The sequence below is a fragment of the Phoenix dactylifera genome, unplaced genomic scaffold, assembly GCF_009389715.1.
Source record: "Phoenix dactylifera cultivar Barhee BC4 unplaced genomic scaffold, palm_55x_up_171113_PBpolish2nd_filt_p 000257F, whole genome shotgun sequence".
Lineage (NCBI taxonomy): Eukaryota > Viridiplantae > Streptophyta > Magnoliopsida > Arecales > Arecaceae > Phoenix > Phoenix dactylifera.
Genome location: NW_024067750.1, coordinates 598,216 through 742,394, shown reverse-complemented (window position 1 = coordinate 742,394; position 144,179 = coordinate 598,216). Strand labels below are relative to the sequence as shown.

At 40.5% G+C, this 144,179-nt stretch overlaps 7 protein-coding genes across 17 annotated transcripts; 4 read left to right on the top strand and 3 right to left on the bottom strand.

Annotated features, from left to right (window-relative positions):
- The first annotated feature begins 41,323 nt into the window (after positions 1 to 41,323).
- LOC103696127 (probable alpha,alpha-trehalose-phosphate synthase [UDP-forming] 7) lies at positions 41,324 to 46,048 on the top strand. Of its 2 annotated transcripts, XM_008777662.4 has the most exons (5): positions 41,324 to 41,663; positions 41,871 to 43,896; positions 44,655 to 44,928; positions 45,299 to 45,636; positions 45,705 to 46,048. In XM_008777662.4, the coding sequence occupies exons 2-4, from the start codon at positions 41,897 to 41,899 to the stop codon at positions 45,617 to 45,619; spliced, it is 2,595 nt and encodes an 864-aa protein (XP_008775884.1). In that variant the 5' UTR covers positions 41,324 to 41,663; positions 41,871 to 41,896; the 3' UTR covers positions 45,620 to 45,636; positions 45,705 to 46,048. The 2 variants fall into 2 exon arrangements, with proteins under 2 accessions (XP_008775884.1, XP_008775883.1); XM_008777661.4 differs by having other exon boundaries at positions 41,326 to 41,663; positions 45,299 to 46,048.
- A 5,774-nt stretch (positions 46,049 to 51,822) lies between these two features.
- On the bottom strand, positions 51,823 to 56,566 carry LOC103696128 (protein GRAVITROPIC IN THE LIGHT 1-like). The gene is made up of 2 exons (XM_008777663.3): positions 56,286 to 56,566; positions 51,823 to 53,645 (listed from the first exon to the last, which is right to left on the bottom strand). Exon 2 carries the CDS (start codon positions 53,635 to 53,637, stop codon positions 52,222 to 52,224), a length of 1,416 nt encoding a protein of 471 aa, XP_008775885.1. The 5' UTR covers positions 53,638 to 53,645; positions 56,286 to 56,566; the 3' UTR covers positions 51,823 to 52,221.
- A 2,039-nt stretch (positions 56,567 to 58,605) lies between these two features.
- On the bottom strand, positions 58,606 to 75,778 carry LOC103696130 (ER lumen protein-retaining receptor A-like). 2 transcript variants are annotated; one of them, XM_008777665.3, is made up of 6 exons: positions 75,526 to 75,778; positions 75,172 to 75,437; positions 72,608 to 72,723; positions 59,187 to 59,260; positions 59,046 to 59,109; positions 58,606 to 58,955 (listed from the first exon to the last, which is right to left on the bottom strand). In XM_008777665.3, the coding sequence occupies exons 1-6, from the start codon at positions 75,614 to 75,616 to the stop codon at positions 58,919 to 58,921; spliced, it is 648 nt and encodes a 215-aa protein (XP_008775887.1). In that variant the 5' UTR covers positions 75,617 to 75,778; the 3' UTR covers positions 58,606 to 58,918. The 2 variants fall into 2 exon arrangements, with proteins under 2 accessions (XP_008775887.1, XP_026656583.1); XM_026800782.1 differs by lacking the exons at positions 58,606 to 58,955; positions 59,046 to 59,109; positions 59,187 to 59,260 and adding an exon at positions 59,267 to 59,418.
- Positions 75,779 to 78,659: 2,881 nt separating this feature from the next.
- Positions 78,660 to 89,889, top strand: LOC103696129 (ubiquitin domain-containing protein 1-like). Of its 7 annotated transcripts, none has more exons than XR_005507708.1 (6): positions 78,660 to 78,971; positions 83,188 to 83,313; positions 88,887 to 89,006; positions 89,091 to 89,201; positions 89,291 to 89,333; positions 89,532 to 89,889. XR_005507708.1 is itself a non-coding variant. In XM_039117690.1 (5 exons), the coding sequence occupies exons 1-4, from the start codon at positions 78,935 to 78,937 to the stop codon at positions 89,153 to 89,155; spliced, it is 348 nt and encodes a 115-aa protein (XP_038973618.1). In that variant the 5' UTR covers positions 78,661 to 78,934; the 3' UTR covers positions 89,156 to 89,201; positions 89,532 to 89,889. The 7 variants fall into 7 exon arrangements, 3 of the variants coding, with proteins under 3 accessions (XP_038973618.1, XP_038973617.1, XP_038973616.1); XR_005507707.1 differs by having other exon boundaries at positions 78,661 to 78,971; positions 89,291 to 89,349; XR_005507706.1 differs by having other exon boundaries at positions 78,661 to 78,971; positions 89,091 to 89,333.
- A 21,514-nt stretch (positions 89,890 to 111,403) lies between these two features.
- LOC103697730 (protein STICHEL-like 4) lies at positions 111,404 to 125,544 on the top strand. Of its 3 annotated transcripts, none has more exons than XM_026801354.2 (9): positions 111,404 to 111,592; positions 111,766 to 111,849; positions 112,095 to 114,312; positions 115,009 to 115,228; positions 115,497 to 116,054; positions 117,173 to 117,824; positions 120,732 to 120,795; positions 121,422 to 121,510; positions 124,960 to 125,544. In XM_026801354.2, the coding sequence occupies exons 3-9, from the start codon at positions 112,306 to 112,308 to the stop codon at positions 125,003 to 125,005; spliced, it is 3,636 nt and encodes a 1,211-aa protein (XP_026657155.2). In that variant the 5' UTR covers positions 111,404 to 111,592; positions 111,766 to 111,849; positions 112,095 to 112,305; the 3' UTR covers positions 125,006 to 125,544. The 3 variants fall into 3 exon arrangements, with proteins under 3 accessions (XP_026657155.2, XP_026657154.2, XP_008777870.3); XM_026801353.2 differs by lacking the exon at positions 124,960 to 125,544 and adding an exon at positions 123,680 to 124,015; XM_008779648.4 differs by lacking the exon at positions 124,960 to 125,544 and adding an exon at positions 123,690 to 124,018 and having other exon boundaries at positions 111,405 to 111,592.
- A 7,086-nt stretch (positions 125,545 to 132,630) lies between these two features.
- On the top strand, positions 132,631 to 136,264 carry LOC103697731 (ras-related protein RIC2-like). Its single transcript, XM_008779649.4, has 2 exons — positions 132,631 to 133,271; positions 135,632 to 136,264. The coding sequence occupies exons 1-2, from the start codon at positions 133,048 to 133,050 to the stop codon at positions 136,062 to 136,064; spliced, it is 657 nt and encodes a 218-aa protein (XP_008777871.1). The 5' UTR covers positions 132,631 to 133,047; the 3' UTR covers positions 136,065 to 136,264.
- Positions 136,265 to 139,262: 2,998 nt separating this feature from the next.
- LOC103697729 (probable WRKY transcription factor 65) lies at positions 139,263 to 141,075 on the bottom strand. Its single transcript, XM_008779647.4, has 3 exons — positions 140,633 to 141,075; positions 140,350 to 140,514; positions 139,263 to 140,242 (listed from the first exon to the last, which is right to left on the bottom strand). The coding sequence occupies exons 1-3, from the start codon at positions 140,767 to 140,769 to the stop codon at positions 139,702 to 139,704; spliced, it is 843 nt and encodes a 280-aa protein (XP_008777869.1). The 5' UTR covers positions 140,770 to 141,075; the 3' UTR covers positions 139,263 to 139,701.
- Positions 141,076 to 144,179: the final 3,104 nt, after the last annotated feature.

Genomic DNA, 144,179 nt, shown 5'->3' with positions numbered 1-144,179 from the left:
GAAAAATTATGGGTTATCCCCTTTTTACTACAAAACTCCTCAAATGACTGATTTTCGAATTCGGTACCATGGTCACTTCTAATAGCTATTACTGAGTTATCTCTAGCATTGGTTACTTCTTTATGGAATTTCTTAAAGACAGAAAATGCTTGATCCTTATGTGCTAGGAACATGACCCATGTGTACCTAGAATAATCATCTACAATGACTAGACCATATTTATTTCCACCTAGGCTTGTTGTTCTAGTTGGACCGAATAGATCCATGTGTAATAATTCTAGAGGTCTAGAAGTAGAGACACATTTTATGGATTTAAATGAGTTCCTAGATTGTTTGCCAAATTGACATGCTTCACATATTTTGTTCTTTTCAAATTTTAATTTTGGCAAACCTATCACGGAGTCTCTTTTAACTAGTTTAGTTATTGTGTCCATGCTTGCATGACCTAACTTACGATGCCATAACCAACTAGCATCATTTTCTTTAATTTCATTAACAACTAAACATTGGTTATGTTTTGCAAGATCTTCTAGGTCTACAACATATACATTTCCACGCCTAATCCCTTTAAAAACTAAACTATTATCATTAGGATTTGTTATAATGCATAGTGATGGTTTAAACATAACATCATATCCTTTATCACATAATTGACTAATGCTTAACAAGTTATGCTTAAGACCATCAACATATCTAACATTATCTATAAAAGTAGAAGAGGTGATTTGAACTTTACCAATACCAATGATGTGATCTTGGTTGTTGTCTCCAAAAGTCACAGCACCTCCCTTCTTAGCTTCAAGGGTGAAAAATTGATCTTTATCACCCGTCATGTGCCTTGAGCAGCCACTATCCAAATACCAGCAGTTTTTGTTGACCTTGGCTGCAAGACACTCCTACACAAACATATCATGTCATCTTAGGTACCCAAGTTTTCTTGGGTCCTTCATGGTTAGTCAAGTTGGTTCCTTTTGGAACCCATACCCTTTTAACTTTTCTTTTAGTTATACTTTTCCTAAAATTACACATATTTGCTTTATGACCTACTGTACCACAGCAAAAGCAAGTTATTTTCTTAGTTTTAGTTTCTCCAGCTTTAACAAAGAAGTTACTAAGAAGTTTTTGTTTATTTCTTGGTTTATACCCTAAACCCGCTTTATTAAATACGGCTCGTTGACTATTTAGTATCATGTTTAATTTTTCAGAACTATATGTAAATTTTTCAACTAAGGGTTTGTATTTGTTAAGTTCTTTAGTTAGTGTTTGATTTTCAGCTTTTAGATCATTAAGTTCTTTTGTAAGATCCTTATCTAAGGTTTGTTTATATTTTTTAAGTTCTGAAAATTCCTTAGTTAGTTTTTCATTATCTTTAGTTAAGGTGTTAGTCTTTTGAGTTAAAAGTTGATTGCTTGTTTTAAGTTCTATATTTTCTTTGGTGATTAAATCCTTATCCTTAACTAATTTATCGTATTTATGTAGGTGTGATTGATTAGCTATTTTAAGTTCTTTATTCTTAAGATTTATAGCCTTATATTCTACCATTAATTCATTAAATGCATCATAAAGTTCATCAAAAGAAAAATCAAGATGCGTATCGAAAGTTACCTCGTTTTCGTTGGCCATGAAGCAGAAATTGGCCTTCTCTTCTTGTTCATCATCTGATGAGGAGGATGATGAGTCGGAGTCGGATAGTGTAGTGACAAGAGCCTTCTTCTTCTTGTACTTACTCCCCTTCTTCAGTAAGGGGCACTCTGCTCTTATGTGACCCGGCTTCTTGCACTCGTAACATCCTATCCCCTCATTTTCCCTTTCCTTACCCTTATCCTTTCGATAGGAATTTGAGGGGCCTCTCTTTTGATGATACGCCTTCTTGTGGTTGATGAATTTCTTGAACTTACGCACAAGAAGCGCCTCACCATCATCTTCCTCATGTTCTTCTTCTTCACTGCTGCTACTGCAAGATAAGTCTTTGTTAGATGAAGTAGATTTTAAAGCTATTACCTTTTTCTTATGGGAGGACTCTTCCTCGTTGTGTTGTTTCATGGTGAGCTCGTGCGTCATAAGGGATCCAAGAAGCTCCTCAAGTGGTAACTTGTTCAAGTCCTTGGCTTCTTGGATTGCCGTCACTTTAGCTTCCCACGACCTTGGTAGACACCGAAGGATTTTCCTGACAAGCTCACTGTTAGTATAGTTCTTGCCAAGGCTTTTTAGGCCATTGACAATATCAGTAAACCTAGTGAACATGCATGTGATTGTTTCATTTGAATCCATTTTAAATAGTTCATATTTATGAACCAAGATGTTTATTTTGGATTCCTTGACTTGATTCGTGCCCTCATGGGTCACTTCAAGTCTGTCCCGAATTTCTTTTGCAGAATTGCAAGTTGAAACCCTATTGAATTCATTTCTATCTAAGGCACAGTAGAGTACATTCATAGCTTTGGAATTAAGTTGTGCCTTCCTCATGTCATGTTCATCCCAATCCGTTTCTAGTTTGGGTACCTTGACACCCTCTACATATATGGATGGGATGTATGGGCCATTTACTACAATGGTCCACATCTCATAGTCTTGGGCTTGGATGAATATTCTCATCCTAGCCTTCCAATATGAGTAGTCAGACCCATTAAAGAATGGGGGTCTTTGGGTGGACTGACTCTCAATGTGGGAAGATCCAAATGGGGTTGTCATTTCGATCTTTTACTCTTGGGTGGAAGAGTTTAGGCTCTGATACCACTTGTTGCCCAGATAGACAACCCAAGAGGGGGGGTGAATTGGGTTTTTAAAAAATAACTTAGATAATTAAAACTTTATGGATGATTAATTAAAAACAATTGCAAGTTATATAATTAATGCTAAGTGTTGTGAGTGATATGAGAGGAAGAAGAGGAGAGACAATCCAACACAAACACAGAGTTTTATAGTGGTTCGGAGCTAACCCTTGCTCCTACGTCCACTCCCCAAGTCGCACTTGAAAATTCACTATAACTCCCTTGGATTACAGCCGGTTGTTTTCCAAGCTCACAACCAAACTTGTTGTTTTACGAGCTCACAACGAACTCGGTCGGTTTTCCCAGGCTCACCGACTAGAACCGCCCCGATTGTTTTCCCGGGATCACAATCAAACCCTTACACACGTTGGTTTTAACTCGGCTCACCAACCAACCTCAATCCCCTTGATTCAATCCTCCGATTGAACCAAGTAAATACAAGTTGTAGAAAGAAAACAGAAAATGAGCTTCTCAAAAAGCAAATGTAAACAATATGAACAATAAATGAAGTTAAGAAGCCTCAAACGCTTTTAGATCGGAGATGGGGAATGGCTTCCTAAACTTCTGGTCTCCTCTTGAAAGAGTGGTCGACTTGAATGCAGGAGGAGGAAGCTTTAATTGCTGGGAAGATGTTGTTGGTAGCAGTAATTGCAGATCTTCCTCTTTTTCGTTGATGAGCACCTTGCAGAGCTTGAATGCTTGATTAGTTGGAGTGGAATGGCTGTTCTCTGCCTTGCTACAGTCCTCTGTGGCTATTTAAGCCAACCCCCACGGAAACTAGCCGTTAGACTGCTTTTTCTGCCCGTTCTGCACACTCTGCGCAGCCTGACAATATGACCGTTGGTGGGTTGGAGTCGACTCGCGCGATCAGGAGTCGACTCGGCTGTAGCGGGAGTCGACTCAAGCTTTTCCGGAGTCGACTCGGCAACTGTTCCAAATTTGAATTAAAGTTGCCTTCACGACTGGGAGTCGACTCGTCTTGACCTGGAGTCGACTCGTCAACTTCTGGAGCTGACTTGGCAATTTTGGAGTCGGCTCATCCACTGAAGTCCGTGGATCCAATTTTGAATTTTGTCCACTCGAGTCGACTCGACTGTCCTGGGAGTCGACTCGAATCTCAGAGCCCGAACTCCCGATCCTCTGTCTTTTGGCTCGTCTAGTCTTGGAGTCGACTCGAACTTCCTTGGAGTCGACTCGGCTCTCAGTTTCCGAAAGATGGTCTTCTGCCTTTTGACGTGAAGCTGTCTTGGAGTCGACTCGAGCTGTCTGGGAGTCGACTCGAATCTCAGAGGCAGTAACTTGGTTTTCTGTCTGTCTTGGGGTCGCGGTGTCTTGGAGTCGACTCGCGTATTGCGGGAGTCGACTCGAATCTCAGAGTCCATAAAATGGTCTCTGACTTTCTTTGTGTACCGCTGAGAGTCGACTCTTGCTTTCTTTGGAGTCGACCTGTCAACCATCGGAGTCGACTCGCGTTCCACTGGAGTCGACTCGAATCTCAGACCCGAAAACTGCTCTCTGACTTTTCTGCCTGTGACTGCTTGGAGTCGACTCTTACTTCCCTGGAGTCGACTTGGTGAACATTGGAGTCGACTCGCTCACTTCAGGAGTCGACTCGTTGACAGGTTCTGAGTTGATCCTTTCTGTTCTTCTGTCTGTTCTCAGTCGGAGTCGACTCGTACTCATCTGGAGTCGACTCGAGCTCGTGCCAGTGAACTTGATACGCTTGGAGTCGACTCGTGATACTCGGGAGTCGACTCGAGTCTCAGACATTGGTTCAAACAGACTCCTTAACTTATCCAACAATTATGAACCAAGTCTTGGGACACTTAGACAGGATTTTCACTGAAACACTCAATTGAATTCATTAGTAATTAAAAGATATACTCAAATGCTTTGAGCTCATCAAAATCAAATGGGATTTTAATCAATCACTCCACAATCTCCCCCTTTTTGATGATGACAAAACATTGAGTATATGTAAAATGAATTGCTCAATAAATAATGAAATAAAATCCATAAATGAATTCAAATGTCTGGTAATTCAATTTATCCAAGCTTGAAAGGAGTGAAACATTAAATTTCGGAGTTAAAGCTCCCCCTTTCATTTGAAATTATATAAGCCTTCATATTATGCAATCAATTGTTTGGCTTATATGTCATTAATGATTTAGTTTGATTAAAATTCAGATTCTCCCCCTCAACATATGCATTCAACTATGTTTTGATTCTCTGAATTTCCTTTTAATGCTTTGAAGTTTTTGAACTGAATTTTTTGGTTTTTAGAGGGAAAAATCTGTCAATTTGTTCATGAGTAAGATTCAGCTAATCTCCGAATATCCCTTGAATAGATTCTGGAGATTACTCCATTAGGAGCCCCAAAAGAGAGATAATGAGCCTCGAGGTACCGAATCCACTTAGAACAAATTTGTGTGTGTTTTTTAGAGTTTATCTTTTTATTGATTTCTTTTACATATTTTATCCATGTTTCTCCCCTTTTACATATTTTATACATATTTCTCCCCCTTTTTGTCATCATATCAAAAAGGAGGTAATCACACACAATCAATGGCACAAATGGCACAACCAATCATCAAATGGCACAGAAATGAAGATAAGACGTCTACTCATTGTATTGATATGAATGTGAATACATTTGAGCATACAATAAGTAAAGCAAAACAATACAAAACAAAACAAAAAGAACATCTATGGTCTCCTCGAGGATGAAGATCCCCCCCTCGAGGATGTATCTCCCCCTCTCGATGAGGTGGCTCCTCCTCTCGAGGATGGTGCTCCTCCTCTCAATCGGCTCTGCTCCATGAGGAGGGTGACTGCATCTGTAACATGTCCGAGCTGCGTGATAATAGACGTAGTGGCTCTGCTATGTGTAGTGGAGAGCTCAGTCACCGACGTCTGAAGCCCAGTCACTGACGTCTGAAGTGCGTCCAGCTTGTCGATGAGTACATTCGACAAGCGCTCGGCCCCCTCGGTGGTGGTGTGCATGTCACGACCTATGTCCTCTCGCATCTGTCGAGTGGTGCTCGTGACCTCACTCATGCTCTGGAACTGGGCCTGGACCAAACTCCGGACATTGTAGATCTCTTCCCGTACATGAGCCGTCATGTCAGTCACGGCTGTCAAGGAAGGGACCAACTGAGAAGATACGGGTGCAGGAGTGGGAGTAGGCACCGCACCTCGGAGCTCCCGAAGCAGCTCATCCCTCACCTCTCTGACTATCTCCTGTCGCAGCTCCCGGAGCTGCTCAGGATCAATCCGGACCGCCATAGAGGGTGGTGCCGAGGAGGAAGGTCCGGCGGAGGTGGTAGGAGCAGGAGGAGTGGATGGAAGGTCTGGATGGTCTGGAAGGTCTGGGTAGTCTGAATCGGGCTCAGGACTGGGTGAAGGTCTGGTGGTCTGAGCGGTGAGGGTAGACTTCCTAACCCATACCCCCTCTCTCTTCCGAAACCCCATCCTGTGTAGGGTCCCCGCACGCGTGCGATCAGTCCATCGCAAAGCACGAAAGGGCTCCCCCTCAGGAATGGGAACCTCGTACTCCCTAAACAGAAGGGTGAATATCATGCCATATGGGAGGGTGAGCCTAGGTCTATCTAGGGGCTCACACATATATCGATATATGAGTTTAGGGAAGTTGATTGGGGTGTCGTGAAGCATATAGAACATAAGAGCTAGGTCCCTCTCATTTACAAAATCAAATCTCCCTGTCTTAGGGAAGATGGACCTAGACAGTATACTCAAGAGGATCCGCATCTCAATCGGTAGTGAGCTGGCGGATACCTCGTCTACGGGTGACTGGGGTGGATGCCCGAGAACGGTTGTAAGGGCCTCAACTCTGTCCTCGGGATGTGTGGGAGCCACCCCTACTAGTGGAAGGTGGAGGATGTGGCCAATAAGATCCTCCGTGACAAACACAGGGACACCGGCTACTGTGCCCTCGATACCCCCATCTCTCCGATGGACGGTACCGTAAAACTCTCTAACGAGCCCTGGATATGTGGGGAGGTCCAATGTAAGGAAGAACTCTAAGCCCTGGACCCTAAGTCTTTCACCTATGGTGAAACCTTCCCGGGAGAGGAAGTCGAAATCGACATACCTCCCGGTGGAGACGACCTTCCCGGCCAATGGCCTCGCGGGAACCGCCCTAGGCGGGGAACGAGCCGGAGGTGGTTGCCTCGCGGGATCGTGCCGCGCCTTGGAGCGCCGCTCGGGACCGGCCTCGGGACGGGACCTCTTCCTAACCACGGTCTTACGTGGCATTTTGACCTAAAATGGAATGAAGAACCTAAAGGACGGAGAAGGGTCGACGGAGGAAGCTTGGGACGGACCGGAGACGACCTAGGAACGGACGAAAACCCTAAGAACCGGTGAAAAATCGACGGAAAAAGGGTTGGAGACGATCGGGGACGACCTAGGAGTCGGCTCTAGGGCTTTTTGAACAGTGGCGGCTTGAGAGAAAAGTGTTTTCGAAACGACAAATCTAGGGTTAAAAAGTCGGATCCCGACTGCGAGTCGACTCCACTGAGTCGCGAGTCGACTCGACCTCGAGTCGACTCCAGAATATGCGAGAGTTGACTCTCCTTATGCGCCTGTAGGCCTCGAGTCGACTCCCGACAATATGCGAGTCGACTTCCCCTCCGCTGCCATCTTTGCGAGTCGACTCCCGCCAATGCGTGAGTCGACTCCCCCTTAGGAGCCGGCTCTGTAACTTACTCGAGTCGTCTCTAACCTTGGCACGCACCTAAAAATCATGCTATAATCGTGCCAAATGAGGGAAAATCACCTAATTAAGATCTGATTTGATGATCATTGAAAAGGAACTCTATTTTAACCATATTGTAATCATCAAAATCAATGAATCTAGTGGAAACTACCACTAGGATGGATCAATCACTCCTAATCCCCTCCTAAGCACACTAAACCTCTCTTCACTTAGGGGTTTTGTAAAAATATCTGCTAATTGATTATCAGTACAAACAAATTGGAGTGTCACATCACCATTCAATACATGATCTCTTATGAAGTGATGTCTTATCTCAATGTATTTAGTTCTTGAATGTTGAATTGGATTTTTAGTTAGATTTATGGCACTTGTATTATCACAATTAATGAAAATTTTATCTTGTTTAATGCCATAATCTTCTAACTGTTGTTTAATCCATAAGATTTGAGCACAACAACTCCCGGCTGCAACATATTCAGCTTCTGCAGTGGATAATGCAACCGAGTTTTGTTTCTTGCTAAACCATGAGATAAGGTTTTCTCCTAGAAATTGACACGACCCGCTGGTACTTTTTCTATCAAGCTTACATCCAGCGAAGTCTGAATCTGTGTATCCTATTAAGTTTAGGCTAGATTCTTTAGAGTACCATAGCCCTATGTTCTTAGTTCCTATTAAGTATTTAAAAATTCTCTTAACTGCAGCTAGGTGTGTTTCTTTAGGATTAGCCTGATATCTAGCACACATGCACACACTAAACATAATATCAGGTCTACTTGCAGTAAGATACAGTAAAGATCCTATCATACCTCTATAAAGTTTTTGATCTACAGATTTACCTGATTCATCTTGGTCTAATTTGCATGATGAGCTCATGGAGGTGCTGATTGATTTGTTTCCCTCCATATCAAACTTCTTGAGCATCTCCTTGATATATTTAGCTTGATTGATGAAGATGCCTCCTTCAGACTGTTTGATTTGAAGCCCGAGAAAGTAGTTCAGCTCTCCCATCATGCTCATCTCAAACTCACTCTGCATCAAATCAGCAAACTCTTCGCAGAGGCGATTGTTAGTAGCACCGAAAATGATATCATCAACATAGATCTGTACTAATAACATATCCTTATTTTGCTTTTTCAGAAATAATGTTGTATCTACATTTTCCCTAGAGAATTCATGTTCTAATAGGAATTTGCTAAGCCTCTCATACCATGCTCTAGGTGCTTGTTTTAAACCATAAAGTGCTTTGTTTAGTTTATATACATGATTGGGATATTGATGATTTTCAAAACCAGGAGGTTGTTCTACATATACCTCCTCATTAATATACCCATTTAAAAAAGCACTTTTTACATCCATTTGATATAGTTTGAAGTCCTTAGAGCATGCATATGCTAATAATAATCTAATAGCCTCAAGTCTAGCTACGGGAGTAAAGGTTTCATCAAAATCTATGCCTTCTTCTTGATTATAACCCTTTGCTACTAGTCTAGCCTTATTCCTTATAACAATTCCATTTTCATCTAGCTTATTTTTATATATCCATTTAGTACCTATAATTGGATATTCAGAAGGTCTCTCTACTAGATTCCACACTTTGTTTCTAGTAAATTGGTTTAGTTCTTCTTGCATTGCATTTATCCAATTTACATCATTTTCGGCTTCTTCTATATGTTTGGGCTCAAAGTGTGAAACAAAAGCTAGATGGTTATTCAAATTCCTAAGGGATGCTCTAGTCCTAACGGGTTGAGATGGATCATCTAGAATTAGTTCCTTAGGATGCCCATGAGCATACCTCCAAGCTTTAGTTAGCCCATGATCCACAATACCCTCTTGACTTGATGATTCTCCTTCAATCAACTTTTGATTATTATCTTGAAATCCCATCTCATCTATCTTTTCTTCAAGTATTTCAACATCATCATCAAAATTAATCTTCTTACTAGACGAGATGTCACTAGAGTCATCAAAAACAACATGTATAGATTCTTCTATAACTAAGGTTCTTTTATTAAAGACTCTATAGGCTTTACTAGTTGTAGAATAACCTAAGAATATTCCTTCATCCGATTTAGAGTCAAATTTACCTAGATTATCTTTTCCATTATTATGAACAAAACACCCACATCCAAAAACATGAAAGTAATTAACTTTTGGTTTTCTGTTTTTCCAAAGTTCATAAGGTGTTTTCTTTATAATGGGTCTTAACAAAACTCTATTTAATATATGGCAAGAAGTATTAATGGCTTCTCCCCAAAAGTACTTAGGGAGGTTACTTTCACATAACATAGTTCTAGCCATTTCTTCTAGTGTTCTATTTTTTCTTTCCACAACTCCATTTTGTTGTGGTGTCCTAGGTGCTGAAAAATTATGGGTTATCCCCTTTTTACTACAAAACTCCTCAAATGACTGATTTTCGAATTCGGTACCATGGTCACTTCTAATAGCTATTACTGAGTTATCTCTAGCATTGGTTACTTCTTTATGGAATTTCTTAAAGACAGAAAATGCTTGATCCTTATGTGCTAGGAACATGACCCATGTGTACCTAGAATAATCATCTACAATGACTAGACCATATTTATTTCCACCTAGGCTTGTTGTTCTAGTTGGACCGAATAGATCCATGTGTAATAATTCTAGAGGTCTAGAAGTAGAGACACATTTTATGGATTTAAATGAGTTCCTAGATTGTTTGCCAAATTGACATGCTTCACATATTTTGTTCTTTTCAAATTTTAATTTTGGCAAACCTATCACGGAGTCTCTTTTAACTAGTTTAGTTATTGTGTCCATGCTTGCATGACCTAACTTACGGTGCCATAACCAACTAGCATCATTTTCTTTAGTTTCATTAACAACTAAACATTGGTTATGTTTTGTAAGATCTTCTAGGTCTACAACATATACATTTCCACGCCCAACCCCTTTAAAAACTAAACTATTATCATTAGGATTTGTTATAATGCATAGTGATGGTTTAAACATAACATCATATCCTTTATCACATAATTGACTAATGCTTAACAAGTTATGCTTAAGACCATCAACATATCTAACATTATCTATAAAAGTAGAAGGGGTGATTTGAACTTTACCAATACCAATGATGTGACCTTGGTTGTTGTCTCCAAAAGTCACAGCACCTCCCTTCTTAGCTTCAAGGGTGAAAAATTGATCTTTATCACCCGTCATGTGCCTTGAGCAGCCACTATCCAAATACCAGCAGTTTTTGTTGACCTTGGCTGCAAGACACTCCTACACAAACATATCATGTCATCTTAGGTACCCAAGTTTTCTTGGGTCCTTCATGGTTAGTCAAGTTGGTTCCTTTTGGAACCCATACCCTTTTAACTTTTCTTTTAGTTATACTTTTCCTAAAATTACACATATTTGCTTTATGACCTACTGTACCACAGCAAAAGCAAGTTATTTTCTTAGTTTTAGTTTTTCCAGCTTTAACAAAGAAGTTACTAAGAAGTTTTTGTTTATTTCTTGGTTTATACCCTAAACCCGCTTTATTAAATACGGCTCGTTGACTATTTAGTATCATGTTTAATTTTTCAGAACTATATGTAAATTTTTCAACTAAGGGTTTGTATTTGTTAAGTTCTTTAGTTAGTATTTGATTTTCAGCTTTTAGATCATTAAGTTCTTTTGTAAGATCCTTATCTAAGGTTTGTTTATATTTTTTAAGTTCTGAAAATTCCTTAGTTAGTTTTTCATTATCTTTAGTTAAGGTGTTAGTCTTTTGAGTTAAAAGTTGGTTGCTTGTTTTAAGTTCTATATTTTCTTTGGTGATTAAATCCTTATCCTTAACTAATTTATCGTATTTATGTAGGTGTGATTGATTAGCTATTTTTAGTTCTTTATTCTTAAGATTTATAGCCTTATATTCTACCATTAATTCATTAAATGCATCATAAAGTTCATCAAAAGAAAAATCAAGATGCGTATCGGAAGTTACCTCGTTTTCGTTGGCCATGAAGCAGAAATTGGCCTTCTCTTCTTGTTCATCATCTGATGAGGAGGATGATGAGTCGGAGTCGGATAGTGTAGTGACAAGAGCCTTCTTCTTCTTGTACTTACTCCCCTTCTTCAGTAAGGGGCACTCTGCTCTTATGTGACCCGGCTTCTTGCACTCGTAACATCCTATCCCCTCATTTTCCCTTTTCTTACCCTTATCCTTTCGATAGGAATTTGAGGGGCCTCTCCTTTGATGATACGCCTTCTTGTGGTTGATGAATTTCTTGAACTTACGCACAAGAAGCGCCTCACCATCATCTTCCTCATGTTCTTCTTCTTCACTGCTGCTACTGCAAGATAAGTCTTTGTTAGATGAAGTAGATTTTAAAGCTATTACCTTTTTCTTATGGGAGGACTCTTCCTCGTTGTGTTGTTTCATGGTGAGCTCGTGCGTCATAAGGGATCCAAGAAGCTCCTCAAGTGGTAACTTGTTCAAGTCCTTGGCTTCTTGGATTGCCGTCACTTTAGCTTTCCACGACCTTGGTAGACACCGAAGGATTTTCCTGACAAGCTCACTGTTAGTATAGTTCTTGCCAAGGCTTTTTAGGCCATTGACAATATCAGTAAACCTAGTGAACATGCATGTGATTGTTTCATTTGAATCCATTTTAAATAGTTCATATTTATGAACCAAGATGTTTATTTTGGATTCCTTGACTTGATTCGTGCCCTCATGGGTCACTTCAAGTCTGTCCCGAATTTCTTTTGCAGAATTGCAAGTTGAAACCCTATTGAATTCATTTCTATCTAAGGCACAGTAGAGTACATTCATAGCTTTGGAATTAAGTTGTGCCTTCCTCATGTCATGTTCATCCCAATCCGTTTCTAGTTTGGGTACCTTGACACCCTCTACATATATGGATGGGATGTATGGGCCATTTACTACAATGGTCCACATCTCATAGTCTTGGGCTTAGATGAATATTCTCATCCTAGCCTTCCAATATGAGTAGTCAGACCTATTAAAGAATGGGGGTCTTTGGGTGGACTGACCCTCAATGTGGGAAGATCCAAATGGGGTTGTCATTTCGATCTTTTACTCTTGGGTGGAAGAGTTTAGGCTCTGATACCACTTGTTGCCCAGATAGACAACCCAAGAGGGGGGGTGAATTGGGTTTTTAAAAAATAACTTAGATAATTAAAACTTTATGGATGATTAATTAAAAACTATTGCAAGTTATATAATTAATGCTAAGTGTTGTGAGTGATATGAGAGGAAGAAGAGGAGAGACAATCCAACACAAACACAGAGTTTTATAGTGGTTCGGAGCTAACCCTTGCTCCTACGTCCACTCCCCAAGTCGCACTTGGGAATTCACTATAACCCCCTTGGATTACAGCCGGTTGTTTTCCAAGCTCACAACCAAACTTGTTGTTTTACGAGCTCACAACGAACTCGGTCGGTTTTTCCAGGCTCACCGACTAGAACCGCCCCGATTGTTTTTCCGGGATCACAATCAAACCCTTACACACGTTGGTTTTAACTCGGCTCACCAACCAACCTCAATCCCCTTCATTCAATCCCCCGATTGAACCAAGTAAATACAAGTTGTAGAAAGAAAACAGAAAATGAGCTTCTCAAAAAGCAAATGTAAACAATATGAACAATAAATGAAGTTAAGAAGCCTCAAACGCTTTTAGATCGGAGATGGAGAATGGCTTCTTAAACTTCTGGTCTCCTCTTGAAAGAGTGGTCGACTTGAATGCAGGAGGAGGAAGCTTTAATTGCTGGGAAGATGTTGTTGGTAGCAGTAATTGCAGATCTTCCTCTTTTTCGTTGATGAGCACCTTGCAGAGCTTGAATGCTTGATTAGTTGGAGTGGAATGGCTGTTCTCTGCCTTGCTACAGTCCTCTGTGGCTATTTAAGCCAACCCCCACGGAAACTAGCTGTTAGACTGCTTTTTCTGCCCGTTCTGCACACTCTGCGCAGCCTGACAATATGACCGTTGGTGGGTTGGAGTCGACTCGCGCGATCAGGAGTCGACTCGGCTGTAGCGGGAGTCGACTCAAGCTTTTCCGGAGTCGACTCGGCAACTGTTCCAAATTTGAATTAAAGTTGCCTTCACGACTGGGAGTCGACTCGTCTTGACCTGGAGTCGACTCGTCAACTTCTGGAGCTGACTTGGCAATTTTGGAGTCGGCTCATCCACTGAAGTCCGTGGATCCAATTTTGAATTTTGTCCACTCGAGTCGACTCGACTGTCCTGGGAGTCGACTCGAATCTCAGAGCCCGAACTCCCGATCCTCTGTCTTTTGGCTCGTCTAGTCTTGGAGTCGACTCGAACTTCCTTGGAGTCGACTCGGCTCTCAGTTTCCGAAAGATAGTCTTCTGCCTTTTGACATGAAGCTGTCTTGGAGTCGACTCGAGCTGTCTGGGAGTCGACTCGAATCTCAGAGGCAGTAACTTGGTTTTCTGTCTGTCTTGGGGTCGCGGTGTCTTGGAGTCGACTCGCGTATTGCGGGAGTCGACTCGAATCTCAGAGTCCATAAAATGGTCTCTGACTTTCTTTGTATACCGCTGAGAGTCGACTCTTGCTTTCTTTGGAGTCGACCTGTCAACCATCGGAGTCGACTCGTGTTCCACTGGAGTCGACTCGAATCTCAGACCCGAAAACTGCTCTCTGACTTTTCTGCCTGTGACTGCTTGGAGTCAACTCTTACTTCCCTGGAGTCGACTTGGTGAACATTGGAGTCGACTCGCTCACTTCAGGAGTCGACTCGTTGACAGGTTCTGAGTTGATCCTTTCTGTTCTTCTGTCTGTTCTCAGTCGGAGTCGACTCGTACTCATCTGGAGTCGACTCGAGCTCGTGCCAGTGAACTTGATACGCTTGGAGTCGACTCGTGATACTCGGGAGTCGACTCGAGTCTCAGACATTGGTTCAAACAGACTCCTTAACTTATCCAACAATTATGAACCAAGTCTTGGGACACTTAGACAGAATTTTCACTGAAACACTCAATTGAATTCATTAGTAATTAAAAGATATACTCAAATGCTTTGAGCTCATCAAAATCAAATGGGGTTTTAATCAATCACTCCACAATAAGCCTCACAACCCGAGAGAAACGTGTTGTTGCTCTACTTGCTCCCTACCCGGTGTAGTTAGGAGAGCACGAGATACTACCAGTAGCCTTCCTTTTGTGCCGTCCCTTTATACCATAACACCGAATAATTGGGTCAAATAGTGCCGAGTACTATCAGTAGCCTCCCCGTTGGCACCATCCCTATGATGAGCAAAATAGAAAACAACCCATCCTCTTTACAAAAAAATGTTCTCACTCCCTTTTGCAAGCAAGAAATTTAAAGTGCTGAAATTTAAGTACTACTTGCAAGTAAAGTACTTCTAGCTTATTCTCCCACACTCACAACAAGAAAATCTAAGTGCAAGAAGTGGTAGGAATGTTAAAGCTCACTTCTAAACATGCAAGAATATAGTGTTCCTTAACCCCAACCCGAATCGAAAATTTCTTGAGTTCAAAGGCGTTACCTCTTTGGAGAGACCTCCCTTGGAAGTCTCTCAATGAAAGCACCAATGATGGAGGATGGCTTTCGGCCTGGAAGCCTCCACACCACTCTATGTCCCGTGCTCCTTGTGCGCACCTCAAAGATGGTTGATTTGGGCCGATGCGGGTAACGCCGGAAGGTGTTCGGATATTCTAAGTGATGGTGGGAATCAAGGCAAGGGGCGGGTCTACTGGTTGCAGCTTTGCCCGACCCTTGACTTGAAGAAAAACAACCGATGACACAAGTAGAAAGCTCAAATTATGTAGAGGAACGCTTAACGGTTGATTTAATTCTCAAAGACAAGTTATGACACTCTAGTGGAACTATGATTGGTCCTCACTAGCCCAAATTTTAGAACATGCTCTAAGACCGAATACACTAAGGCAAAAGCCTTCCCAAACCCTTAGGCCGAAATACAAGTGGACTCACTAAGACAAAAAGATGTTCTCCCAAGCTCCCTCAATACATATTTATAGCCTTCCCAGAACTTCGCCCGGCACACTGTAGCTGGCGAGGTTCTGGCTGCCGAACCTCGCCCGGCACACTGTAGCTGGCGAGGTTCTGTGGCCCGAACCTCGCCGCAGCAATGCAATGTTGCAGGATTTGGCCGCGGCAAGCGCGCGGTGAGCTCGGCCGAGGTTGGGCATGCTCGGCCAAGGCTTGGACATGTGCGCGGCGTGCTCGGCCAAGGTTGGGCGTGCTTGGCCGGGGCTTGGCATGCATGGTATGGGCCGGCCATGGGTGTGCTTGGCCAAATGAAAGCTTTGGCCAAGGCTCTCCAAGTAATGTAGTTAGCCTCCGTTGGCCTCTTTATGGCTCGATGTCTTCCTTGGTTGGCGGCATTTGCGGGGGTCCTCAACAGGTGGCTGGCCGCGACGCAGTGAAGCCCCACAGCCGGCCGCCATGGGGGCTTTGCTGCCACTCGCCTCCTCGGTCCCGCGGGTGGGACGCTGTGGTTCCGTGGCTGGGACACCGTTGTCCCACGGCTGGTGAAGGTCCGGCCACCCCACAGTTGAGCCCGGCCGCGTGCCACGGGTGGCGTCGCGACGAGCTTTTGGAGGGGTCGTCGGCCACTGGTGGTGGCCAGCGTGGTGGCTGCCACCGTGGGCAGCCATGGGTTCACCAGAAAAAAAAAGGAGACGGGCGGCGGCGTTGAGAAGAAGGAGATAAAGAGGGAGAGAGAGAGAGAGGGAAGGGTGAGGGAGAGGAAGAGGCGTGGGAAGGAGGGTTTTGGGAGGAAAAATAAACTTTTAAATAAGGATATTTTGGTCAAAAAAATAGCTTTTCGATAAAGCTGAAAACAATATTTTCGGAAAGCTCCAAAATAGAGCTTCTCCCAGAAAGATGTTTTCAGCTTTGTCGAAAAGCTGTAACAGCTTTCCGATATTTTTACTAAACACCATTTTTTATCTAAAAGTACTTTTGGAGGGATAGAAAGTACTTTTTGAGCTTTCAAAAACTCTCCCAAGTAGGGCCTTAAAACTACATGTAGCACACGTAACAAAGCAAAGTTTGGCCCAAGCAATCGATATGGGTCTTGGGCTCGCTTAGGCTTGTCAGTTTCTTTCGAAGTTGAGCTGTTGCGGGTCACTGCCTGCTTGACATGTGGAGTTGGGTCCAACGTTCGGCACACGGTTTGGTGATCCAATACAACTTTGTTTGCATCATACTTCAAGTTGTGAGGAAGGTAAGATACCAAGGGGCCCCTATTTGAGGGATATCCTTGCCAAACTTCAAAACCGGCGCAAGAATAGGGGTGTGGGTTTGGACCATCCTTTGCTTCGAAACAGCTAGATAATGACAAGGGACGGTGGGGCCTTACAGGCCAAGCATGTTTTCAGAGAGGCCAACGATGCTGCGGACTGGGCGGCATGTTTTCAGAGAAGCCAACAATGCTGCGGACTGGGTGGCTGTTTATGTGGTTAGTCATTCTGGGAGTACCTTGTGCGCCAGTAAGAGGGAGTTGCCCCGAGCACTCTATAATCTTTTGTTTTCTAATTTTATTTGATGTATTCATACACGTATTATATGAGTAGCTCGCCAAAAAAAAAAAACAAAAAAAAGGGCCTTGCATCTTGTGGTGGTATTTGTAATGTCCGGGCCTAAAACCAACTGGGCCTAGTACTTTTGAGGCCCAGTTAGGGGTGTTGGGCCAGATTTATTTTAGTGGGCCGTAATGGACCCATGGGTGGCAGCTGGGGAGAGCTGCCACCTCATGATGAGGGTGAGTTGACAGGGCCCCAACTGGCCGGCAGAGGGAGGGCCAGCTCTTAGGGGCCCTCGATCATGCAAAACAGGAGCCCACCACCTCTCACCCTTGCTAGCAACCAATCCCAGCTAGCCTGAGACAAGAGGGGCTGCTGGAAGCTCCCGGAGGAAGGGGGAGGAGAGGATGGGCCTCTCCACAGAGGTCTTATCCCTTAAAAAGGATTATTCAAGTCCTCAGCCCGTAACCTAGTTGATATACCCTCTATTACCTAAGCCCCTGGAATTGGATACCAGAGAAGCCGAACCCCTGGAGCTGGAGGTGAAGGAGCTCTGCAGCCCCAGGAGACGAAGGAGAGATCTCTTAAGAAGGTACTGTTCGGTGCAGCTAACCCAGAACCAGATAAGGTCCGGTCTCCTTAAATAAATAGATTAAACAAGATAGGAAGAAGGAGGAGTTCCTCCATAGGGTGTTCTTCCCCCTGTTTCTCTATCAAAACAGAGAGAAAGAAGGACACAAGGAGAAAAAGAAGGGAAGATGGCCGATGGATACCACCCCGGGCCAGACCACGCTCACAAGCAGGCTATGGACCAGCTTGAGTACGATTCCGGCTCGGCCTAGGCCTAGTAACTGAGGTGGGCTCAGGCCGAGCCCAACAAGACTCGGCCTGCGAGCGTCTAGGGCACCGCAGCCCTGGCCGCGGTTGCCCTAGGCTATCCGGCGTGGCCACAGGGCCGCCAGCCCCGGCTGAGCCACTGACTCCTCCCTAGTGAAGAGGTGGTGGCGCCACCGTGAAAGAAAAGCCAGAGAAGGAAGAAAAGAAAGAAAGAAAAATAAAATAAAATAAAATAAAATAAAAAGTAGAAGCTCACCGGATCCTTGAAGCTTCATCCTCGGACGGCGGCTTTACTTCGCCGTGGTCGGAGCAGATGAGGACCTCCCGGAGGAGATCCGACCCCGGCACCACCTCCCGACTCTCCTCATCTTCTCCGGCACTACTTCGGAGAAGAGGAAGGGCCGACCTTCCGTCCGCCGCTGCTCCGAGGGAAAGCTCCGCCTTGGCCGGTGGATCAAGGGAGCCTCGTTTCCCCGGTCGCCTATGGGAGGAAAGGGAAAAGTCGGAAGGCGACGAGGAAAAAGGAAGGGGCTGGACGAGGAGAAGGCCGGGGGTTTCGGTGAAGACGAAGGAGAGAACGAGAGGGAGAGATCGGAGGAGAGAGAGAGAGGCACGGGAGACGAAGAGGCCGAAGCCTCTGGAAGGTCGGAGAATGACCCCTTAACAGGTCTGGCTTAATGGGTTGGATCTGGATCTGAATTCGCAACCCGTTAAGCCCAAGAAAAAAAGAGAGAAAAGGAAAAGGAGAAAAGAAAAAAGAGAAAAGGAAAAAAGAAAAAAAGGAAAAAGGGAAAAGAAAAAAAAAATAAAAAGAAAATGGGTTTAGCCAAATTTGACTAAACCCGAGCTCAATCAGATTGGGCTAAGTCTGGACAAGCCCAAACTGTAAAATTAAACCAAATCTAGCCCAACTTGAACTAGGTCCGAACCCAATTAGGCTGGGTTAGTTCCAGCAGACCCAAGTAAGATCCAATTCAAGCCCAGTTCAACTGACCAGAGGCCTAATAGACCACAGGTTGACACTGGCACAGGCCCAAATGGACCACATTGACCCTAAACCCAAAATTTAACTTGAGATTAAGCCTATTGACCAAATTAGAAGGCTCCAACGTGGGTAAATTGGACTTGAGCCAAATCCTTGGAGGGGATCCAAACAAGTAAACTCCTAATTTAAACTGAGAAATTATGTATTAAACAAACGGAAAATAATGTGATCCCTATGATGTTGTGCAAGGTGATTAAGGATCCATCATCTGAATTGGTCAAACATGGAAAAGTGAATTACTGTAAGTAACCTGTCCTAATCTTCTATGAATCATGCATGTAATTAACCCGTCATAATCTTATTGTAGATCATATATCCTACATTATGAATTATGAATCATGTATACAAGTGGCATGTTTTAGTCATATAATTTATGATTATGCATACATCGTGCTTATACAGATTTTAAAATATTATGCATATAAGATGATTGAGATTTCGTTACCATAATTGCACTTAATATAGTAATTATGGTATAAGTATAAAATAAGATAATGAATTGCCTCTAGCTAAGTGTACCACTTGCAAAAAGTACTATGTATGGACTCTTAGATGCTACGGGCTGAATGCAACTGAGCTCACCCCACCAGTGGCCGTAGAATAACTGAGCTCACCCCGCCAGTGGCCGTACAATAACTAAGCTCGCCCCCCCAGTGGCCGATAATGACTCCGCCGTAGCATCGGAGGATGTAAACCACGGCATGCCGGTGTACGGTCTTATAGTGTATATTTACATGAAGATTTTTGATAGCATACATAACATGATTATTGATTCAGTATGAATATTTCATCATGATGAATTGTTAAGTAAGGTGCATGTTAACTTCTCAAACCCTGCATGAACATGTTTAGTACTATACTAGATCCGGTAAAATTATGCTGGATTACTTACTGAGCCATGTAGCTTATACCATTTTATTGGTATTTTTTTTCAAATCCTCACCACTGATAGCAGTTAGAGACGTTCCTATTTTGTATCAGGGCTTCTCTCTTTTAGGGTAAAGCAAACATATTTTTGTATACATAAACTGTATAGAAGCTCTGTGTTTTGTACTACTTAGTGTGTTGTAATAGAACTGCTTTAATATATGAAAGTTCGAATGGTTTGACTACCCTATTTACCCATGTATGAGGCTTCGTGCTATTGTGAGTGGTAGTCGGCAATAGCACGGCCGTGTCACGAATCCGGATCCGGGGCATGACAATATTAGTGATCCCGTACAGCGTAAATCTATTCCACCATTTTGATGGAACAGAATGTCCTTTTTCTACTTTATAAACACATGGAATGTGGAAGGGAGATTTAGTCTTTGTGATAAAATCTAAAAAATCTAGAAATCTAATGAGCATTAATGCATCTTACTCCTTCCACTTATTTCCTGCATTCATTTTACTAGCAAAACGCCAAACCCCTCTCTTCCACGGAATAGACAAATTCTAGAACAGTATATGGAATATCGCTTCCAAATTTTTTTCTGCCATCAAATACTACCTAAAAACGGTGCTTCATGCATCCCAAAACTTGATCGACATATTTGTGCTATATTGGACTATCAAATGATCCAATGCATCAGACCTAACTTTTCTCCTCTAGCTTGAACATCAAGTTTATGAAACAGATGATTATCAAACATTGGATCTAAGTTGAATTCTTGATCCATGTGTGGGTTGTTTCATTGTAGCTGGATTCCAATTTGGATGCTGAGAATTGAGTTGACCAGGATTCCTACAACTTTCTCAAATGGCTGAGGTAAAGTGTTCGTAGGCTATGCTAGAGAAACATGCATGCGGATTAAATTTGTTATCCACAAGTGGGTAGTTCTGATTGATCTAGATTCTAATGATGCAAATGAGGTGGAGATGACTCATCAGTGTCTTGAAATGATCGAGAGTAGTGATAGCATAACTATAGTTGGCAGGCTTCCATGTGGACTTTTTTGTTTTTTTTTTGGTATATTGTATTGCAACTACCCGAATCGGAGTCCTTGCCTATAAAGCTATAGCTATTTGAAGGTAGCATAGGATTTGGCTTATTGTTGACAACAACCTACCATGTCCAATTGGCTTATGTCATTCTAGTTTGCTATTACATTTTTATTTAGCAAATTAAAGACCAGTTTGACATCATTCCTGTTTTTGTTTTTATTTTTATTTTTTGAGAATTAGGAAACTATTATATGGAGAATAATGTTGAAGATAGCATTTACACAAGACTTACATTATTCATTGATTTCGTTTCGAGTCGATATTTTTTTCGCTCTTGTTTGAAAGCAATGAGTTTTTGCTGTCAAAAGATTTAAACATAGACTAGTTCCAAAATCTACTTTCTATTTTACTTATCAGCATACTATATCTTTTAACGTGATTTTAATACTAAATCTTCTTATACGGAAAGCCTCTAGAGGAGAGGTGCCAACCAGCTAGCCAAATTTCTATAACCTAACATTTCAATTAAATCACCGTCGGCCTTTGTATTAATGCGCTAAATCAAACGCCTATTTTCTACTTATATTTCATCCATTATAGAGTTGAATGAAGAATCTATTTTTAATTGTTGCTCAACCCCACCACTTCCTCCCCCAACCGATCCCCACCTCCGGAAAAAAGAAAAGGGATAAAAGAAAACCCTAACTTTCCCTATTTCACTCGCCCTCTATATTGAAATCTTAGAACCATAGTATAACACCCCGCCACCTTTTTGTAGAGAAACAAATACAAAATTTTCATTTGTGAAAAATAACATTTACCGTTAAAAAGCATCAACAAGATTCAAATACCATACACCTATAGACTAGTTCTATATTTCCTATCAACAGGACTGGAGTATTCCACTTTTTTTTCCTCCAGTCATATAGGCCTATTATTTCTCTGGAGTACGGTCTCTATGTTGAAGATCTTTCATCAGTGGAGATGTTTCTACTAATTCAGTCATGATGGAGAGCCACATGAAAGCATTGAAGCTGAACTGCATTTCGTGAAAAGTGGTCAACAAAAAACTTAGAAAAGATTAGAAAAGTCTATTCAACCAATAAGACAATTTACGACCAAGATACAGAGCAAAATATTGATGTCTACAAATCCATTCATTGTCGTGTGGGACAAGCAAGGTTTGAACGCGGCTGACTTGACTTCTCGCGAGCACCAAACGAACCCATAGAGAAAGACTCCGCGATCCAGTCAAGCTGGCCGAAGCTGTGCAAGGTAAGACTAATGATAACCCATCTTCGTGCGGCTACCATGACCAAGGGCTCATTTGATTCCCAAAAAATATTTTTTTCATACAAATATGATTTTTGAAAAATAGATTCCTAAGAAGAAGATGCTTGAAAAAATATTTTTGAAATGTTTGGTTGACCATAAAAAAATGAAAGATTTCTAAAAAAGTTATGTGTAATTTCTATTATACCCTTAATAAAAATTAGGTATTTAATGTTTTGGATCAAATAAAGGCTTTTTTGGAAAAAAATAAAAATATTTTAATTTCCGGCTTATGAAAAAGTAAATTTTCCATGTTTCTCATGGAAAAGACTTTTTCATGAAACGTGTAAATCATATTCCCATGGAAATACAACTTTTACATCTCTCTCCTTTGAAAACTCTAATCAATGAAGATGCATTTTTTTATTTTTTCGTTGACTACACTTTTCTCTCTTTCTTTTTTTTTTTTTTTCCGGAACCAAATGAGCCCCAAAAGATGTTTCCTTCCACGCGGGAGATTTGCCACCGAACATCACGCCTTTAAGCCCCTTCTCTTTGCTCATCTAATTCCCAATACTTTAATGCCACATGAGATCTAGCGATTGTAACACATTCTATCTCCCATTCCATACGTCGAACTCCCAACGACAAAACGGCAGACAAACGGACCGGTGCAAGAAGATATTCTCAGAGAGGCCACCGCAACCATTAGACTAATTCCTCATGCTTTCCAGTCAAAAAATACCTTCTCCTCATTGTTAGTAGTAATTCCACATATTCCATTCCAAATTCGTCCCCATGGCCGCTCTCTGCCCCTCCACCATTCAAACTTTGAGAAGAATCCCCACACTTTTTGTCCTCTGGTAGCTGCCGTCTATTGTGCATGCTGCTGCTACCTTTGACTCTGGGCCATCCGTCCTCAACTTGGACTGGCTTTAAGCATTTTCCAAAGGTGAGAAAAGGCTGGCTCCACCTTAATGCCTCTCGCTTGTTATTCCCAGATTCCCCATTCTGGGATAGTTTTTTAATTCCAATTCCAGGAGGAAACAGGTGAGAAGTTTCCGGGAAACAAGAAGGCCGGCGAATTTCCTTTTTTCCAATGCTAGACTACCGTAACTATGTTGGACTAAATGTGACGTAACACTTGACGCTATCCCGTTTGACTTAACCCAACTAAGTTCTCTTTCTATCCCATCTCTATTCCCCTCAAGGACAACCCACCGACTCCCAATTCCTATCACCATAAAAATGGCATCCCACTACCCCCTCCCAACCCTCGACTAATTAACCACACCAGCTCCTGGGGAGTCTTGTTTCTACATTACCGTTCCACTCGCTTCTCCATACGCCAACTCTCAAAAGCTTCTCTTCCTCATGGCTTCTCATGACAAGAGAACAAATACGCTGGTTTTCCTCTTCCTTTTCTTGTTCCTCTCATCGCCGATGGAAGCAAGGAGGCTTTCGGGTGGTGGAGAAGGGAAGGTTGCAACGTTGGATGGTGCTCTGTTTCTAAGTGTTCTTCCAAAGGGCACGGTTCCACCTTCTTCTCCAAAGAACAGGGGTCATGGCATGGACACTGCCGGCGAGAGGCTCTCGGCCTCGCACTCCACGGGCATCAACAAGCGTTGGCTGGGGTCCGTCCCGAGCCCCGGCGTCGGCCATTAGCTTGACGTCGGAACAAGCTCTGCTTCTGTTCTTTCTTTTTTTCCTGTTTTCATCTTAGAGTTTGGATTTGCCCCACTAGAAATTCAGAAATTTTTGCGGGCTAAAGGTATCATACCAATTTTTCATAGATTGTTGCTGCTGTAATTATGTTGTTTAATTAGCTTTGATGTATTCAATACGGATGAAAAAAAGGTATACATAGCTCGATGAAAATTGAGAAGGGCAATCATTTCTGTGTACTTCTTAAACATTGGGTCCCAACTTAGGAGTTTTCCGGTGATGTTTACTACTGTAACGTTGTTAGTTTGTTGCATCAAAGTGCTAAAAAGTGCTGTTATTTGATCGCACTGTTTGATGTTCATGAAGTGTGCTGTGTTGTTCTGTTCTTAAAATAATCAGCTGATTGAAAGCTGGTGTCCACGCGGCATCAGAAAGTTTCCATGCCGTCCCACTCCAACTTTCAACTGAGTACTCTCTTCTTGCTGATCTTAGCACCGTCACCGCGTGTATCCATCCACATGGTTCTTTTTCCTTGTCCCCCACCGACTTACAGTTCCTATTTAATTGAACAAAACTTGGCTTCTGAAGTAAAAACAAAACAAAAAAAAGCTTCATGGCAAACTTCGGACGCGTAAATCTCACCAGTACACATCGTTAGTGCATTAATCTCATCACGCTAGTAAATAGTAAAAAGGTTGGTGGCCATGCAACCATGATTTTTGCTTTGGGCAGCCATGCAACCAAGACTTGTCCAGTAGTGTTCTCTTACTCTCTCCCTCTCTCTCTAACTCAGAATAATTTACAATGCAAATGAAATCTAAGATTAAGTAGTTAACAGATTTATAATTGAATTAGGATTGCATCTTTCGCATGAAAGAAGGGTCCACTTTCCTTCCCATGAATCCACTATTTGGATCATCCATCACACAGGTTTCAAAGTACTCCAAACTCTATCATACATCTACCTGCAGAGATCTTCAAGCAACCAATGGATGATCCAACATCGTATTCACTCGAAGGAAGATGAATTCTTCTTTCGCGCAAAAGATACACCCCTCACCCTTCATAATTCTTTTGTTTCCATCTTTTAAATTGGCTGCTCCATACGGAATGCTAGAATTGCAGGTGACACCAAAAGTTACGAATCGATTGTATCATCATCTCGTGTGAAAGTAGAGTATTAAGTATCGATTGATTGTAAACGGATCAACTAATTTGTAGCTCATGGTTCGTAAAATAGATGGTTCATTCAATTTTAGTCAAATTCGAGGGTGGTCGACTCATAATAAGGACGTTAGGAGCAGCTCAATTCAAGTTCGGGCAATACTTGGGGTCCGAATGGAGCCTGCTTTCGGCTTGGCATCTTCGATATCCTTACGGCAGGTCTGGATGCTTGCACTGCAAAAGGGTGGACGGTGTTCGATCGTGCAGGACTTTTGTGCCCTGTCCACGAGATGGCTCCAGCTCAGCCTTCATCTCGAGGGCCCCAGACCTCACCAAACAGTGCAACATTGCCGAAAGGTGGGGTTTATCTCGACCTTCCAATTCTAAAAAGAATATATATATATATATATATATATATATATATATATATATATATATATATATATATTAATTATTTGCTCAGTTGTGATGATGCTGTAATAAATATTCGGTCAACATATACCCAACCATTGTTGAAGTATCATAGACGGCAATTATGGCAAGATTGCTATTCATTCGTAGAAGGACAATATTTCTGGAAACAGGCTTGATCGTCTTCCTTCCTGACCTAACATCCCATTCTTAGAAGATAACTATGGTTGAAACAAATTTGATTACCTTCCTATCATTGTTGCGATTACCTTCCTATCATGCCCCTGATAACCTTCTGTTGCTGCAGTACCGAGGTCGGAGCACGGGTTGGTTTGCTTTGAGGTCGGTAAGAACTAAATTGAATGGGGCGACTGAGGTTTGGAAAAACTGATCTTCTCTGAAGACGACATGCAAATAATTTACTTATCGAAAAGTTTCCGACGGGAGACTCTTCGATACTTAAATCAAAATAGTGAGGCAACAACATGAAAGAAAAAAATCTTTAAAAGGTAGAGGTCTTTGAATGAGCTTACTTGGCGCCCCAGGCTACTCCTTTATATAAAGTAGTATGTCAATTTGTTATCTGATTTGGCACGATATGCATTAATTGCAAGATAACGGTCATTTGCACATTTACAATGAAAAAACCGTTTTAGCATGCGGTAGTAATTACGTGATCGTGCATTAACAACAATATTGCCATAACTGACCGTCTTTATTAGCATGCGGAGTGGCTCCTCAGTTTTTTACCGAAGTTCATCTAGGCTAATACTAAGGTTAAGTAGGTCGGTCTGATCTGAGGTCAAGATGTTCAATATTTTTTCTATCACTTTTCATGCTGTCACTATATGATTTTTTATAGTATAGTTGTAACTTTCCCTAATTATTGGACTTTAATTCTTTGACAACTTGCATATGGATACCGCATTTCAATGAATATGATGAGAGATTGCAGCCGGAATAATTCCTCTCGTATAGGACTTTATTGCTGAGAAAAAGTTTGATTGCGTCCTATGACAACTTGACAATGTCTAGGTATATGTTGACCGAGCATTTATATATTTATGCATGTAAAAGGGCCCCATCGACTAGACTTTCCCATGTATAGGTTCCAATTTAGATGCAAATTAATGGAAAAGTAGAGCCAATTAAGTAGCAGGTTTAGTGCCTCTTTGGTTACTAGTATTATCTCGCTACTTTAGATGGGTCCATCCATCTCAGTTGGCCATGTATGGGACTAATAGCCAAGTAATTTGGGCACAAATTAAACATTCTCTCGATCAAATAAATGGACCCCAACATAGAAGACAAAACCTTGATGTTCTAAGTAAATATTATATAAACTAACCAATTTCACAGTAAAACCCCTTGCTTGTGAATAGATCACTGTGAAAATCACCATGGCTCAAGGAATTGACCCTCTAGAAAACGTAGTGTACCTCACGGTAGAATCTAACGTGCATTAAAAAGATAAGCATAGTATAATCACTAATTTCAATGTCTACATAGTCTTAGTGGAAATAATGTTTTCATTATCAATAAGATGTATCTCCTGAATCACATTCTCGTACATATGCGTTGACACTAAGTTTTGCTTTTGATAGATAACTAATCAATTGTAATTTGGATGTTGTTTTTTTGTGGAAATGGAATATGTTACATTTTATCGGCTACAGTTAAAAATCTTTTGGTGTGCTTGTAAATTTGGTTGAGTGATCGCCGGCCCTCTTCCAAAAGAGTCCTATACTTAGTTAGGTTTAATATTCGCAAAAAATAACCATCCTATCCTTCATTCTCTTTACACTTAATTGCTTGGAACTAGCTACCTAACATTACCTATCCAAAGACAAAAAAAAATCATTGTTGCTAGGCCTAACGCTATTTTTTACTGTCGTTGAGTTTCTCAAAACGAAATAAGCCTTCGAGATTTAAGATAGATGGGAGCTCTCTTTTTCTTGAAACGTAAGGATCATAGCTAAGGTGCATATTTAACACTCATTTTTCTATCAGGCTGCCAAACCTGCCCCTAATTTTATTTCAGTAAGTCGGGTCCTGGGAGGGGCTCTATGATTGTATACTTCACCAATTGAACAATAAGAAAATGACCGACTTCCCTTATTCCCTTAGGAGGGATTTCCTTGTAAGACTTTTCCTTTTAGAGGGATTTCCTTACTCGACTTCCCTTACCTTTACTGCTCCAAAGATTGGTGTTCTTTTCAAGCACTCCCTCGTTCCCCTTAGGGCTATTCTTGAATATGAAAAAAAAGTCCTATTTCCCTTATCGTGCAATCAGAGGGGTTCTCAAACGGCGAAGCCTTACACCGGTCGTGCTGGGGCAGGCACTCCGTTATCCAAACACTTAGTTTATGGAGCGTTTCCCCCCTTCGGCCTGTGGCCTCGTCCCCCTCGGGGGGAGTTGCAAGTGTTAAAATCAAGTTATCGTTTCGTTCGGACTTCCGGTCCTCACTTCACTTGTTTTTTGAGGGTGATTTCTCTATTGAAAATCTTTGATAAAGCTTTGTTTTGATCGATGAATAGAATCCCTCTCTATTTGGTAAAAAAAAGTCGATTATCTCACGTTTTTGTGTATGACCTTTAACATATCATGATGAACAGAACACTAAGTGTGCCAATGAGTAGCTTTGTAACGCTAAACCTCCGAATCAGGAACTGTTATAATCTCCAAGTGGTTGATTTGATGTATCCCAAACTATAGGTAGTTAAACACTGAAACCTACCCTTGAACTTCCTGGTTGCCAGGATTTGTAAAGTTTAGGTGTCCTCAAACTTCCAAAAGCGGGTTGTTAACAAGCAGCATAAACTGATGTCGTGTTTAGGTGTTAAAAAGTTATGAAATCTCCTTTGATAACGGAACAAAGGGCCCTAAACGGGCGACGTCTCCCTTAGGAGTTGAGTAAGAAATCTTGAACCAAACGCGCCCTTGTCCAGTAACCATTCCGAGTGGGGCCCAGTTACAAAGCAAAAGTTGGAAATACAAAATGATGCACTTAGTACAAGAAGGCTGTCATTGTCGCCCGTAAGTTGAGTGGTTCTCAAAACTGCGGGGGTCGCCAACCAAGCCACCTGCGTGCAGACACGGTGGTGGTCTTTGTTAGGTACGCAACTGCGACGGTCGGCTCCATACTTATAGAAATATAGAATGGGGAATCTTTTCTCTTCGATAATTTATTTCCGTTGGATCAGGTGAGGGGATGGTTTCCCCTCCCCCGAACCCCCTCCCCTTCCTTAGATTATGGAACGTTACCCCCCAAAGCCCCCCTCGGGAGGATTAGGATATTTATTTTTACCGATGATACGCCAGGGGGTTCCACCCCCCGAACCTCCCGGTGTTCTCAAACGGCGAAGCCTTACCTACCCGGTATTGAATCCCATCCCTTACCTCAGAGATGGCATCCAAAACCTGACCTCCATAACCAAACCAAACACCTGACGGAATAAACAGTCCTAACTCTTTGAAAAATTTATACAACTTATATTCAGAAATTAGATTTTTATAATTTTTTTCATTACTAAAACTATTTATTCTAAATTTCATGGTCAACTTAATTTTCACAAATTTTTGAAACTAAATATTTAAAATCGACATTATTTATATTATAAAAAGCAAGGCAGATATAGGAATACTAGCATGGCGGGTGGCCGTTCATGTCAAAAAAAAAAAAAAAAAAAAAAACATTATAAATATTGTTTTTCTTTCTTTCTTTCGTTGTTTATTTTATTTTTTTTGGGAAAACTCTGTCTAAATTTTCACTGCTTCTTCTCCCCAGAAGTTTTGATACTCCGGTGTGGTGTCAAGTCTCTGGCTTTGTCGTGCAGCCGCGTACTTACAAAGGACGCATACGTGACTCCACGCATTAATTTTTCTACATTAAACATATCCAGCATTCATTTAATAAAAGAAAAAGAGTTGGTACAAAGTGGAAGTGACGTCCAATTTATCCAGAAGCCCTGACAAATAACGAAACATTTGAACGAGGTTTCAATACCACTGAGTGAAGGAACGATGAATGCGTAGCCCCCAACCATCTTCGATGTACGCTCCATGTATGTACAGCTGATTGTATATATCAATCTATATTATCTAATGTATCTAATTTTTAACATATATCATATATCATATATCATATATATATATATATATATATATATATATATATATATATATATATAGCTGATTATATATATTATATATAACAAATTGTATATACTAGATAGTTGACAAGGTCTTTATATATAGAGGTCTTTATTCCATGCACTCAACAAGTTTCTCTTTTCAAAATTCCTCCTCATTTTTCTCTATTCTCTTTTTGTTGTTGCCAAAGTTTTGTCAAATTATCACTTCCTCCATACGCCACCTCTTAGAAAGTTTCTCTTCCTCATCATTTCACTTGACATGAGAAAAATAAGCTAGGTTTCCTCATCTTTTTCTTATTCCTTTCATCCTCCATGGAAGCAAGGAATCTTCCGGGTGTAGAAGGGAAGGATGCAACTTTGGATGTCGCTATATTACCGTGTGTTTCTCCAAAGGATAGGGTTCCACCTCCTTCTCCAAAGAATAGGGTCATGACAAAAACACTATCGATGGGAGGCTCTCGGCTTCGCACTCCATGGGCATCAACAGGTGTTGGTTGCGTTTTGGCTCGAGCCTAGGTGTCGGACATTAACTTTGTTAGAAGTCCATTACATGATTGTTCTAAGACTCTATTCCTAGTTTATCCTCATGCCTTATTTCAATTATAATTTAAATAGTTTGTCTTTTAATGATATTCCAAGTTAATTTAGTTGAGGCTTGGATTCAATATACAAGAGTTTATTTTTTAGTGGAAATGAGAAATGGTGACGTTTTGTCTTGTAGTAGAAGAGAGTGCATGGTTTTATAAAAAGAAAAAGAGAGTGGCATGAAAAGAGTTGGAGCGAATTCTTTCTGATGAGATAGGGGTGTTTTGATAGGCAGGAGCCAAACTCATTATTTTGACGTTTATTTTTTTTATTTTCTTTCAAATTTTTTCTTCTACTATTGTTGTTGATTTAATTGGTATTTGTTAGGTTCACACCAATTAAAGCAATTAAATTTAATTGATTTTATTGTTTTGGCATTTAAATTTTATTGATGGTTGGTGTGTTTTCTTAGATTTACACCAATTTATTGGAAATGTAAGAAACATGATCGAGTTGCTAAGTTTTCTACTAAAGATGAATATTGGTCTATGTCATCTATTAGCTCAGAAGTTTTTTGGCTTCATCAACTTCCTCATAGCATTTGGTGCATCATGTCAACAACAACACCTCTTTATGCTGATAATACCAGTATTATTCAAATTGTTACCAATCCTGTTCACCAAGAATGCACAAAATATATAGATATAGATTGTTATTACATTCAGAAACTTGTGTAAGATAAAACTCTTGTTCTTTGTCATGTGTCCTCTCATGATCAAATTATAGATCTCTTCACCAAATCTATGACGCATGCTCTTCATGCTTATTTAGTTGACAAATTGATGCTTATTGATCCTCGACATTAGTTTGACGGGGGATGTGAATGGAAGGATATTTCTTGATTTGATGATCAGGTTTAAAATCATGGCCAGTACTTCATAATATATATAGTTAGAAACGCATTCTATGTAGAGCTGACTATTTCTACCATATCTAACTTTTTGCATATATATATATATATATATATAGCTGTAAGCATGCATTATAATTATTTGCCATATATATCATTTATAATTGATTATATATATCATATACAGGTGATAACATATCCATATATGACTAACAAGATCTGTATAACATATCCCATGCATATATTATAGTTGTAAGCATGCAAATCTAATTATTTGCAAAAATCTTCTTTGTTACACTCTCTCTCTCTCTCTCTCTCTCTCTCTCTCTCTCTCTCTCTCTCTCTCTCTCTCTCTCTATTCTCTTCTGGTTATTATCCCGCACACCACCTCTAGAAAGTTTCTCTCCCTCATGGCTTCACACGACACGAGAACAAATACACTGGTTTTCTTCATCTTTTTCTTATTCCTTTCATCATATCGATGGAAGCAAGGAAGCTTTCAAGTGAAGGGAAGATTGGAAAATTGGATGATGCTTTGCTTCCAAGTGTTCCTCCAAAGGGCAGTGTTCCACCTTCTTCTCCAAAGAGTAAGGGTCATGGCGGCACTGTCAGTGAGAGGCTCTTGGCATCGCACTCCACACACATCAACAAGCGTTTGCTGGGCCTGTCCCGAGCTCGGGTGTCAGCCATTAAAACTTTATTGAAAGTCTTTTGCTTATCATATGCCAGAATTCTATTTCTAGTTTATCCTTGTATCTTGTTCTAATTTTAGTAAGAATGGTTGTCCCTTTTTTTGGAATAATTTCTCCTGCTCCAAATTTTAAATATTTAGTCTATGCTTGCCAATATTTGCACTATCACGGCATGTATCCATCCACATGGTTCTTGTGCCATGCCACCGAGCAACTTGCAGTTTCTATTTAATCGAACGAGACTTGGGTTTGAAAAAAAAAAACAAAATCAAGACTCGGATTCATGGCCATGGCTCGGAATCATGACAATATTCAAATGCGTAAATCTCACCATGACACATCATGAAGCGCATTAATCTCATCATTATAGTAAATAGCCAAAAGGTGGTGGCCGTGCAACCAAGTCTTGTCCAGTATTTTTCTTACCTGCTTTAATGTATATGTAATTATAAATCATAAACCTAGATTAGTACATATTAATCATATGCACTAAAAGAGCTCACCATAATTTTCAAATGCAAATGAAATCTAAGATTAACTATCCGTACAACAAATCTATAACTCCAAACAAATTGTTAGATTTGAAAGTGACAAAAAAATTTACATACAACTGATTGCAAACGAATTAATTAATCAGCCTTCTCCTCACATACAAAGAGATTATATTCGTATTTTAAACCTGTAACCCTCGGATTATAAAAAAAATCCTGGCCATTGAGCCAAAATTTGCCGTCAGTGTGATAGCTTATTCATTGAGTTTTAGCCATACCTGATTCATTGAATTTAACCCAACTCGAGAGGGTCGACTCATAATAGAGACATCGGGAGCAGCTCGATTCAAGTGCTGTTAATAGTTGGCGTCCGAATTAAGCCTGGATCGGCTTGGCATCGACTTTTGACAGGTCAGAATGATTGACATTAAAAAAAAAGTGGATAGGGTTTGACATGACTTCTGGGCCCTGTCCACAAGCTGGCTCGAGGTCAGCCTTCATCTCAGGGGCTCCGAACTTTACCAAAACAGTGCCGGATTGGCCCAAGGTGGGTTTCATCTTAGACCATCCAATTCTTAAAAGAAATCCTAAACTTTTAAAAATTTTCTTATAAGAGATTTGATTTCGTACACCGAGAAACATCTCTTAGTAATCTTTAGGCCTACATGGTGGATAAAGGGGAAAGTGAACCAGATAAAATTCATTCAAATTTATTTTTGTATCCGAATTTATCCATATATAGATAAATAAGTATCCAATCTGTATCTAAATATTCGATTCTATTTATCATCCTATTTAATATTATACAGCAATTATAATTTTTTTTAAAAAAATAACTATATTAACATGTTATTATCTTGATATATCTTTGCTTAGTAATTTTTTTAAGTCTATGGTCATAAAGTTTAGTTATCTAATTTATATCTATATTTATAGCCGTATTTCTCATATCAAATTTGTATTCATATATGTTTAAAACAAATATGGATATAAATTTTTACTTTCGATCGGTATCCATATCTGTATCTATATTTACTAAATAAAATAAATATGAATATAGATATATTGGTATCCGATCCGTGTATGTTCTATTTTTAGCCCTACTTATGGATAGGGACACCGAGCAGAGCTTGTCAATGGACACCGTCCGGGTCCAACAAGCTTGTTCTTTAACTTGATGGCAAGGCTTGGTATTGGCCAACCTCTCGGGCCCTCGGCCGACCTAACCAAGAACAAACCAGATACATGGTACAAAACCAAGCCACCTTCTAAAGTCTTGCTTTGAGAAAAAGCTGGCCAGGGTCATGGCTTTAGGCCCAGTAATAGGAGTTTCTAGCAAGCCCCGGTTTGTTGTAGGCCCACAAATGCCCCAATCGCTACTTTAAGGCTAAAGTGGCTCACAAGGATGATTTGATATTTGATGCTCTCAGAATTAAGTTTATCAAGTGGTTGGTGGAGCAAGGTCTAATATTGAGATGAACATGGACTGCTTTCAGTAAAATGTGGACTCAGGTGGAGCCAATGTCCAATTATGAAGAGGTGGGAGAGGTCAAACTCAATTTTGATAGAATTCGTTAGGGTTTAGGTGGAATAGTCTTCGAGAAAAAATTGACAAACTCCTTATAAAGTTCGGCCAGCATTATCCCATGTAAAATGACACCAATGCTACAACAATCAAAATAGTATTTTTTTCTTTTTTACTCAAGGAATCAAAATAGGCTCCGATGGAGGAAGAAAAAGAGAAGAAAATTAAAAAGAGCCTGAAAGCAAACTTTCATTCGTGACCATGCAAAAAATGCTACTTCCATAGAAAACTTTCGTGTGCACTCTGGATGCATCATCATCGACCTTCATTGAGCTATCTGATCCTTTGTTTAATTGGTCGAGAATGATCATCTTTTCTGCAACAATAAAGTTGTGGACCTCATTCATGTTTGCTGCATGCCTGTTAGACTAGTCTTTCCATCCTAACGTGCATTTCCAAAGATTTCCCATCAAGAGCCGGCCTTTTAGGAAGATCAAATGACCACCATTCCTCCCCACTACCTACCCCAACCTCTGTCCCATTGTGTCCTCAGTCCTTACGCTCCTGATCCCTCGTGATCCTTTCTTGTCGACACTAGCTAGATTTGTACGTAGAGAAAGCCAAAGTCCATTAGTTCTCTTCTTTCATCCAAACCATTAAACCTTTCATTTCTTCTTTCAGCCTTTACAAAAGATGGGGACAGGGGGGGGAGACACGGGCACTAGTCGACAGCAATCCATTGCCTTCCAAGGTGGCGCAGCCCCAGAAGGACTTCCCACCTGCCCCCACCGGCACCATTTGCCACCCAAACCATCACACAAAGACTCCAAGTTGAGATGTTGGGTCTATTCATGGTCATGGCAAGAAAGTGAGAGAAAAATAGGACCACACCTGACCATCGAGGTATAATGGGACATTCGAACTGTTACCTAAATTCTCTCTTAATGGTCTAGATTACGAAGTTTCTAGATTTTTTTTCCTGTGGAGTTTGTCTTTTAATTAAACAGAGGCGTGTCGGATTTCCCCTGCTACTCTCAACCTCTTTCCAGCTATGGAAGAACGCAGGAATTGTTGGTGACATTGATGTGACAAAGCATTGAGAATGGCGACGGCAATTCTGAAATGAAGAAAGTTTGGCACTGCAATTTCATATTCAAGTCTGATTATTGAAAGAGAGTCCAGCATGCTAGAATTGATTGTGCCAAATTTTTTAGTCCGCGTTACCAAATTTCGCCAATCTCCTAATACTATATAAAGATTGCTCTTGTACTTTATAATAGATAGGCAGAAATACAATTTTTTTTTTAATTCTTCTTCTTCTTCAACGCAATATTTGATCATTCAACTCATGGAAGATACGTCAGGGGCCAAAACTGAAGCAAGAATATTTGAGAGTGATTACCTAGGACTAGCAGAAGGATTTTCTCCGTGCATTGGAGTTGAGCAAAGTTTCACAGTTCATTTTTTTTCCCCTTCTATTACTTACTTTTTCTTATGATAAAAAGGGGGAAAAAACTCTTTGAGACTCGTACAACATCTTGGAAGAACGTACAATTCCCGGATATTCTGGAGTAAATAGTATTCTCTTCATGAAGAGTGGTAAATTGGAGTATTTGAACAGCTCGGGAATAGAAATTTTCCAAATTCTCTTGCGAAAACGGGAGAGTGTGCCACCAACATTGGGAATTCTGGTAGTTGTTCTTGGCAGAGGAATTACCATCCACTTACCATCTCCACGCAGCACTATTGTTTCAGTTGGTGAGAGTAATCGATCCGAGCTAGTCCATGAGATGCTGAAGTTCTTGAAGGGCACCAGAAAAAGAGAATGTTGTAAGATTCGGTGTTCCAGTTTAAATTTCAGAAGGATTATAGTTACTATTGCCATTTCGTTATCGGTCGATATTGGCATTGCAGTGACTAGGAAATTTTTGGCGATTCTTAAGATTCAATCTTGATGTTTGGACCCAAATTAGAAAATATTTCCCTGGCCATGGAAACCAAGCTTATTCCTTTTTTTTTTTCTCTTTTTAATTTGGAAGCGAGCATATCAATTAATCTCTCATATTAGTGTCAAGCATATTTACTATCTTATCATTGTACTAAAGGATGAGGGCATCGCTGGCTTTAATACTATGCAAAGATTGGTAAGAGAGAGAATCTCTGATACCAAATTGCTTGCAATATCTTTTTTTTCTTGATCGTGCTAAATATATTAAAAATGATTATCATTTTGTGCTAAATATCTCCTCCTTGTTCAACAGATCATTTCTTTATAAAACTCATCCTGTAATAATATTTATTGAGGAATTTTTCTTAATACATGTCCGTTTATTGCCTTCAACAAATCCCTAAGTGAGAAGCATTCTCATAGCAAAACAGTGCAAAACAAGACAGGTTTGTCTCTAAAACCTCAAATCAACATACTTGCTAAATATTAAGAACTATCCAAAATCGTCTTTACTTGTATCATCTAAATAAAATGTCGTAAAAACAGGGGCATGATTTTCATTTTTTTAAAATTATGTTAACACCAATCAAGCAATGTTCGATTGATATCAGAGAATGTTATGTCTATCACATTATAAGAAGAAGATAAAGATGAATTTTAAGAAAGATAAAAAAACTACATTTTTTGTTTAGATCTCAAAAAGTGCAATCAAATCATCAAATTCTTTTTCCTTTTTTACCCAAACTGAAATGCCATAGTCGTATTGTCCAAAAAAAAACATTTGGACCTACATGAGAAAGAGAGAGATGGCAAAGTTTCCTGCAAGCTTCAAAACTCAACATATTATTCTGCTTGCATTTTCCCAAATTGGGGACTATTCAAGTAGGGTTGGTAGGGTCCACATTGCCAGGCTCTTCCCAGATATTGCTCAGATTTGGCATCCGGACCGGACCCACAACTCCATATTTTATGTTTTAGTCCCCATACAACTTGGCCGACATATTATCCACTCAAACCCACTTGCCCCGCAATGAATACTGCACCAGTCCAAAGCCAAGAGCCCAACAAAAAGTTGATTCCTTGCTATCCACTTGTTAAGATCCTAATGTCCCACCAGGATTCTTACCCAAACACCCCCCAAGATATACATGCTGAAACCTGGCACTCAACAAATTTGCAAATAGCCCCCTGAAAAAAAAAAGAAAAAATAAAACCAATCCAAAAAAAAAATGCAATTATCTTCTACCGGACTTCCACGTTTCACGCACCTGCGTCTATTTCCTGTTTGCTCAACCAACCTGCTGAACATGAATATCGTGCTTTGTTTTAATCTAAGGGGCTTATTTCGTGTGGTCTATAGTTTTCCTTTTCCGTAGTCCACATTTCCATGTGCATGGAACTCATGGAAGGCCACATACCCCTTTTTGTTAACTTAATTAATTTCCGCATGATGCCATCTTTTCTTCTTTCAGCCTTTTAAACGATGGGAACACACAGAGAGAGAGAGAGAGAGAGAGAGAGAGAGACCTCATCTTGGATAATGGCTGCTCGATGTAAGACTTCTTAGCGCTTTGCCTTTTTTTTTTTTTTTGGTGAAAACGGCAATTCATATTACTTAGCGCTTTGCCTTCAAAAGGATTATTTTGTGAATTGCATCTGTAGCTCTCTGTCCTTGTATGGCCTGACACGAAACTGGGATTAGTAGTCTAAAATAGCCCTATTTGTAATTAGGCCTAATACGTAGCCCTATCTATAATACCGACCTGGAGGTTTTGCCGATTTGGATTACCCTAAAATAGCCCAATAATAGGCTCAGAAATTGGATCAGCCCGTAAATAGCATGACCCAAAATTTACCTAGCCCAGAACAGAATTAGAAAAAAAAAAAAAAAATTAAGCCTGATCCTTTGGGGGCTGGGCGGGGGATTATAGTGAACCGCAGCTTGGGTCGGCAGCCAGATGGATATTTTCAGGTATCTGACCTGTCTAAGCCTTAATAGGATCTGTTTAGCAAAACTTCTTAAAGGTTTAGGATTTAAAACTAAGATTAATTAAGATTCATAATGGATTTAGGATTTGACCTTTGGATACCCGCTACTCGAACCCAATTATATTAAATATACACACATACGTATACATATACATAATATATATAGACATACATACATATACACACACACATATATACATACATAATATATATAGACATACATACATATATATACACACACACACATACACACATATATATTTGCGGGCCACGGTGTGCTACTTCTTTGAGCTCCATAAAATAAGTTTAGAGACAAGGAATATAGGAATATAGTATAGCCGCCCACAAATCGTCGATCATTAGGGTCTCCAACCCAATCTGCATCCAAATAGGCATGTAAGGCAATCTTAAATAATTTACTAAGTTTGAACCCATAGTGAATAGAGTACTTAAAGCATAATAAAATTTATTTAACAACCTTCTATAGTGCTCAGTAGTCAGTCTACCCATGAATTGATGTATATAATTTACAGCATAAGCAATATAAGGTCGTGTGAGAGTAAGGTATTGAACGGCTTGAGCTATACTACAATAATGAGCTGGGTTTGGATACAGATTACCTATCATATAATGAAAGCGTAGTATAACAAATTTGGAGATGTTCATGTGAGTCTTCTTGCAAAGATCAGAAATATACTTGGATTGTGTAAGAACTAGGCTATTTTGTACAAAATGGAACTCAATACCTAGTAACAAATGGAGTGGGCCAACGTCTTTTATAGCAAACTCACAAATGAGAGAAGAGAGCAGATCATCAAGCGGGGAGAAGATTAGGAATATACCTTAGTAATTCTTTGAATATTTTTTGGTGAACTTTTGAATATTTAGTTGTATGATCTTGGAGATTTCTTGAAGATTTATATAATCAACAATTGGGTTAATATAAATAATCATCAATGAAGAAGCATCTAATAAAAGTAGTTCATGCGTTCTTACTTAAATATTTTGAATAAATTTTGGTGATGCCATGTGGGTTTTCATTTTCCTTCACCTATATCATAATATAAAGGTGAATCAAATTTTAATAAAGTACCAAGGAGGTTGCCTAGATGTTATATGGAAGAAACCAAGCTCTTCATACTAGCTAAGTTACTCTTTATAGGACATTTTTGATTCTTGCCCTTCACGTGTCGATGAAGGGATTTAAATTTGAACCAGTACTGAATCATTAATCGTATCATATCACAAGAAAATCAACCATGTGTTGGATATAGGTTGGATCCAAATTTGGTTTGAGTTGAATTGTTATCTATTTTAGAATGTGTGTTGTCCCTTCTAGAAGGAAGCTGCTCAGCCTAAAAGTTTTCAGCAATCCACTTCCACATAGAATACTAGAAGATCAATTTTTAATGTAATTGATCCATCTCACAAAGGACAAACTACCAGCTTTCAGTGATTTATCTATCTCACAATAGACAAAATTATGACCAGTCACAATTAGGTTGGCATGATCAATCCTGCATACTAATTATACTCCAATTAAACAACCTCTGTCATGAAAAATAGAGGGAGAAGTCAAAAGCTGGTGCACAACAACCATATGATCATAAATTATTGCAAAACTCCCCTCCAAGAATATTTGTGAGAATCATCTAAATCACTATTACAAAAGCAATGTTGTAGAATCACAACCATTTGCTCAGATTCCAATGCACTTTGGCTCCCCGCTACTTCCATTTGAGGTATATTAATATATATTTTTTAAAAAATCAAAAAGCTGACATGAATAAGGTGACTACCCCCGCTTGTGAGAAACCGAAATACTAATAAGCTACAAATTTGATTTGATCTTTGTCACTTTAGGCATCTATTGACTGGATTACATGATCATCCCAACCTTCGTTATTCGATTTCAATCTTCTTTATTTGATTTCAATCTTCCACGTGTTACTTTGACCACGTGTTTCACGCCGCCGTGGTTGTTGCCGGGGGACCAAATAGCGTATGGCCTCTGGATTTCCTCATCATGGCCCGCCCACCGCCCGTCCCGTTCCGCCCCCCAACATCCCTGCCATAGACCGGTCGATGCACCCCGTAACGTAGTTTGGTGGACTCCTGCCCCTCTACCCCGTTCCGTTTCGTGACCTTTGGCACAGTCGGACCGGCGCAGGACTTGTACGGCTCGAATATCCTATCCGACCAAAGTTATCCTGTCGCCGCCAGCTGTCCTATCCCCATCTTTCCCATTTCACGTCTAGAATCCAATCCCAGCCGTCCCTTTGATGGATCTCGTAATGCGACCACTCCCGTGCGATCACCGCCAGGGGTAATTGACCCGAGCGTAGCGCAGGAAAAAGTCTCCGGTCCCCCCACCGTCTTCCGAACGTTTACAGCTGGTCCTTAACTGTCCTTCCCCACCTCCCCAGTTATTCGCTCCGTGGGACGCCGTCCCCGCATTCCACCGATACTCCCGTCTGTCCACCCGTAATCTGACACGTATGCAACCTCACGTGATTCTGCTTACGCGGAGGATTTTCATTGATCGAATCCTTGAGTTGGTGTCCTGGCTCAGTGTCGCGCCTTTTAGTCGGACCCGGTCCATATTTTGCGGTACGGACCAACAGTATTGGTATGGGGTTTGGGTGAACTTTGGGGCGCTTTTGGCCGGGGCGATACTCCACCCCCAACAATGAGGGCATATTCCGCACGTGCGTGAAAGTTCCGGAAGAGACGAAGGGCGGACATCCATACACACCCTATCCGAATATTTTATTCTTTTTTTATTCTAACGGCCGCATAATCATCCGCGATTTCATTTTGTATGCCATCAGGTCGATTGTTTCCGGTTGAGGCAAAGCGAGGGCCCCTGGCTTTTGTTTAATTTATCCCTAACGAGTTTCGCTTTCACCCCAGACTTTGCCGCCCCAACATCACAAAATCCAAGCCGTCCATCCCCATCACGACCACCAAGTTGTATAAGAAAAAAAATCAGAAAGAACGGGAAAGGTGTTATCAATTTCTGTGCTCTGGGCGTTGGGGAGCCCAGTGTCCACCGATCAGAAGGTGGCAACTGCTGAATGATGGAGACTGATGGACGGCGTGGATCTCACTATCTCAATGGCGCGACAGTGTGACGACGCTCTTTTACTAGGTTGTTAGGTGCGCCTACGTGCCCGGCGTGTCAACCTGGTCAACCTGCCGTTTTTTTTCGGCGAAATGACCAGAATAGTCATACCCATCGCTGGGTGCAATAGGCTGTGATGGATGGGTAAATAAGTAATTTTCTTTTTGGTCTCGTTGAATGGCATTAATTAAAACCGGCCAAAATATTATAAAAAAAGGAGAGTAGAGAACGTGAACCACAACAAGTGCACCCGATTCAATTAAAAATAGATGGACACGGAGCCATGAGAATCACGACTAAGAAGTACGAAAAGATTCGCGCCACGTAGTTCCAGCCGTGTGATGGAAGGGCCGTCGCTTGGCGCACAGCGAGCAAGCCCCGTTGATACAATGTCCATCATGCTTCAATTCAGCGGACGAAAGGGGTAGATCGCTGGATGAAACACGTCGATGTGTGGAGACAAGAAAGGGGCACGTGATCAGGCAACCGCGTGACTCCAGCTGGCATTAGAGGGGGAGTCGGCTGGTCGACCTTATCCTGTTTCTCCGCTCCACCTTCGCTCCAGCTACACTCGGCATCCAATATCCGCTTCTCTTTTCTCCTCCTTTTTTTTCTTTAAAAAAAATAATAATAAAATATAAAAGAACAAAATTTTTGAGGAAAATATAAATCAGTAATAATCCGATCGAATTCATCGGCCCCATTTTTATATCTCTATTATTTTTTCTTCTTCTTTTATACAGCTAGCTAAAGGAGGAGGCCGCCAGAACTAAAGATTTTCTTATTTATTTCTTCCCCTCGTTTTAATTTTTTTCCTCTCAGCCCTAACCTCCCACGTTCTCGCTCTCTCGAGCAAGAATTGAACCGGAACCGCCGCTGCAAGAGAAAGAAATCAATCAGGATAAGAGATAAAGAAATTCCATTTTAATTCGGCATAATTTCTCTCCAACTCCGATCAAGGTATGATTCTTCGCTCAAATCTCTCTTCCTTCAATCAAAATTTCTGTGTTTTCTCCTCTTTGATCTATATGTAATCCGATTCTTCGATCTATATGAGTTCCATATCGTTTGATTCGATAAGCTCGAAGGGTAGGGTTCGAAGGGGGATGGATTTTTTGGGGTGTGGGTGGTTTTCTAACGTTTTGATCCGATTCTTGGGGAGCGCAGGGCGCTGTTTTATCGAGATCGCGAAGATGATGTCGAGGTCATACACGAACCTCCTGGATCTGGCATCCGGGAACTTCGCGGCGCTGAGCGTCGGCAGCCAGGGTGCTAGCCGGAGGCGGATGCCCCGGGTGATGACCATGCCGGGTGCCCTCGCCGAGCTCGACGAGGAGGACCGCGCCGGCAGCGTCTCCTCCGACGTGCCCTCCTCTATCGCCCAGGACCGGATCATCATCGTGGCGAACCAGCTCCCGGTCAGGGCCAAGCGGCGGCCGGACGGGCGTGGGTGGAGCTTCTCGTGGGACGAGGACTCCCTTCTCCTACAGCTCAAGGACGGCCTCCCCGACGACATGGAGGTCCTCTACGTGGGCTCCCTCCGCGTCGACGTCGAGGTCCACGAGCAGGACGACATCGCGCAGGCCCTCCTCGAGCGCTTCAAGTGCGTCCCCGCCTTCCTCCCCGCCGACCTCCTCGAGAAATTCTACCATGGCTTCTGCAAGCAGCAGCTCTGGCCGCTCTTCCATTACATGCTTCCCTTCTCCGCCGACCATGGTGGCCGCTTCGACCGATCCCTCTGGGAATCGTATGTTCTCGCCAACAAGTTATTCTCGCAGAAGGTGATTGAGGTTTTGAACCCCGAGGATGATTATGTTTGGATCCATGACTACCATCTCATGGCTCTGCCGACTTTCCTCCGGAGAAGGTTCAATCGGCTGAGAATGGGGTTCTTCCTTCACAGCCCGTTTCCTTCGTCGGAGATCTATCGGACGCTCCCCGTCCGCGAGGAGATTCTCAAGGCGCTGCTCAACTGCGACCTCATCGGCTTCCACACCTTCGACTATGCCCGCCACTTCCTCTCCTGCTGCAGCCGAATGCTGGGGCTCGAGTACCAGTCCAAGCGGGGTTATATTGGGCTCGATTACTATGGCCGCAGTGTTGGTATTAAGATCATGCCGGTAGGCATCCATATGGGCCAATTGCAGTCTGCGCTCCAGCTCCCGGATAAGGATTGGCGGGTAAATGAGCTCCGCCAGCAGTTTGAGGGAAAGACTGTGCTGCTGGGTGTCGATGACATGGACATTTTCAAGGGAATCAACCTCAAGCTGCTCGCTTTCGAGCACATGCTCCGGCTACACCCTAAATGGAAGGGAAGGGCAGTTCTGGTCCAGATTGCCAACCCCGCCAGGGGAAGAGGACGAGATCTTGAGGAGATCCAGGCTGAGATACAGGAGAGCTGCAGGCGGATCAATGAGGAATTCGGGAATTCTGAGTACAGCCCGGTCGTATTCATTGACCGCCCTGTGTCCATTGTCGAGAGGATTGCCTTCTACACTATTGCAGAGTGTGTTGTGGTCACTGCAGTGAGAGATGGGATGAATCTCACACCTTATGAGTACATTGTCTGCAGGCAGGGGATTGCTGGTTCTGGTCCTGGTTCAGAAGCTGATGGCCCTAGAAAGAGTATGCTCGTAGTCTCAGAGTTTATCGGATGCTCCCCATCGTTAAGTGGCGCAATCCGGGTCAATCCATGGAACATAGAGTCGACAGCGGAGGCGATGAATGAGGCGGTTTCTCTTTCTGATGCAGAGAAGCAGCTGCGGCATGAGAAGCACTACCGGTATGTTAGCACTCATGATGTGGCCTATTGGTCAAGAAGCTTCTTGCAGGACATGGAGAGGACTTGCAGGGACCATTTCAAGAGGAGATGTTGGGGGTTTGGTTTGGGATTTGGATTTCGTGTGGTGGCCCTCGACCCTAATTTCAGGAAGCTTAATGTGGATACAATTGTAATGGCCTATGAGAGGGCCAAGAATAGGGCTATATTGCTGGACTACGATGGGACGATGGTGCCTCAGTTGTCCATTAACAAGACTCCAAGTGCGGAAGTTATTAGGACCATCAATACTCTCTGCGCAGATAAGAAGAATGTAGTTTTCATTGTCAGCGGGAGAGGGAGGAATATTTTGGGGAAGTGGTTCTCGCCATGCGAGAAGCTTGGGATTGCGGCAGAGCATGGCTACTTCTTGAGGTATACTGTTGCTTCATGACTGCTTGACTTCTGTTTGTTTTTTCTTACCGCTCTTTCATACGATTTGATTTATCAACAGGAAAAATAAACAAGTATTTTTATTGATCACATTTAGTCATGCTGAGAAAAGGGCGATAGATAGGAAGGAAGTACTACTAAGGATACTTGAGTGCTTCCGAACAGAAAGTGTCAAAACCATCTTAATCGCAAAAGAGAATCATGCTCAATAGGGGTATCACTATGAATCTCTTTGCTAATGGAAAATGGCTGCCTTGTTTAGAATTGTGCCTTTAGTTGAATAGGGATTGGTTTTCTCCTAAATTAAGATTTATGCCAGGATGTCTCTAAAGGTTGGAAAATGATGATCGCCCATATATTCTTGCATTTGCACTGCTATTCATTAAGTCATCCATCACCTCTCATCAGAAGTTGGAAAAATTGATGGCAATTATGAGATTGTCACTGCTTAGTATAATAATTTATAAGTAAGAAGTATAATGCAAGATGTCATAATCTATAAATCCTCCTAAAATGATGAGGACATGCTTAAAAAAAAATGAAGGGGGCATCATATAGGCACTCTAACATTTGTGAATGATGGATGCCAGGATAATCTGGGTATAGGCTGTGGATTGTAAGTTTTACATGCTACCTCCTGGTCACTTGCTGCTATGGAAATGTTTTGGATCAATAGGACCAAAAAAACTAGAGTAATATGAAAAATGATGATAACCCCTTCTTTACATCATCATTTGCAGGTGGACTGGAGATCAAGAATGGGAAACTTGTTCCCAGAGCTCTGACTTTGAATGGATGCAGATAGCGGAGCCAGTGATGAAGCTCTATACTGAATCCACTGATGGATCCAGTATTGAAGCTAAAGAAAGTGCTTTGGTATGGCACCACCAAGATGCTGATCCAGGCTTTGGATCTTCTCAGGCGAAGGAAATGCTTGACCATCTAGAGAGTGTGCTTGCAAACGAGCCAGTCTCAGTGAAAAGTGGTCAATTCATTGTTGAAGTGAAGCCTCAGGTGTGTTCTTATATGACTGACTGGCTGTTCATCTCCCTTATGCACAACTAAACACCAGACTCCAAATTATTATCTCCAGTTAACCTAATGACCATAAGAATGATCTTTCTTTAGCATCGTGGCTGGTGGTTGAATTCTTATTCCTTGCACCATTTGACAATCTCGAGCTAGTCATATGGTCATATCTAAGGTCATGTACAATTGCTGAGAAACTGAACCTGGCCAGGAGTGGTTGGATTCTCCTCATGACCTTTCTGACTGGCAGCTGAGTTATGCTGCAAATATGTCATTTTGCAGCTCCGCTGATATTTTTTTTCTAAATATATATACATATATATCAATCTCTTCTTGTGTTGGTGTTGCTTTGCAGGGAGTCAGCAAAGGCTCAGTGGCAGAGAAGATCCTATCGTCAATGGTGGAGAATGGGAGACAAGCAGACTTTGTCTTGTGCATTGGTGATGACAGATCGGATGAGGACATGTTTGAAGGCATTGCTGGTATAATGACAAGGAACCTGGTTGCCCCCAGCACATCACTATTTGCTTGCACGGTGGGACAGAAGCCGAGCAAAGCCAAATATTATCTGGACGATACTACTGATGTCATAAGCATGCTTGGAGCACTCGCAGAAGCCTCTGGGTCATCGTCCTCCACCGAGGGGATAATCGAACCATCCCCTACTGAGAGCTGATCCATCCCGTTGAACAGGTCCTCCTAGTCCACTTGTTCTTTCAACCAAATTCTAGGTAGAAGTAAAAATTTTTAATGGTTCTTAGGGCTGGAGGTGTCGGGCAATTGTTGCTTAGAGCAATTGAGATGCAACGGGGGTTACATTTGGTCAGACTGCTAAAGAGGTATAGCTGCGCAGCTGACCAGGTTCGTAAACTGGCTTATAATTTTTTTCCTGAAGAAAGTTTTATACTTTAGTTCAGCTACAAGAAGAGAGGCCGGTGTAGGGATTAGGTGTTACCAGATATCGTTTCCTTTGCCATTGAATTTGTGCAGTGGAGGCAGGTCCAGGGTCTCTGATGATTGACTTGTTAGCCAGCTGAACTTATCAATTCATAACACATGGTTTGCATGTTAGGGGGTGACTTTCATTCAATCATTTTTCTGTGTACATATCATGTCTCGCATTGCTGTGGTTGGTTTGTTATTAGAAACTGTCGACTCGGGAGGGGCGGGAGGAAAGGAGGGATAAAACTATTCCAAAGTCAGATCTACTGTTTTAATTGACAAATTAGGCTGTTCTCTGCCTTTGTGTTCAGCGCAAAACAAAACGCAAATCCAAGGCCTTTATAAGGGGAAATTATATCCGGCGCCGCATGCATCATGCTAATCATCTTTGTCTCTTTTCTATAGGTTTCAACTCATCATTCTGGTGATTAGCTCATAAAAAAAAGGATGCGCACTGATCGGCATGGTGGCCATATGAGGATATAATTTGCTGTTTATAGGCCCCATTGGGTCATCTGCAGATGATGATTGGATGACTAGATGGTGATCAGAATCTCGAGTTTCTTCCCAAAATAACCATCTCGAATATTAGCCCACTTACGCTTGATCTAGTTAATTCTTGAAATTTGCCATGTTCGCCCAATTATACGTCACATCCAGCTAAGTTTTAATCCAGCAGACACGGCACTCGGCACCTTATAATTTTTTTGGGGTAAAAAGGTCGCGCACCTCACTTTGCGACGTCGAAAAGATTTCGGGGGCTCTAATGAAGTGAAAAAGGACAGGAACATCGTATTCTTCTTTGTCGCCTTCTAGATGCTATAAATAGAAACGATATGCTTAACATATGCTTTTGTGACATCCATGACAGTGCCCCACAAAAAGGAAGAAAGCGTAATTAATTGTACCCTGCGACAAGCAACTTCCGGTCAAGAAAAGAGGACATGTAGGTACACAATTTGATGTATATTGGTTCTCTCGATTGGGAAGCTTAAAATCGGTCTTGGACAATCAATGCTGTCACACTTTAACTCGTTAAGTAAATTACGTGATAGATTTAGATAGGGTAACTTAAACCCCCTCTGTAAGTCATATAAAAAAGATTGGACCAATGGCAAGAAAGATGCTCTTAATATCTCTATGAGTGGAGATCAGAATATAAAATTCCATGGCAACAACCTTAATTGGTCCTCTCTTTGATTTTTAATCACGGATGTTGATCATGATACGTACGCACCATGTGGCAAATCTTGAAGGTCAAAACCATGTGATAATTAATTAATGGCACAAAACCATTTATCCTGTAGACTGCAAGATGACCCTTGGCGTGCCCCAATTGGAGGCAAACATCATCTGTAGCATGAACTGCTCCCAAGAATAAATTTGCAAGAGTTTTTCTGAGAGAATCCGAGGGAAACAAAGGGGACAAAGTGGAAGGTAGAAGGGCGATATTTTTTTTTTAGAGAGAATTTCCGTTGCATACATTTTTTTTCCAAGAGAAGATGGAAAAGGCTGGACTTGAAAGCTATAATACTATATATTGATGCAGAAAAAGACTTATGGGATTGTGACAAATCCAGGCCATCGGTACGAAAATAGCACCGCAGATGATTAAGATTAGTTTCATTGCCAATGGAAATTACCGAATTTCAATGTACAGTTGTCTACATCAACCATAGGAAATAGTCATAAATATTAGATTGATAAAAAAATTGGTTAATTAATTTACGTATGACACCTGAAAAGGCCATATATATTGGGTCACTTCTCACTCATGTAAGAGATCACAAATGGGTAATTTTTTTTTTTTTTGCTGGAATTAGTTTTCTAAAGAAATCTATTTAGACAAAGGACCAGAACTACCCGATCGACCACCACCACGAGAGTTAACAAGCGAAGAAATAACTGTCTAAAAGAAGTTATTGCTGGAAATAGTTTCCTCTTACATGATAAAGGACAGCAAGAAGATCTCATGGACTCTCTCTCACATATTTACATAAGATTGCAATGGAACTGCCATGATATCTAAACCCAATAGGCTGCTTCAGCCTTCTACCTTAGAACTAGGATTCTTCTCTAGAGGAGAGGTTCGATGTACCCTAGAATGCATCCTAGTTTTGGTGTATCAAAGAGCTTTAAACTCAAAATAAATTGCGGTCAAGCGTTCTCCCACTTGTCTCCTTTGCCTCCTTGGTGCCCATCTTATTTTATCTTGTCTTTTTTAATTATGTATTAGATGTACAGTATTCTGTCAATTCAAACTATATAAGGGCTGATCTGATCCCCTTTATTCTATAATACTCATGCTTCTTGTGATGCAATTTTTTACTTTTCTTTTAATCACACAACAATATTAAGTGCTCTTGCTTGAGACATGAAAATGAATCCAGGGCTTCCTTTCACTAATCCAAAGGATATTAACAGTCGATCACAAGAAGAATATTAACATATGAAAACAAAAACAAAGGATCAAATGACCCATGGATGGCAAGACAAACACACTCCCAACGTGCATATATCTGTGCATGGAACAGTTCGGCCATTCATGATAGGTGTTCGGGCCCAGTTGGGTGGTGGACAGGGACTGCTTTAAAACTCAGTGATTCAAGTGATCGGATCGACTGTTTAATTATCATATTACCCAATTTCGAGTTATGATCTAATCAAAGACTCAGCAATTTGATTCATTAACTCGGTCCAACTTTTAGGTGGATCAATAATCCGTCTCGAATGTATTTGGTAAACCTTACTGTGTATTTTGCTGCTATATTACCTGTACTAAATAGTACTTACATATATTCTAGCAAATTTTATATCAAATTTTATATCTTCTGTATAAATATTACTTTATTATTTTTTGCACTGCCAGTTACCAAAATTGTTGGATGATTTAAAATCCAAGTGTGCCAATTTCCTGAGAATTAATACATTGGCATCGTGGATGGGTGGGCTCAAGACAAACATTCACCAGTTTGTGATAAGCGCGTATTACTCGTTTGGCTAGGCCTCAAAGTATATCTAACCGTATCCATTTTTGCATCTAATTTGGATCGGATTCGGAAAATATTTTTTTAATTCGATCGGATCCGAATATAAATTCGGATGGTCAGTTCAAAAATCTCTCGAATATGGATACAGATTTACCTAATTTTTCTAAGCTTGGATCCGGATCTAGATATCTGCATAATAAGAATAAGTGAAAAAAAAAGTTTAAGTTAAATTAAATCATAAACCAACTAAATGATTATCGAATGACCGTCACTTAAAATAGTAATCCAAAAATAGAATACCCAATTCGAATAAAATCCTTCGAATCACTCTGCATGCCTGAAAGGTTCCGTTTTGTCCCTCTTTTCTTTTCGTCGTCTTTAAGCAACTAGGATTTCGAAGGTCCATCCATTTCTTAGTTTCCACCCGGCGATTACAATTGGTGACATCTATGAGATGCCTTGGAGGTGCTATAGATTTTGTCTACTTCAGTGACGACCAACTTTTAGCAGTATAACATTTATAAAATTATTAATTTTTATTATCGATAAATATTTGTTAAATTTAAATTTTTTTAGTTACATTTTTTTTATAGTCATGTCTTTATTTTTAGTTTTTATTCTTAAATTTTGCTTAAATTTAATTAATATTTGAAAAAGTATCCGATTTATATCTATATTTGAATAAAAAAATATGAATACATTTAATATATGATTCATATCCGGTAGTTATTCTTATGTTGAGATCCGCCCTAAGCTTCCTTGGTCTAGTGCCTGTAGCTCAAGGGTCTTCAAGACTTGCGATTGAAGTGAATCTTGAGGCCCACAGTGTCAAAGATTGATATAACCATTTATAACAAATATGGATATACTTAATATTTAATTCATATCCGTATCCGTTTAGAACAAATCTGGATATTAATTTTGATATCTATTTAATATCCACATCCGTATTTGTACTCGTTGAAAAATATGGATATAAATTCGAAAATATCAATATCCGATCTATATCCAATCCATTTTCAGCTCTATATTTGGTTCGTGGAAAGTATTTTTCCACACCATTTCCTAAGAAACTGATGCTCGAAAAAATAGGTTTTGCATGTTTCGCCGATGATGAGAAAGTGACATATTCCAAAATGGCTTATATTTAGTTAAGCATCTATTTTTTTTAAAAAAGTTGCATAAAATATCTGTTATGCCCTTAATGAAAGAAAAGATATTATCCTATTCTATCTAAAAACTTAAGGGCACGTTCTTAAAAGAAAAAAAAAATTATCCAAATTCTGAGCGGATGGGAATTGGACTTTCTATGTGAGAGTTTTATTCCTATAAAAATACTAATTTTCTATCTTCCTTCTTTGAAAATTCTAACCAAATATAAAGTCTTTTTCTACTTTTCTATTTACTATACTTCCTCTCCTCCTCCTGCAAACCAAAAGAGTCCCTAGGCTTTATATAACGAGCTTCTATATCATACTTGTCTGTCCCTAGGCTTGACCAGTAGGCTTTAAAATAGGCCTATTAGATGTAGAGGCTAAGTATGAGCCATGGAAGCATATATATACTCATCACCATTATGAGCTCAGCAGTCCTTTGGATTGCATTCCATCAATCACGTGGAATCGCATGCATATGGATATTTGTGAGCACATCTATCAGCATGCTAAGTTGCATAAATTAGCTTATGGGATGCCAGAAACATAATTGCGGCAAATCTCTAACTCAAATTACTTTAGCCCACCCCTCCTTTCCTAAAATTTTTTAGACCACATGATGGATGCAGCCATCCATCCTTCCAACCTCATCCATTCTTCCTCTTATGGCCCCAACCAAATACAGGATAAATGCATGCAAGCTAATAGCCAGCTAGTTATTAATTTGCTTTTGCTGCGTGGTTTAGAGATGCTCTAGGAAAAAACCAATCTTCCTAGATTTATGGAAAAATCAAAAAGTCCTTGCAAAAAGTTAGTCTTCTTCGTTCACATATCCAAGAGCAATTCACATTAATGGTAAAGTCATCGCCTCAAGTATGTTAAATTCAATAATAGAGTCTATTAGCAATAACCATGTTTTTCTACTACAATTATTATTAAAATCATTGAAAAACGAAATTATGATAATATAAAACAACTCATCTTAGCTGTCTCAATTATGGAAAGACTTCTCATTGGTTTTTGTTTGAGCCATATGTTACAAGTAATCTCCATTTAGCATAACAAAGAGGAAGAAATTACTGGATATATATTTAAGAGGATGCAAAGAAGAAAACATGTACGATTTTTTGCCGCCCTATCACCACGCTTGGAACACTTCAAATATTAGCCATCAAGAAAGGAGGATATTTGCATGCGAATATATAAGAATGAAACATGGACAGCATTACTAATATCTTAAGCAATAAATTTTCTTCATCAAAAGTCCAAGCAACCATTATTAAGCTAATCATGTCTTATAAAAGAAACAACCATTATTGTTGTAACATATGATTGCACGAGTGGCCCTAATGTTAAAAAATTGCATCCAATCATGAACCTAGATAGTTTTCGAACTCAGAATATTAAAACATCTTGTACAAGTTAGACCTTTCAAAACTCAAACAATGGCGACCGTTGCATTTAGGCGTGCTTGCAAAATGGAATCACCATTGACTTTGTAAACAGAAAGTCCAACCTCCCTTTTCCCACCCTTAAGTCTATCCTTCAAAGTTCTGATAGGAATGGATTGAATGCAGCAACTCGCTGACCTTTAGAACCAATCTAACCAATGGCATAAAGATTAAAATGCCCATTTCAGCTCATATTACTAGAAATTAAGAAGAGGTCAATGCATTTAGGAAGAAGGCAATGCATGGCCACCTTCAGTTAAAGTTATGCCCCAGTGGCCAAAGGACAAACCCTTCAAGCTAGATGTTGATTGATGAAGGATGGGTTGCTGCATCTTATCCTTCTTTCCATGCTCCTATGAGGGATCAAGGCCAACCTCCATTAGTTAGAATCAAACCACACCTAATTTTTCACAAGCCATCATATCTCTATATATAATTATTAATTATAACATCTATCATTATCAATTATACACATGCTAACCACTAGGAAATTATATGTATTAGAACTTGCTTCAGCACCACAGATAGCAACAAGCCTTCCAAGCCGACATGTCACAGTATCATTGGTAAGCTACCCACATCGCTTCTTGGGGTCTCAGATGATGGCTTATATATCAGTCTAGAAAGCTGTTTGATGTCTGCGTTTCCCCATCAAGAACCAGAGGATTGGCTCAGTGCATGAGCTAAAACACTTGCACAGACACCTGATGGACCTTTGCACTTCCCATGGCAGAATCAGGATCATGACCTTCCATTCGGCTCCCCGAGCAAAGGGTAGACCTTGCTTTGTATGACCACCTTCCCCAACTTGAACCCTGGGACCACCGTGAAGCCCACCGCCGGCCGCACGCCAGCACCGTCGTCCGCCACCACCACGTTCTCCATGTACGCCTCCGAGAGCCAGCACCCCCTCCTCACCTGAAAGATGGATGCTTCCATCTCCGTCCCGAATGAGAAGAACAAGCAGTGCAAGAGCCACACCCGCCTTGCCATCTCGGCGAACACCAAGAAGAACTCCGAGTCAGGAAATCCCCGGCCGGAGCTCACAAGAGACCTGTAATTTAGACTGCCGAAGAAGGCCACCTCCATTGTCTGGTGCACCAAGCTCAAATACTTGGCCCTGCAGAAATTCCACAACCCTGATGCTGCTGCAACCTTTCCATCAAGAACTTGCCTTGTCTTCGAGGATTTGAGCTTAACAAACTCATCAAAGAACTGCTGCTGGTTCCAATTCGCACAATCCTTCAATAAGCTGAGGTTGAAATCACGGTGATGGAAATCGGAGAACATCTTCTGACAGATGTAGGACTCGAAGGCAAAAATCCTATGCTCTGGCTTCCACAGTACCACATCAGGGTGTATAACCCCGGCAGCAGCATCAAGATCCCATCTAGCAGACTCCATCTCTTGCACCATTAGCTTGACAAAGGACCTGATTGATTTAACTGCATACCGGAGCACAACGAGCAAATGGTTGGGGTTCAGCCCAGAAAGATGGAGATCGTCAAGGCTGGACAACGAGCAGCGGCCAGGTTGAAGCATGGCCTTTAGGGACTTGTTCTGGTTATCTAGTTCCAGCAGCTCAGCTTGGAGGGAGAGAATCTTGGAGTCCTTGAAGTCGAGGTCGGACTCGAGCTTTCTGGTGGTAATCTTGTAGGTCTTCAGAAGGTTTCGCTGCTCCTGAACCTGGGCCTCGAGCGGCGCCTTGGAATCTATGAGAGTGTGGATATCAAACTGGTTATTGATGTAGTAATGCTTCAACTCAGAGAGGTTCCTGAGCTCAGAGACCACAGCCTGGTCGGCAGATTGGATGGAGTCCGGATCATATGGAGATTGGGCAAATTGAAGCTGGGCATATGCTGCTTTGATTGATGAAATTCTAGCAAACAGATTGGCGAGGAGCGACTCCATGATTTCTCTGTCATTGCTCAGCTTCTGCTGCTGCTGCTCCTCCTCTTTGCCTTTGCTGCCACAATGGGGTTCAGAGAGAACAGAAGAGTATCCTTCCAGGCTTTTTGAGAACTTGAGTTTATGGGTTCTGTCATCTTTGCTAGACTCCATGCCTTCATGACCAGAGATAGTGGAGGCACGGCGTAAGCGGAGGATCTTGGCGAAGCTCCTTGCCATCATCGAAGGAGACGCTGTTGCGGGGTCCATTTATATTGCTACAGAAAAGCAATGACAAGATCAGACCAGAAGAGCAGAACCAAAGGATGAGGGCATGAAGGGTTGGAGGGAAAGAAGGGGAAGAAAGAAAGGAGAGAGCTTTGGCTTTTCACGCCTGATTCGAGGCCGGCAAAAAGGGAGGCTGGGGCATTTCTTTTTGAGTCTTTACTTTAAATATTTTTGAAGTGGAGAAAAAGAAGATTTTAAAGGCGGGAAAGAAGAAGTGGATGGTAGGGATGGATGTGGAAAAGAAGCTGGAGATGCTAAACCCTGAGGCAGACCCAGCAAGGGCATTACTAAACTGACAATTACCTTCTCAGCATAAGCAAGTAACCACATCTTAAAGTTTTAAGAAACATTTGTTTTTAGTTCTTTAACTTTTCTCATCTATCGAAACATACTTAAACAGCATTGAATCCAATGAAAAAACATAATGTGGTTGTAATCGACAATCCATAATTATATCCATCATAACAGTTAGGACCCCACTGGACATGTACCAAAATTTGCACAAGAATGCTACAGGCTTATGGAACTTCAATACTAATGTTTACTACCCATCGTGGTTTGGAGCAGGAATTATCCACTTTGTGTTGCCACCTCAAAATTTTCAGAACCCATTACAGAAAACAAAATCTTCAGCCTAACAAGCCTGAGAAATCTTAGATGTATATGCAGCGGCAAATTGCTAGATGGTATCTAATTAAGCTCTAGTTGTCCTCTCATCACAGTTATCAGATTCTCTACACATGATACCTAAAAGGGGAACAGTAAAATTAAAAAGATTTCCAGCTTCCACACCGTATGAATTATCTAATCCGTATATCAACCTTTTGATGTCCCACAAAACATACACAGGTGGTAAAGTCTGCAGATGGTCCCTCCAAATACATGGGTCTTTGCTCTGTAGGCCCCTTGGAAATTTTAGTCCCAGGCAAAAAAGCAAAGGCTTTCTTGACAAGGTTTAAGCAATATGTTTTACCACAGACATTATAAACATAAAAACTTGCGATGATAGCAGATCTATGATGACTTGATGACTTGCGTCGTTTCAAACATCCATCGCGAGTGAGGTATCACAAGGGACTACCAGCCATATGATGCTCCTACCAAAAGAAAGTGTCTTTGACACCAAAATGAACATATCAAGTTCATGCAGCATGTGAATGGTTTTTGTCTACAACACTGTACAAGTTTAGCATCTCTATCAGTATTGATTTTCATGAGGAGAGATTTACGGTGAATAGCCGCATGGGACTCATAATATCATAGCCCTTATATGCTTCCCGCATTTACATATGATAATATTGCATCAGGTTTGATCCGTATCGTGAGATTATATTTGGCACCCATCACAAAATTCAAGAACACCTTACAAATATGGGCTCAAACTTTGTTTCTTTGCTAATAAGACTGCTTCTATAATTGTGTAATCACAATGCCTTCATTTGCAAAACTAATTCTACGAGTAATCTTCCAACAGGCGGTCCTATTCGAAACTGGGTCATGTCCTCATCTCCTCTTAACATAATGAATTAAAGCTCTACTTGACACAAACAAGGTAATGGGCTGATCTTCTGTGCCTAGTCTTGTTTCTCAGCATCAATGCCTACAAGATTTGTTTTTTCGCATTCTCCTTATTGTCGAATACCTTTGACCTCATCGACCATTCCGCAATTGCATTTATGCATATTTTAGTAACTAATAGATCCTTATTCCCTCATTTGATAAGAAAGATGCTTATTCCCTTAATAATAGTTCATGTAATTGAATGCATTAGGGGCCATCTGTACCCTTTGTCTAGCATATGCAACTTCAGAAGACAGCTACTCTATGGCTGCATAAGCTTAAATTATCTAATCCCTCTAGTATGTTTTAATTAACATTTCTCAAACTCTTGGTTTGGTAACAAAAAATGGACAATTTCTTTTTAGTTTGAGACAGCTAAGTGTAGTTATGACCATAATCACACCAACATTACTCCACTAACAATCCTAATGAAAACAAAACAATCATTTCTTCTTTTTTTCCCACTTGCAAATCAGTGCATACTTCTATCCTCCTGGACGCCACAAGATACAAATACTAGAGAACAACTCCCCACCGAACCAAACAGCCAGCCAATGGCCATGCCCCACGTATACCCCACCCTCGAGGTCACGTGCCACAGTAGTCCTCGCAGGCTCCTATTCCTGCGGCATCCCAGGTGAAGACAAACACCCAATCCCAGCACGTAATCACCCTCCCATGAAACTTTAACCATGACCCCTTTTTTCCCATTTAGCTAACCTGCTACAGACGGTCAGAACCAGCTGTCAAACTACTCCGGCATCAAGTCTACCGGCCATAACCGGTGACCAGAACCACTAAATGGTCGACCAGTTTGGCAAGTAACTCGCGGAGAACGGTAATAAAGAAAGGTAAAGAAATTGATCAGACTAAACAGAGCACAAGAGAAAGAAGAACCTTGGCTAAAGTAAACAGGCGATTATTCTTATTTTTTCTAACTATTTTACATCTTTTTGATCGTTGTTAGAACTCAAGTTAGAGAAATCCAAAAGCCAAGGCTCAATCTCTTTGAAGCTTTTTTCTCAAAAAGAAGAAAGAAGAAAGGAACCAATTTCGAGCATGGTTCTCACCTGATCAGACTGGTCCTCTCTTCCGCTAAAAGCCCCTTTTCTTATCTATTCTTGACAAAACGCTCGATCTTGGATCGAACCACACTGGCTTTACGAAGAAGCAAGCACGCCGATGGAGACAACCACCTAAAAATCGAATTTTTTGGGAAGCCTCCTCGCCTTCTCATCTAACCTTCTATCTATAAAGAACGGAGAACTCCAAAGCGTGTGTGCGGGTGAGAGAGAGAGAGAGGGGGGCGGGAAGGAAAAGACAGGGGAGGAGGGGTGTCGGGAAACGCGGCATTGGGAATAAAACCCTACTGGCTGTTTCAGTTTCCAACTATGGGGTTTAACCCGGGCGCGATTCCGAAAATACCCTCCATCTGACGGCGAAATTTCCAGGAAAGTCCTCACACAACTGGGAGTTCTAGAAGAACAAGGCGGGTATATTGGTCATCTTGTTCTAATAGAACAAGGCGGTTTTCTTTTTTTATTTAAGAATTTTGGTAATAAGAGAAGGCAGTTTTGGAAGTACCGGGAAATCCTTGGGGCGTCTAGCTGGCTGCTGCTAAGAGGGTAGGTGCAGGTTAGTACGGTGACGGTCGGCGGGACGACTCAGGCGTGCGCATATTATATATTATGCGGATACCATTATCTGCGGTACACGTTGCAGGCTGATATCATGGTGCATGGGGAAGGCTGAACGGCAGATCCATCGTCCTCATGGAAACTTTTGTACGTGCAATCTTATGACATGAATTGTGCGGCTCGTGTTTTTTTTATTGTTTTATTCTTTTCGCCCTTTTCAGAAAACTACATTTATTTCTTTTCTTGAAAAAGCCTGCAACAACAAACGTCCCATCGAAGAGTCGCTCCTTCTGATGCCACAGTTAATAAATTGGCGTTCTTACGAATATTATGTTCTTATCGCGTATGTCTTAGAGTTGGAATTGGTTTTCATCAGATAATTTGGAGAGTTGCAGTCCAAATCAAATTTCAAAATTTTTGGGCAAGTAATATTGAACCTTGTACAGTTTTAGCTAGCTAGAGAAAAGGATGGTTGCAAATCTGAACTAAGTAAATAGTTATCAGTATCTTTGCCTGTTGACCTAAAGTATTTTATATTTATGTCATTATCAACCACCAAATATGCAAAATGATGAAGCTTACTTTTTAGCAATATCTTTGTCCATGGACTCACAAGTCACAGTATTTTAACCAAAACACCAAATAATGGCTTTTCCATTAAAAAAAAAGAGCAACAGTAAAGACGACCTTAACTGCTTGCTTAGACCAGCCATATAACAAATTCTTGATTAGTTAACAGGAGGGGAAAAAATAATACCTACTTCTAGTAAGAAGTGAGATGTTAAATACTAAGGGTTAATCAGCCATATACATATACCGTTTCACCTCTTCCTAAGGGAAGATGGCTTTTTTTTTTCTTTTTTTTTTGCCATAGAAACAAGGAATTGAGCAACTTTTTCCCTCGAAAAGTGTATGAGAACTTGATCAGGACAGAGAACAAATCGAGGCTCATGTAGAATAGTTTGCACAAGTGTTTGATTCATTGTCTATCTTCTCTATAAAAGACCATTTCTTTTATCAGGTAAGAGCGTCATTTATTTATTGCTACCAGGAAAGTGATGCAGCGTCTGATAAGCAGGTATTTGTTTGAAGGGCAGGCAGCTCCAGCATCCTTCTTCTTGAGTAGTGTTTTTGCATACCAAACACTCCTTGATTATCGCTTTGAAGCATCTTATTTTGGTATAACCACTTGTCACTATCATTTCGCCCAAAATTTGATATGAACTTCATTGGAAAAAAAAAAAAAATAAGAGTAAGCTTTAATTTAATTCTGACCAACAAGAAATCTAAACATGCTTGTATGTGATGCCGCCAACCTGGTCGATGCCTTCACCTAGCGCTTGCATGGTTATAGCACTCCATGGACGTATGGACCATCAATTGCCCTGCTGAAGCTTAAGCGGGAGAAACAGGAACCAAGAACTCTTCCAAGTCTTAGTCAAATTGCTACCGAGAATAAATCAAATTATGTTTAATCCAATCTCGATGGTAAACATGATAACAAACACCATCTCTAGCGTCGCCTGTCACTGTGCTACTTTTTTCTGCTCTTTGCCTCATCAGTTTTTTTCCATTCAAATGATGCATAAGTTTTCTTGTGCCATAAAGGCCCCGGATGAACTCCAAAAACATACTGGCTTCTGAATATCATTATGTGTTTACACAAGGAGGTAAATTGCTCAAAATGATAAAGATATTCCCATGTCATGTATTCTCAACAAGGGGTAGGTTCCCAATTGGAAAGATGAGCAACTAGAACAAAAGCTTTGCTTCATATATCAATATGTATGTTCTGAATACAAGCAAATTGGCACTGCCTCTATGAAATTAGCAATTTGTTAGCTTTCAGTAGTATGAGCAAAGAGCAAGAGAAAAGGTATGACAACTAGAATCAGTATAATCTTTAATATCATTGTACAATCATGCAGTAATGGATATCAGGGGCACAACTTATTCGCACAATTTCCTCCTTCCATATTGCACTGCATCATTCAACTCAGAAATCCAACAGATTTCAGATTGTTTACTATGTAGCAGCATGCAGAATGACCTGCACAAGAAGTAGCTCAAGCAGGGAGCTGAAGCTTTGCATTGTTTTTCCAACTGTAAGCATCAACAACAAAAATCAATGATTGTTTTCATAAGACCTAGTAGATCTAAAGCACAGCATATTAGTGGTCATCAGGTTCTTACCTTACAAAGTAGTAATAGAAGAAATCAGCATAGAGAGCTGTCTGAACAAAACCAGCAAGCCAAGCTGGAAAATAAACAAACGTTAGGGTACAATTGCTTATATCCAAAGTTAGGTCAAATTTCTCTAATCTAATGACTTACATATCCAACGACTGTAATGATTCTCCGTGAAATAGCGATATATCCAGTTGAGAATGTAAAATGCACGGTAAGCCCTAATGAATAAAGAAAAAGAGATTAGCCAATCTAACAAATATATTCAATCAATCCGCAAGATGCATAAAAATGAGTGGATTTCATGTAGAAGGATGAAGTTTCTGTGACATTATGATTGTTGAGATCCAGTAATTCCTTGAGATATGGTGGCATCCAGCTGCTCAGAGAACAGAAATCTGTAAGTGCAAACAAAAGAACTGTTCCCAAGTATAACTAATGTGCAAGGTTTGTCCGCTAAACCATTTTAATTATGTGAGAGACAAATGGAGAGGATAGAAAAGTTATAAGCACCTGCAGGTGCAGTGCATAACTATAATCATAATCAACAAGCAATTCCCAAATTCCTAACTATGCTATGAATCCTTCTTTGGCAATCCAAACACCATCCAAACAAATGAAATGTTTTTGAAGTATATGTCTATTAAGGGTAGGCATTCTAGCATTTTCCCATTAGATGGGGTTGCTTTTTTTATCACAATGCATATTAAAGAATCCAATATTCCAAGTCAAGCATGGCAAAATGACCAGCCTATCAATCACATAAAAGTACAGAATCAATGGTTATAAATTAAAATGTACATAGGAATGAGAGAGAGAGAGAGAGAGAGAGAGAGAGAGAGAGAGAGAGAGAGAGAGAGGATTAGTTTTGACTTTTGAGCATGTAAAATGTTTGATTCAGAAGACAATAGCTCCTGGATTGACTGGATGAAAAAATGTTTCAAAACGGAAAGAAACTATTTACCATAACAAGATTTATGTGGTTGGAGACCAAAATGGTCCTCTGAGTTAAATCAAGCATGTTAATGTACAGATATATTGGACTTCATATATGAGACTGATGTTTACACACAAGGTGGTGTTACGATAGAGATAAAAGCCATTATTCTGCTGAGAGTCAAATTAGGAGTATCAGTGATTCTTGAACTACAAGCACCACCAACAATTATGGGTTAAAAAGTATGACTTATCAAGGGAAAAAAAAAATCCTCCATATCAAGCTGCACCTGTTGTGGCTTCTTATACAAATAATCAATTTTTAGACGACAAAAACTCAGGCAACTTCACAACCATGCAAAAGTTATCTATTGTTCAGGATATATTATGCAACTTGTAAGTTAATCTGCAAGGAACCTATAACAGCCAACATGGCCTTGTATAAATTAGCTACTGAGATGAGTATCAACCAATTGTCAATTGAAATTATGGATGTATTAACCCTCCACCCCAGCCCAATGAATGGATGAGGAACTTAGCAGAGGAGAAGATATATCTTGTCCTTCAAGTGCCAAAAGCCCTCAAATGTCTTTATGACTTAAAATTAGATACCTGTGAGAGGTTCTGACGTACTGACCGATATAAACTCTCATCTACACCAATATCAATATTTTTTATGTATTTTTTTAGTAGCTGTTAAGAAAAATAAGACCAGTGTAGCCCATCACGCTGATCAAGGAAGGTTAATTTCCATGGTGGTTATTTTTCATGGCTAATTTTACAAGCACTGTCGTAAGGATGAATTAGGCCAGTTGTCTATAAAGGGATGGAGCTTCAAACCAGGATTCATAGTCCTTTTTCGTTGCAAACCAGGACTCATCTCAGAAAGGAAGGTGCCTTCAGTACTAGAATCCTTATCTTACAATTTTTTCCTCGGGTTTCTTTTATATACTCGAAGTTGTTTTGATTTCTGCATAAATAATATAGTATGACATAAGAGATGAGATCTAGATGCTAAATTTAAGACCATTGCTTAAGATGCCAAAGAAATAAAGTTCTGGTCAAAGATCCAAATGCTGATCCATATCATACCATGTTGTACAACGCATAGGATGCACCATGGCAAAAGGAAGCCAGATCACATGCATCTGTAAGGAAATATATTGGCCCATGTCAGCTCATAGCATAATATACAGTAGTGATACACGACTACAAATGATCATGTTATCACCTGACCATTGTCTAAGCTTATGAATGATTTATATCTTTCAGGTAGCTCTACTTCAGAATACTTGGTGCGGACACCAGTCCTAGACCTTCGATCAGGCACGTGTATAGTCGCAGATGCAGGAGGGCAGCCCACCCGGTGACACTTTGGCTGGGTGATAGCTTATGAGAGAGAGAGCTTATTTGTTAGGTATTTGGATCTTTTCTTCTGTAGGGGTATTTTGGAAATTTGCTATCGTCATGTTGCCTATATAAAGGCTGGTAAGGCTTGTTAACATTTGGTTGTTATTGAATGAATCGAGTTTTTCTTCCATATTGTCTTTGTTGGTGGATTCCAACACCCCACTAGTGGATTCCGCGGGTTGAGTTTTCATTTTGAATATTGTTCTGCATCAACTTTGGTATCAGAGCAGCCAGGCTTTGCCTCTGTTACCAAAGCCCTGAGATCCAGTTGATGGACGAGCCACCCCTGATCCCTCGTATTCATTTGCTTCACGAGATCTACGCCAGAGAAATCGCACCACGGACGCCAGATCGTGTCGAAGCGTGTCGCACATCGCACACATCAAACAAAAAGGTCAATTTCTCTTCCCTTCTTCATTTTCATCTCTGTCCTTGTTTTCCGCCTCATCCCGAACAAAAAGAGAGGACCACTGCATCGCTTCCCCCGCCCGCCATAGCAGCCGTGCCCATCACCATCGCTCACTGCCATCGCCCCCACGTGCGGCCTCTACCTCCTCGGAGTTGGCCCCGACGACACCGTCGGCCCCCGTCAACGATATCGCCGCTGCCCGCGATCGCTGTTTCCTCCCATCAGTCAGATCTGAGGGGAGGCTCTGCTTGGGCCGGCTTTGACCAGATCCAAGAAGCGGCCCACCCTCGAGCGCTGTCGTCACTCGGATCCAAGAGGTTCTGCCGCCGGGAGGTCTTGATCGAGCCGCAGCGTCGTGCCCCGCCGGATTTCCAGCCTCCGTCGGCTTGCGACGGTGACGCGAAGACCCCGGCCGTCCTCTCAGTCGGGCTCGTTGATGAAGACCCCGGCCATTTCTGCGCGAGTCACTGCCGCCGTGGAAGCCACCGCCGCCTCCCTCCTCCCCCCCCCCTCGCAAAGGAGGAAAGGAGAAACCCTAACGGGTAAGTCCCGACCCGTTATCCTCATCCGTTAACCTGAATCCACCTGCACCAAAAAAAAGGCACATGACTCGCACGTGACCCATAAGTCACGCACGTGTCACTGTTTCCCTTTCTCTCCCAATCTTCTTTTTGCCATTGTCGCCACCACTCGACGCCTCCGCAGCTCCGCCGGCGCCGTCCGCGGCCAGAGCAAAGAGAGGAGCTGCCGCGCGCCATCCGCTGCTCCTTGTTGCGCCGGGTTCTGCACTGCTTGCTTCACCCCCAGTCCCGCTCCTCCCGCCGCCGCAGCCGCTTGCTTCACCCCCGGCCCCGCTCTCTTCCTTTCCTCTCTGTTTGTTAGATTTGGAGCAATCCTGCTCCCACACCCCCTAGCCTCGTGAGCCATTGCCGCCCTCTTCAAGATCGAGCGCATCTCGCCAGAAAATTCCCCTTCTTCGCCCCCCCACCCCACTGCCTCCCTCAGTTGCAGCGCCACCCCACTTTGACATTTCCGCCTCCGCCCCACTCTCTTTTTCCCTCAGCCGCAGCGCCTTCCTCGTCATGGCTCACCCCTCTGCTTTCCAGCATCCACCGGCACTCGTTCCTCCATCTCTCTGTGGTTTTGTGTCTCATTCACAATTGCAGGGATCGCAGGTGTAGTTGGATCCACACTGACAACCATTCTCGGACTGGATTGCCATCTCTCATTCTTTCTTTCTGGCTCGCTCGCGGAGCCACCCTCTCCCTGAGTCAGCTGTGCCCGTGGCCGTCGCACGTACCTGCTGCCACCATCCCCATTGCTACCATCGTGCCAGTCGCTGCCGCCAGCATCTGCTACCCCAGTGGACTCGTCAAAACGTGGGTGACTCCTCTCCTTATTAGTCTTATCTGCTTATTTCTGATAGTATCTATCTTATCCCTGGTGTGGACTGACCCTGTACTTACCCCCGCATTCGAGACATTGGCACCCTATTTTGCTTGATTCATTACACCACCACAATTCTATTGGCTACTAGACTTAGTATTACAAGTGCAACTAGCCAACCTAGAGGGATATTTTGACTTATTTGGCTTTCCGTTTAGATTACGAGGTCGCGTACTACTAGTCTGCAACTAAACTGATAACATATTAACTCTTTGATAGTCAGTCTTAGTTTATTCTGTTGCTTACTAATTCTGATTCGCTACTGATCTCTGGCATCTTATTGCATCTCTTGCATTAGTCAGTTGCATTTCACGTTGTGAAGCCACATTTGCATGAACCTACGTAGCGGGCGTGGCCTCTAGCACTCAGTCCCGGCTTGTTATGGAACCCTCCACCATGGAGGATATCCATAAGATCATCCAAGAGTCACTTGAGAAATATAGCACCCACCTCACCACGAAGCTTGATGGCTTCAATGCCCGACTCGAAGCCCTTGAGGCTGGTCGAGAGCAAGAGGCAAATGGCAGTGACGTCGAAACTTCTAACATGAGCGCTAGTCGTGTTGCCCACGATGCCGAGGCTCCTCGACAATACCTTCACCGCAGTTACCAAGAGAGAGCCCCGGCACGATTCCCATAGCAACATAATTATCGAGACGACATGTTCGATCAGGATATGCATCGGTGGTTACGGAACCAAACTGTGTATAGAGACTTTAGGGACCCTAAAGATCATCTCATCAAAAATATCAAAGTGGATGCTCCCACTTTTGATGGTCATTTGGATCCAACAGCATTCACTGACTGGATTCGTGAAATGGACCACTTCTTTCAGTGGTACAACTTGTCGGAGGATAAGAGAGTGCGATTCGCTCAGATGAAACTAGTCGGTCGAGCTAAACTCTTCTGGCAGAGCACTGAACAGCTTGTGTGCAGGAGGAACCAACCACCCATAACTTTTTGGGTAAAAATGAAAAAAAAGTTGAAAGAGAAATATCTACCACATTCATACCATGATGATCTGTTAGACTAGTGGAACAATCTTAGGCCGGGGGTAAAATCTGTTAGTGACTATGTCTCCCAGTTTGAGGAATTCATGATGAGGTGCGATGTCGTCAAAGACGAAAGAATGACATTGAGTCGTTTCCGACGCGGTCTTAATGAGGACATTAGGCGAGAGTTAGTTCTTCGTGAGATAACTCGTTAGACCAGGCCTATTCTTTCGCCCTAAATTATGAATTGGTCATCAAACAACAATTGGCACGGCGGCCTGCTAGTCGGCCTCCTTTACCCTTCGCTCCATTTGGAGCCAGACCTCAAGCAACAACGACATCCCATAAGCCCAATCAAAACATGTTGCCCGCTAATCGAGATAAAGGCAAAGGACCAATGCCTGACAACATGACATCAAGCGATCCCCGGCAATGTTACAAATGTAAGCAAGTGGGGCATGTGGCAATGAACTGCCCACACAAGGCACTCTATCTTGGGGAACAGGAGAACACACTTGATGACGATATCATCGAAGAAGAAGTCTACGAACCCAATCCCGTTGACGTGCAGGATAGTGACAACGACGATACTCAGCGGGCCCATCCTGACGAATGCATTTGGCCCACTCTAGGAGTCATCAGATGTGCTTTAACCCAACCTAACGCGACCGATGACTGGCGTTGCCATACAATTTTCCACACCTACATTAAGTGCGGGACCAAGGATTGTAAAGTGATTATCGATAGCGGTAGTTGTATCAATACAGTTTCATCTAGCGTTGTGTCCCGCCTAGGGTTGAAAACAGTTCCTCACCCAAATCCATACCAGGTATCTTGGGTTGATACTTCTTCTATTACCATCAACGAAAGGTGTCATGTCCCTATCCACTTTCTTTCTCATAAAGAGGACATTTGGTGTGACATCATTCCAATGGACGTCGGGCACATTATCTTGGGCCGCCCTTGGCTTTATGATCGAGATGTGACCATCTTCGGACGTTCGAACTCATGCTCATTCGTTTTTAAAGGCACAAAGATCATGTTGAACCCCTTACATCCTAAGGCAACCCACAAGGATAACAAGAAAGAAGCATCTAGTAACAAGGGTTGACACATCATAAGTCCAAAGGAATTTGAAAAGGAGGCAAACCAAGAGTCCATTGTGTTTGCCTTGTTCGCACGCGAAATTGAGAACACCAACATTGACCAACCTTCTGGACACATGGCTCCGTTGCTGGACGAGTTTCACGATGTTTTCCCTCACGATCTTCCAGATTATCTTCCGCCTATGCATGAGATCCAGCACGCTATTGACCTAGTTCCGGGAGCATCTCTTCCCAATTTGCCGCACTATCGGATGAATCCGACCGAACATGCTGAGTTACAACGCCAGGTACAGAAGTTATTAAAAAAAAATTTATTCGTGAAAGCTTGAGCCCTTGTGCTGTTCCGGCATTGCTCACACCTAAAAAAGATGGAACGTGGTGCATGTGTTGATAGTCGATATAAATAGAATAACGGTTAAATATTGTTTTTCAATTTCTCGACTTGACGACATGCTAGATATGATGGCGGGAGCCACAATTTTTTCTAAGATTGACTTAAAAAGTGGCTACCATCTTCGAATCCGACCAGGAGATGAATGAAAAACTACATTCAAGACTAAGGACGGCTTGTATGAATGGTTGGTGATGCCTTTTGGGCTTTCTAATGCCCCTAGCACATTTATGTGGGTCAAGACACAGATACTCCGACCATTCACGAGCAGGTTCTTAGCAGTGTATTTTGATGACATCTTGATTTACAGCAAGTCGAGGGAGCAACACATGGACCACCTTCGACAAATGTGTCAAACCCTTCGTGCTGCCACCTCTATGCCAACAGAAAAAAGTGCTCATTCCTTGTGAATCGAGTCATCTTTTTGGGTTTTGTTGTATCATCTGAAGGAGTCTGCGCTGACCCTCAAAAGGTCAAGGCGATTGTCGATTGGCCTGAACCTACAAACATCCATGAGACCCGCAGTTTTCATGGATTTGCCACTTTTTATCGGCATTTTGTCCGTGGATTCAATACCATTATGTCCCCAATTTCTGACTACCTCAAAAGGAGAAACTTCCAGTGGACGCGATCGGCCGCTAGAGCATTTGAGGAGATCAAGAAAAGGATGACGAAAGCCCCTGTGATGCGCCTTCCTGATTTTTTCAAGGTATTCGAGGTGGAGTGTGACGCTTCCGAAATTGGGATAGGTGGCGTCCTCAGCTAAGAGCATCATCCTGTCGCCTATTTTAGCGAGAAGCTAAATGCCGCTAAACAAAGATATTCCACGTATGACAAAGAGTTCTCTGTGGTCATTCAAGCTTTATGCTATTGGCGTGATTATTTGCTTCCACATGAATTCGTACTTTACTCAGACCACGAAGCCCTTCGGTATCTCAACTGTCAAAAGAAACTCAATCCCCGGCATGGTCGTTAGAGTGAATTCTTACAGAAATACACTTTTGTTCTCCGACATCGAGCTAGGTCCAAAAATAAAGAAGCTGATGCGCTAAGTTGACGGGTTAATCTTCTCTCCCTCATAAGTGTTAAGGTCACTAGGTTTGATTGGCTGAAGAAAGATTACGCGTCCTGCCCTAACTTTGGGGAAGTTTACCTCGCCCTATCAAATGACACGAATGTCTCCTTTGACAGCTATTCTCTTCGCGACGGATACTTATTTAAGGCCAACAAACTCTGCATACCCCGTACGTCCTTACGTGACTTTCTCGTATGGAAAATTCATGCTGGTGGCCTTTCTGGTCACTTTGGGCGGGATAAAACCATCGAGGAAGTTGAACGCCAGTTTTATTGGCTGAGTCTCAAACGTGATGTGGCCAAGTTAATTGGACAATATAGAACGTGTCAGTTGGCTAAACATCACAAGCCAAACACTGGCTTGTACACCCCACTACCAGTGCCTGATTGCCCCTAGCAAGATGTGAGCATGGATTTTATACTTGGTTTGCCACATACCTTTTGCAAGCATGACTCTATCTTTGTGGTTATCGATCGTTTATCCAAAATGGCACACTTTATTTTCTGTTCCAAAACCTCAGACGCTTCAAACGTTGCAAAGTTATATTTTGAGCATATAGTCAAGCTGTATGGCTTGCCGAAAACTATCGTGTCAGATCGAGATGTTTGATTCATAAGCTACTTCTTAAAAACTCTATGGCACATTGGTGGGCATGAAATTGAAATTCTCGACCGCCTACCACCCTCCAACTGACAATCAGACAGAGGTTGTCAATCGTAGTCTGAAAAATCTTTTACACTGTATGGTGGGTGATCATAATAGAAACTGGGACTCTGTTCTTCCTATTGCTCAGTTTGCATACAACAATTTCATTAATCGATCTATTAGTATGAGTCCAATTGAGGTTGGTCATGGATTTCGAGCTCGAAAATCTTTGCACCTTCTTCCCATGTCACCGCATGCTAGAGTCTCTGAGTCAGCCGAAGCATTTGCACATCATGTCCATTCACTGCATCAAGAGATCAATAAGCGAATTGAATCTAGTAATCTTCGTTATAAATTACAAGCTGATTTGCATAAATGTGCTAAAGAATTTCATGTTGGCGACTATGTCATGATTCGTGTCAGACCCGAACGGTTTCCATCTGGAACCGCAAGGAAATTGCAGGCTCGTAGTGCAGGACCTTTTCAAATTTTGAAACAGGTAGGCCCAAATGCATATGTCATTGATCTCCCTCCTGATTATGGCATTAGTTTCACTTTTAATATTGAGGACTTAATTGCTTACATACCTCCTTTGCCTGTCCCCAATGCCCCATTTGACACACCCACTCCGCCCCCACCAGATATGCCTGCCTTTGACCCTCACACTTCTCCTTTTCAACCCACATGGAAGGACAAGATAGATATTATTTTGGATGAACAGATAATATCTACTACTGACAGAGGCATTCAGCGTTTCCTCGTCCGATGAAGGGACCATCTAGAGTCTGATAGCACGTGGGTTACTCGTGAGGAGCTACAGCAGATCGATCCAGATCTTTTGGAACACTACCAGAGCCGCCCGCTATCCCACTCGACGGAGTCGAGTTTCTCCCACCTCGAGAGAGTTGGTGCGGACACCAGTCCTAGACTTTCGATCAGGCACGTGTATAGTCGCAGACGCAGGAGGGCATCCCACTTGGTGACACTTTGGCTGGGTGATAGCTTATGAGAGAGATAGCTTATTTGTTGGGTATTTGGGTCTTTTCTTCTGTAGGGGTATTTTGGAAATTTGTTCTTGTCATGTTGCCTATATAAAGGCTAGTAGGGCTTGTTAACATTTGGTTATTATTGAACGAATAGAGTTTTCCTTCCATATTGTCTTTGTTGGTGGATTCCAACACCCCGCTGGTGGATCTGCGGGTTGAGTTTTCATTTTGAATATTGTTCTGCATCAATACTCTCGTCAAAAAGTTGAACCAAATTATGTCATAACCCAAAAGGAGTTTGGAAGAGAAAAGATGGAAGTGGGCAGTTGATTTTCATTTTCCACTAAATTACTGTGGATATTTACATCAATCCATGGATTCTTCGAGAAATTCCAAGATTTACACATGGCTAAGGAGAATGAAGTGTATTATGGAGATACATAGGTGCTCCTTTAAAATAACATTCAATAAACCTAGTATCTTAAATACATAATATGGTTACTATGTAACACCTTCAAAATCAAGACTCCTGTTTTACTTCTCTCGATTTGATTAACATAATGCTGGTTCATGTCATTTTTTATGCCAGTTTTTAAACTAATAAAATGTAGCCTATATAGAAGCTTTTCATTTACTCGGTGTATTTCAATGTATCTTTGGCATAACTGTCAACAATTCTTCATATACCCCGTGTCAATGCACATCGATCCTGTGTACAGTACATTGTGCCCTATCAGTCCCTAACTTATGCAAGCACAATACAAGACATTTAAATTTCTAAGATACATAGGCACAAGAGAAAAAATTATGTGATTCAATAAAAATAAGAATGACTCAACTGAATGTGACCCAATTATATGAGAAAATACCCTGAAATCTAAATGCAAGTCAAAAAAACCCTGAAATCTAAGTGCAAGACTAAACATGCATGGGTGGGTGGGCATTTGTGATCCTTCATCTCCTCCTTGCCAAAAAGACTCGAACTTGCAAACCTTGAAAGTTGCCCGGTGGTCGAGTGTAAAAATCATAGCAAGTGATTGAAGGTTAGAAACATAAAGCCTAAGGATGCATGGCTTCAAGTCCCTATAGATAGGTGGAGAATTGAAAGTCAACTGTTTGCAAGGATGATAAAAGGAGATCTAATAAAGAAAGGGCATATTCCATCTTCAAATCCACCATCCTCATAACTACATTCCTTCTAAACATTAGTATATGAAAGCAAGTGTTTGTAAATTCTTCATCATCAGGGTACTGTCTTGATTTTCAGTTCCAAAACAATTCCAACACATACATGAGCAAAAGGCATACTAATAGGAAAAGTTGGCAAATAAGTGCTGACATACCCAACTATTTGGAACAAGATTGAATGGTTAAGGATATAATCATAGTAACATTGCAAAGGCATTTAATCAGTGTGAGATAACAAGGCATGCCAATCCAGCCTAAGGTGGATATCTATATGCAAAATATAATAACCGTACAACATTAACCATTACAGTATCCATGCATCCACCCTCCAGAGCCATAAAGTTAGATAACCAATACTTAATCGAGTTAGCCAATTCTAAAACCACAACTATCATGATTCTTCTAAACTACTTATACCGAGCTATATGACATTAAGCAATTTAAATGGGCCGCATCCATTGGCACAATCATCCAATTTAAATCATTTCTCTTGATCCTTAACATGTTATGCTAGATCTAGTCCTCCCAACAACGACAAAAAGCCAAGCCCCTTTTTCTTATTAAGGCCTCATCAACCATGGACACACATTTGCACCAATTAAATTAAGTCCATGTTGCTTTGTCCTCAATCAGTACAACATCTATCTTTCTGCCAGTTTCTAGGGCTCCTGTGAGATCATCAATTTATGATATACAATATGCAAATTAATAACCTCTAACATCTAATCCAAGATTTCAGCAGTAAATTTAATAATTTACGATTGCTTTTCTTACATTAGAAACAAGTGTAGGTTAGAGGGTGCTATCAATATGACATTATTTGTTTTCTAAAGCTGTGATGGGATGTCAGCATGCATTCATATTTTAACCATCAAAAACTTATTGCAAAAATTAGATATTTTTTAAATGTGATTGCGTGCTATTTGTACTAATAAGCATGCCTAGGAGAGATGCAGAACCAAGTGATAGCTTTTGTCCATAATTATGAAAATTGGATAAACAGTTATGTTTTCTTTCCACTTACATTGTTAGAGTTGTCAATGATCAAATATAGGATGTTCTTCATTTGGATTTTTTTGCATTTAGAAAACCAATTCTCTTAATTGCATTTTCGTGTTAGAAATACGAGTGCAAGCATATACCATGACTCCGGAAAGCAAAAGATGATGACTTAAAGAAAAAAAACTGATAACCCCATTCAGTTCAGCATGAAATATAATGAAATTGGTTAGGAAGCTTGTCTGAAGGAAAGAGGGAAGTAGTAACGAAGTATAGTTTAAGAGGATGTAAGGCAACAGTTTGTGAAAAAATAGAAGAGAACTTGCAAAGGTGGGACTAGTGTATATTAATTAGGAAATATGATACCACAGATAACTAAGTTGTATTTCATGTTTAGAAGTTCTTAGGACAAGTTTATGATAAAGAGGTCAGAATAATTAGGGACTAGAAATTGAGATGATTAAGTTAATACAATATGTGGTTGCTTCAATAACTAACACATACACACCACTCTTTTATACGTATATATAAGGGTCATGCATGGTTAAACAACAGAATGTAAAGCAGAATAATTTTGAAACCAATTTAGCTCCAGCTGGTTCTGCATATAACTTTATTGGGCATATTTACCAGAAATAAATTTTGTGAACCCTTATGTCCATTAAAGACAGGGTGTTGCTATTCAAATATAGGAAAAAGTGATACACAAATAAGACTAAAAAGACCAAAAATTTAGTTATGCTCAAATGCGGTGTGATTTGATTTCAACAAATTGTAAGTACATCAGAAGCCAAGAACCATTATAAGTTAGACAAGTAATTCTAAAGCATACATTTTTCGAACTACCTCCAAAAGTAAATGAGAGTATTACATTTAAGCCATTTCAAAACCTTGCATTTTAGGCATCCATCTATGATGATAAATGCAATATGTAAAGACATTGATCTTCAAGTTTTGCTAGTAGACAAGTCATTTCTAAAAAAACTTTAACCAAGATCTGCAGTACCGAAACTGGAACCCATGCTGGTAGGCCAACAGTATGGTACAGTACGGTACCGTGCTATTTCGATATGAACTGACAGAAAAATCGTCAAGGGAGTGGGAGAGGGAGAAGGAGAGAAAGGAAAAGAGAGAGAGAGAGGGAGGGAGGGAGGGCAGCGAAGAGAGAAAGGCGGAGGGAAGGGGAAGGGAGAAGGAAAAAGAGGAAGAGAGAGGGAGGGAGAGGCTGGTGGATCGCAAGAGAGGCGAAGGGAGGGGGGAGAGGGCTTTCGAAGCCCTCTCGCCCTCACGTTGCCGGAACAGGGCTATTTCATTTTGAAATAAGGGCTTCAGCCCCTTTTTTTTATTTTTTTTAAGTGAAGTTGGCAGCCATTGCCGGCTACACTTATTATTTTCTTTTTTTCGAATATTTTTAAGTGAAGTTCAAAAAAAAAATAATAAGTGAAGTTGCCAGTGGCTCCCGACTTTACTTTAAAAAATCAAAATATATATATATAAAGGAGCCGAAGCCCCTATTTCATTGCAGAAGAGAGAATGCTTTGAAAGCCCTCTCCCCCCTCCCCCTACCTCTCTAGCGCTCCGTTGGCCTCTCCCTTCCTCCCTCCTTCCCTCTCCCTCTCCTTCTCCCTCCCTCTATCTCTCTTTTCCTCTCTTTCCTTCTCCCTCTCCCCCTCCCTTGCCAGTTTCTCAATCCAAAGGCGGGAACCGTTCTGGCCAGACTCTGATACAGCTCAATACACCCTGAATCGGATGGCTTGAGACGGTAGCGCCAACCTTGACCTTAACTTCAATTTTCTGCAGATTCTCAAACATAACTATACCATATTAACGTACACCAATATATTATTATTTTCAGAATCTTAGAAGCTAATACATTTACGTCAATATCATTTTGAAGTTTAAAAAAAAAGTACACACAATATGCTTCCAGGAAAACACAAATGAGTTATTAATTAAAGAAAGCAAACAAGCATGTGAGAATCATACCCAAGAAAGAAAACATATTGCCCAGTTAAATTATCGACATTTCCGCTTCTCTGCAGCAAAACTAACTGAGGAAGAATTGCCACTGCCTCTAAGTATATGGAGAATGCCCAGAATACCTGTAAATTGAACAGTAAAATGCACCATGGAACTGACAATCAGTGCCCCAAGTTAAGAACAATAAAAATGAAGAAGCAGCTTTTATTACATCAAGAAACAATTAACTTTTCTCTTTCTAGGGGCTTCTATAGTTGTGATTATAGTCTCAGTTTAAAGAATATGATTAAAACATGTTTATCTATTTTAAAAAAAAAGCAAGAAACAAGTCATGATAGGCATAAGCTTTTAAAATCTGGTTACACATTCCTAAAATATAAAACAGAAAAGCAAATTGTTGACCTACGAAAATAAATTTTGAACAAGAGAGATAACCCATTGCTATTTTGGCCTAACTCAAATCCAAGACCTCAAACAAAATCAGTAAAGCATTTTTCAGCAAAGATCGAGGTAATGTTTAATGGCGAAGCGTTATTTAGCAATGAGAAAAGGTGATTTTAATAGCCAGAAACTGATTTTGCTGTCTACAGATATTTTTATTGATAACCGTTATCTTAAGCCCATGATTTTCGAATGTGTATATTATAACAACGCAAGGAGAGGGTGAAACTTGGTGCAATGGTAAGGTTCCTCCATTATGACTTGAAGATCACAGGTTTGAAACATGAAAATACTAGCCCTTCCATATGTAGAGTTAAGGCTGCATATATTTGACCCTCCTAGACCCTGCAATGGCGGAAGCCTCGTGCACTGGACCATCCTTTTATAGTAGTGACAACATAAGAGCTAATACCTAACTCTTATGTAACCAATTTCAAACGAACCCTGCACCTCTAATCTGTCATCCTCCTTTTCCTGAAGTCCATAGAGGTTTGTGTTGTTGACTGAATGAGTAAAGTTAATATATGAATAAATCTTGTATGATTCACCACTTTGCATTTCAGAGTTCACGCCGCCCGCCCTGAACAAATAGGAGGCATGGGCCACTTTGCTTCTTTCTTTTTCCCTTTTGCCTTATTGCTTTTTTTTAAAATATTTTCCGTCATCCTAGATGCTGCACATTTATGGGCAGCAATGGTCCAACTGACACTATTTTCAACAGATGTTACTAATCTGCATGACAACATGCTGAACAGATATTGGGTACAAAATAACTATTAAAAAAGTAACAGACATCTGTCTGTGCAGAACACAGCCAGTCAACTTGCTGATTTTCTAATAGGTCTACAAAAATGGTTATGTTTAATGTGAGATTTGTGCAATAAATCAGGTCCATCAGCAGCATTGTCAAGCAGATAACAACCATCAACATGATTATTCAGCAAGGAGGGGCTAAAATAGCTTCCCTCTTTTTGATGCAATCATTGGATTATTGGTTATCGCATACTGTAACTATTGATTACGACCACCAGATCACAATTCTGGAAGCAGGTGCACCCACAAATTAGAATCCAAACAATTAGATTTATCAAATTGTAAATTATGAAAGTACAAAATATGGATATGTAACATATAGTAAACAAGCATACATTGGACAAAACAAACAAGTAGGTGGTACATGATGATAAGCAGAATCTTATATGTTCTACTTCATGCAGAATATGCACTTTGTGGTGTATGCTTACACTTGTCTCAAACTTGGCAGAGATGCTACCAAAGAGTTCTTTTAGCACATAATGGAAGCTCATGAGGAAGAAGATATAGTGAACCAAACAAAAGGGGAAAATCAGTAGTATAAGGAAACGTGCAACCACAAGGTCACAACAAGGGACAACAAAAGAAAGCTGGATCCGATCTCGCATTCTTTGTTAAATCATTGGCATGTAACATTTCTTCCTACCATCTCACAGACATGTTATATGTTCTTACCAATGTTCCCCGTGTTAGTTGGAACACTAACCGACACTTGATTCCTAATAGCTTCAATCTCCAGATCAACCAAAAGAGAGAGAAAAAGGTGATTCATCTCCTCGTGAGAACCTCCACCACATTACCACCTAGAAGAATTTGCTTACTTGACCAATCCAAGCTCCTAAAGTTGATCTGTCGATATATTTCCTTAACCTTTGACAGATTTCTCTTCAAAAATATATGATGCTCACAAAACTGATGCACATTGAATTTTTCATAAATAGATATGTCCTCATTTGCATTACTATCAACGTTATCATCAGTAAGATTTGCTGGCTCAGGCTGCACCACTGTAAGATAGAACCAAAATAAAACACTTCTAGTCCTTATAACTCAAGATAAAGTTACATAATCTAGAGAATGACAGTACCAATGACCAACAAGACATAAAACTAGACAAGCAAAATAAATTAGACTAATTTCGTCTTGTTATTATTGAAGTACTGTTCTGGCTTTTTGACACTGGGCAATATGATAAGGACACAAAATTTATATAACAGGAAACCCTAATCATGTTATAATAAATAAGATCTCCCCATAGTTCATTGGAAACAGAATCGGATTAAACTCCAGGGAAAGAAAAGGACAAATCAAACTACCTCTCGAAATGTGAATCGATCATGGAAGAGCAGGGCCAAGATAATGCTCACGCCCACAAGAATGTAGTGCCGGAAGGTGTCCAGATCCTTGTCATACGTCCGCCGCGTCAAGGGATGGTACCTCATGCACCACACGATGGCGACCGAGCTCGAGATGAACACCACCTTCATCACCGAGTTGTACACCGAGATGAAATCCGTGAACAGATCCAAATACCGAGTCAAGAACACCAAAGCATACAGCTCTTGCGTCTTGAGCGAGATCCCTGCCTCCAGATCAAAAAATGGCCATAATATCAAAGAAAAATCAGAAAAAATCGTCATATTTATAGTCGGATATGAAAACCCTAGAACCTGAGCAAGATTTGGTAGCGTAGATCTTGAGTAAGAGGACGAGGACGCTGAAGAGATGGGTCATGTCGCCGGCAAGCCGGAAAATATTCATGGTGGCGAGTAACGCGAGGAAACCTAGATTCCTCGCTGCGTATCGAGTGGGGTTTGAGAAGGATTGGGCGAGGGAGCGAGGGATCAGTGCGGTAGAGACAACGGCACTTGGCGAGGAGAAGAGGGCTAGGGGTTTGGATTTGGGTCACGGGGTACGCGGAGGGAGTGGGGGGCATCTGGCAAAAGCGATAGCTGACGTGGCGACGTGGCGACGTTGGTTCTCCGCTCCCACGTCGGTGGCAGCGTTTCCCTGTTTTTTTTTTTCCTGAAAAATTCTTTGAAGCCCAACCATCGTACCAAACGTTTCCATTTCCACGTCTCATGAGTGGATTGGCGATTTTTCGACAACCCCTCCCCCTCCCCCGCCGATTCCGTGCATTTCACCGATTCTCTCGTACAACATGACAAGTCTTGGTACTCTGGTTGGGCGCCTAACATTTTTCTTTTGTTTTTTTTAGGGGCTAAATGGAGGGGAGCGTGGACGTTTCTTTTGTTTTTTTTAGGGGCGAAATGGAAAGGAGTGTCGACGCGTGGAAAATGGGTAGACCTTTCCGGCGACCGTAAAAAACTCGAGCAGTGCTAGGAGCCGGCATCGGTGGTGCGAACCCTACAGCCCTGTGACTCATAGGTAACGGTATATTCATACAATTTGAGATTAGGTGTCCATTATCACGTTAGCTATGGTTATAGATCCGGCAACGATACGGATTAAGCCGGATGCATGATAAATCAAAAATATCTTAATCCGAACTTGATATTTTTATTAAACAAATCAAAAATTTAAATATAAATATAATCTTTTTATTACATAGATAATCTGATATGATCTACAATGAATTGAATTATGTAAAATAATTTAAATGGATCAAGTATTGCCACCCTTATGTGATTATCTATATTTTATTGCCTGTATAGGTAATTTGAATACGGTAGCTTATTGTTAGCTCACCAAAGTTATTATTATGAAAGTTTTGTTGTCAAATATGCCAGCTTAGCAAGCTGCTAAACTCTTTTGGTGTTATACAAGAGACAAAATTTAGATAACTCTCTTGGTGTTATACAGGAGATAAAGTTCAGATTTTATCTTCCTTGTATTTCCTTATCTCAATTCAATGAGCTATGCCTGTCTTTTTTTCTCGAATGCAATGTCGTTGTTGTATGTTTCGTGGATGGTTGAAATAACTATTTGTTACAGCAAATTTGTCCGGATAAATTAACAATTAAACAAAAATGCTTATATGACGTAATGTAAGTGTCGTTGTTGTAATCTCTGAAGCTATGACTTGTTAACCGCCAAAAAAAAAAAGAAGAAAGGAAACAACACAAGCTACGACTCATCCTATGTCTATTTTGGTTTTTCTACAAGTCATTATAATTAGCAAACTGATAGTACGTTTATTTAAATGGTCTCATTTTTTAAAAGAAATGATTAGGCTACATGCATAGTCTGTTTATTTGCATGATCCACAAACTTACAAGAATGAAACATAAAAGAAAGCGCTCATCCGCTATCCTTGATGTATGTGACTGGACATTTGAGGCTATGGTTTTTATCACAAATTTGTTTGATGACAACCAATTTGAATAGCAAAGAAGTTGTTGGATACCAAAGCAAGACAGAATAGTGTGTTTACAGTAGTGTGTCTCAAAGAATTTTGAGTTAACCTTATGACAAAGCATGAATCGCTTTTAATATAGGATAGTGCTGATTTTGATGCCTTTATTCAAGTTGATATGTGGGGAAAATGTGTATTTGAATGAAAGTTTTTTAGTATCTTTAAAATTTTTAGTACGGTATGACCTATGATCTCTATAGTTTATCCTTCCATTTGGGATTATTATACTTTGATAGATATTTAAGTATACCCTTAATTATTATTTGTTCTTAGGATACCATTAGAGAGTTATTTCGTTTCCATAAGGCCTGCTTGTTAAGACCTAACAATATATTTAAACAAATTGCGTTGCTATGTTCCAACAAATTAGATGTATTAAAAATATGGTCCTTAAAATTATGTGGTATATTCTACCAGAAGACCTCTTACAATGTGTTTTACTCTTACTTTTTATTTAAAATATCACGAGGTTATTCTCCTCATAGTATATATACTACTTGTAGTACAATATGTGAAAAAATTAGAGGATTGCTTGTAGAAGCTTCATAATTAGATCTCACAATCACTCTATGCTAATATATACAGAAATGTACATGCTCTTGAAAGCCACTATCAATCATAAGATACTCCAAGTATCTGTATAAAGGTAAAGAGAGATCTTGAAATATCAATTCTGTCAACACTTTAGGAGACCCAAACAAAATAGTTTTTAAAAACAATCACTTTAAGAAAATAAAAACTATGTCAAATATCTCATCTATTTTATATCAAGAACTCAAGATGGTATAATATATAGATATATACAAAGAAAGAGTATGAGAGTGGGCTAGACTTGGCTACACTCAAGTGGATTTTCACTCAGATTCCATCAAATTTATATTAGATGACAAGATTCCACATTGATGATTCGAGGCGTTGGATGTGATCTACTACTTCTAAACTATTTACACATAAAAAATTATGCGATTTGGAGATTCTTAACCTATACATCATATAATCAAAATATATTTATTTTTTGATTATTCGTTGCATAAATTAAAAATCTCCAAATTATATTATTTTTTATATGCACGCAATTTAGAGACTGTAATCATATTCAATAACTTGGATTATTGATGTAGAATTCTCATAATTTAATGTAGAATTGATTGGATCTGAATAGAGATCCTTCCAGATGTAGCCAAATTTAGGTAAAATCGGAAGAATTTTTCTAGCCCAGACCAACATTTAACCTGCTGTAGCCGGAAAAAAAAAATCAATTTATTTGTTGAGGAGCAGTATCGCCGAGACACCATACCCTAGCACATTGGATGCGAACCAGGAAAAACGGCGAGTCTACAGCCCGGCCGTCACGGCGAGATCGGAAGAGTTTATGAGAAAAACGACGAGAGACTCCGAAAAAAATTCATATAGCCAACATTATCCCAACCGACCCACCCACCCTCCCCCTCTCTGTCTCACCCCCCAACAGTCCAACGAATACCAGTTTGACCCCACCACCGGAGAAGAGCTCTTCCGGTCTCCCGCTCCCGTCCGCCCACCCTCTTCCTCCACCGCCCCCCCCCCCCCCCCGCCGCCGGAGATCGGAGGCCTCGAGCTTGTTCCTCCTTCTCCTCCTCCTCGTTTCTCCAGCGGCGAGAAGGCGATGATCTGATCCCCCTCTCCCTCTCGATCCGGACAGAGCACAAAGGGAAGCGATTACCATGGGCTGCGTTGGATCCACCCAGAGCAGAGGCGAAGGTGAACTCTTTCTTCTCCCCATCTCCCTCTAGGTTTGGATTTCTCCAGCTCTTTCCGTCGCCTGGGACGAGTTCTTGGCTTACCCCGATGGCGTGCAATCAAACTATATAATTTTCTTTGACTCTCGTGCTGTTTTTGTTATCTGGAACTTTTATGTTTCGATCTTGCTCCTGTTTTTCGATAGATCATGACTGGATTTCTTAATTCAGGTTATTGATTGGTGGATAGTAGTACTCTATGCTATGTTTATTGCTGCTAGCCCTTGTTTAAATGCTCCATATGGGTTCATGTGTTTAAAAACTGAAACAGTTCAGATCTATGTATCAAGAATCGAGTTTTTCTTGAACAATTACTGATAAGAGATATGTGTAGTGTGTAGGTTGTGAAAGAACAGGATCAAACTTGCACCATGTAAACATTTATCATCTTGCTAGCACTTTTCTGAAAAAACTGGATTCCAATATGTTAAAAATTAGTTTTGGGGGTTTGGTACTGTGAATTGGGCTTTGATGCCAAAAACAAATGATATAAGTATAACGTAGAGCATTTCAGGTGGTGGCAAGGTGCATTACTTGCTCACCGGCATTCTCGAATCATCTGCCATCTGGTGGATGGGATTAGTGGTTTTGTTATTCAGTAGGCAATTCACAGAATCAATAGGGTAAATTTTCAGCTAATTAACATTTACAGCATCTAGTATCTTGTGAACATTTATGGCCTTGTTATTTTTTATAAAATAACTGGGCTCTAATATGTAAACAGTTATTCTGGGAACTTGGTGGCATAAATTGGCTTTGATACCGACAATAGGTGACATAAGTTTGACATAAAGCATTTGGCATGGCATAAAAGTAAATGCATGCTTACTGGCATTCCTGGATCATCTGCCAGCTGGTTGATGATTAATATTTTTTGTTATTTGGTTTTATTGCATTGAAGATAATTTTTTACTAATTCACATTTACAGCTTTCACTTTCTTGCTAGCATTTTTTCGATTCTATTATGTAAAGAATTAATTTCTGGGTTTGGTAGCATATACTGGGCCTCAATACTGACTGCTAGTGACGTGAGTTTAACATGAAGCATTTGACATGATGCAAATTGTCTGCCAGCTAGTGGATGGTATTCAATTTTTTGTTACTTAATTGGGGATTTGTTATGTCAATAGTTAACATTTCAGCTAATTCACATATATGGCTTTTATTATCTGCTTGCATTTCTTTTTTCCTTTTCATTAAAACCTTTGGACTCTAACATGTAAAGAATTATTCTGGGGGTTTGGTAGTGTAAGCTGGGCCTCGATCCCGACAACTAGTGATGTAAGTTTAGCATAAAGCATTGTCGTGAAATAAATGTGTACATATGCCTGCCAGCCTGAATCGTCTGCCAGCTGATGGATGAGTTTATTATTTTTGTAATTTAGTTGGTGATTTACTGTGTTGATAAGGGAACTTTTTTAGCTAATTAACATACATGGTATTCAATGTCTGATTAAACAACTATGCAGTTATTGTGGCTAGTTAAATGACTTTGTGGTGCCTTTTTTTTTATCTTACCGGTTAAAATGATAAGTGACGATTTGCTTAAACATTTAATCATCCACCTAGAGGTCTTAGATGTTCAAATGGCTTTTTACTCTGCTTAATTCAGGATATAGAACTAGATTTAAAACTTTATGGGGGCGTTTGGTAACCCCAACAGGATCACCATGGTGATCTAAGATCCTCGGTGATCCGAATGCCGGGGTGATTTGATCTCCGGTGATCTAAGATCAATGTGTTTGGTAGGCCATGGTCCAATAATTAAAAATTCTCGGATATCCATGAGTAACTTGTTTGGTATGGTACGGGGATTCAAGATCACTGACCACATAATACCACAAATACCCTTGATATTATCTTAGATAGATTTTTTATATATTTTTAATTCTCATGAATTAAAAATGTATGTCAATATACTAATTTCTATAATAGCTCCATAATTTTGTCACATATTCTACTTTTAGTAGCCCTTATCATATATTTATTAATCATATAAAATATATTATAATAAAATATTAATATATTTATCAATATATTAATTATTAATATATTCTATAAAAATATTTTTATTACTCCTATAAATTATTAATCTTATAAAAATATGTTATTTTTCATTATAGAATTAATATTTTTATTTATACTTATAATAGATTTTTTTAATACTAATAATTATTTTGATTAGAAAAATAAGGTAAATAGGAGTAATATAGTAATATATTAAATATTTTCATTATATAAATATAAAATATAATAATATGTTTCTACTAGAATTTAAATTTATTCTTCAATAATAATAGGATAATAATATGATTAGTAATATATTATAATATAATATATATCATTAATATAATATATAATATCAACATAATAATATATATATATATAACATTGACATAATATATTGATGGTATATTGATATATCAATTTTTCTGCTAACTTGAGGGGTATTTTTGTCTTTAACTTTCAACTCAGGATCACTGCCTTGGGGTGATCTTGGATTTTCGACCTAAAGGACGGGTATCCCATCACCGAGTTGGGGGGTGATTTGAGGAGTGGAGGTGATTTAAGATCACCGCCACGTAGGATCTCCGTGGTGCAACCAAACGCGGTGATCTCATCACCTCCACCTATATCACCCTTGATCCTAGGACGATCATCCCATACCAAACACCCCCTATGAGTGTAGTATTTAGTACAGAGAGCATTATTTCATAATCAACCATAACAAAAATGTTATTTCATAATTAAGTATACTATCTAAATAGTAATTTGATCAGGAAAGCCTTGAGGATGAAATTAGTGCAAGACATCATTTCACTCAAGAGAATGATGAAGAAAACCTGGAAGGAGATACAGCCACATTTAATGTTATGCCCCGTGTTGCTTTTAAGATAGCTCTCAATAGAACAAGTCATCGTTTAATGATATATTGTTCGTGTCTTGTATTCTTACACAAAGTGGCTTCCCTCTAAACTTTGATATTACACATAATTTTTCAATCCGCTTGAATTTATATACCATTTAAATCAAGGATTAAAAATTCATGCCCTAGTGCCATGCTAACCTGGCAATAGCACAACCTTTGTCATGCCATGCCAGTGCTTGGTGCGAACTGGCACAATTGTGTGCTGAGCAGCGGCATAGTCAATACCGTGCCACATCAGTTTGTTTGTAGAGCACTAGAATGGTACCTGCTATATTGTGCCAACCAACACTATAGTCTATGATTTAAATTCACATTACCATTTATATTTTCAAGAATAGGATAAAATTTAACAATAATTTATGCTTTCTGACAATTCTGATGCATAATCTGTTTATCATGCATTGTTATGGCAAGTCTCCTTGAAACTTTCAGGATTATATGAGAAAGTTGCTGGCTATTCACAAAAATCCTGGGGGAGTCCTGATAGAACAAATAAGTAGATCTAAATTTTACACCCAGCAGAGATTTTCAGGTTCTCTTGAAGCGGAAGGGTTTCAAGTTAATGTGTTCGATATCTATTCTGTATTCTTATCTTCTACCAGTGTTCATTTTCTCTAAAGTGAAAGAACTAGCTTACTTTTGGCAATAACAAATGAATGTTTTCAAATTGATTGAAGTCTTATTGATATTTAGGTTTGCTGTAGCATATATAGAACTCTTTAATGAAACATTTTGGATGTAATTGAAACCTTTGAGTGGTGCATATAATTGAACTACACCTCATATAAGTCTTGTAGAGTGGTCTGACTTTTGATTACACCAAAAAATGTATCCCTATGCATTTGATGGCTTGACTTTTAAATGCAAGTCATATGAATGGACATGTACCTTTTCTTTAACATCCTATGTTAATTAGATACATTTTGTGTGATGCAGTGAAGATCTATTTATATTGTTCGACATTCTTTCTCAATTGGTAAACTATACAACACAGCCGTTTTATTTTGCTTGATAATTTTGAAATTTTGTTGTCAAATGCAATCATTATTTTAGGTAAAGTATTATATAATTCTGTTTATTGTTGCAATTTAATCCTAGGATCATGACTTATACTTCCTAGTTTGATATCATTATTTTCAGTTTATGTTCAAGTAACACATAGCTAGACTCTTTACTACAGTTATGATTTTGTCTTTTTATACTAGGAGTTTGTCAAGATTTTGATCTGGGGATCTTCATTTCTTGCAGAGAATACTACCAAAAAACTCCGTAAGCCAAAACCATGGAAGCATACTCAGCCAATAACCAGGACACAGCTTAAACAGATGCGTGACGAATTTTGGGATACAGCACCTCACTATGGTGGCCAGAAAGGTGCTCATTCTCTTGAAATTGACTCAACTTATTTCTTCGTTATTACTGCATGAGTTTTCTGAGCATGTAGCGCCATCTACATAGTTGAAGATTAAAGAAAAACTGTACAAACATGCATGGAAACCTTTTGGCCTAGTATCTAGTTTCACATTGTTTGCCTTAGAATACTTCACAAATGACCAGGAGAGTTTGAGATTGGGTCTGTCATTAAATCATTGAAAATGGGGGGTTTCAATCATCATCATATATGCTGAAAAATCTTTTTGATGTCACCCATTCATTTTCCCTTCGCTATTAAATAAGGTGAATGCATGCAAAGTGCAAATGATATTTGAATATGTCATTCTCTTCAAATTTATTGCATCGATTTGATGTATTGTTAGCCGGCATGCCTGTTTACTTCTTCCATGTTATGGTGGAATATCAAGCTGTGTGACTTGTCCAGGGCTTTCTATAGTGTGCTGAGCAGTTAAATTGTTTTCTGTGACTCTCAGATTTTACCATCACATTGAACATGGATGCATGTTTAGTCAAAAAAAGACAAACTTTGGATCCATTTAACTGAACCTTGTTGTACTTTTATGCGGTAGCTTGTTTTGAGTTGGAAGGTGAACGAATTAGAGATAACCAAGTATTACAATGGGCATTCTATGCTCTGTAAGGATGAAAGATGTGGGAGTGAAAAATAAAAACAGAGGGTCAAAGAAGTTGTTGAATGTAATCCATATTGCCTCTCCCTGATTCAGTATAAGCTGTTTTGTGCTGCCAGATAATCCTCCCATCAAGATGTCTATTTTGGTCTGACAAAGTCTCTTAAGTACATGAAAGGTCATTGGATAGCTTTCTTTTCACCTGGTCCTTAATATGAGGGGAATAGGTTCCCAAATCTAAGTTGTGCTCTTGCTGAGTAAAGCATTGCCCGTCTTCTATTCTTTTTTCAAACCTATACACCCATTCCTTCTTGTCCCATTCTCTTATATAACCTTCTCATTCAACTCTTTTCTTATATATTGCTTGCATGATACTTTAATTTGACTTGACACAACTGTATGCAATAACATAATCATTTAAGTTGCCAATATCATGAAAGAACATTTTATTGTCACTACTTTCTGTAAGACAGTGAAGATTCTATCTCACATAAGAATGCAATCGAGTTGAGTTGAGTCAAGTAACTAGAGGCTCGAGCTCGATTCGATTTAAAATACTCGAGCTCGAAACTCAATTCGAGATCAATTGAGTCTTAATATCCAAGCTCGAGTTTGATTCAATCAAAGAAAACAATACTTGAGATCGACTTGACTCGACTCGAATATCAGCCACTCCATACTCGAATTTGAATTCGAGCCTTGGTCATAATCAAAAATATGATAAAAACAAAATGTAGCATGGTATTATATTAAAATATTAAATTAATAATATATTATAAATAAAATAAAATATTATTAGAAATATGTATACTTGAATAGGCTCGCAAGCTTTCGAGCCAAGTATTTTGTTACTTGAGCTTGACTCGAAAAACTATTCAAGCTGCTCAAGCTTGACTCGAGCTTGGTAACAATCGAGATGAGTCGATCTTGGACTTGAGTCGAGCTCGAGCAGCTTGCAAGCTACTTAACTCATTTGCACCCCTAATCTCAGATTTTTTGTAAATTACTTTATTTTATTCACTTTTCTTAACTTTTTCCTTAGCTTTTCTACCTTAAAGTAGTGGTGCTTTCTCTTTCCAATCAGTTAGTAATTAACCTTGAAATCCTTTAACCTGCAAATGAACTTTTATGCAACAAAATCAAACATGCAATGCAGGCATTTAATTTCTATTTAGGTCCCAAAACTTATGTTCTTCTATCAAAATTAAATTTAAAACAAATGGCCAGAAGTCCATAGGCGAATCTGTATATATTACAGAAAGTGCAATGTCATCACTTCATCAGAGACCAATCTCCGAAGGTCAATGTCCAATATACAGAAACAAAAATGTTGCACATACCTCCGATGAAATGTCATCCAATTAATGTGATAGGGAAATGGTCATCAGAATGAGATTATTAATAGAGTTGGAGGCTGGAGAACTATGACTAACGCAAACTTCCAGCCCACAAAAAGAAAAGAGTAAGTTTATAATTGAGTCCAGCTTAAATGACCACCATGTAAATCTTCTTGATCAGTTTTGATCCCCACTATACAACTTGTCAAAGTAACATATGTGATCCCCAATATATACCTTCTTCCAGGTTTAGTTGGGCATGCCTAGAACTGGTTGCATCTTGGATGGTATTAACCGGTGTATCTGTACTAAGTTGATCATTATTAAAATAAGTTTCAAAGAATGGCATCATGTATTAAAAAAATAAAAAATAAAAATTGTAGCCATGTGGAAAACTACTTCACCAATGGGTTCCTTCCAAAACATCTAGAAGATCAAGAACTATATGATACCGCTTGGATCAATTTGCAATCCAATGGAAGTGGGAGAAAAGACAAGAACAATTTCTTGTGCAAGGAGGAAGATAACTTTCATTCAAAACTCGGATCCTCCTCATTACAATTCATGACTATTTATAGGCAATTCATGGGTAACATGAAAAGACAAAAAAAAAAGAAAGGTCAAGAGTCATCTTGATATGGGTAACTCATACAATAAAAGACATCAAAACTAAAACTAAATTTTCTTAGAGAATTTGAAAGGTCAAAAGACACTTGCCTCTTAAAATACTTATAACTTTCCAACCATAACTCTTATTTTAATGTTCTTAGGCTTGTTGGAAAGAAGAGAAAGAGACTTGAAACTTTCATCTTAATAACTTTTCTAAATTCGGCTATTTAATACCCTGAAAATGACATGCAAATTGTATGACGTCCATGCACCTGCATCATACTCCCCCGGTTGAAGCTCAACTCGTCCTCGAGTTGTCCAATACCTCTTCATTATCATGATATGGAATTAGATCAGAAATATTGAAGGTAGTGGAAACTCCATACTCACCGGGAAGTTCAATTAGATAGGCATTTTCTCCAATACACTTAAGAACTCGAAATGGTCCATCGGCACGATCTTGTAATTTGCCATATCGTCCATGGGGGAATCGTTCTTTACGAAGATGAATCCATACAAGCTCACCTTCTTTAAATGATGTCAACGACAATACTTATCAGCTCTCTCCTTAAACTTTTGATTGCTCTTTTCAATCTTGGATCGAACTTGCTCAAGCTTCTTTTTGATTTCACTAGCCCTTGCTTCTGCATCACCGCTAAATCGAACAACATGGGAAAGGGGAGCTAGATCAAGGGGGCCATTAGAATTGGACCCATAGACGATCTCAAAAGGACTAGCACCGATAGTAGAACTACTTGAGCGGTTGTATGCAAACTCCGCTTGAGGAAGAATTAAGTCCCATTGCTTCTTGTTGTTGCCCAAATAACTTCAAATAAGATTGCCAAGGCTTCGATTCACCACTTCTGTTGGACCATCGGTTTGTGGATGATGAGAACTTAACTGAAGTTTGGTGCCCAATTTTGCCCATAGAGTCTGCCAAAAGTGTCCTACAAATTTTGGATCTCGGTCCGAAGTGAAAGTCTTTGGGATGCCATGAAGTTTGACGATCTCTCAAAAATAAAGATTGGCAATTTTAAATGCATCATAGGTCTTCTTGCAAGGTACAAAATGTGCCATTCTAGAGAATTGATCAACAACCACCATGACCGAATCCTTTCCACGTTAAATGCGTGGAAGACCAAGGACGAAATCAATACTTACATCCTCCCATGGAGCTTGAGGTACAGGAAGAGGAGTATAAAGGCTGGTGTTTTGAGCTCGGCTTTTGGCAATATGGCAGGTTCAACATAAGTTGACATGTCTCTCTACGTTCTTTCTCATCTTCGGCCAAAAGAAATTTTCTTTGACAAGGATTAAAGTCTTGTCTCTGCCAAAGTGTCTGCCAAAGTGTCCTCCAAGTCCTCCATTGTGGGCTTCTTTGATGATTGCTTGGCGAAGAGAGCAATTAGAATACATAATTGGTTACCTTTAAACAAGTAACCTTCTTGTATTGAATAATCTTCATGAGGAGCATCACTGCATCGAGCCTAAATCTTGCCAAAATAATCATCATTAGAATAGAGATCTTTGATGAAATCAAAACCAATTACCTTTATCTCCCAAGTTGACAACAAAGCATGTCTTCGACTAAGAGCATCCGCAACTTGATTGAGACTTCTGGCTTTATGACGGATGATGAAGGTAAAAAATTACAAAAATTCAATCCACTTGGCATGCCTTGCACTAAACTTGTGTTGAGTATTGAGAAATCGCAAGCCTTCATGATCGGAGTAGAAAACAAATTTCTTTGTCGCAAGATAGTGCCGCCCTCCTCCTCACTCGGATTTTGCTCATAACGAGCCAATCTTTCGTTAAGGTTTTGGACTTGCCGCCGCGACTCATAATTATCTATGTCGCGAAGATCTCGCTCTCTACGAGGTTCTTCATCGCTAGAAGGACCTTGGTTGCCTCAGCTCGCCATGGTTGGTTGAAGCTTGCGTCAACACCACCACGAGAAATGCGATAGGTTTCCTCTCGAAACGTCAAGAGATGATAACCTCGCTCTGATACCACTTGATACCGCTTGGATTAATTTGCAATCCAATGGAAGTGGGAGAAAAGACGAACAATTTCTTGTGCAAGGAGAAAGATAACTTTCATTCAAAGCTTGGATCCTCCTCCATTACAATTCATGACTATTTATAGGCAAGTCATGGATAACATAAAAAGACAAAAGAAAATGAAAGTTCAAAAGTCACCTTGATATGGGTAACTCACACCATAAAAGACATCAAAACCAAAACTAAATTCTCTTAGAGAATTTGAAAGGTCAAAAGATACCTGCCTCTTAAAATACCTATAACTTTCCAACCATAACTCTGATCAGCGTAGGCCGGTACAAACCGGTCCGGCCAGCTACTGGTACGCCGGAGCCGTTGAAACCAGTATAGGCCGGTTCCTTGCCGGAGACGAAGAAGACGAGGAGAAAAAGAGAGAGCGCGGGGAAGAGAGGGAGGGAGCCCACCTTCGGCCGCCATCGGAGAGCCGCGGAGGGGCGTCGGAGGCCGGTGGGGGGCGGCGGAGCCCGGCGAGGGACGGGGGAACCCGCGGGGGCGCTGTGGAGGCCGCGGCCGCACCGCCCCCCACCGGCCTCCGACGCCCCTCCGCGGCTCTCCGATGGCGGCCGAAGGTGGGCTCCCTCCCTCTCTTCCCCGCGCTCTCTCTGGTTCTCTTCTTCTTCCCCGGTTCCGGCGAGGAAGAGCTTTTCGGTTCGTACCGCCCGGAGCACAGTACGAACTGGCCCGTACCGGTTCGGTAGGCAACCGGTACGCCTACCGGACCCGGTACGGCGGACCTTGACTCTGATTTTAATGTTCTTAGGCTTGTTGGAAAGAAGAGAAAGAGACTTGAAACTTTCTATCTTAATAACTTTTCTAAATTCGGCCATTTAATACCCTGAAAATGACATGCAAATTGTATGACGTCCATGCATCTGCATCACTATATATTGTTTAGTTTCCCTATTTTGCTGTGTCAGAAATTTGGGATGCACTCCGAGCTACAGCAGAAGCTGATTTAACCCTTGCACAAGCAATAGTGGACAGTGCTGGTATCATTGTTTCAAATGCTGACATGACTCTTTGTTATGATGAAAGGGGTAAGAATGTGTGACCTCTCTGTTTTATTCCTTACATATTAATCATAATTGTGGGATTCTCGTTTAACAATAAATTTATTGCAGGTGCTAAGTATGAATTGCCCAAGTATGTTTTGAGTGAGCCTACAAATTTGATCCGGGATAGTTGACCGAAGTCAGGAGCTCAAGCATGAATAAGTCGTTATTGTACATCATGTAAATGACTCACCCTCCTCGTAGCTTTTCTGAAAGACTAGTTTGAGCTTCTGCTCAGAACTTTAAACTCGAACAATTTCACTTCTCAGGCTTCTACCTGCTGGAGCTCACTATAATACAACCGTGCCTTCTGTAATGGTCAATTTATGTATTCCCGGATATTCCATTTCCAACTTGTTTTTGTTTTCTTGATGTTAATGTCTGTTTTGAGATTTAGGAGTGGCTTTCATGCAGTGAGGAATGCAATGAACTCTTATATAGTCAGAGAATTCCTCTTATAATGTTGTGCGACTTTTATCTATCTATTTATTTGTTTATTTATTTGACCAGGCAAAAGAGGGTATACTCTGTGGTTGTCTTCATCTTGCATCAAACGAAGCTGATGGGCTTATGGTGATTGAGAGTAACTTAATAGCCGCAATGTCTTTGTCAGAATAATTAAGGGATCTTCCTGGCTTATGTGTGCATGCTAGAAGATGCGATTGTTGAAAAAAATTATTTTTCTGTCCGCAGAGCTCAGAATGGATGGAGCAATCCGACAGGTGGAAGTCAACGGTAATGTATTCTTTTTATTTTGAATTGAGATTTCTGCAAGTATAACCTTAAAAATATTCTAAGTGCTCTTGGGATTTCGGTATGTAATAGATTATCTTATGAATGGGCAATGTGCTTCAAGGTTTTCCCGGCATATGATCAGGCCAAGCATTTACAATGACCAAAATAACCGACAACAATACTTCTCCAACTGAAAAAACTTTTGCATGACCTTTGGACTGGTGTGAGAAACACCATGGTAGCAGTGTCTTTAGACTGTGTTTGGTTTGGATATAAAGTAGGCATTAGGGGTAGAATAAGTACCTGTGAAACAACATATAAGGATGAGGCATAATCAAGGGATAGGTATTCTGGTCAAGCTTGATTATGACAGGCATAATTATTCCATGAAAAAGCTGTCATAAGCTATTCAAAAATTATTTCAAAAGGGTGCGTTTTTGCTATTCAAAAGCAGAGCCAAAGCCAAACAAAAATTGACACGATTCATGGCATGACTACTCCCACGAGCATAATGAATGTTTTCCCATGATTTTTATTGCCCTGTGGAGGAAGAAGGTTTTCACCTCTTTGTAATTAATTACTACGCAACCTTAACTTCCGGGATTCATAGTAAACTGTGATTTATACTCTAGTCTATCCATTAGCATAACATATTTGGCTTCTTCGCATATCTCAAGGTCGAAAGGTCGAGCTACATGATTATTGGACGGTCTAGCTTGAACATTCTTCGTCCACTTTAGCATGTGCGAGGCACGATACCACTTGTGGAAGTAGGTCTGCACGTGCCCTGTTCATTCGCAGCCCATTCCGGAAAAGCAAGAATAGTAGGATTAGCGCTTGTGATATAGGTCAGCCATTAAATATTTCTTTGGAATCATCATTTAATGTCCAATCAAAATGGCGCTTCTATTCTCATATCTTAATCTAAGGGCACCAATCTCACATAGGGATGTAGTTTACTCTGCGGCCATCGGGTACTTGACCCAACCCGATCCAAATAGAGCGGGTTTTACCTAGCTAGCAATAGATGGATAATAGTAAAACTCGTCCCAAATCCGGCCCTGATATATATATCTTTACAAATCTTCTTCCTAAGATAAAAAATTTGATTATCTAACTTTACTCGCTCCACTCCGCCCTTGCTCCTAAGCAGGTACGAGGCTGGTACGGTAATGGCCTATCCGACCTATATCCTATCCATTGCCATCCCTAATCTCCCATCTTTCTTATGAGTTTCTTTTCACAAATTGTATATAGATGCATTGGTTGGCATCACGGTATCTACCATTGTCTTCTTTAGTCCTATAAAATGCTAACAAACATGATTTCCAAATCACACAAGCTAAATAGTTGCCAAAACTATATATCACAAAAAGGAAAGGGGACAAGCTAAATAATGAGGTAAGTATATATTCTAGAGTTTACATTCGAATATTAGTCCATCATCAATCAACTATAGTAAATGATAAAAATAGTGGATCAATCAATATTTGGTTAATGATTTATAACGAGACACTTAAAAGTCTCATGTTCGGTCACTTGTTACTCGCATAAAAGGTCAAATGTATATTGTTTTCCGCTAAAATTGATTTCCTAAAGGAGGTTATCATGATATAGGGCAATTATTTGTAAGAACAACTAGTAACAATCTGCATGATAGAAAGAAAGAAATATCCATCTACACTCTCCCCATACATTTCATATAACACCACTACTACTACATGTCAGTCATCTTCTACCTTAGACTACAATATTATAGAGTGCTGCATTTGATAGCTTCCCCTTAGGATCTTAGGATCCAAAATCTCTTTTGGCGGTGAATTCTTTTCAAGCATCAACAGATACGGCTCCAATTCTGTTCAAGAAGCAAAAGTTTAATCATCTCCCACATAGACATTGAATGGCCAAGAGTATAGGCTTAACTTACTTCGATATAAGTGACAAGTAACCCACATATTATAAGTTTAGCATATTTGCCTGTGGAGGTCAAAGGTGTCATATAATAGACGGTGAAACATTTCATGTGTAGAGATCAAGCGACTTGTGAATTTGATGGTGGATATCTTTTTATTATTAAGAAAGTAACTCGAGTTATACCTAGCAAAGGAGTTGGCTTATTTTTTTTATAGGGGCTCCGACAGTAGAATTGATCAATGATTGAAGAGTGGAGACTTATTCGTCTCCTTATTGCCATAATTAATTCTTATATCATGGTACATTATAGCATTCTTAGTCAAATCTATTTTTTATTTTTCTTTTTATTTCTTTATATCAATTTCTCGGCAAATTTTAAGTCCTCTTACTTGAGGCATGAAAAAAATCCAAGTACCCATTATCAATCTAAGCCATGATAAATTACAAAGAGGAAGTAGTTAGAAATGTGAAGACACTCATTATGGTTGCTTCCTGTCTTTTATGTTTTGCGAAAGAGACTAGAGTGGTCTCCTCTCTACTCGAGCAATGACTACTAGAAAGTTAAAAAGGGAAAGCTATAACCCACTCTTTTTGTTAACCGCCATCTACTAATTTAATACTTCCACTATTAATCATTTTATATTCACTCCTTCTCATAGCAAGGCTTTGTTTTTACATGCAAGTAAGCCACCTTCTTGCACAATTACGTTTGTTTTACATGCAAATGAAGAACTAAATATCAAGTGATCCCTGAAATTATGAAGCAAGAGTACAAATTCTTGATTAATGGAGACCAAATGTTGAAGCTGCATAAAAAATGGTTAAAACGGAGAGTGAAAACTGTTAAAACGCCAAAAGAAAATAATTAAGAACAGCAATACTTTTACAAGCCCACACCATTACTCACTGTTTGCCAAAGAGTAGTTAGGCCCTGTTTGGGGGAGCTTTTGGAGGGCCAAAAAGGACTTTCTGGCCCTCCAAAAGTACTTTTAGGTAAAAAACGGTGTTTGGTAAAATTTTGGAAAAGCTGTTTCAGCTTTTGCGGGAAGCTGAAAACAGCTTTTTGGCAGAAGCTCCATTTTGGAGCTTTCCGAAAACGCTGTTTTCAGCTTTGTCGGGAAGCTGTGTTTTTTACCAAAATACCCCCATTCAAAAAAAAAAATTCCTCCCAAAAACCTCTCTCTCGCTGCCTGTTCCTCTTCCACCGAACCCCACTCCCTCTCCCCCGCCGCCGCACCCTCTCCTTCTCCCCCGCCGCCACACCCCCTCCCTCTCCCACGGTGCGGAGGTGCCGAAGAAGAGGAAGACGGGTGGTCTTCCCCTTCCCACGGCGGCTGCCGGCCACGATTTCCTCGTCATGGAAAGGGGAGGCGCCGAACAAGGAGGTCCCACGGTGGGGAGGTGCCGAAGAAGAGGAAGAAGAGGAAGAAGAAGGGGGCGCCCTCCCCCTTCCTACGGCCGCCGCTGGTTACGACCCACCCCCTCCCGCATCCACCACGGCCCAGCCTCTTTCCGGCGCCGTCGGCCTCGCGGGAGGAGAGCTCTTCCCAGGGGGCCAGCCGTGGCCACCGAGACTGCCGCAGCCGCCGCCGGCCATGGCCCGGCCGCCTCCCGCGGCCGCCGCGGCGTGGCCCCCTTCCGGCACTGCCGGCCGTGCGGGAGGAGAAGAAAGGAGAACGGGGTAGAGGAAGGAAGGAGAAGAAGAGAAGAAAAAAAGAAAAGGAAAAGGAAAGGAAAAAAAAAAGAAGAAAAGGAAAGAAAAAAAAGAGAAAAAAAGAAAAGAAAAGAAAAGAAAAAAGAATAAATAAATGCATAAATAAATATTTATATAAATGAATGAATGAATGAATAAATAAATAAGATAAAAAATTTACATTATTAATTATTTACACTAATAATTATAATATTTTATATCTTTATTATTGTATTATACTATAAATATAATATTATAATATATTATATCATAATACATTAATATGTTATGTTAAATAATTTAATATTATGTTATATTATGAGAAATTAATTTATACTAATAATTATATTATTTTATATCTTTATTATTGTATTATACTATAAATATAATATATATTACATTATATCATAATACATTAATATGTTATATTAAATAATTTAATATTATGTTATATTATGGAAAATTAATTTACTCTAATAATTATATTACTATTATGCTAGCTATGCAATGTCATATTACTCTATTATAATAATATTATTTTACATTACAGTAATATTATACTATATCGTGTATTATGTATTAATATATGTTATATTTTATTAGGCTCTGTTGTATAATACCATGCAATGTCCTTTATGGTAATTTTGTCATACAAAAGTACTTTCTCAGTTTATTTACCAAACACATGTTAAAGTACCACAGCACTTTAGAATTATAGTTACCAAACAGCAAACAGCTTTTCATAAAAGCTCTACTTCAGACAGCTCTACTTCCAACAGCTCTACTGTCAACAGCTCCTCCAAATAGGGCCTTAATGGAAGACCCTCCTATAGCCTGGGGACCATCACCATCCACAAAGCAAAGGGAGAAGCGGAAGCGATTGGACTGAAGTCCCTCAACCAGGAACACTTCAAATGGCTGCGGCCATGATGAGTAGAAACGGACAAACAGAAGGATGGACTCGGGACTTGAAGCCCTCCCTCGGCTCCTCCACATCGAGTTTGGTGGAGCAGAGGATGACGGCAGGCGCCCATTCCCTCGATTTCGCCGCCACAACATGGGAAACGAGCCCTGAAATGCTTTTAATTCAGCTGCTTTAATCAATGGAAGAAGGCATAAGATCCGCTGCGTTACGTCACGTACCAGAAGGACGCATGCTGCTGTGTTTTTTCTTTTTTATTATTTTTATTTTACAACGGCATCCCACACCCTACAAAACGTTTGGTAACCCCAACAGAATCACCATGGTGATCTAAAATACCCGGTGGTCCGAATGCTGGAATGATTTGATCCCCAATGATCTAGGATCAATGTGTTTGATAGGTCATGATCCAGTGATTAAAAATTTTCGGATATCTATGAGTAATTTGTTTGATATAGTACGGAGATTCAAGATCACCGACTACATAATACCATAAATATTCCTGATATATCTTAGATTATTTTTTATTTTTTTAATTCTTATGAATCAAAAATGTAAGTCAATATGCTAATTTTTATGATAGCTTCATAATTTTGTCACATATTCTGCTTGTAGTAACCCTTATCATATATTTATTAATCATATAAAATATATTATAATAAGATATTAATATATTTATCAATATATTAATTATTAATATATTCTATAAAAATATATATTACTTCTAAAAATTATTAATCTTATAAAAATATATTATTTTTCATTATATAATTAATATTTTTATTTATACTTATAATAGATTTTTAATACTAATAATTATTTTGATTAGAAAAATAAGGTAAATAGGAGAAATATATTAAATATTTTCATTATATAAATATAAAATATAATAATATATTTCTACTATAATATAAATATAAATATAATAATATATTATCCTTTAATAATAATATGACAATAATATGATTAGTAATATATTATAATATAATATATATCACTAATATAATACATAATATCAACATAATATTATATATATATAATATTAACATAATATATTGATGATATATTGATATTTCAATTTTTCTGCTAAATTGAGGGGTATTTTTGTCTTTAACTTTTAACCTAGGATCACTGCTTTGGGGTGATCTTGGATTTCTGACCTCGAGGATGAGTATCCCATCACTGAGTCGGGCGGTGATTTGAGGAGTGGAGATGATTTAGGATCACCGCTATGTAGGATCGCCATGGTGCAACCAAACATGGTGATCTCATCATCTCTACTCACATCATCCTTGATCCTGGGACGATCACCGCATACCAAATGCCTTTATAGGTGTAGATACGGCCAATAAAATCTGAAAATAACAAAGCAAAAAAAGACTCAGACACTATATCACGCTCTCTCCAAACAAAACCTCCAGAATGGTGAGTCGTATAGGAAGCGACCCAACCAGCTGCACAATTCGCTTTCCTGCATACGTGTATAGCTTGATGGGTACCACACTCCTGCAAGAGTTTCCGAATGTCAAGTAGCAACGGCCTGCCCTTGCCTGCACGTTTTCAACCCTTGATCCAATCAATCACTGTGGCCGAGTCGCCCTTGAGGATGATCTGGTCTGCACCGAGTATCCGTCGGGCATAGGATATGCCCTTCCAGGAGGCTCTAAGCTCAGCACACACCGCCGAGGAATTGAAGATCCGCTGGCCCCTTGTTGCCACTAGTCTGGAGTCATGATCTCTAATGACGAAGCCTACGCCTCCGCCTCTCCCATCAACAACCATACTGCCATCGAAATTCACCTTCAGGAAGCCAGAGGTGGGGGCACCCAAGATACGAAAACATATCTGAACGCTGCAAGAACAAAAGGGTACCCTAGATGTCCCTGGCCAACCCGGTGGGTGAAATCTCAGTGGTGCTAAGGAACTCCTCCGCGTGCAGTAATGCCCGGTTCACCACCATCCTCGGGGGTGAGTTGCTACCCTCAAGGATTCGTGCGTTCTTGTCCAATCAGGAGTGGTAGGCCAGGTAGGCAACACAAGTTCCTCTCTCCTCTGCCTCAGACCTGACCCCAAAGCCTCCAGAAAGCGCAGGAGCTCCTTAGTGGACGACCACCTCTGCCCCCGATCAGAAAAAAACCCCGTACACCTCCAAATCTGACTAGCCTGCAGGCACTCGACTAGCAAATGATAGATGGACTCCTCCACCTCCGAGCATACTCCACAGTCTACAGCTATCCGCACTCCCTGCCGTGCTCAGACGCTCCTAGTGGGTAGGCAGCCCCATGCTACCTTTCACAGGAACAGTATAATGCGGGGATGAGCACGTAGTCTCCAAATCCAACTACCATCAAACTGCTGGGGCACCGCGCCTCCTCTCATCCGCGCTATGTCACGGGAGCTCACTACTGTTGGCGGAGGCCTGAGGGGCCGAGTCAACGTTGGCGGAGGCCTGGAGGGCCGAGTCAGTCCTGCCGCCTGCCAATGTGGATGCGCTGGAGGAGTAGGGTGGGTTATACCACTAGGGGGTCCCTGAACCCACTGGCGAGGCCCTGTCGGAGTCCGAAGTTGGGCGAGGCTTGGTCGGAGTCGACTCGTGGCGCTATGGGCCCCTGCGCTAGTTTAAGGAAATAAAGTTGCGCCTTCACTAACACCTGCGGGTTTTGGTGTAATGGTAGCGCTTGATCCTGACAATTGGTATCAGAGCCATAGGTCTCGAGTTCGAAACCCAGGCATCACATTGGGGGGGGAATTATTGGCGGAGGCCTGAGGGGCCGAGTCAACGTTGGCCATTACAACTACCGTCTGCCCGGACAGACTCCATACCCTCCTATCCGCTACCATCCCCACCGGGACCGGTAAAGTCAGCACCCGCTCTGCAAGCTGCTCGCCAAACACCCGCCTAACAAAAACTGCATCCCATCTCCGCTCCCGCTGGACAAACAAGTCGCTGATTGTGCGACCCTCCAACCGTCCATGGTCCATCAGTGTGGGCTAGTCCTGCAATGTACCCTTTGATAGCCACCTATCCTCTAGAATGTTGATGGTCCGACCATCCCTAATCTCCCATCTGATCATCGGAAGCACCTCGCGGTATGAGCACATATCTCTTTCTAGATGAAGGAGGACCCTCGTCCAGCTCGAAAGGTGGCCGAGGTGGTGGGGTCCCATGGGCTCAGAGCGTGTCTTGATGCTTGCTTTTTCTTTTTGTGTGTGTCAAAGCTCCCGTGGCTTTTAAAAACAACAAATATTTTAAACAAAAGAAAATTACTCTATCCAGCCCAAAATCTCTCTTTGTTCATCTCATGATTTTATCTAATAAAAACACACAAGTACGTTTGGTACCAACAAACAGAATTTACGCCAGTTCGGGAAAGATTATTAGGTAAACTAACAATGTTTAAATAACTGATAGCTTGATCTTAAAAGAAATGTATTTGCAAAAGGAAAAAAACGATGCCACTAGAAGAAGCCAGAAAACCCAACTATGAATCACCCATAGAATAAGTCTGTTCCTCTTTTAATACCCGATGCGCCTTAAGAGCCTTAAAATCATGAGTTAATTTCGTATGTTGACTCTTGAGTTTGCCGTATAATTAGATCGAAGTCGATTGATTAGAATTTAGGAAAGGATTTTCCTTTTCTGCTAATGGCGAGCACAGCTCTGCATCCATGGAGACGTTGTAGGATGCGTGCCTCCCATGCGATCACATTGACACTATTAGATGTTTTTCTGAAATTTAAAAATTTATTTTTATCTTCATGAAAATTTTATTTTTAAAATTGATAGAGGATGTGTAATAACAAAAAGAAATAAATGTGTGTTCGCACATGTGGAACAATATATAAGCGTGCATAAAATTGAATGGATAATTAAAAACTTTATGACCCAATTTACTTTGAGCTTTTAAGAAACATCAAAAAAAGAACTGCTATTGAAGAGCCATGGCTCCTCCTTATTCTTCTACTGTCTCCATGGGAAACAATTTGTTTTCTTTTCAAAGAACTTTATCCCTCCAAAAAATCACCAGTGCCTTCTTGATACTTTAGTTTTTTTCTAATAATAGAAAACATTAAAGGAATACTTAACCAGGTCTTACAATCTAATTGAGTTAGTGATGTTCCTTCTGATGTGGAAAATAATTGTTGTTATTGTTCTTCTTGTTGAAAGAGAAAGGAAGACTTACATGCGCATGCATCATGATTACCTAAATTCAAAAATGTACCATCTAAGGTTTGAATCCAAAACCTCTTGTTGTTAAGCAAAGGTACTAATTATTGTAAACATAATTTTATAACAAAATTTGCACCAATCCTTGTAAACCCTCCTGAAGTAGTAATGCTAAGAGTTCGAAAAGAAATCCAAATACCCTTTTCATAGCAAACAAGAATGTTGCCCAGATAGACAACCCAAGAGGGGGGGGGGGTGAATTGGGTTTTAAATTAATTTAGATATTTAAAACTTTAAGGATGATTAATTAAAAACTCTTGCAAGTTATTTAATTAATGCTAAGTGCTGTGAGTGATGTGAGAGGAAGAAGAGAAGAGACAATCCAATGCAAACACAGAGTTTTATAGTGGTTCGGAGCTACCCCTTGCTCCTACGTCCACTCCCCAAGTCTCTCTTGGGAATTCACTATAACCCCCTTAGATTACAGCTGGTTGTTTTGCAAGCTCACAACCAAACTTGTTGTTTTACGAGCTCACAACGAACTCGGTCGGTTTTCCCAGGCTCACCGACTAGAACCAACCCCGATTGTTTTTCCGGGCTCACAATCAAACCCTTACACACGTTGGTTTTAACTTGGCTCACCAACCAACCTTAATCCCCTTGATTCAATCCCCCGATTGAACCAAGTAAATACAAGTTATAGACAGAAAGGAAAATAAGCTTCTCAAAAGCAGATATAAAACAATATAATCAAAGAGAAGTTTAGAAGCCCTCAAACGCTTTTAAGCTGAAGAAGAGGTAAGGCTTCTTGAACTCCGGTCTCCTCTTGAATGTGTAGTCGACTTGAATGCTGGAGGAGAAGGCTTTAATTGCTGGGAAGATGTAGGTGGAGCTGTAAATGCAGATCTTCCCTTTTTCGTTGAAGAGCACGTTGCAGAGCTTGAATCCTTAATTAGTTGGAGTGGAATGACTGTTCTCTACCTTGCTACAGTCTTCTGTGGCTATTTAAGCCAACCCCCACGGAAACTAGCCGTTACACTGCTTTTTCTGCCCGTTCTGCACACTCTGCGCAGCCTGACAATATGACCGTTGGTGGGTTGGAGTCGACTCGCGCGATCAGAAGTCGACTCGGCTGTAGCGGGAGTCGACTCAAGCTTTTCCGGAGTCGACTCGGCAACTGTTCCAAATTTGAATTAAAGTTGCCGTCACGACTGGGAGTCGACTCGTCTTGACCCGGAGTCGACTCGCCAACTTCTGGAGCTGACCTGGCAATTTTGGAGTCGCCTCATCCACAGAAGTCCGTGGATCCAATTTTGAATTTTGTCCACTCGAGTCGACTCGACTGTCCTTGGAGTCGACTCGAATCTCAGAGCCCGAACTCCAGATTCTCTGTCTTTTGGCTCACCCAGTCTTGGAGTCGACTCGAACTTCCTTGGAGTCGACTCGGCTCTCAGTTTCCGAAAGTTGGTCTTCTGCCTTTTGACGTGAAGCTTGTCTTGGAGTCGACTCGAGCTGTCTGGGAGTCGACTCGAATCTCAGAGGCAGTAACATGGTTTTCTGTCTGTCGATGGTCGCACAGTCTCGGAGTCGACTCGCGTATTGCGGGAGTCGACTCGAATCTCAGAGTCCATAAAATGCTCTCTGACCTTTTCTTTGTGTACCGCTGAGAGTCGACTCTTGCTTTCTCTGGAGTCAACTTGCCAACCATCGGAGTCGACTCGCGTTCCACTGGAGTCGACTCGAATCTCAGACTCGAAAACTGCTCTCTGACTTTTCTTTGTGTACCTCTTGGAGTCGACTCTTACTACCCTGGAGTCGACTCGTTGAACATTGGAGTCGACTCGCGCACTTCAGGAGTCGACTCGTTGACAGGTTCTGAGATGAGGCTTTCTGTTCTCAGTCGGAGTCGACTCGTACTAGTCTGGAGTCGACTCGAGCTCGTGCCAGTGAACTTGATACGCTTGGAGTCGACTCGTGATACTCGGGAGTCGACTCGAGTCTCAGACTTTGGTTCAGCAGACTTCTTAACTTATCCAAAATACTATGAACCAAAATCTAGAGACACTTGGACAGGATTTTCACTGAAACACTCAATTGAATTCATTAGTAATCACAAGATATACTCAAATGCTTTGAGCTCATCAAAATCAAATGGGGTTTTAATCAATCACTCCACAATCTCCCCCTTTTTGATGATGACAAAACTTTGAGTATATGTAAAATGACTTGCTCAATAAATAATGAAATAAAATTCATAAATGAATTCAAATGTCTGATAATTTAATTTATCCAAGTTTGAAAGGAGTGAAACAACAAATTTCGGAGTTAAAGCTCCCCCTTTCATTTGGAATTATATAAGCCTTCATATTATGCAATCAATTGTTTGGCTTATATGTCATTAATGATTTAGCTTGATTAAAATTCAGATTCTCCCCCTCAACATGTGCATTCAACTATGTTTTGATTCTCTGAATTTTCTTTTAATGCTTTGAAGTTTTTGAACTGAATTTTTTGTTTTTAGAGGAAAAATCTGTCAATTTGTTCTTGAGTAGGATTCAGCTAATCTCCGAATATCCCTTGAATAGATTCTGGAGATTACTCCATTAGGAGCCCCAAAAGAGAGATAATGAGCCTCGAGGTACCGAATCCACTTAGAACAAATTTGTGTGTGTTTTTAAGAGTTTATCTTTTTATTTATTTCCATTGATTTCTTTTACATATTTTTTTTCATATTTTTCTCCTTTTACACATTTTATACATAGTTCTCCCCCTTTTTGTCATCATACCAAAAAGGAGGTAATCAACCACAATTAATGGCACATAATTGAAGATAAGATGTCTACTCATTGTATTGATATGAATTGAAGTAGATTTGAGCATACAATAAGTAAAGTAAAACAATACAAAACAAAACTCAAACACATCTATGTCCTCCTCGAGGATGAAGCTCCCCCTCTCGAGGATGCATCTCCTCCTCTGGAGGATGTGGCTCCTCCTCTCGAGGATGTGGCTCCTCCTCTCAATCGGCTCTGCTCCATGAGGAGGGTGACTGCATCTGTGACATGGCCAAGCTGTGTGATGATAGACGTGGTGGCTCTGCTATGTGTAGTGGAGAGCTCTGTCACCGACGCCTGAAGCCCAGTCACCGATGTCTGAAGTGCGTCCAGCTTGTCGATGAGTACATTCGCCAAGCGCTCGGCCCCCTCGGTGGTGGTGTGCATGTCACGACCTATCTCCTCTCGCATCTGTCGAGTGGAGCTCGTGACCTCACTCATGCTGTGGAACTGGGCCTGGACCAAACTCCGGACATTGTAGATCTCTTCCCGTACATGAGCCGTCATGTCAGTCACGGCTGTCAAGGAAGGGACCAACTGAGAAGATACGGGTGCAGGAGTGGGAGCAGGCACCGCACCTCGGAGCTCCCGAAGCAGCTCATCCCTCACCTCTCTGACTATCTCCTGTCGCAGCTCCCGGAGCTGCTCAGGATCAATCCGGACCGCCATAGAGGGTGGTGCCGAGGAGGAAGGTCCGGCGGAGGTGGTAGGAGCAGGAGGAGTGGATGGAAGGTCTGGATGGTCTGGAAGGTCTGGGTAGTCTGAATCGGGCTCAGGACTGGGTGAAAGTCTGGTGGTCTGAGCGGTGAGGGTAGACTTCCTAACCCATACCCCCTCTCTCTTCCGAAACCCCATCCTGTGCATGGTCCCCGTACACAAGCGATCTGTCCATCGCAATGCACGAGAGGGTTTCCTCTCAGGAATGGAAATCTCGTACTCCCTAAAGAGAAGAGTAAAAATCATGCCGTATGGGAGGGTGAGCCTAGGTCTATCTAGGGGCTCACACATATACCTATATATGAGTTTGGGGAAGTTGACCGGGGTGTCCTGAAGAATGTAAGACATAATAGCTAGGTCCCTCTCATTTACAAAATCAAATCTTCCTGTCTTAGGGAAGACAGACCTGGACAGAATACTCAAAAGGATTCTCACTTCAACAGGAAGTGAGCTAGCAGATACCTCGTCTAGGGGGGACTGAGGTGGATGCCCTAAGACGACCGTAAGGGCCTCAACTCTATCCTCAGGGTGTGCGGGAGCCACCCCTACTAGTGGAAGGTGGAGGATGTGGCCAATAAGATCCTCCGTGACAAACACAGGGACACCGGCTACTGTGCCCTCGATACCCCCATCTCCCCGATGGACGGTACCGTAAAACTCTCTAACGAGCCCTGGATATGTGGGGAGGTCCAATGTAAGGAAGAACTCTAAGCCCTGGGCTCTAAGCCTATCACCTATGGTGAACCCTTCCCGGGAGAGGAAGTCGAAATCGACATACCTCCCGGTGGAGACGACCTTCCCGGCCAATGGCCTCGCGGGAACCGCCCTAGGCGGGGAACGAGCCGGAGGTGGTTGCCTCGCGGGATCGTGCCGCGCCTTGGAGCGCCGCTCGGGACCGGCCTCGGGACGGGACCTCTTCCTAACCACGGTCTTACGAGGCATCTTGACCTAAACGGGAAGAAACACCTAAAGGACGGAGAAAGGTCGACGGAGGAGACTCGGGACGGACCGGAGACGACCTAGGAACGGACGAAAACCCTAAGAACCGGTGAAAAATCGACCGAACAGAGATTGGAGACGATCGGGGAAGACCTAGGAGTCGGCTCTAGGGCTTTTTGAACAGTGGCGGCTTGAAAGAAAAGTGTTTGCGAAACGACAAACCTAGGGTTAAAAAGTCGGATCCCGACTGCGAGTCGACTCCCCTGAGTCGCGAGTCGACTCGACCTCGAGTCGACTCCAGAATATGCGCGAGTCGACTCCCCCTTAGGAGCCGGCTCTGAAACTTACTCGAGTCGTCTCTAACCTTGGCACGCACCTAAAAGTCATGCTATAACCGCATTCTAATCACCTAATTGGGATCTGATTTGATGATCATTGAATGTAAACTCTATTTTAACCGCATTCTAATCATCAAAATTAATTAATCTAGTGGAAACTCCCACTAGGATGGATCAATCACTCCTAATCCCCTCCTAAGCACGCTAAACCTCTCTTCACTTAGGGGTTTTGTAAAAATATCTGCTAATTGATTATCAGTACAAATAAATTGGAGTGACACATCACCATTCAATACATGATCTCTTATGAAGTGATGTCTTATCTCAATGTGTTTAGTTCTTGAATGTTGAATTGGATTTTTAGTTAGATTTATGGCACTTGTATTATCACAATTAATGGAAATTTTATCTTGTTTAATGCCATAATCTTCTAATTGTTGTTTAATCCACAAGATTTGAGCACAACAACTCCCGGCTGCCACATATTCAGCTTCTGCAGTGGATAATGCAACCGAGTTTTATTTCTTGCTAAACCATGAGATTAGGTTTTCTCCTAGAAACTGACACGACCCGCTGGTACTTTTTCTATCAAGCTTACATCCAGCGAAGTCTGAATCTGTGTACCCTATTAAGTTTAGGCTAGATTCTTTAGAGTACCATAGCCCTATGTTCTTAGTTCCTATTAAGTATTTAAAAATTCTCTTAACTGCAGCTAGGTGTGATTCTTTAGGATTAGCCTGATATCTAGCACACATGCAAACACTAAACATAATATCAGGTCTACTTGCAGTAAGATATAGTAAAGATCCTATCATACCTCTATAAAGTTTTTGATCTACAGATTTATCTGATTCATCTTGATCTAATTTGCATGATGAGCTCATGGGGGTGCTGATTGATTTGTTTCCTTCCATATCAAACTTCTTGAGCATCTCCTTGACATATTTTGCTTGATTGATGAAGATGCCTCCTTCAGATTGTTTGATTTGAAGCCCGAGGAAGTAGTTCAGCTCTCCCATCATGCTCATCTCAAACTCACTCTGCATCAAATCAGCAAACTCTTCGCAGAGGCGATTGTTAGTAGCACCGAAAATGATATCATCAACATAAATCTGTACTAATAGCATCTCCTTATTTTGCTTTTTCAGAAATAATGTTGTGTCTACATTTCCCCTAGAGAATTCATGTTCTAATAGGAATTTACTAAGTCTCTCATACCATGCTCTAGGTGCTTGTTTTAATCCATAAAGTGCTTTGTTCAGTTTATACACATGATTAGGGTATTGATGATTTTCAAAACCAGGAGGTTGTTCTACATACACTTCCTCATTAATATACCCATTTAAAAATGCACTTTTTACATCCATTTGAAATAGTTTGAAATCCTTAGAGCATGCATATGCTAATAATAGTCTAATAGCCTCAAGTCTAGCTACGGGAGCAAAGGTTTCATCAAAATCTATGCCTTCTTCTTGATTATAACCCTTTGCCACTAGTCTAGCCTTATTCCTTATAACAATTCCATTTTCATCTAGCTTATTTTTATATATCCATTTTGTACCTATAATTGGATATTTAGAAGGTCTCTCTACTAGATCCCACACTTTGTTTCTAGTAAATTGGTTTAGTTCTTCTTGCATTGCATTTATCCAATTTACATCATTTTCGGCTTCTTCTATATGTTTGGGCTCAAAGTGTGAAACAAAAGCTAGATGGTTATTTAGATTTCTAAGTGAAGCTCTAGTCCTAACCGGTTGAGATGGATCATCTAGAATGAGTTCCTTAGGATGCCTGTGAGCATACCTCCAAGCTTTTGTTAGCCCATGATCCACAATAGCCTCTTGGCTTGATGATTCTCCTTCAATCAACTTTTGATTATCATCTTGTAATCCCATCTCATCTATCTTTTCCTCAAGTATTTCAACATCATCATCAAAATTAACTTTCTTACTAGAGGAGATGTCACTAGAGTCATCAAATACTACATGTATAGATTCTTCTATGACTAAGGTTCTTTTATTAAAGACTCTATAGGTTTTACTAGTTGTAGAATAACCTAAGAATATTCCTTCATCAGATTTAGGGTCAAATTTTCCTAGATTATCTTTCCCATTATTATGCACAAAACACCTACATCCAAAAACATGAAGATAATTAACCTTTGGTTTTCTGTTTTTCCACAGTTCATAAGGTGTTTTCTTTATAATGGGTCTCAATAGAACTCTATTTAATATGTGACAAGAGGTATTAATGGCTTCTCCCCAAAAGTACTTAGGAAGGTTACTTTCACATAACATAGTTCTAGCCATTTCCTCTAGTGTTCTATTCTTCCTTTCCACAACTCCATTTTGTTGTGGTGTCCTAGGTGCTGAGAAATTATGGGTTATCCCCTTTTTACTACAAAATTCATCAAATGATTGATTTTCGAATTCGGTACCATGGTCACTTCTAATGGCTATGACTGAAGACTCTCTAGCATTTGTTACTTCCTTATGGAACTTCTTAAAAACAGAAAATGCTTGATCCTTATGTGCTAGGAACATGACCCATGTGTACCTAGAGTAATCATCTACTATAACTAGACCATATTTATTTCCACCTAGGCTTGTTGTTCTAGTTGGACCAAATAGGTCCATGTGTAATAATTCTAGAGGCCTAGAGGTAGAGACACATTTTATGGATTTAAAAGAGTTCCTAGATTGTTTGCCAAATTGACATGCTTCACATATTTTGCTCTTTTCAAATTTTAATTTTGGCAAATCTATCACGGAGTCTCTTTTAACTAGTTTAGTTATTGTGTCCATGCTTGCATGACCTAACTTACGGTGCCATAACCAACTAGCATCATTATCTTTAGTTTCATTTACAACTAGACATTGGTTATGTTTTGCAAGATCTTCTAGGTCTACAACATATACATTTCCACGTCTAATTCCTTTAAAAACTAAACTATTATCATTAGGATTTGTTATAATGCATAGTGATGGTTTAAACATAACATCATATCCTATATCACATAATTGACTAATGCTTAACAAGTTATGCTTAAGACCATCAACATATCTAACATTATCTATAAAAGTAGAAGGGGTGATTTGAACTTTACCAATACCAATGATATGACCTTGGTTGTTGTCTCCAAAAGTCACATCACCTCCCTTCTTAGCTTCAAGGGTGAAAAATTGATCTTTATCACCCGTCATGTGCCTTGAGCAGCCACTATCCAAATACCAGCGGTTTTTGTTGACCTTGGCTGCAAGACACTCCTACACAAGCAAATCATGTCATCTTAGGTACCCAAGTTTTCTTGGGTCCTTCATGGTTAGTCAAGTTGGTTCCTTTTGGAACCCATACCCTTTTAATTTTTCTTTTTGTTTTACTTTTCCTATAGTCACATGCATTTGCCTTATGTCCTATAGTTCCACAACAAAAGCAGGTTATTTTCTTAGTTTTAGTTTCTCCAGCTTTAACAAAGAAGTTACTAAGAAGTTTTTGTTTATTTCTTGGTTTATACCCTAAACCCGCTTTATTAAATACTGCTCGTTGACTATTTAGTATCATGTTTAATTTTTCAGAACTATATGCAAATTTTTCAACTAAGGATTTGTATTTGTTAAGTTCTTTAGTTAGTATTTGATTTTCTGCTTTTAGATCATTAAGTTCTTTTGTAAGATCCTTATCTAAGGTTTGTTTATATTTTTTAAGTTCTGAAAATTCCTTAGTTAGTTTTTCATTATCTTTAGTTAAGGTGTTAGTCTTTTGAGTTAAAAGTTGGTTGCTTGTTTTAAGTTCAATATTTTTTTTGGTGATTAAGTCCTTATCCTTAACTAATTTATCGTATTTATGTAGGTATGATTGATTAGCTATTTTCAGTTCTTTATTCTTAAGGTTTATAGCCTTATATTCTACCATTAACTCATTAAATGCATCATAAAGTTCATCAAAAGAAAAATCTAACTCATTAACTCGTAACACCCAATCTCCTCGTTTTTCCTTTCCTTACCTTTGTCCTTGCGGTAGAAATTTGAGGGGCCTCTCCTTTGATGATAGGACTTCTTGTGGTTGATGAATCTCTTGAACTTGCGCACAAGAAGAGCCTCACCATCATCTTCCTCATGTTCTTCTTCTTCACTACTGCTACTGCAGGACAAGTCCTTGTTAGATGAAGTAGATTTAAGTGCTATTACCTTTTTCTTATGGGAGGACTCTTCTTCGCTGTGTTGCTTCATGGTTAGCTCGTGAGTCATTAGGGATCCAAGAAGCTCTTCGAGTGGAAGCTTGTTCAAGTCTTTAGCTTCTTGGATTGCCATCACCTTGGCTTCCCATGACCTTGGTAGACAGCGAAGTATTTTCCTGACAAGATCACTGTTAGTATAGCTCTTGCCAAGGCTTTTTAGGCCATTGACAATGTCAGTAAACCTAGTGAACATGCTAGTGATTGTCTCATTAGAATCCATTTTAAATAGTTCATACTTATGAACCAATATATTAATTTTGGATTCTTTAACTTGATTCGTGCCCTCATGGGTCACTTCAAGTCTATCCCAGATCTCTTTTGCAGAGTTGCAAGTAGAGACCCTATTGAATTCATTTCTATCTAAGGCACAATAAAACACATTCATAGCTTTAGAGTTTAATTGTGCCTTCCTCATGTCATGTTCATCCCAATCCTTTTCTAATTTGGGTACCTTAACACCCTCTACATATGTGGATGGGATGTATGGGCCATTCACTACAATAGTCCACATCTCATAGTCTTGGGCTTGGACGAATATTCTCATCCTAGCCTTCCAGTATGAGTAGTCAGATCCATTGAAGAAAGGGTGTCTTTGGGTGGACTGACCCTCAATGTGAGAAGATCCAAATGGGGTTGTCATTTTGATCTTTTAACTCTTGAGTGGAAGAGTTTTTGGCTCTGATACCACTTGTTGCCCAGATAGACAACCCAAGAGGGGGGGGGGGGTGAATTGGGTTTTAAATTAATTTAGATATTTAAAACTTTAAGGATGATTAATTAAAAACTCTTGCAAGTTATTTAATTAATGCTAAGTGCTGTGAGTGATGTGAGAGGAAGAAGAGAAGAGACAATCCAATGCAAACACAGAGTTTTATAGTGGTTCGGAGCTACCCCTTGCTCCTACGTCCACTCCCCAAGTCTCTCTTGGAAATTCACTATAACCCCCTTGGATTACAGCTGGTTGTTTTGCAAGCTCACAACCAAACTTGTTGTTTTACGAGCTCACAACGAACTCGGTCGGTTTTTCCAGGCTCACCGACTAGAACCAACCCCGATTGTTTTTCCGGGCTCACAATCAAACCCTTACACACGTTGGTTTTAACTTGGCTCACCAACCAACCTTAATCCCCTTGATTCAATCCCCCGATTGAACCAAGTAAATACAAGTTATAGACAGAAAGGAAAATAAGCTTCTCAAAAGCAGATATAAAACAATATAATCAAAGAGGAGTTTAGAAGCCCTCAAACGCTTTTAAGCTAAAGAAGAGGTAAGGCTTCTTGAACTCCGGTCTCCTCTTGAATGTGTAGTCGACTTGAATGCTGGAGGAGAAGGCTTTAATTGCTGGAAAGATGTAGGTGGAGCTGTAAATGCAGATCTTTCCTTTTTCGTTGAAGAGTACGTTGCAGAGCTTGAATCCTTGATTAGTTGGAGTGGAATGACTGTTCTCTACCTTGCTACAGTCTTCTGTGGCTATTTAAGCCAACCCCCACGGAAACTAGCCATTACACTGCTTTTTCTGCCCGTTCTGCACACTCTGCGCAGCCTGACAATATGACCGTTGGTGGGTTGGAGTCGACTCGCGCGATCAGGAGTCGACTCGGCTGTAGCGGGAGTCGACTCAAGCTTTTCCGGAGTCGACTCGGCAACTGTTCCAAATTTGAATTAAAGTTGCCGTCACGACTGGGAGTCGACTCGTCTTGACCCGGAGTCGACTCGCCAACTTCTGGAGCTGACCTGGCAATTTTGGAGTCGCCTCATCCACAGAAGTCCGTGGATCCAATTTTGAATTTTGTCCACTCGAGTCGACTCGACTGTCCTTGGAGTCGACTCGAATCTCAGAGCCCGAACTCCAGATTCTCTGTCTTTTGGCTCACCCAGTCTTGGAGTCGACTCGAACTTCCTTGGAGTCGACTCGGCTCTCAGTTTCCGAAAGTTGGTCTTCTGCCTTTTGACGTGAAGCTTGTCTTGGAGTCGACTCGAGCTGTCTGGGAGTCGACTCGAATCTCAGAGGCAGTAACATGGTTTTCTGTCTGTCGATGGTCGCACAGTCTCGGAGTCGACTCGCGTATTGCGGGAGTCGACTCGAATCTCAGAGTCCATAAAATGCTCTCTGACCTTTTCTTTGTGTACCGCTGAGAGTCGACTCTTGCTTTCTCTGGAGTCGACTTGCCAACCATCGGAGTCGACTCGCGTTCCACTGGAGTCGACTCGAATCTCAGACTCGAAAACTGCTCTCTGACTTTTCTTTGTGTACCTCTTGGAGTCGACTCTTACTACCCTGGAGTCGACTCGTTGAACATTGGAGTCGACTCGCGCACTTCAGGAGTCGACTCGTTGACAGGTTCTGAGATGAGGCTTTCTGTTCTCAGTCGGAGTCGACTCGTACTAGTCTGGAGTCGACTCGAGCTCGTGCCAGTGAACTTGATACGCTTGGAGTCGACTCGTGATACTCGGGAGTCGACTCGAGTCTTAGACTTTGGTTCAGCAGACTTCTTAACTTATCCAAAATACTATGAACCAAAATCTAGAGACACTTGGACAGGATTTTCACTGAAACACTCAATTGAATTCATTAGTAATCACAAGATATACTCAAATGCTTTGAGCTCATCAAAATCAAATGGGGTTTTAATCAATCACTCCACAAAGAAGTTCAAGATGGATATACTAATAAAAAATTGAATCGAAGTTGTCGACAAAATGAAATGGTACCTTACACAAATAGGTACTGTACGCGATTCATAAGAGGTAGGTGAACTAGTGAATCATATGTCTTATAAAGAAACTTGTCAAAAATTTACATAAGTCAATTATTTTTTAGTGCTTTAGATTTTAAAGAAGTCATATTATGACTAAAAAAAGTGAAACAAAAAGTGCGACAAAATTCTACTAGCATCTCGACATGGAACAACATTTGATAAGCCAGCAAAAGCAACATAATTCACCACTTATTTTATATAAAAAAAGTAATGCAGAAATTTCACACAAATAAATTACATACTAATTCGCAATATTTTTTCAACGTAGTACTCTATCAATTTTTAAGCATTATCTAAAAAAATAAAAAAAATTACAAATCGACTATTTAAATTTTTTAAAGAAGATTTTTCAGTATTAATAAAATAGAAAAATGTATTTCTCATCATTAATATATTAGCTCACCATAATTATGATAATATATTTTCAATATTAATAATTTGATAACATTTTCCTCGCAATTGTTATCAAGAAGATCGTGCTCCATGAGCACATATTAAAGTATTTAGCAATATAATTTTTTCAAAAAAAATATCAAAAGAATTAAACACCAATCATTACATGTTTATAACTATTAATGCGAGTAGAGATGCCATAAAATTCATCCATTTCATTATTGATATGATGATTTGACAGTGATGAACCCTGTAACGTCTTAAGAACCCGTCACATCGCCTTCCACTCATCGTTTTCTGGCCGTTAAAGGTTGGATGTGTGGGCCCCGCTGTGTCTGCAGATTCACTGTATCACAATAACGTATAGAATTTTTGTTCCCTTTCTCACTTCCTCTCTTCCCTCCACTCGCCGCCCATCAACGGTCAATCGTCGATCCGACGGCTCAAACGAAATAAATTCTCCCGCCACGGGTTCCCCCTCGAAGTGGCGATGCGGATACTAATGATTGCGATGGCATGCGGCCCCTCCCCCTTCTCTCTCCTTTATTACTCTTAATCCAGTTTAAGTTAATTAAATATAGTAACTAATTAGAGGCAATCATTATATTGTTGTCCTCGAAATCCCAAAAATTCCCTTTAATCGGGACCGTCAAGATATAGGAAGTATCCAGAAAGGGGACGAGCGCATCAAATCAAAGAGTCGGTCTAAATCAGAGGAAAATATGATTAAAAAGAAATATTAGCAAAAGTTCTAACGGGCGAAAGCACCGCCCACAGGTACACCGGGCACGGGGCCAGCGGCACCCCACCGACTCCGTTTCTCTCCGAAGGAAATTGCCCGCGACTTCATGTGAAGCTTCGAAAGAGAGAAGGATAGGGAGCCGAGGGATCGAGATGCGAAGTATGCGATTATCTCTTCTGGTGAGTGGCTCTGCTAGCTCTTCTTCTTGAATGAGCTCTTCTCCCTCTGTTTTGATGGTTCTTGGCTTTCAAATTATCCGAAAGGATGGGGGGTTGTAGGTTTCTGTTCTTGAAACGGGAAGCGGACGTAAAGTTATACGATTTTGATCTCTTTTTCGGTGTTCGTTTTGCAGGATAATTCTTGATTTCGGTTTCGAAGATTCTGGTTTAGCGGCGAGTTGAGTAGCTTCTAGGGTTACTCTCGATTTCAGCTTCAAGTGAGTTTGTCTCTTCGTTTTTTTTTGTTTTTTTTTTCAATCTTTTGGCCATGTTAAAGAAAAATGATTTGTTTTTTTGCTAGCTTTTCTTTAATAGAGCTTGAGTTCTTGCGGAGTCTTCGGAATTTTCTTTGGCTTTTGTTGATCTTTTTGAGTTGAAAACAAGATTCTTTCTTGCCGCCTGCTTCAATTTCAAGAATTCAGGGATTGAATTAATGGCGGGTTATTTCGTCTCTTTTATGAAGGGAGAAGGCATATGGGATTCGATTTCGTGGACGTTGGTGGAATAGATTGAGATGAAATGCATACTACGGTTCGGCATTGTTATTACCAAGACCAAAGATGGCGATTTGGAGTCCGGAAACAGCTATTTATGCGTTTGTTGTTATGGTGCCTCAAGAAGAATCGATTAGGTTTTGATCATGACCACGGCGGTGCGCAGGAATTTTCTTAAAAATGAGCAAGGATGAGTATGGCGCCATTAGCGACCATCTCCGCAGCCACGTGCACCTGACTAATTGCATCCACTTGAAGAACCACATGCACCGCCACAGCCCCAACCCGGCCGAGAGGTCCCTCATGAGGGATCTCATTGTCCTTCAGAAGTCGAGATCACTTAGAGATCCCTCCACCAGTCCTTCATCATGGCTTTCCCCTTACATTGTTGGCAGCAGCTATGCTAAGAGACCGGCAAAGGATGGTGGGGCACAGAGTGGAAGGAGATCTCTAGGTGTTGATGGGCGAACGGAGGTCGGACGGCTGTCCACAAGCTCACCACAGGCTACTGGTGTTGCGACATCAAGAGTTGCTGCTGCAGGTTCGAGCAGCTATCGCAAAATTGAGGGCAGAGACATAGATTTTGAAATGAATAAAGGGGAAGAGCACAGCAGGAGTCGAAGGAGTAATATTTCACATGAAAGCGACAATCCTCCTGAAGACTTATCCCAAAAGGTGGAGACAAAGGACAAACGTATCTCCCAGAGGGCTACCCATGGACAGGGTGCCCGTCTTAAGACTCTCTCAGAACAATTGGAGGAGGTTGTGGGTCCTACAGACGATGAGAGGAGGAATCCTTCTCACTTATGTCAGCATCGGAGGCACACAGGCGAAGAGAAGATCCATGAGGAGCCTGAAGCAAGCAGTTATGGCCACTGTACTGGGTCGAACAGGGGGAAGAAGCGCAGGTTTAAAGGTGGGAGAAGAGCTTGTGATTCTACTGATTCGAGAAGTGCAGGAGCTCACAATAAAATGTCTACTGATTCAAAATCGTTAGCTCAAGTTTCCATGAATTGGAAGGGTTATGTGGGGGAAGGATCAGAAGAGGATGCTGAGCTAGAATTTGCGCGGGTGCCAAGACATGTATGTGGGATTCCATGGAATTGGTCGAGGATTCACGATAGAGGTCAAACATTTCTAGATATGGCAGGAAGGAGTTTGTCCTGTGGTCTATCTGATTCAAGGCTGAGAAAAGCTCAAGGCCCTGTTGGACGAAGCCAAGGGAATACTTCAAACATGCCTCAAATTGCATCTGATCATTTAAGTTCGTCAACAAGCTCTGATTCAGAGGCACTACCATTACTTGTGGAAGCATTAGGATCTCAGCATAGTGGTTCCAGTCCTTATTTGGCATGGGATTATTCAGGAGAACTTGGAATATTTTCCAATCACGGCTTAAGACATGAAGACTCTGACCTTGCATCTGAGGCAAGGTCAGGTAATCAGCAGAAATCTAGAGGGTGCCGCCATGGTAGGCATCGAAGCCTGACCCAGAAATACATGCCAAAAACCTTCAAAGATCTTGTGGGACAAAACTTAGTTGTGCAAGCTCTTTCAAATGCTGTTTTAAGAAAGAAAGTTGGGTTGATTTATGTCTTTTATGGACCTCATGGAACAGGGAAGACATCTTGTGCTCGTGTGTTTGCTAAAGCTTTGAACTGCCAATCTGTGGAGCATCTGAAACCTTGTGATGCCTGTGCTTCCTGCATCTCACATAATTTGGGTAAGAGTCGAAATGTGCTGGAAGTGGGGCCAGTCGGTAACTTCGACTTTGAGAGCATAATGGATGTTCTTGACAATGCAATGCTATCGCCATCACCATCACAGTATAGAGTGTTCATTCTTGATGACTGTGATACCTTGCCCCCTAATTCATGGAGTGTCATCTCGAAGATCATTGACCAAGCACCCAGGCACGTGGTCTTTATCTTTGTCAGTTCGAATCTTGACCATTTGCCTCATATAATCATATCCAGATGCCAGAAGTTCCTTTTTCCAAAACTGAAAGACTCCGATGTCATCTCTACCTTGCAGTGGATTTCAACCAGTGAAGGCTTAGAAATTGACAAGGCTGCATTGAAACTCATAGCATCACGATCAGATGGATCCTTAAGAGACGCTGAGATGACCCTTGATCAGCTGAGTTTGCTCGGGCAAAGAATTTCTCTTCCTCTTGTTCAGGAGCTTGTAAGTTTTTCCCTAGTTCTATTGTCTTACTCTTCGTTTTAAGTTATAAACTTCTTGATATGGTGTAAAATTTTCATCGTCTGCATTTCCTAATTCAAATAGATTTCACTGAACTTGAATATGCCTCTAACTAAAATGTCAAACTTAACATAATCAGTATTTGAATTTCCTAATTCAAAATCAAAAAGTATTTGAATTTTCAAAAGTTTAAATGAGAATCTTATGGTCTGATTTTGAATGATGAAGAAACAGAGAAATTTGGAACCAAGGACAGAATGATATGAATTCCAGTTGTAAATATGGTTATTGCGAACAAAAAGCACCATTTGTACCTTAGCAGTCATATCTTATGTCATAGATAGTTCGAAAGATATAATTTCCAGGTCTACCATTTTCAAGGATGAATAATTCATGTACACTGAGGTGATACACCCATATGAGAATTGTGATCTCATCTTCATAGTTTTAACTTTTAGCCACCGCTTGAGTTCGGCAAGTGATGAAGTAACCATTGCCCCTTTGTGGCACATTTCGAAACTAGGATTCATCAGAGGCTGTGTATAGTTCACTTCAACTACCCTAATGAGGGAAGTTACTGCATTGTTCTGCTGTAGTAAAATCTTGACTTCTAGAAGTCAGTTTGATTTTGCAGTATCTGACGTAAACCATTCTTAATGTTGTCTGTTCCTTTCCCAGGTTGGTTTAGTGTCTGATGAAAGATTGGTAGATCTGCTTGATTTGGCATTGTCTGCTAACACTGTGAATACTGTGAAGAGCTTAAGAGAGATAATGGAAACTGGAGTGGAACCTCTGGCATTAATGTCCCAACTTGCTACAATCATTACTGATATCCTTGCCGGTAGCTATGTATTCACACAAGGAAGACTACGCAGAAAGTTTTTTCGCCGACTGACCTGTAAGTGAAAATTCTTTCTGCTTCAACTTTGTATTTCCAAGTCAGATATTGGGTTACTTTTTAGCTACTATTGGATTTCATCTTCTGCTTAACTCTGCTGCAAGTAAGTGTCAGTACATGATAGTACAGCATGTCTCTTGTGTGAACTGACTAGGTCCATCCTGCTTTGACTCAGTTTGCTGAAACATGCTACTATGCTACTATTATCGCCTTGCTAATTTCTAGGGTTTGCACACCTTATTAGTGTCTTAAATTTTGATTATTTCAGTACCCAAGAAAGATATGGAAAAATTGCGTCAGGCTTTGAAAACACTATCTGAAGCTGAAAAACAGCTGAGGGTGTCAAATGACAAATTGACTTGGCTTACAGCTGCTCTGCTTCAACTTGCTCCTGATCAACAATATATATTGCCAAGTTCTGCAGATGCTAGTCTCAGCAATAGCCCATTGGTGCTAAACAACTTCAGCGACAGATATAAACCTAGGAATTTTAGTAATGAGCAGGATGAGATGCATATTTGTGATAGGAACTGGTCAAGAGGAAATGCAATTGGGAGTCGTAGCAGCATAGGTGGTAATGATGTAGTTCGTGGTAATGGTAAGATGATTGATAATCATCTCAGTGGAATGGGACATGGTGAGCACACTCCATGCAGTCTTATGCTGTCCGGTGGAGCTTCTAAAGCAGGTAAAGGATATAATTATGGCAAAACCAACAAGGATAATGAAAAGATCTGGCGAGCGGTACTTGAGAGTGTTCAATCAAGCTTGCTGAGGCAATTTTTATCTCAAGAAGGAAGGCTAAGTTCGGTCAGCCAAGCTGCTGGTAAGATCTTAAATCCTCGCAAGGTCCACATATCCTGTGTTTGACCTTATCACGTCTATTCCATAGCAAGAAACATCATGTTCAGTTATAATATTGAGATGTTCTTTGAATATTGTACGATAGTTGGATCAAAATTGTGAAAATAACATGAAAATATTCAAACAAATACACTGAGGAAATTTTGTATCAAGAAGGTAGGCTAAATTCAGTTAGCCTAGTGCTGGTGAGATCTTAAATACATGTTGCTTTACATATCCTGCCTTCGACCCTATCATGTTTAATTTCTACAAAAAGGAACAACATTTGTAGTTATAATGTCTAAGACTCTAAATGTTTTTTGAATACTGTATGTAGCTGGATCAAGATTGCGAAAATAATTTGAGAAGGCCGCTGGTGGGAGATATAGCTGTAAAAGCAATGAACAACAAAGAAGAATTTACAAAGTTGGTAGCAAATAATTGAGATGAGCCTTTGAAGTTTCTATAGTTTATGAGGAGATTCTTGCATGCTAAGGTTATTTGATCTGTTGAGTCCTCATTGTTTTTCATATCCTACATGCAAGTTATATTTTTGTTCCTAGTAAAATTGTAAAACTTGATTGATGTTGCCAGTGTACCAAGTTGGAAAAGTCTCTTGGTGGTTTTACTAGAGTCCTGGGTTCAAATCCCACCTTCACCGTGGTTTAGGGGGTTGAGGGTATTTGTGGGAGGGCTTTCCCCTGTTGTGTGGTACATTGCTCGTAGGCTCCTGCCAAAAGGGTAAAAAATTGTAGAACTTGTTCATGATGTTATAATTTGGAAAAAGACAGTTGCAGCTAGTCTACACATCCTGAATTATTTTCCATTATTGGTGTTATTTAAAAGGTCTGCTAGCTGTGAAAACAGTGATATTAGATTAGCATTTTAAATATGGGACTATTAGGTTGAAATTCTCCTTTTTACATGCTATCTTTTCTTGCATAATTCTTGTGGTCCTCCTTGCCTCACCATGAGCATTCCTGAATACATCTTGCCATGTCAACCTTATTCCAACAGAAGATTCTTGAATTACTTTGAAAACTATTCTAATCTTAGTGGCTTAAAATGGAATGATTGATGTTATTGCTTTCCCCCTTGCAGCCCCTACTGTGCAATTGTTGTTCAGCTCTCATATAAACAAATCCAAAGCTGAGAAGTTCAGAGGACAGATTTTACAAGCATTTGAATCCGTACTTTCTTCTGGAGTAAAACTTGATATCAGATGTGAATCTAGGAAAGATGTGAAATCAGATGTCCAAAATCAACATGTTTTGCCGGCTCCTGAGAATTATCATATGACAAGGCGGCAATCTGTCACCAATCAAAGTCCACTTTATCCAGGGTCAGAAAAACCTATCAGAAGGCTTCCAAAAGAAAATGGTGTTAAAGGGATTGGCTCTAGTCAAGCTAGATGGTTGGACTCTGATCCCCATGTAATGGCAGATGGTGAAAACATTGAAACAGGAGCTTCTTCTCTAGAGCATGGGAATGTTGAATTAACTAATAACAGTATAGTACCTAGGAAAATGGCACTTGGAGGTGTATCGGTTGTAGAAGCTTCATCTTTGCAGCACCAGGGTAACTTGGTTCCTCATAGTAGGGAAAGTGATGGACAATATCGGAGACAAAGCTTGGTTAGAGGAAAAGTATCCCTTGCACATGTCATTCAACAAGCTGAAGGTTGTTCACAGCGAGGTGGGTGGTCTAGACACAAAGCAATATCGATTGCTGAAAAGCTTGAACAAGAAAACTTGTAAGTACCAGAATTGCAGTTTTTACCCATAGTATCTTTTGATTGCTCTCATAGTTTTTTTGTTATTTGTATAAGAAAAAAGAAAAATCAAGAGCAATTACATTATACGTCTGGTTTGATTGTATCCATCTGCATTTCCACAATTGGTTGGAAACTAAATTTACTATTAAAGCTGCTGTGTTAAAATTATCTAGGTTGGATCATAAACCATATAGAAAATCAGAAATATGTATTCTCTGTGGAAAATATTATTAAACTTTCACCACATTTGGAGTTGAGATATGAAAAGGATCTTTCTCACTAGGTAGTTGTAAATTGTCTCATGGACATGTAGAAATCCTCTCAAACAAATTGTTTCTGTTAAAAAAATAAAAACGAAATCTCCTACTGATAATATAATCCTGAATGTTATTTTGATATATTAGACATGAGTAGGTCCTTGTAACACCTGTTTATTTATTTTAACTTTCTCAAAGAACATTTTATTTGTGAGACTGCTTAGTTATCAGATAAATCCACCTTTTATATTATTTCTACTGATTTTGGTAAAAACTATTTAATCTGTATGGTATTCATATCCACTTGTCAATGGTGTACAATCTTCCCTCAGCTAATGGACAGTTGATATCTGCTGATCTTTCCTATCAAGTTAACTAACTGTGGTAAAAAACCTTGTCAAATAGCTTTTAATTTCTTTGCCTGCAGCGTCCACACATATACTTATATATCTCAACTGTTATAATGCAAAAGATCTTGGCCGTGCATCTTCGGGTTGCCCGGCCATGAACTTTTTATGATAATTCAAAGATACATTACACCATTAAGGCTTCCCAAATCTGCAGCTATCTGCTATGTATACTCGATTTTTGGTAAAGACAACCTTCCTTGTTGAGTACTTGCCTGTTTTAATGGAGGGGGAGTGAAACAAGTGAAGTATGCTGGACAAAATGGGACTATATTTATCTAATTATGTATAATAGTAAAATACTTTTGATCATGTAGGTGGTCACAGTCGTCCATGCAAGTTATCAAAACAGTGTGTTGTCTTTTGCCGCTATTCATAAGGTTCCAGGGATTTTAAGGCATAGGTGTAGGTTCAGCAAGTTCTGACCCGGGCTCCACCTAAACACAGATGAAATAAGCGCGTCACCAAAACCGACCTGATTATAACTCGGTCGGATTCAGGTTTGCTTCCTGAGTTTGTTGTGTTCCATTGGGCCACAATAGGTTGGACATACCCTTGTTACCTAGTGTAGGTCCCTAGAACAGTGGTTGCAGTGTGGTGAGCTGCAGGTTAGCTCAATCTCAGTTCGGGTGATTAGAGAGGCCTTGCATTTTATAGTTAAGAGAATGAACAAAAAAAAAGTGTGAACATTATTTGGATTCTCAAACCTAGTTCACTCCTGCTGATCTTTTCATGCTTTAACATATGTAGTTGACAAGTAAAACTCTAATTGGATTGGCAGGTTGGATATAATCCATATAAATAAATGGGTTGATATGGATATTTTTCTTCAACCTGACTGGCAAGGGAGTTTCATGTTAAGGGCTTTTTGACACCATTACCACTCACACAAGTGAAAGGCTAATTGTGAGTACTGAAGTATAGTTAATTTTATATGATTTAAGAAAAACATTATATCAACCAAGATATACATTATTCGGAGTTGCATAGTCAGAAAAAAAAAAAACAGAAGTTTCTATTTCAAAGATAACATATCGTTAAGAATTTTTCATTGGCCATTCTTAAACAAAGTTGAGTATTTAGTATTATTGGGGTGTGATAGTGAATACTGACATTCCATTCATTTAAACTATTGCCCCCAGTGCCTAAAACTACATAAAAGGTTTAGTAGCTCAACCCATCAAATCCAGCTTAGATTATAAAATTCTATCCTAAACCGAAAAATTCCACTTGTGAGGCTGCATTTTCTCAATCTTAGGCCTCCGCTTTGATTAATGCACATGCTTGAGAGGCACAAGAACTAAATGCTTTCCTCCACGTCATATACTTAGATCCGATCTTTATATCAAATCTTAGCTAATCCGCTTGAGGTCCAACATCCTTCTTCTCTGTGCTTGTTTATTGCCTTTGTATCATCCAATCTGATTGTTACATCAAGCTTTCCACAACCTTATCCCATTCATTACTTGGGATCCTTATTTTTCCTCTCTGCCTGTTTCTTTTCCTCTTGAGCTTCTGATTGGAATTTCTCTGTATGCTTTACTTAGAGCGTAGAAGAGGAATGACTCCTTGTGTATTGACACTTGATAGCTTCTGATGGGTGGGTAGGAGGGGAGGGAGGCTGAGAGAGAGAGTACTATTGAGCTGGGCCCAAGCTGTTCATGAACTGCTTGGTTAATTTGCTGCTCTAACTGATCAGGCTCCTTTTTCTTTGGTAAGGCATCAGGCTTCTTTTAAGTTTGATGTTCAGTCTGATCTTGATCACCACCCGTTCTGCAAGACATCACATAAAGAGTCCATATGTATTCACTCTTGTACTTCACTCTTATGCGTACAATACATGCATAGAATCACACAATGTGTAAAATAATAAGTAATGAACAGCATTTTACCATATTTGTATTGTATTTAGGTATAAAAGGCTACACTCTTAACTATTTCTTCCAGTAATGTTCATGTCATAACAAATGGTGGAAAAATTTAAATCATCATGAATTTCATCCTTCTATGTGGAAATTTTGGGTGCCTTTTTTAAACTGTACTTGGAAGTTGGAACTATGCTAGGATGTTATGCACTTGAAGGAATGCTGCCCACACATTTACTGAGCAATGTGTTCTATATATCCATTACGCATTTAAGGTGTTTGGTTAATGTATTATCTGAACTGTACTTTAAGGAACAAGCTTGTTTGGTTGTATTGATAGTTACCCTAAACATACAGGAGATTGGAGCCCAGATCGAGATGCTTACTCTGCCGGAAAGCTTCTAGGATAACTCGAGCAAAGGTATTGCACTGAAATATTATGTATTGCATCTTTGTATGCATAGTGCTTCCCTTCTCCTGAGTGCGAATTTTTTAACAATCGTAGAACAAGGTTGATGTGCTTGTTATGGATGATAACAAGTTACTTTCTTGTTAGTTTTAAACGGCATCTTCAATCACACCTGCAATTAAAAGCTGCAGTCTAGCTTTCCTTACCAGTAGTCAGTATTTAATTAAATTGAAGGACGCCTGGTTCAAAAAGGGCTTGGTATTTGTTGATGTGCGCGTGGGCCCACCAGGCGGTCCAATTGTGCGTGTTACACGGGCGGGGGGTAATACCACCCTGATAACAGAGAATCCAAGGTCCTGGAATGTCGGTGCTTCATATAAATACATGGTGTCTAATATGGTTACGATGGCCATTGACATAAATTGATATCTTTGTACAAGTAATTAATATAGAAAGAATATTTATTCATCTATATTTTTTATCATTAGGCAAATTAATTCTAAAAGATTCTTATTGTGAGGGATGCCGAAAACAAGAAGTTGCTGTAGCTTTCATTATGTAATTTAGTTGTAATATGTGTGTGTGCAGTCACCTTTTCATAATGAGCCTGCTATTCACTTTATAAATTGTCTCTACAGCTCTCAAATCTGAGAATCAGGAAACGGAAACCACAGTCTTTGTTGAAGCTTGTTACATGTGGAAGGTGCCTTCGTGCCAGATCACCAAGGTAATATCCTGATTTATATCTGATAATAGTCTCAGTGATGTCTAAGACATCACGTGTATTACTTAGTTCTCTTTTTTTAGTTTGTTGTGTCAGTCATTTTAGGAAACTTTGTACATTCATCAAAAAGTGAAAGAATGAAACATGCAATCGATATTCTTTTATGTTGAAGTTTGCAAATATCTCTTTTATTCTTGTCATTTTGTGAAGAAATTGGTCAAAGAAGTCCTCCATATCTGACGATTTCTGCTTGAGTTCAACCTGAATCTATATAAAAGATCTCACTGGCTGACGCATACTTTAATTTTTGATGCTTTATAAGTAGATTTCACAATATATTATGATCTGAACACATCAAGCTCATATAAGTTCTTTTAGTCTAGAGCTTTGACTAAGTCTTCCATTTGATGGTGGCATTGTTAGGCTGAAAAAAGTCCAGTAAAGAACTCCAAACCTACTGAATATTTTTATATGCACGTGATATACAGTGCTTTAGCTCTCCCAAGATTTGTGTTGCTACGATTCTGTCTCCATGTGTTAATGTATTCCTGTTGGAATGCATTTACTATAAGAAATGAACTTGTGCAGCACACTTGTGTAAGCTGTGTCTATATGTGTGCGCGCGTGCGTATATATATATACATATACATACATACATTACATATATCACTAAATTGCCAGGTTCCTCAAAATTGATAGCTAAGCTATGAATCAACTTATTACTGGGCATTCCCCTGTTACCACGATCCACCTATTACAGGGAAAATTTTTTCTTTCATGCTCGATGCTCGTTGAACCCAAGGTCATCTTTACCCTCCAACTGGAGCTTCTCTGAGTTCTTTACCTGCCATATTCTCAACCTAGAAGTTGCAGTGCCTGGCATAGATCACTCTATCTCCAAGTGCCTAATGACAGTTGCATCTATGCTGTTTTGGGTAATCAGTCTCGAGCTCCATCAAAATTAATTTTAATCTGAATCTCCATGGAGGGAGCATCCAGACAGAATTAGATGCCATGATTGTCTAATACTATGTTATATTATCATACATTATAATATTTTAAAGCGTTATGAAGCTGAGCATGATTCAAGTTTAATATAGTCTGAAATCAAGCTTCTCAGAATCACTTGACAACCCTACGTCTAATGCCATTAATCTTCCTTTATTTAAAACGAAAATTGGCAAACCATAAATTTATGTTCCAGTTGAACTCCAACTTGCACCTTGGTTAGGGTAATTTGTGAATAACTATCATAACAAATATTATCCTAAATAGAAATTGACTGAGGAAAGGAGTTCCCTTGGATATTATGTATGTTGTGCCAAAAGGCTTTCTGAAGATTCTGAACCTAAAAATTGTTCCCCAATCATATGAACACACGCACACACACACACACACACACTCTCTCTCTCTCTCATTAAGCTTCTCCTTGGTAGAACTAATCTGATTGGTCAATTATGATGCTGTATCAAAGACACTTCATTTACCCTCTTCTATTTGGACTCCAAGATGATATGGACAACTCAGTAGCGAACCTTACTACCTTTTTCAGAGTTCGTTGGGCTTGTCAACGTAACTGAATAATGTTTTCTGCTCATGCTTATGTTTGGAATATATTGAGTCATGGGTCAGAATTCAAGGTGATCAGTTGAGCTCTCCAGCATAACATGGATCCTTAAAACACAATTTAATATGGTGTGGGTGTTTTTGTGAAAACCCACTAAGATTAATAATTTAGGCATCTGAGGCTTTCAGATGCCTAGAAGTCTTAGGCGACATCACATGTATCATGGATGACTTGCAGTTACAGATTGTCGAGGATTAGTTGGTATGACATTTTGTTGACATCAAATGTATCTCAATTGTGAGAGAATACTTGGAGTGGCACTAGTAGTACATGAGTTATGATTCATATTGGAGTAATGTTTCGGGCAGATAAAATCGAAATAGGAGGAAATTAGGATAAAGCGGTGATGATTCAGATCCTCATAAGCCTGCATGGTGTTGATGAAGGTTCAAGATCCATACTTGAACAGTGATTTATTTTGGTGGTTCATTAATATTTTCATTTACTTCAGGCACTTCATTTTAATGATGCAAATATCTTTGTTATGAACTAGTTGCCCTATGTTAGCCTGTTCATAATTTGGTCTTGCATGTTTCTGTGTTAAGTCATGTGCAGATATTAGAAGTTCTTCATATGTTGTCATTCTATACTGAGACAAGCGAAAGAAGATGTCATAATTTGAGCATCTGATGGCCTTGGATTTCTATTTAAAGCCTCAACTTTTGATACATGTTGCCATGAAACAATTTTATTGTGCTTTCTCAAGTTTCACTGGTTTTAAACTCTTTTTTTTGCATAGATTTCCATTAAATTCTGATTATTGTAGATTTATAAACAAAGTCTATTCCTAGAATAAGTGTACGCCACAGATTAAAGAGATGGGGCATAAGCTCATCCTTGGCCCACTGGCCTAATCAATTTAACACTCATTGGTCTGTTTATTTATAGTAGTATAGTCTCCTTTTTTTTCAATTGTTTTTTAGTATTTGCACCAGCTGCTTTTAGTAAGATAATAGTTGTTATTGTTCATCTTCCTAGTGTATATCAAATTGTTTATCCTATAAGATTTTTAATTCTCGACTTTTCCCCTCATCGCAGCCTTCTTTAGATTCCAATGTGGGTGCAATATTACAGAATACATAGTTTCTTGTATGGGTGATGCATAGATATCTCCAACATTATCCTTTTTTTTCTAAAATCTCACATAGGCTAGTTAAACCAGAAATCCCACCTGGTGTCCCTGTAAGTACTGACATTGCATGCAAACGTCATGCTTTTCTTTTGTCATTCGTAACATTTTTTCTCTACTTCTTTGTTAGACTGTATTCCTATGTTCCCTTAAGCTAACATAATAGGTTGATTTGAAATCTATACATCACGTGTTTTGGCAACTCATATGGAGGAGTTTTGACAGACAAGCGATAGATTTGCCGTGACATTAGATGACTTGAAAGCTGGATTTTGATGAGATTGATGTATTGAGTTATGTAATCACTTTGGGGCTTGCATTAAGTGCATAAAGAGGGTGCTTTGTTTCACAAATTGACGTTTTGAGCAAGCTTAACATTATAGCCACAAGAATTATATAGTGATAAAGAAATGCTCTCCGAAAGGGTTATAGATGATGGACAACTTATGTTTCCATGGAGTCTCATAGGATATACTGATATTTATCACACTCATAAGGCAACTTCTTTTTGCTTTTTTTTTTTTTTTGTGAAAGCTTTCTTTGGTATTTGATGTTTGTTCTGTTTCCCATTATTGCACTCTTTTGCTCTATCATACCTGCTTTCATGTATAGGATGGTGGTCTGCAACGGGGATTATAGTTTCGTGGAAATTTTGTTTATGCTTTATCATACCGTCTCCATTTCTGATACTTGCAGTCTCCTCATCCGCCGCCGCCTTCTCTCTCTTTGCGAAGCCAGTTGACTGTGTGCTCGAACAGCATAAACTGAGGAACAAGCCAAGAATTGCAAGAAGTCGGATGCCTTTTGCAATTTTTAGCTTGATGAGGAGGGAATATAGTTACTACTCTTCCCCTTTGCTATGAGTGAAAATGGACAGTGAAATATCTGATAAAAAACTTGATCAACAGAGTTTCTCCCAATTGGAGAATGTGATGAATTATTGCTCGGTGATGGTGAACGTCTCGTTAAAACTAGCTAAATGATATGGAGGAGGCTTGGTCTCGATCTTTACCTTGAGTGCTCGAACCAATTCATTAGAGACGATGTTGGTAGTGTTTCCAATATCGATGATATGATCACACACAAAACTGATCACACGCTTAGCATTGGCGCGGCAAAAAATGTCTCCTGTTTGGGTAGTTATTGAGCAGCACTGCATGAAGGGTCTCTCCATCTGCGTATCTAACAAGTTCAACATCTTCAGTAGTTTTTGAAATCCTTCAATGGCATTTCAATAATCCTTTTGGTTATATATGCAAATTATTTTGGATGTGATGATGCTGTATGGCCTATCTCCTTACATTTGAAGCATCGACTCGTAGATCTTCCTTGGTCATCATCTAAATCAGTATTGGAGGTACAATGTGAAGATGAGGAAGGCTTTTCATAGCTTTCTTGAACTTCTCGTGCTTAGGCCAGGGTCCTTCGGCTCTGAGGCTGACCCCAGATGCCACTATTTCACTTCACCTTATCCTCAACATCACCATCAAGAACAAGGATCCACGTCGGGGAGTAAGGTTGTGATGGAAAGCTGATCGAAATTGCTCAAGGTTGGATAACTAAATGATGATGTTTCATGATTTTATATGTTGTCCTTTTTACTCCATAACTATGAGGTATAATAGATTACCATCTAACAATAAACCAAGATCCACATTATTCATTTCGAAACAAAAAGTACGGATTAAAAAAAAACGAAGTAAAAAAATATACCAATGGGGTACTAATTATATTATTATTTTGCATTTTACTTTAACAACCAAAGCCCATCTATTAACTTGTAGATTTTTAATTCTAAATTCAAGGAAAGTATAGAATGCTTGTTTTAAGATTAAAAACCGTGAAACCGAGCTTTTGGTAGTGCGTACTGCGTTAAGCTATAGGATCCACCGCTCACCCATTCCTCACCATATAGATTGACGTCAGAGTTCTTTGGTGCTTATAAGAGATATATAGACAGTATTCTTACCTTCCGGTTCCAGCTTTGGTCACGATGAGGACGTTCCATGATCATTTCCAGCTCTCCAATTTCCTGAGGTGGTCAAGGCGAGGCTGTTATTGCTCATCCTTCACCTGATGTTGGAACGCAATTCCTGGCGATGGAAGTGAATGGCTGCTGTGGTTGACCAAGAAAAGCTATGCTCCATATCTTTATCAAAATACTGTGTGACCATGAAATCAGATTCTGGGCACAAGCTTCAAAATGGAACAGCCATCAGTATGTGTAATATTGAATGAACTTAGATACGTGCCTTTCTAGAGATGGATGTCGTAATCGTGAACGGATCTTATGGGACTGTAAGTCCAAGTTTTGTCTATGAAAAGATGAACCAATCATAGTAATTTCTATCTATACTTGTTTTTTTCACACGATACTAATTTAGAAAGCCTCACGGGTGCCACCACATCTCGCGTCCTAGAACTCATGCTTACGGAGATGGGAGGCGGCAATTGATGACACTGTCTTATGGAAGCTAATGGAGGCGGGGCTCGTTCTGGCGGCCACGGTGGAAGGGATGGATACGGGTTCGGAGTGCGTGGTTCGGAGTTTAGATCTGTAGGTCCGACCGAGCCCAAGGCGAGGTCTTCAAGTTTTGGCTAACTATGTTTGCTGCAATTTCAGTTTTTAAAAGCTCATGCTGGAATTAGGCCTAGTCTCTGAACATGCGTACTGTGAGAATTGGATTGCGAATATGAATGCTGCTACGAGTCATGAATGCTGCTACGAGTCATGATGGCAATCCAGTCGGATACGGATTGGATCAAAAATTTCTCAACTTAAATCAAACTTGTTTATTAAATAACTTAAAAACTTAAATCTGAACCCGATCTATTAATTAAACAGATAATCCGACGTGATCCATATAATCTATTTATTAAATGTATCAAATCGAGTTGAATGGTTAAACAAGTTAAATACTCTTTTAATTGGTTAGATAGATTTAAATAGATTAAACAGGTTGAGCGAATCAGATTAAATAGGATAGAAACATGCTAAGCAAATTTTAAGCAGATTAAATAGATCATAAATGAGTTAAATGAGTTAAACAGATTATCTAACCTAATTCAACCCGAATATTAAACGGGTTAAATAAATCGGATGCTTGAAATCTGTATCTGATCCGATTGCTAAATAAGTGAAACAAGTCCATCTGTTTACGATCCAAATCCATTTAACACAAATCTAAATCTATTTATAGTAGGCTGAACATGGATAAGGTTGATGGATGGAGCCACATTTTGCTAGCTCTAGCCACAAAAGAGCATAGCTCAAGTGTATTCAGCATGCCATAGGTGGCGAATTGTGCATTGATAACTAGTTATGGCCTCGTTCATCCACTCGTTCACACTAGATTAACCAATTTGTGCGGTTTGCGATATCATGGCATAGCAATTTAAACATCTAGAAGTCAACCATCTCCTTCAGCCCAAGCATGAAGCGTAGGGTCAGACGGAAGATCTGGAAGATATTGGAGATGCCAGAGCAGGACAGGACATGAAGCTACCTGGGCGTACCCATCACAGGTAGGAGGTTGCGAGTGGCTGAGTGCTCTGGTCTGGTGCAGCGGGTCCAGAGTAGGCTGGAGGGATGAAGGGCATCGTCTCTCTATGATGAACAGATTGACGCTGATTAGATCAGTGCTAGGCTCTATGCCCGTCTCTCTCATAGCAAACACGATGGTGCCGAAGATAGTACTGATGAGGATCGAGCGGCTACTTCGAAGCTTCTTGTGGGGGTCGTATGGAGGGGGACATGGGGTGCATTTGGTGGCGTGGGAGAATGTTTGCCTACCCTTGAGTGAGGGCAGCCTTGGGGTGTTGTCTCTCCTGGAGAGGCATAAGGCGCTCATTGCCCGACATTTTGTATGATTCATGCTGAAGCCATAGGGGTTCTGAAGTCAGATTATGACAGCTAGATATGGCCAGGTGGGCTTTGAGGTAGTGGCCCGGAGTGAGCATAGATGTTCCTTCATGTGGTGAAAGATCGCGAGGTACCTGCCAACTGTTTCGACAAACACTAGATGGCTGATAGGTGATGGGTGGAGCATCGATGTGGTTAATAACCCGTGGGTGGATGTCCTCTCCTTGAGACTTTGGCCGACTACGGTTAACGTCAAGGTAGTGGAGGGACTGCGGGTATGCGATCTCCTCAACCCTGGGGGGAGCAGCGTGGGACGATGCCAGGTTGTGTCAGTTTTTCAGGACGTATCTTGCGGAGAGGGTCCGGTCTCTTCCGCTACCGGAGTGTGCGGGACCAGATATTCAGGTTAGGAGCACCTCATGCAGGACCAGTGTTAGGATGGGAGATCTCTCTCGTGTCCTCCGGCAAGAGCACAAGCCAAGGCCGGAGTGTACATGGATCTGGCGCTTGGGTCTTCACCCAATAGTAGCATTGTCCTTTTGGAAGATGAACTGGGATCGTCTTCCAACAAGAGCAGTGTTTAGCGGACGCAGTTTGAGAATTCCCTCAGAGTGCGGGTGTGCGGTGTCGACGAGATTGTGGACCATGCGTTGTTTCAGTGCGTATGGGCGAGGGTGACTTGGCAGTTGGCAAGGATTCCACTGGAGGCTTAGAGTTAGAGGGACCAGTTCTTATGGGCCATCCGTCGATAGTCGGACAACCCACTGACACGTCAGAAAGCTGTTAGAGCGACTTGCATAGTATACCAGATCTGGCTGACAAGGAATGCTCAAATCTTCGGCGAGCATAGCATGTCGCTGAGGCTCGTAGCGGAGAGCACCCAGGCACAGGCACTGTCAGTGGGTTGCCCGATAGTGAAGATCTGTCATATTACTTTCTCAGAAGGGCCTTCGACAGCTTGGGACATCTGAAGTTCCCAATCTGCTTAGGCAACACCTCTTATGGTGTTTTTCACCTGGGAGCCCCTACCCCCAAGCTTCCTCAAGGTCAACTTTGATATGTCTGTTTTGGGCAGAGGCATAAAGGGAGGTGTGAGTTTTGTCATCAGGGACCCGAACTCCAGGATGGGGGCAGCGGGCGGCTGTCAGTTATTCGACATCTCGGTCTCCGGTACGGAGCTGAGGGCTGTCTGGACGGGCTTTCGTCATGCTCGACAACTTCTACTAGCCAGTTCAGTCATCCTGAAGGGTGACTCGGCTACGGTCATCAGTTGGATCCAGGAGGATCCGAGGGGTGCCGGCTGCAACCATCCCTTGCTTCAAGATTTTTGAGTGATGATGAGGGATGGAGGGGCTTTATAGGCCAAGCATGTATTTAGAGAAGTTAACGGGATTGCAGCTTGGGTGGTCGCATATGTGGCCAACCATACCGATAGTACCTTGTGGGATAGGGAGCTACCTCGGACGCTCCGCGATATTTTGTTTTTTGATTTTATTGGATATATTTGTACACATAATGTATGAATTAACTGCTTTAGCCAAAAAAAAAATCCAGTTTATATATATATATATATATATATATAGCTATCTAGTTTGAATGCTTACAATAATTAGTAACCTTTTCGCCTAGGTTTAGGTATAATGAGACATTGCTAGGTGACCAAGGATGACATGCGAAGATGTACAGAATTTGTATAATATTATAGCAGGCAGAGAAGTGCATTTTTTTTGTGTGTGTCATATGGCCTCTCGGAAGTTGCTGATTTTTCTTCCAGAAGCCAAGATAAACTGACAATAACGTCTCTATAACTACTTACCTTAGCTGTTAAGATAAACACAGTAGATTGCCTCCATTATTCTTAAATCACATCATAATTAAAAAATAAAGCAATTCAAGTCCACACGGCTCGTGAGGCTGGTGCTGGGAATGAGACGCAGGTTACTTATTTAGCTGGTTGGTGGCTTGTTCAGATGCATTTCATCTCGAGGATTGCATTCCTTTGGTTGTAAATTTTTAAATGTGAGATGATGAGAGAGACAAGGAATGCATCATGATGTGGTCTTGCATAGGTGACGATTTTGTTGGGGCCTATGCATCCCTCCTTTTTTTTTTTATTAAGGGACCTATACAGCTAGTGATAACACCATTCTCGCTCAGAAATTTCCTTTGTCCCTCTCTCGCACCTGAATTTTATCAGTTGGTGCTTCAAAACTCTCTTATGAGATGTCTAGAAGAAGTGATGTGGTCTGAGTATGGTTGTTGTGAAGACATTTGGGTAAAATCATTAGCCCCTAAGAGAAATTATGACATGTCAGGTTTCGTCTGCATAAGCTGTTTTATCTTTGAAGTTTTTAATTTCATGAATCAAGGTAAAATGGCCTGAATGAAACCTCAAACCAGATGGTCCCTAGTATGTAGAGAATTACAAATGCCTCGCACGTATGTATGAGCTTATAACAAAATAGATGAGCTTTTCTTGACTGGCATAGGGGGGACGATTGGGTTTGGTTTTAAGGATCAAATACAGATAGGGTCGCCTATGGGTCAGGTCAAATATATGTCAACTCGAGCTTGACCCGTTAAAAATCCAAACCTAAATCTGATCTTTTTATTGAACAAGTAATACAATCCGATCTGCATAACTTGTTTAATAGTAGGTTGAATTAACTTAAACAATTTTTGAACTAGTAATGTTGATCTTGAACAGGTTAAAACAATTTTAAATGAGTTGCGTCACAGGCTCAATTATTAAATGGATCAACATTGGTTATAAACTTGACTCTGACCTATTTAATAAACAAGTCTGGTTGGGTCAAGATATTTGTGATCTAAGATCTGTTTATATGAAATCTAAGTTAGCTTAAAGCCGGTTGGTTGCGAGTTGAGTCAGTGAGTTGGGTCACAAATTGATACTCTTAATTCAGCACAATGTATTCTTAAATAATATGAAGTCATTAAGGTTTAAATTTTGAAAGACTCGAATTGTATTCTTTGAATATTCTGATTCATGTTGCTTGAAATGAACTAGCCTAATAAAGTTTAGGATCTCAAGTATTGAGAAACCAAGTCAGAAATTTCTAGTTATGTTTTTTTTTTTTGAAAAAAAAATCAATGTTTCACCTAATATCCCATGTTAGCTTGTGTATAGGATGCTTAATGTTAATCTAATCTTGTCCTTATTTCAGCTAAATTAGACCTGACTCAGCCTTGCTTACAAGAGCAAATCATACTTGTCCAAAAGCAGTTCTAATTTTTGCCTTTAATAGGTAATATTCAAACCTAGCCTAGATGCACCTAGCTTCCTTCCAAAGTAACATTGGATAGGAAAGTCCAACTCTGAAACTTACATGCACATCTTCTTATTTTGAACTCTGCCATGTTCATCCTGGAAGAAAATGCTTTCAGGCCTCACCTTATTCAGGAAAAAAAAGAAGCAGCAGCTTCATTGCCAAGCCTCAGTGAAGGATTGGCACTTCTTTTGTATTGCCATGTGTGGAGCGAGGATTTATGCTTTTTCTCATTTCGACTTTACCAATTGCACCAGTCTCTTGAGTCTTGCAACATTGCTTATTCAAGATTTTTTTTGTATACCACCATTAGAGTTTGAACCAGAATCTCCTGCAACCGATCACACTTAAAAAAAAAAAAGAAAGATAACATTAGGGCTAATACGATGAGTTCATATAGGATGGCCAGGGACATTTGGGACCCCCCATGCGGCTGCTTTAGTGCCTAAGTTCCTCTTTATCTCTTGAGAGCCCCCACCCTCCGGTTATCTAAAGGTGAATTTCGATGATATTGGTCCTGGAGAAGATGGCAGGGTAGGTGTGGGCTTTGTGATCAGAAGTCATGACTCACAGATGATTACTGCGGGCGAGTGGAGCACCGATGCGCTATCAACTATATGGGTGGAGCTCAGGGCAGTATAAGAGGACATCTCCTATGCGAAACGGAGGCTAGGGGCTGAGCGCATCATCCTCGAAGGAGACTCAGCCATAGTGATCGACTAAATATAAGAGAAGAAATGGAGGGGGGACGGGAGTCTCCTGCTATGCAACATCTGTCTGATATTGAGAGACTATAGCGCCTTTCAGACAGTGCACGTGTACCAAAAGATGAACAGAACCGTAGACTGGGTCGCTTCCTATGTTGCACAGTACTTCGGAAAGTCCGTTGGCCACATCAAGGCCCTCTTCGCATTTGTGCCAGATTGTAGCCCTCGACTTTGCTAGCTGCAGTTGTAAAAAAAAAAAAAAAATTTACAAAAAAAAAAAAAGGAATAACACTTTTAAAAAAAGTTTTCCTTCTATGTATGGGTTGTAAAACACATGAAAACCTATCCATATATCTACATGCTTTTTTTCTTTTTTTTTTTTTTGGTGAAAATGGTATTTCATATAGATATCATATGAATACAGCCCAACAAGTCAACAGAAAGTAAATGATACAAGAGAATAGGGGCATCATCCTTGTCCAAGTAACCTTATCGGAATGCCGGGCCACATGCTTCCGGCATTTGATATATCTACATGCTTCGGGATCAAGACTGTTCCCTCTTTAGCTGCCTAATAACGCGCTTTCGCTTTCGTAATCTGCCGCAAGTTTGTCATCGCTAATCACCGGTCAGACCGAACCGACTGAAAAACGACACCAACCACTCCAGATGTCCCTAAAACCTCCAAAACCCTCCCAAATCTCTCCCCGGTTATAACCGTAGTTCCTCCCCCTTCCTTCCAAACCTTGCCTTCAAAAACCTCTTCCATCCATAGAATCCCCGAAGAAGGAGAGCGTTCTGACGCACCTCGGCACGGACGCGCAGCGCCGAGAGATCAGAAAACGCAGCCTTTTTTTTGTTTGTTTTCTTTTCGTCTCCTCGGTAGCGTTTTCTCGCGGATAAGTTTCGGTCGCTCTTGTTGAAGGAGATGGCGGGGGCGTACAGGGCGGAGGATGACTACGATTACCTCTTCAAGGTGGTGCTGATCGGGGACTCCGGCGTGGGGAAGTCCAATTTGCTGTCGAGGTTTACGAGAAACGAGTTCAGCCTCCAGTCCAAGTCGACCATCGGGGTGGAGTTCGCCACCAGGAGCTTGACCGTGGACAGCAAGGTTATCAAGGCCCAGATTTGGGACACTGCCGGCCAGGAGAGGTAAGATAGCTAACTCATTCTTTCTTTTACTTCCAATGGCTCATCTTCTTTGTTTCTCCGGTTTGCCTCCTCCTTTTTTTCTTTATCAAGTTTCTTCTTTTTAGCTGGGCAAGCGTTAAGGAGAGTTTTGGGATCTGGGATCTGTGATCTTTATAGGAATCGGAATGGGCATTGAATATAACTAGATCTTCTCTGTTATTTCTCTGGCGCTTTGTGCTATGGTCCGGTATAAATTGGGTGACTAAAATAGGCCATTAACGAGTGGAGGTAAAGATAGTATGAGGAATTAGACTAGAAATGAATCTTGGTTGATGAAAGGGAAAGTTTCAAAATGCAAGGATATATTCGACTCACTCGGGGGATGGGAAATTACTTACTTAGCAAGATGAAAAGTATCAGGTCCTGCTGTATCAACTTGCGGACTTACCATGTGATGATGCTGTCTAACTTGGTTCTTAATATGAGCTCCAACCTCAAGAAGTTGATTGATGGTTATTGAAGTCGGGCCTCTTCGAGCAAATGTTTAAAGAATGATCTAAAGTACTTTTGTCCTGGACTCGGTCTTTTGTTATTGAAAATAACAAGTCCTTTGGATAATTGAATGGTGGTGTCATGTGGCAGTAGCACTGGATCTCAAATGAGCTCTTCCTAGTGGAGGTGGATTCTGTATCAACTAGTTTTTGTGCCAAAATTTAGCTTGAACCTTTTAATGCTAGGTTTTTTGGGCCTTGCATTGGGTCAAGTAAGCCAAAGATAACAAGTCCAGAAGATGGGTTCCTAACCATGGTAGTTTCATTTCTTTCTTTTTCTTAAAAAAAAAAAAACTGCTGGAAGACATCTTATAGGTAAGAGACTACCTATGCTTATGATTTTTGGTTTCTAGGCCACATATACAATGTAGAACTATAATCGATGGGATGAATTTCTTTTCCAAAGATGTATCACTGATCGTTCGTGGGAAGCATTTAGGCTAACTAATTTCAAAAGCATTCTAGGTTTTGTCTATGTATGGGTTTAGGCTCAGATGCACACACACACATAGGTGACTTCCCCTTATAATGCTTTATGGCTTTAAAACAAGTCTTTCATGACCCATTGACCATGACATAAAAATTAGCAGATGATATGCAACAAAGTCTCATGTAAACTGCTACCCATACGTGGACACCTAGGCATGGCCATATGAGAGAACGAGAGGCGAGACTCCATATGTTGTTGTGCTACAAGCATGTGATGGGAGGCCTATGGTTATGGTTGGAGAAGGAAGACCATCCCAAACCACATTAGGCGGGCTCCGAGACTAATAGCCTGACATGAAGGAGTATGACCTTTGAGCATGTAAGATTTTTATGAGATACTAAAACTTCCATAGGGCCTTGACTTCACATGGAAGTGCCAGACAGAGGATCTTCGGGTCGAGGGCTAGTCTTACCTCCAAAAAGACTGAAAAGCTAGGGAATAAGGGCTAGGTGGAGAGAAGGAGGACCACAGAAATGGTTCCCTTGGACAAGGGTATTTGTAAGCATAGAAGTTCATGTTGTTAGGGTTAGGGTTTGGGTTTTGCGGATGAATGAATAAATGACCTGCTGCTATCTATCAGAAGCCTTTTGCTCCCTTCATCATGATTGAATGAATGAGCTTGTGGATACAAGTATCACACTCTCTTGGTCTTATCACTTTGCATTGTACCATCCGAATTTATTAACCAGCTAGCCTATTCGCTCGAGCAGTGATCTTTTGCCACAATTAATGTCCAGCGTTTATAGGTATGAATGTTGACTAAGTTTCCACTAATAATATTTTTCCCCTCAAAGAAGTGATTGGGACATAATGTTCTGGTATGACTCCCTCTAGATGTACTTCATGTTTTTCGAATTTCATGATAGCTGGCTGCCCTCCTCCTTTCTTACAAATGAAAAGGAAAGGGAGGTTATGATATTGTTAATTGTTTGTACAGATCAACTTGGTGATGTTGCAGTACTTTCATATAAATATTTGTCAAAATCATCTTGCTATTGAAAATTGACACTGCTAACTAAGCAAATTTTCGAGATCATGTTAATCTATATGTTAATATATCAGATAATGAATCATACTCCATAGATTAGCGACTTAATATATTTGCATATTCAGCTCCTATTAAGGCTATCAGGTGCCTTTAAGGAAATACATGCACATGATGTCAAATGAATCAAAATGTGAAAATAACAAGTCACCACATGGATAGACACAACAATGTTTACAAAATGTATTTATGCAAGCATCTGTCACAATTGCAGGCCGGATTTCATATCAAGTGTTCATTAGTGCATCTCTGGTTGAAGACATGTTATTGATGCTGTTCCATCCTGTAAGTGCAGGTACCGTGCCATCACCAGTGCTTACTATCGAGGAGCTGTAGGTGCGCTGCTCGTCTATGATGTTACTCGGCATGCTACATTTCAGAACGTTGATCGTTGGCTGAAGGAGTTGAGGGACCACACAGATCCCAGCGTGGTTGTCATGCTCATTGGTAACAAGTCCGACCTCCGCCACCTTGTTGCTGTTTCAACCGAAGATGGAAACGCTTGTGCTGAGAGGGAATCACTCCATTTCATGGAGACATCAGCACTAGAATCTACAAATGTGGATAATGCTTTTGCTGAGGTTCTGACTCAGATTTATCAAATTGTGATCAAGAAAACCCTTGAGGCAGGCGATGATGCAGCATCTGCTGTCCCCATTAATGGAGAGAGAATATATGTGAAAGCTGATGATTCATCATTGAAGAGATCTGGCTGCTGCTCGGGTTAGGCAAAGGTGATACTGTGCAATGTTTAGTTTCTTTATTTTGTGCATGTTATGATGCATCTCATGCAACTTCTTTCATAGTGGATTTTGGACCACCATTTTGTGGGACCCATGTGCTTGAAATTGAATACATCAAGATTTGTTACATTTAATACTCGGATTCTTAAATCATCAGTAATATATTTCAAGATTCCACTGCCGCACCTCACAATTGCAATGATCAGTGGTGCAGAGATTTTAAAAATTGGAAACATGGTACATCAAGGAAGAGGTTTTGCATGCTTTGTTGCATGAGTAGGTACAGAACTAGGGACTCTGTTGTCAAAGCAAATGATTTTGTTTACTATCTCCAGGACCAATTCTCTGTTCATTTTGATTGCATCATGAGATTCTAAGATATGAACCAGTATGGAGCTCATGGATTTGATAGGTATTGAGCAGTTGCATTCGTGACTAGTTTCACTCGGAAGAAAGAGCATGTTGTGATTAACTTTACGAAATAAATTAACAGAAGAATGAGAATCGACAGCAAGAAATGTGTGTAAAGTAGGCTAAATGATGTCCTTTTAGGATTAAGAGGAAAATTGATCGAGCACATGTGGAAGGTCTGTTGAAATGAAATTTCCGAGATGGATGTATGATAAATTTAGGAAGCGTGAGGCGGACGAATGCAGGGGTGAGAGTGCTGCTCTAGATATATAAAATTTTCTCTGACTACTGCTGTCATTAGGTTCAAGTATTGATAGAAGGTGGAGAAAGTCTTGGGTAGATGAGTGAATACTTTTGAAACCGGGCCAGGGAACAAATGTGAACGGGATTTCATATATCAAACCTTGGGATTTCTCATGAAAGCATCAAACTGTTGAGATGCGAACGGAATAGCGTGCCTTGGCTTCTTTTACAAGTTATGAAAATTTCAATTCTTCTAGAGAGGAGATAGTATTCAGCATGGCTCCTTTTTCTTTTATCTTATGCTCTCCGTCCCTTCCTTGATTTGCCCTTCTCCAGCGAGGTTGTTGGCTCAAAACTTCCAGAAGTTTATCTAGATCTCAAGACCCAGAAATTTGGCAGATTCTGAATGCGTCCTCTCTTGCTGGAAGTATTGGAAGTTGTGTGTGTTAATGGAAGGAGGCAGGGGAGATAGAGAAGGGGAAGGCCTGAGGCACCTTCTCCATTGGTATATTCTTGAATTAATGGTGCATGAGATGCAATTCCAGAAGGCGATTGGAGAACCCAAGTGATCAGTCTGCTCTGTTTGGAGGAGCCAGGGGTTAAGAATCAGCTGAGGTGCCATGGGACTTCCAAATTGTTGTAGGCTAGTATATAAGCACTTTGTGATGCATATCAATGGATATATATTGGCTATGTTTTTGTTAATTGATGGTTATAATTTTCCAAGATGACATAAGAATGAAGTGGGGACCATGGGCACGAAAGTTATTATTAATATGTGACACATAAAGGTGTGATGATGCCAGTTTCAAGTCAAGAGGCCAGCCAATTACATGAATGACATGTTGAGCCCACCCACCCAGTGATTGCTTGGTATCCTCAATAATCGTACTGATATCTGAAAGGTCTTGTGAGGTAGATGTCCCTACATTTGTGACTTTCCGAAAGAAGTCCCCTTCAAGAGGGAGCACTTGAATGCCTATGTCCACATCGACATGGATTTTTTGACACCAAGGACAAAGCTTTCGTTATTGGAGGAGACACTTTCAAAAGAAGTTTTGATTAATACGAAGCCATAATCTTTTTCACACTCCAGTCTCTAATAATGTTTTGCAACCTGATTGAAATAAGTTTGGAAAGGGAGCCATATCGGTATTCGCCTTGCACCACCCATGAATTGAAGGCTGCCAGGGCGATGCGAAAAAACTGGATACCCTTGTGCTACAAGACTATTGATCAGAGTCAGGCTCAGTGTCTCAAGGTTACTCAGAGATGCAAAAACTTTTGGACTGGGACGCAGAATTCATGAGAATCAGGCTTGAAGTATGGGGATTATATGGAAGCATGTAGCAGTAGTAATTAAACCTTGTTTTCTCCTACATTTTTTCGATACATCATGCAACCATCGTTCTATTATTTATCATGTTTGAACACAAATATACTAATTAATTAACTTGAACAAAAGTATTTAGCAGCAATGACGAGCACTAGCTAAGCTAGCTCCTATAGAATAATAGTATATCAAGCCAGCTTAACCATCCCACAAATGTTTTATGAGGTCAGAAAAGTCCCGTCCAACCGAGTAGGAGACAAATCAACTTTAATATGGTTACAGCCTTGCGGAGTAGTTAAGGTTCGCTGACTCTATAAATCTAATCCCATGTTGTGTTTTGCGTACTTATCCGGATTGTAGATCTTGTCCCTTTGGCTTTAGCTTGGAGTGAGTTTGGGCTACCTTTAGTCGTCCATCATGTGACTCCTACCCCCTTAAAAGTTATTATATTATTTAAACATACATACATACATGGATCAATGTATGTGCATATATATATATATATATATATATATATATAGAGAGAGAGAGAGAGAGAGAGAGAGAGAGAGAGAGAGTTGGACTACATATTTTATATTAACCTCTTACAAAAGGTGAAATGATTCAAAATCAATGATGGACTATCCAAATTCAAGATCAAAATCATTAAATGTGATATATACTATACAAATATTTACAAACTAAAATTTATGTATTTTGATGATCTCTAAAGTAACCATCAAGTAGGTATAAATTATTTTGATGCATAGGTTAAAGAGTATCAAAAGTTGCGAGGCTCACCTTCTCATTATGGCTAAAGTTCTTAAGGAGTTAAAAGGGAAAAATCTCGTTGGATCCCATGCACACTGTTCACGTGAAGTTAAGGAGCATGTAACCTCTGGTGAAGTACATTTATCAAAGAAAAAATCTCTGATAAAATAAAAGACGAGAAAGGGAGGGACGAAAATAATACCTCACTCAAAGAACGGGCTATATTGCTCGGCACTCTGATTAGATTATTTGGACTAGTGCTGTTGAGAATCCATTTTTCTTGTATCATTGTCTTTTTTAACTTGGCAGATTGTACCCAAATTCAATGTCTTAAGTTGAGATGATATCATCAATTTAGAAGAGTATTTCATAAAAAGTATAAATTTTTGTTTTAGTGCATGAAAGGTGAGGTTATTAGGTTGGGAATGAAATATCATCAAAATTAATTTAGGATCCAAGCGAACAAAGCATTTTCTTATTGAAAATGAGAATAATTACCAATTGAAGCAAGCAAACAATTCAAGTCCTATGGCCTACATGCGGTAAAGTAGAGACACGTGACGCACATGGGGCTGCTGCGCCACCCATCGGCTTCGCACACGCATGACGATGATGGGCCGGCGGGCGGAGCATTTTCCCATGCCATCCAAAACAAACACAAAGAAACGACGAAACCCCAATCTTTATCTTTATATTTTTCTTAAGCTCCCGTTGGAAAAAAAAAAAAATTATTGAAATCATGAACGGAAAAGAAAAGGAAACTATGTAAGCGCGAAAATAACGAGAAAAATTAGGCAATAATCGTACGGCGCACGCCACGCCGTCATCGTCAGTCAAACCTCTCCCACCTTGATCGCCGCCGCCTCCGATTCATCCGGTGCTCCCTCACCACGATGCCGGCGCCAGCCGCGACCTCTCTCTCCGGAACACCACCGCGCACTCCGGCAGCTCCCCGAGCCCAGCGAACGTCCCGTCCTCCTCCCCATCCACCATCTCTTCGCCGCCGCACTCCTCCGGCAGCTCTCTCTCTTCCCCATCCACCGCGGCGCCGGCGAAGATCGAGCCAAAAGGCAGATTCTCCGCGGCCGCCAGGGGCGAGGTGGAGGACGGCGATCCTACGTCTGAGAACCACCGGATCTCGTCGTGGATCGTGAGGGACGGCTCTTCTCCGATCAGATTGGAGAACTTTTCATCCAGAACGATGGATTCGGGCGTGCTCTCGTGGATCGGTGAGGGGTCCTCGACGGGCGGTGCCGCCAGCGGCGGCGGCGGCCAAGGCTTGGGGTGCCGGTGGTTCTTGGGGAGTGGCCCGGGGTGGTTGTGGTCGAAGGAGTAGGTGACGACGAGCATGGTGGGGTCCACTCGGCTCCGCTCCACCTGCTTCCTCGCCGGGCACCCCTTCGAGCTGCTGCATCTATAGTAGCCCCTGTGCCCCAAAACTTATACCATTTAGAGACTCCCGTTTCCTGCGCCTATTTGACTAACGCGCGCAGGGATCCCGGCGCACGGTAGTGTAGGGATGGAGGTAATTACCGCGGGTAAGGGGAGCCCTTGATCGGCTTCTGGCCGTACTTTCTCCAGGCCCACGAATCGGTCCGCGGAGCTCCCTCGCCGCCACCGCTGCCGCCGTTGGGCCGCGATCCGTCGCCGTCGCCGGGGATGGGTACCGATACCACTCGCTTCTGGACCGACCGCCGGCTGTTGTCGATACTTTAAAAATATAAATAGGGGTAATAAAATCTAAAACAAAAATATAGAAGGGAAATTAAATTGGATGGATCGATCTAAACGAGTTTCGGCGGAACAACGGAAGCACCTCCTCTTGGCGGAGGGGGAGATGGGCTGGGCGGCTTTCGGGTCGCCGAGCGGGCTCGGGGCGTTATTCTCGGGCGCTATTCCAACCTCCTCAGGCTCGGAATTACGTGATAGCTCGGTGCTGCACCGCCCGTCCATGATCAGTGTTTCCCACCAGACCAAAACTAATCACTATTATCCTTGATCCCTCCGTACTTGAAAAAAGCAACAACAAAAAAAAATTTATCCAACTAAACGAAAGAAAGCCTCTCCTGAAGGAGGAGAATAGAAGGGACGAAAGAGAGGGAGAGGAAAGGAATAGCGGAATAGGGCGGTAGACGGCCGGCTTTTGGTACTATATGGAGACAGATGGGGTAGCTCTAATCGCCATTGTTGGCACCTATAATGGAGTATTAAACTAAGTTTGTGTAAAATTTTATATACGAGGTTTTGGACGCTTGCGCTGGGTCTACGGGCCATAGGGGGGGAGGGAAGGACGTGGGAGAGGAATAAGGAAAATATCCCAACTAAAACTATTGAAAGATGTGAAAGCGACCTTCCTGCACGGCTCCACCCATCATTCCCTATTTTCCATTTGGATTTGTTAAAATAGAATCCGGCACATGATGTCTCCATGTATTGGAAAAACGAGGTGGAATCCGGCACATGATACTCTCTCTATTTATTGGAAAACCCTCTCTCCCTCTACCTCTCTCCTGACAAAGTCCTGCCCTGAATAATACCCAAAGCCGGAGGTACGGATTCACCCTTTTTGTGCCGCTTTTAAATTGGGAGTCGAGTTGATCGTGGAGCTGGGGGCATTTACTGATGAACTTAAGTGGTGGTTGGTTGCTTTGAGGTTCTAGTGGGACGGACCCACATTTAAGCGAGGCCTGTCAGCCTAAAAGAGTAGGCCGTATTGGGCCTAGCGATACAAAGAGGATCATTAGGGCCCGTTTGTAGCAATCAAAATATTTTTTACAAAAATCTATTTTCTAAATATATGATCACGAAAAAAATATATTTCATAATGCTTTATATTTTTATAAAAAAATTATGTGAAATATTTATTATATAAAAAAATTTTACCCATATATTTTGATATTTTAAGAGTAGTTTAAAAAATATATATCTCAAGGTCGGTGAGCACTCAGCCATGGTTTTGAGCGATGCTGTGGTAACTATGAAGTCACTTAAAAAAATCGCCGAACCATCTTCTACGGTTCTACGAAATTATATGGCACAACTCGCAAAGCCAAATCAAATAGAATAACAATAGAGAGGGCATGACTCCACACCAAAAGTTGGAACGGAGTTATCGCAGCATCGCTCCATTCTCTATTTCCTTTCATTTTCTTCTTTTATTTTTTTCTGCCTCGCTTGTTGACTTGTTGCCAATTGGAACTTCTGCAATCTCTCTCTCTCTCTCTTACTTTGTCAAACCTCTCGTTTCTTAGTTCAACGAGTGGAAGTTTCCTCACGCCTTCCTGTTTCGATGGATGCATTCACACTGCATCTCTGATATAAATCCACTACCAAGTTATTCATGCGGAAGCGGATAATGGCAGGAATAGCTGTTTCCATTAGGATAAAGAGAATTAAAGCGAAGACATTAGAATTGTGGAAGGGAATTGGTGGGGTGCGAGGAGTTTTCTTGGTTGTGCGTTGGCGAAGGCTGTGTGGCAGAGGAAAACTAGCGTTCCATCAATTTCGGCAGCGGCCCAACTGGTTAAACTAATGCAGTGGTCGTCACGGTGAGGGCGATATCTGGGATAAACTTATTTGGGTGCCCCCGTTTGGTCCTTTACTTTGATGGATCGAGGGGACCCACTTAACAGCGATCTCGAAACCTCTCCCATTGGCGTCTCGAAATTTATGAGAGAACGCATGTGGGTGGTAGTTGGGCCTTGGGGCTTAGGATTGTCTCGTTCGGTCGGAATTGCAACGTGACTCAAAGAACCCAACAGGATATTTCACTTCGGAGCTCTGCCTCCCAATTTTCTCAAGATCAACTCATTAAGAGCCCAAACTCTTAGATAGTGGCTGCTGGTGGTTGCCAGATCTTCGATACCTCAATTTCTAAAACAGAATTACGGACGGGTTGGGCCGGCCTAAGCTATGCTCGGTGTGTGCTACAGGCCAACTTAGTTATATTGGAGGGTAACTCGGCCACCTTAATTAGTTGGATCTAGGATAGCCCGAGTAGCGGTGGAGGGGGATACCAATGCTTTGGGATATATAGGCTATAGTGAGTGATGGTGTAGCTTTTCAGATCATGCATGTGTTTAAAGAGACTAACGGATCACGGACTGGATGGCTTCTTATGTGGTATGTCACTCTAAAGATATCCTATAAGCCAGAGAGGGGGAGTTGCCCAAAGCACTCCGAAATTTATTGTTTTCTATTTTTATTAGATGTATTTATACTCGAACGGTATAAAACACCTGCTTTAGCTTAAAAAAAAAAAACTGTAAGATCCGAATGGAAACAGGACCAAAGGTGGAAAGTCATCAAGAGACTGCAATCCAGTTCAAAATTTGTCTGCATGCTAGTTGTTCATAGAATATTGTGTACATATAAATTTGCCAATAAATCTGAAGTTTGCTCGAACGATATCTAAGATGAACTCGATGAATAGCTTGACAGATTTGGATGGAAGAGAGAAGATACTGAGAGATGCAGCCAGAGCATAATAATGAAAACAACCTGTTTAACAACATGGAAAGGACAGTAGATGCTAAGTAATCATATAAATCATATTAATACATCTTATTAAATGAGTAGTATCATGTGATAATGGATCAGTCATCAACTATTATACGCATTCGGGAGGTCAGCATATGACAAAGTTAGTTTGCCAGCATGGTTAAGCATGTTACTTGGTATTTTATATATAGTATTTGAAGTCCTGAACTCAGCCTTGCAGCTGGTATTTGACAAAGTACACCGTTAAAGCAATATGTACATAATTATGTTTGATAGATTCCTGATACAATAATGCCTAAAAATCTATATGCATTTCAGAGATATTGTTCTTAATTTTTAACTTAGCATTCAATCATCGAGGGAGGAGATTAATTGAATGTGAGAAACAAGCTAAGCATACTTACCTCTGTCCTTATTTTAGCTGATAACCGTAAAATCTTTATGGCATCGGCGGAACCGTGCAAAATTCATAGTCAAAAGTCAATACTCATATGACCTTTTTCTTCTTTTCTTTCCTTTCGGTCTGTTCGTTGGAGGGTAAAAAAATTATCCAAAAATTTGTATTTTTTTGGGTAAGTACTTGTTAGATAATATTTAGACAAAAAAATAATTTACACATCTTTTTTTTTATGCATTAGAAAATATCTTTAAAATCTATTATCCATATTTTTTTGCATTACAGCTTTTCTGAAAAACTTGTTAAGATCTATCCATATTTTATATAATACCCTTTCTTATATAAAAACATTATCATATATACTAATATTATCATTATATTATATTATATTATATTATATATAATATTATATGTTATAATAATGATAATATATACTAGTGTATTATATCATATTATATTATATTAT

What these genes read in the sequence shown, in the direction of transcription:
- LOC103696127 (XM_008777662.4), top strand. Translation starts at nt 41,897, where the DNA reads ATGATGTCGAGGTCATACACGAACCTCCTGGATCTGGCATCCGGGAAC. An exon ending in GAGCATGGCTACTTCTTGAG is followed by an intron (nt 43,897 to 44,654) that starts GTATACTGTTGC and finishes CATCATTTGCAG; the next exon opens with GTGGACTGGAGATCAAGAAT. An exon ending in TTGTTGAAGTGAAGCCTCAG is followed by an intron (nt 44,929 to 45,298) that starts GTGTGTTCTTAT and finishes GTTGCTTTGCAG; the next exon opens with GGAGTCAGCAAAGGCTCAGT.
- LOC103696128 (XM_008777663.3), bottom strand. Translation starts at nt 53,637, where the DNA reads ATGGACCCCGCAACAGCGTCTCCTTCGATGATGGCAAGGAGCTTCGCC.
- LOC103696130 (XM_008777665.3), bottom strand. Translation starts at nt 75,616, where the DNA reads ATGAATATTTTCCGGCTTGCCGGCGACATGACCCATCTCTTCAGCGTC. An exon ending in CAATATGTTTTCTTTCTTGG is followed by an intron (nt 59,261 to 72,607) that starts GTATGATTCTCA and finishes TTTATTCATTAG; the next exon opens with GGCTTACCGTGCATTTTACA. An exon ending in TCATTACAGTCGTTGGATAT is followed by an intron (nt 59,110 to 59,186) that starts GTAAGTCATTAG and finishes TTTATTTTCCAG; the next exon opens with CTTGGCTTGCTGGTTTTGTT.
- LOC103696129 (XM_039117690.1), top strand. Translation starts at nt 78,935, where the DNA reads ATGGGCTGCGTTGGATCCACCCAGAGCAGAGGCGAAG. An exon ending in TCACTATGGTGGCCAGAAAG is followed by an intron (nt 83,314 to 88,886) that starts GTGCTCATTCTC and finishes TTGCTGTGTCAG; the next exon opens with AAATTTGGGATGCACTCCGA. An exon ending in TCTTTGTTATGATGAAAGGG is followed by an intron (nt 89,007 to 89,090) that starts GTAAGAATGTGT and finishes AATTTATTGCAG; the next exon opens with GTGCTAAGTATGAATTGCCC.
- LOC103697730 (XM_026801353.2), top strand. Translation starts at nt 112,306, where the DNA reads ATGAGCAAGGATGAGTATGGCGCCATTAGCGACCATCTCCGCAGCCAC. An exon ending in CTAGGATAACTCGAGCAAAG is followed by an intron (nt 120,796 to 121,421) that starts GTATTGCACTGA and finishes TTGTCTCTACAG; the next exon opens with CTCTCAAATCTGAGAATCAG. An exon ending in CTTCGTGCCAGATCACCAAG is followed by an intron (nt 121,511 to 123,679) that starts GTAATATCCTGA and finishes TTCTGTGTTAAG; the next exon opens with TCATGTGCAGATATTAGAAG.
- LOC103697731 (XM_008779649.4), top strand. Translation starts at nt 133,048, where the DNA reads ATGGCGGGGGCGTACAGGGCGGAGGATGACTACGATTACCTCTTCAAG. An exon ending in GACACTGCCGGCCAGGAGAG is followed by an intron (nt 133,272 to 135,631) that starts GTAAGATAGCTA and finishes CTGTAAGTGCAG; the next exon opens with GTACCGTGCCATCACCAGTG.
- LOC103697729 (XM_008779647.4), bottom strand. Translation starts at nt 140,769, where the DNA reads ATGGACGGGCGGTGCAGCACCGAGCTATCACGTAATTCCGAGCCTGAG. An exon ending in TCCCCCTCCGCCAAGAGGAG is followed by an intron (nt 140,515 to 140,632) that starts GTGCTTCCGTTG and finishes TATCGACAACAG; the next exon opens with CCGGCGGTCGGTCCAGAAGC. An exon ending in AAGGGCTCCCCTTACCCGCG is followed by an intron (nt 140,243 to 140,349) that starts GTAATTACCTCC and finishes TTTGGGGCACAG; the next exon opens with GGGCTACTATAGATGCAGCA.